This window comes from Lutra lutra, unplaced genomic scaffold (genome assembly GCF_902655055.1).
Source record: "Lutra lutra unplaced genomic scaffold, mLutLut1.2, whole genome shotgun sequence".
NCBI classification, from domain to species: domain Eukaryota; kingdom Metazoa; phylum Chordata; class Mammalia; order Carnivora; family Mustelidae; genus Lutra; species Lutra lutra.
Genome location: NW_025923838.1, coordinates 636,086 through 780,264, shown reverse-complemented (window position 1 = coordinate 780,264; position 144,179 = coordinate 636,086).

The window sequence follows — 144,179 nt, the reverse complement described above, 5'->3', positions numbered from 1 at the left end:
AGCTGGTTTGGTATTTGCAAATTCTTTCAGTTTTTGTTTGTCCTGGAAGCTTTTAATCTCTCCTTCTATTTTCAATGATAGCCTAGCTGGATATAGTATTCTTGGCTGCATGTTTTTCTCATTTAGTACTCTGAATATATCATGCCAGCTCTTTCTGGCCTGCCAGGTCTCTGTGGATAAGTCTGCTGCCAATCTAATATTTTTACCATTGTACGTTACAGACTTCTTTTCCCGGGCCTCATTCAGGATCTTTTCTTTGTCACTAAGACTTGTCAATTTTACTATTAAGTGACGGGGTGTGGACCTATTCTTATTGATTTTGAGGGGGGTTCTCTGAACCTCTTGAATTTTGATTCTTGTTCCCTTTGCCATATTGGGGAAATTCTCCCCAATAATTCTCTCCAATATACCTTCTGATCCCCTCTCCGTTTCCTCTTCTTCTGGAATCCCAATTATTCTAATGTTGTTTTGTCTTATGGTGTCACTTGTCTCTCGAATTCTCCCCTCGTGGTCCAGTAGCTGTTTGTCCCTGTTTTGCTCAGCTTCTTTATTCTCTGTCATTTGGTCTTCTATATCGCTAATTCTTTCTTCTGCCTCATTTATCCTAGCAGTGAGAGCCTCCATTTTTTATTGCACCTCATTAATAGCTTTTTTGATTTCAACTTGGTTAGATTTTAGTTATTTTATTTCTCCAGAAAGGGCTTTTATATCTCCCGAGAGGGTTGCTTTAATATCTTTCATGCCTTTTTCAAGCCCGGCTAGAACCTTGAGAATCGTCATTCTTAACTCTATATCTGACATATTACCTATGTCTGTATTGATTAGGTTCCTAGCCTTTGGTACTGCCTCTTGTTCTTTTTTTTGTTGTGAATTTTTACGCCTTGTCATTTTGTCCAGATAAGAGTTTATGAAGGAGCAAGTAAAATACTAAAAGGGTGGCAACAACCCCATGAAAATATGCTTTAGCCAAATTAGAAGAGATCCCAAATTGTGAGGGGGGGAGAAAGGGGATAAAAAGGGTTTGAAAAAGAAAAAAAAAAGAAACTATTTAAAAAAAGAAAGCCAATAAAGAAAAAATATAAAAAGAGGAAAAAATATATATATATTAGATAGACTATTTAAAAAACGTTAAAAAAGAAAACGGTAAAAGTTAAAAAAATTAGCAGAAGAAGAGAAAAAGAAAAAAAAAAAGTTGAAAAAGAAAACAAAATTAAATTAACTGCAAGGCTAAAAAATCATGGGGAGGAAGCCATGAGTTTCGTGCTTTGCTTTCTTCTTCTCTGGAATTCCACCGCTCTCCTTGGTATTGAAACTGCACTCCTCGGTAAGTGAACTTGGTCCTGGCTGGGTTTCCCATTGATCTTCTGGGGGAGGGGCCTGTTGTAGTGATTCTCAAGCATCTTTGCCCCAGGCGGAGTTGCACCGCCCTTACCCGGGGCCACGCTGAGTAATCCACTTCGATTTGCTTTCGGGAGCTTTTGTTCCCTGAGCGCTTTCTGTAGAGTCCAGAGGACAGGAATGAAGATGGCGGCCTCCCGGTCTCCGGCCCAGAGGAGACGAGAGCCCGGGGCCCCACTCCTCAGTGCGCCCTCAGAGAACAGCGCCCAATGACTCCCGTCACCTTGGCCTCCGGCCGCGCTCTGAGCTGACCAAGCCTGCGACTGGTTCAAGGCAACCCCGAGCTGAGAGTCACTCCTCGGCTCTGTCTCTGTAGCCGGCTTCCCCGTTCTAATACCGGTAAGCTCTGCGACACTCAGACACCCCCGATCCTTCTGCGACCCTGCGGGACCTGAGGCCGCACTGACCCCGCCTGGGCTTCACCCCAGTGAAGCCTCTGGAGCGATGTCCCTCAGCGGAACAGACTTTTAAAAGTTCCGATTTTGTGCTCCGTTGCTCCGCCCCTCGCCGGGAGCCGGCCCATCCCCCCGCGGTCTCTCTTCCAGTCGCTTTGGATTCACTTCTCCACCAGTCCTACCTTGCAGAAAGTGGTTGGTTTTCTGTTTCTAGAGTTGCTGTTCTTCTTCTCTTCGATCTCCCGTTGGATTTGTAGGTGTTTGCAATCTTTAGATGAGCTATTTAGCTGATCTTCCGCTACCCGAAGTAGTCTCAGCCTGCTACTTCTCCGCCTACTTGACTCCTCTCCCAAAAGGTGCTTTTTAAATCTTGTTAAGAAACAGGTGGGTGATATAGATTTGAAACAAAGCAAAAAGATTTATTTCTCATAATTTAATTTTTGATAAATTGAAAATTACTTAAAGTGGAAAGAAAGATTGTGATGTCTGCCCAATATTATTTTTCTATATTTTATCTGTTTGCTTTGTAGCTTCCACCTATACTTTGTACATCATCCTACCAATCTTCATTATCCAAATAACTAAATAACCAAAGTTTCTGGCATATATAAGTTCTGGATATTATATTTCAAATGTGTTTTCCATAGGAGAAGTTTAATTTGAAAGGTGCTAAGTGTGACTTAGTTGAAAAAAAAATCAATATTTTGAACGTTCTTTTTAAAAAAAGTGAATAGTTACTGTTGTAAGTCTGTGGCAAATCTACTTTCAGTAGATATCCAAATTCTTTTGGTACAAAACTCTATTTTTCTAGAAAGAAAATTACTGAGAAAGTATTAGATGCACGCCTTAGTGGAGAGCCCTTGATATCAGGGGCACTCCTAATAGGTGCCTTTATTTAGTCCTTTTTTATTATTAATATATCATGTATTATTTGTTTCAGGGGTAAAGATACGTGATTCATCAGTCTTACACAACACAACACACAGTGCTCACCAGAATATATATCCTCCCCAACATCTATCACACAGCCAGTCTTTCCTCCCCCTTTGCCCTCCTTCAACCCTCAGTTTGTTTCTAGAAATTAGGAGTCTCTTTTGGTTTGTCTTCCTCTCTGGTTTCATCTTGTGTCATTTTTTTTTCTCTTCCTCTATGATCTTCTGCCTTTTTTTTTTCTTAAATACCCCTTATCAGTGAGATTGTATGATAATTGTCTTTCAATGATGGACTCATTTTGGTTAGCATAAAATCCTCTAGTTCCATCCATGTCTTTGGAAATGGCAAGACTTCATTTTTTTTTTGATGCTTGGTTCATATTCCATTGAATACACAAGACACATCTTCTTTACCCATACCTCTGTCAGTGGACATCTGTGCTCTTTCCATACATTGGTTATTGTGGACATTGCTGTTACAAATAGAAATAAAAGGCATTTGAATCAGCAAAGAAGAGGTCAAACTCTCACTCTTTACAGATGATAGGATACTTTATGTGAAAAACCCAAAATCTCGACCCCAAAACTGCTAGAACTCATACAGGAGTTCAGTAAAGTGTCAGGATATAAAATGAATGCACAGAAATCAGTTGCCTTTCCATACAGCAACAATGAAACAGAAGAAAGAGAAATTAAGGTGTGGCTCCCATTTACAGTAACACCCCAAACCATAAGATATTTAGGAATAAACCTAACCAAAGAGGCAAAGGATCTGTACTCAGAAAACTATAGAATACTCATGAAAGAAATGGAGGAAGACACAAAGAAAGGGGAACACGTTCCATGCTCATGTACTGGAGGAACAAATATTGTGAAAGTGTCTATGCCACCTAGAGCAATCTACACAATCAATGCAGTCCCTATCAAAATACCATCAACTGTTATCACAGAACTGGAATAAATGATCCTAAAATTTGTATGGAACCAGAAAAGACTCCAAATAGCCAAAATAATGTTGGAAAAGAAAACCAAAGCTGGTGGCATCACGATTCTGGACTTCAAGCTCTAATAAAAAGCTGTAATCATCAAGATAGTATGGTACTGGCCCAAAAGAAGACATAGATGTCAATGGAACAGAACAAAGAGCTCAGAAATGGACCCTCAGTTCTATAGTCAACTAATCTTTGACAAATCGGGAAAGAGTATTCCCTGGAAAAAAAATTTCTTCAACAAATGGTTTAGGGAAAATTGGACAGCCACATGAAATGGGACCATTTCCTTACACCATTTACAAAAGTAGATTCAAAATGGATGAAAAACCTCAACGTGGGAAAAGAAACCTTCAAAATCCTTCAAGAGAACACAGGTAGTAACCTCTTCAACTTTGGCCCCAGCAACTTCTTGCTAGACATATTTCCAAAGGCAAGGGCAGAAATGAACTATTGGGACATCATCAGGATAAAGGGCTTTCACACAGCAAATGAAACATTCAACAAAACCAAAAGGCAACTGACAGAATGGGAGAAGATATTTGCAAGTGACACATCAGACACAGGGCTAGTATCCAAAATCTATAAAGAACTTATAAAACTCAACACCTAAAAGAACAGATAATCCAATCAAGAAATGAGCAGAAGGCATGAACAGACATTTCTGCAAAGAAGACATACAAATGTCTAACAGACACATGGAAAAATGCTCATCATCATTCAGCATCAGGGAAATCCAAATCAAAACCTCAGTGAGATACCACCGCACACCAGTCAGATTGGCTAAAATTAACCAGTCAGGAAAAAAACAGGCATTTGCGAGGATCTGGAGAAAGGCAAACCCTCCTTCACTGTTGATGGAAATGCAAGCTGTTGAAGCCACTCTGGGAAACAGTATGCAGTTCTTCAAAATGTTGAAAATAGAGCTACTCTACGACCCAGGAATTCCACCACTGATAATATACACACATAGTGATTTGAAGGGGCACATGCACCTTAATATGTATAGAAGCAATGTCCACAATAGCCAAACTATGGAAAGAGCTTAGATGTCCATCAACAGAGGAATGGATAAAGAATATGTGGTGTATATATACTATGGAATATACTGCAGCCCTCAAAAAATCATGAACTCTTGCCATATGTAATGATGTGAATGGAACTGGAGGGTTTTGTGCTATGTGAAATAAATCAATCAGAGAAAGTCAATTATTATATGATCTCACTGATATGAGGAATTAGAGAAACAAGATAGAGGATCATAGGAGAAGGGAAGGAAAAATGGAACAAGACAAACCCAGAGACAGAGACAAACCATAAGAAACAATCTCCAGAAACAAACTGAGATTTGCTAGAATGAAGGGAGGGTGCAGAGGATGGGGTTGCTGGGTGATGGACATTGCAAAGGGTATGTGCTATGTTGAGCATGTTAATTGTTTAGGACTGATGAATCACAGACCTGTACCCCTGGAGAAAATAATACATTATATGTTAACTAAAAAAAAAAAAAAAAAAAGAAAGTAACCAAATATCATGATCTGTGGAGAAAAAGACACCAATGTCATCACACTACTAAGGCAATTCCGTTGGAAAACAGGAAAAGATAAGCTTAAATTCAATTATAAAAGACAGTTATGGGATTTTAAGATATTGGAAGCTCTAAATATCTTTATTTCATTTGCAATTGCTATGTTTTGTTTACTTCTCATTTTTTAAAAAAGAGTTTATTATTTATTTATTTATGAGAGAGGATACATATGAACAAGGGAAGGAACAGAGGGAGAGGGACAAGCAAACTCCATGCTGAGCTCAGAACATGACATAGGGCTCACTCCTAAACCCCAAGATCATGACCTGAGCTGAAATTAAGAGTCTGTAGCTCAATTCACTAAGGTACCTAAGCACTCCTTCATTTTTTATTGTACTAAATTTACTACATGAAATGTGCTTAACAGGGGCGCCTGGGTGGCTCAGTGGGTTAAGCCTCTGCCTTCGGCTCAGGTCTTGATCTCAGGGTCCTGGGATCGAGCCCCGCGTCGGGCTCTCTGCTCAGCAGGGTGCCTGCTTCCCTTCCTCTCTCTCTCTGCCTGCCTCTCTGCCTACTTGTGATCTCTGTCTGTCAAATAACTAAATAAAATCTTTAAAAAAAATGTGCTTAACTAAATGTACTAAACTAAAATCAGACGTTTTAGCTATTGTATTTTAAATTTTAAGATACTTTGTATTGTTCTAACCCTGCAAAAAAATATATAATTATTTTAGCAATGGACCATGTGACTAAATTTGCTTAAAGTAGAAATATCGATTTCAATGGACTATTTCCCAGTTACAGCACAATCTTGTATCTATAATTTCAGAACTCAATTTATATGCAAATACATTACATTTAGAGATTGGTCTCTTCGAAATTATTGCCTCTGGTAGATATTTTTTTCTTTCCATATTGATATATATAAATGAAAATAACCTCTCTTTTACATGAACATTATCTTGTGAATATTAAAAACTATTCTTAGCAGTAAATAGCACAGGAGTTACTTGCTTTCAAAATTAAAATAGTTAACCAACTGTAAATGGTTAATGTATCTTAACAATTAAGATGAAAGACAATGTTTTGCTGACAGAGGAAACTATATTAGGCATAGAGAGAGAAGAGGATGATTGAACTGGTATTGCTACACCAAAGGAAAGAATAAGCGGCAAATAGAAATGCAGAGAGAAAATAGCCTGTTAAGTTTTAGTGATTTAAAAGAAATATTGTGACAACATTTTAAATTCAGATGGGTAAGGACCAATGTGAGCCACAGGCTAGGCTGTTGTTCAGGATTTGTCTGGAGGGAAATGCACAGCTTCCAGACCTATTAAGAACTGAAATAAGAAAAAAAAATGTAAAAAGAAAGTTCCTATTTGTGCTCAGTAATCAAATCTGAAGACTGGGGGAATTGTTATACCATACACTTCCTTCTATTCTGCCAGACAAGAGCAATTTAAATGATCTAGTTCAAGGAAGGAAAGGATTAAAAGTATACCAATTATTCCTTCCACATCATCATAAAAGTAGTCTCCTCTTTCTGGATTTTGTTTTGGACATTTCATTCTAATACTGAAGTACCGATAACATATTTTGATAGGTCATCAATAATTTGGACAAAGAAAATCATAAGTACATTTTAAAGTACTCTGATGATGCTCAAGAGACCAGTGGTTTGCAAGAGAGCATCAGGTTTTTGTTTTGTTGTTGTTGTTGTTTTAATGTTCAGTTAGCCACTGTGTATTACATCATTAGTTTCTGATGTAGTGTCCAGTGATTCATTTGCACGTAACACCTGGTGTTCATCACAACATGTGCCCTCCTTAACACCAATCACCTTATTACCCCATCCTCCCATCTCCCTCCCCTCTGTAACCCTAAGTTTGTTTCCTGGAGTTCAGGGTCTCTCAAGGTTTGTCACCCTCTCAGATTTCTTCTTACTGATGAATTAGTCAGGTAACAGTTATTGACAAATCTATGTAGAAGTTATGGGTCACTTTGCTAGAGGTGCTTCAATAGTCTACTCCATGGGATTTCATTATCCAGTGGTGGAAAAGCATGAAAAATTAAAAAAAATGAAAATATTAATTTCAAAAACTAATTACGCAAACCAGCCAGTTTTGTGATAGAAAATGATGGAGATAGAGTAGTGGACCATTCAGCAGGATGATCACAGCGGGCCTAAAGAGATATATTTTACTAAGAACTGGATGAAGAGGAGAAAGATGAATGATAACCAGAAGAACTGCCTTCTTCTTAGGTGGGGGCCACAAATTCAAAGCTAGGATCTGATTTGTAAATTTGCTATGGAATACCCAGTACCTGGAAAATACGGAGTATATGTTAAGTGTGTAGTTAACAAATGATGATATCTTTTTTTACATCTGGAAAGATCAAATAAGGGTGAGTTTGTTATTTGTGGAGAACCCATACACATTTAGGAAGCTGGAAGTCACAGATGAATCTTCTGCTTCCTTGAGTTTTGTTATAGTTGGTATTTCCATAATATACTGGTTTTTGCAAGATAATAAATTTATTACCTATGATCAGCAGATAGTTGTTGCTGATATATTATTCTCTCAAAGTTGTGGAAATTTTCAACATAAAATACAACTTTATACATCATACAATAACAGGGTCTGGAGGATCTCCACACATTTTTAGTGCTGGTTGACTTTCAGCTGGGAAACCTGGTCCCAGCCTTGAAGCTGTAGGAGGTTAAATTTGCAATTCAAGGTGGCTGGACTTTTCCCAGCCATAAGGATGAGATTCTATTTTCAAAATGAGTGGCCTTCTCTAAAGGGATTGATATAGCCCCCTGAAAGTAGAGAGGAGAAGAGACAGGACAGAGGGGACTGGGGCTGAAAGAGAGGGTCTCTGGGGGGGGAGGACTGCCCTCTAATAGCAGCAGGGAACTCTGAAGAAGGACTTTTTCTAGTAGTTTCTAGAACTGGAAGGGGGGTCCTGGCAGAACCCTCAAAGGGATCCTGAAGTCCCCAAGATGCCAGGGAGGTACATGTCCTGGCTTAATGCAAAGTCCTGGCCAATGGTACCCAGTCCTGGTAGTCACTGGTCAGGCTGCTGTTCCAGGACAGCCCTTGACTAAGACAGCTGGGCCCACAGGAGAAAGGGAAAAATATATATTTTGAAAAATACCCCTTTTATCTATATAAGAACAATTCAAAACACTGCTGGAAAGTATCATTGAGCAATGGAAATTGAAAGAGACTCCATATTCATGGATAAAAAGATTCAATATTGTCAAGATGTCAGTTCCTCAAAATTGGTCTATAGATTCCACACAATCCCTATCAAAATCTCATCAAATTAATTTATGGATATCAGCAAACTGATTCTAAATTTACTTGAAAGGGCTGAAGTTCAAGAACAGCCAACATAAAAATGAAGAAGAAGAACAAAGTCAGAGCACAGGTCAAACTCTTCTTCAAGATTTACTATAAAACTATGTAATCAAGATAGTGTGGTTATGGGTAAAAGAATAGACAGAGTAATGGAATGGGTTAGAGAGCCCATAGATAGATCTACAGAAATACATCAACTGATCTTTGACAAAGGAGCAAAGTCAGTATACTAGAACAATGAATACTTTTAAATCAATAATGCTGCAACTAGACATTCACATGGAAAAAAAAGACACAGACCATATACCCTTCATGAAAATTGACATAAAATGGATCACAGACCTAAATGTAAAATCCAAAAGTATAGAACTCCTACAATATAGTATAGGACAAAATCTATGGCCTGGGGTCTGGTAATGATTTTTAGGTACAACACTAAAGTCATGATCCATGATAGAAACGATTGATTTACTGGACCTTATTAAAATTAAGAACTTCTTCTCTGCAAAAGACAGGTCACACACTGGGAGAAAATATTTACAAAAGACACATCTGATAAATAACCATTATCCAAAATATACAAAGAACTCTTAAAATGCAACATTAGAAAATGGACAACACAATTAAAAATTGGACAAAAGACCTCAACAATAACATCATCAAATATTTATAGTTGGCAAGAAAACAGAAGGAAAGATGTTCAACTCCCTCTGACAGCAGGAAATTGTAAGTTAAAAATGAGATGGCACCACCCACCTGTGAGAATGGACAGAATCCAAAACAGATGATCCAAAATGCTGGAAAGGATACAGAACAACAGAATCTCATTCACCGATGGTGGGAATGAAATGGTGTAGCCATTTTGGAAGACAGTTTGGTGGATTCTTCCAAAACTAAACATACTCTTACCATATTATCAAGCAACGACAGTCTTTGTAATTACCTGAATGTGTTGAAAACATGTCAACATACAAACTTGCACATGGATGTTAATGCAGTTTTTTTTAAAGAATTTATTTATTTATTTGACAGACAGAGATCACAAGTAGGCAGAGAAGCAGGCAGAGAGAGAGGAGGAAGCAGGCTCCCCGCAGAGCAGAGAGCCCGACGTGGGGCTCGATCCCAGGACCCTGAGATCATCACCTGAGCCGAAGGCAGAGGCTTTAACCCACTGAGCCACCCAGGCACCCCGTTAATGCAGTTTTATTCATAATTGCCAAGAACTTGGAATCAACTAAGGTGTCTTTATGTGGGCGAATAGAGTAAAGGAAACACACACACACACACAAAACTTCAGTACATCAAATGAGATTCAGTTCTACAAGGAATTTGCTATCAAGCCATGAACAGACGTGGAAGAAATTTAAATAGTTATTATTAAGTAAAGAAGATAGTATGAAAGTTATATGTATGATTCCACCATGACATCCTGTAACAATAAGAATGGTGAAGCAGTTAAAGTATCTGTGTTTGCTAGGGTTTAGAGGGGAGGAAAGGATGAATAGACAGAGCAGAGAGGATTTTTAAGGTGACAATGTTCAGTATGGTACTATAATGGTAGATACACCTGATTATACATTTATCAAGATCCACATGATGTATGACATCAATAGTGAACCTTAAGGTAAACTATTGATTTTGAATGCTAATGACACATTAACCTAGGTTCATTGGTCATAACAAATGTATCCTATCATGCTAGATATGGATAGTGGGAGGGGTTGTGCATTTGTGGAGATGAGGAATATGTAGGAATTCTCTGTCGTTTCTGTTCAATTTTGCTGTGAACCTAAAACTTATCTTGAAAATATAACTGTTTTATTTTGTTTTAGTTTTAAAAAATATAGAATGTGTATTCTGCTACTTTTGTATGGTACGTTCTGTAAATATCTCTGAAGTCAATTTGGTCTACATACAAAAGGAACTTTCTACCTCTCAGCACTTTGGCTAGGTCATGCCATTCTCTCCGGGCCTGGAAAGTTTCTGCTGAAAAATCAGATGATTGTCTCATAGGGCTTCCCTTGTATGCAACAAGATGTTTTTCACTTACCATTTTTAAGATACTCTCTAACTTTTGAAATTTTTACTAATGTCTTGGTGTGGATCTCTAAACCTTAATTGGAGCTTTCTCTGCTTCCTGGACTTGAATGTCTTTTTTCTTTACAGATCAAGGAAATGTTGCACGATTATTTCCTCAAATAAGTTTTCTGCCTTGTCTCATTTCCTCTTGGGACCCTTATAGTGGGAATATTATTCCACCTGATATGTCCCATAAGCCTCTTAAGCTATCGTCACGTTTTAAAGTTCTACTTTCATTTTGTTCTTCTGTTTGGGTGAATTATGCTGCCCTGTTCTTGAGCTTGCTGATCAGTTGGCTTCATCCAGTCTTTTGTTGAACCTTTCTAATGTACTTTTTAGTTTAGTTGTTGTATTCCTCAGACATCTGATTGGTACTTCTTATATTTTCTTCCTCTTTGATGAAGTTCTCACATTGTTCACCCTGTGAGTTTCTCCTGAGTTTGCTGAGAATCTTTATAACCATTACTTTGAATTTTTTATCAAGTAGATTAGTTATTTCCATTAATTATCCCCTGAGCTTGTGTCTTGTTCTCTCATTTGGAATATAGTCATTTCTCTTTCTGTTAATTTTATCTCACTCTCTGTGTTTGTTTCTGTGTATTATGTGAAACAGGTCCCTCTCCTAGATGCGAGGGAGTGAGTGACCTTGTGTAGGAGATGAAATACCATTCAAACTTACCTAGCACTTGGTAGTCTCTCGGACCTTTGAGACTGTCTCAGAAGCTTCATTTATTCTCCTAAGCATTAACTGTTGAGGGTGTAGCAAGGCTTGTAGTGTTCTAAAGGGAAGAATCTCAGTCAACACTTGGCTTCAACCTGACTGGAAGCCAGATCCTTAGGCAACTGCTTTTAGCTTATGTAAACACATATACAGTTCTGTGGGACCACAATCATAGACTCTGCTGATCTTCAGACCAAGAGATCTGGAGGTGTCTTCACCACTTATATGCAAGAATTGATGTTTCAGAAGAGTGTGTATGTTAATTTCTGGGAGGTAACTTTTTGCTTTGGTAAGACCAAGGGAGTACACAAAGATGGTGGCTCTCTGCTCACATTCCCTGAGAGCACCTCTGTATCCTCCAGATGTGTGGCATACCTGAAGTTTATATCTTCAGGAGATTGAAGCTTCAGGAGAAGTAATTTTTTTTTATAGGTAGACTAAGGGTGCATTTCCATTGGCCTTTGTGCAGTGCACTGGGTGTGATAGCCTATTCTGAACTGACTTCCTGATTGTACCAGTTGCATGGGGCCCAGAAATACACACACCTCTGACGTTCCAGAGCCAGGCAATCGAGAGGCATCACCTGTGTGGACTGCATCTGCCCATAGCAAGACCTTGTGAAAGTGATGACGGTGGGACATATTTGAGACATTATTGATACAGGAGAAGAGTACTAGAACAGGGGACATCTACTGCAGAGATGAGTACTGATCTAGGCATGCCTGCAGTGTTACCAAGGTTATGTCTTGGGTACCAGCACTACCAAGACAGAAAGATAATGCAAAAATGGCACTCACCATTTTCTTCAAAGTTCTATGGTCCCACTCCTCCAGGAGATACTTCAGAATTAGCAAATGCATCTCCTTCATTTATCATCTGGTCACTTCCCAAACTATCGCCTTTGTGCTGAATCCCAGGACAAATGAGTCCATGCAAAAGTCCCTCAAAATGGGTATCTCAGGGGCACTTGAGTGGCCCAGTCAGTTAAGCGTCTGCTTTGGGATCACCAGCCTTTGGCTCAGGTCGTGATCCTAGGGTCCTGGGATCTGGCCATGTTGGACTCCCTACTCAGTGGGGAGTCTGCCTGTCTCTCTCCCTCTGCTCCTCTCCCCCACTCTCATGATCTCTCTTTCTATCAAATAAATGGATACAATCTTAAAAAAAGAAAAAGGGAATATCTCAGATCACCACAGCCCCTCTGACCATGTTGGTGTAAGCTTATTTGTTTCTAAAGCCAGACTTGTCGTTCTGATGCAAGTCTCAAAGATTTGGGTGCCTGATGTGGGGCACAAACATCTTGCTTCTTGGAGAGAAGTTTCATAACTGTGATCTCCGTCCTTAATGTGTGTCCACGTGCTGGGTTGGGGTTTTCGGCAAGACCTTATCTCTATCTCTCACACCCAGCTTAATGTTGTCCTTTAATTCCTAGATGTGGAAGGAACTGTTCTTCGAGTTTCAGTTCTTTTTCATTGAGAATTATTCCATATGCAGCTATAAACTTGGTATGTCCTTGTGAGGAGGTGAGTTTGTGCTCTTCCTTTGTGTTCACTTTGTACCCCCCTCCCATGGTTATCTGCAAAGTTCAACAACAGAGTGTCAAAAGAGCACTACCTTTTTTAGATGTCTTAGCAGACTGCAAACAGATTTTTATGAAGGAGACAACCACACAGACTTAATTGTGGTTAATTTCTGCAATCCTTTATGTAAAATCCTCTGATTCTGTGTTTTATCATAGGTAAGCTGGGTTATAACAGGAAGTAGGTACACATTAAATGGAACAACACATTGGGAAGCAGTTATATCTGACACATAGTAAGCACTCATATTTCAATTTTTGTTGATATTGATATTAGATCCAATCTGAAGCAGAATTATAGAATAAAAGGGCAATGTGGGCTTTTAAAATCTATAGCTAATGTCTGGGTGATAGCTTGTAATAAAAAGATGGATTTATTTTCCCTTATATGATCTTTATTCTAAACTGCAAACACAAAGTACCCGTACACTGAAAGATGATTAACACATCATTCTCAATGGCAGGTATGGTGTTTCCGCTATAGGTTAATGGCTAGGTCTCAAAATTATTTATCCATTACTACTTTGCACATAGTTGAGTAGAAGCAAAACAGGAAAGTAAAGCTCTTGTTACACCCAAAAGTGTGCTATGTTAAAGGCACATAGAATTTATCAACGTTACAAATGCTTACAGCTAGTAAATGTGTTCCCTACTTACCCCCCACTACTATAATGAAACCTATCTATTAAAATGTAAAATAATATATCCTTCTGAATGAATTCCTTCTGAAGAAATGGAATAGCATCCTAAATAAATTAGACTATAATGTGTTTTCAACATATTGAACCATTAAACCCAAAGAAAAACCTCATTCCCACCTGAAAACAATATACTAGGATTTACAAAGAGTCTTATGCTATGTAAAACAGACTCTACTTTCTTTTACTACCTCTGAGAAAATGCATAGGGAATGAGAATCTATTAATGAAAGCAAGGCAAATCATTCAGGTCATAGGTTCACCTTGTGTGAGCTGCTAAGTTCCTTGAAGTCAAACATATAAATGTAAAGCTTGGCTCATGGCTTTTCTCACAGGAGCTAGATAAACATATGTCTTTACCAAAAGAGATCTGGTCTTCTTGAGAGTGTTAATAATGTCCCCTCCCTGATCCCTCACCCATCAGAGTATGGCTGAACACATACAAATGTAAGATTATCTTGTATCTCTCCTATAGACAGAACAGTGATTTAGCACTTTACCAACATGTGTGTGTGTGTGTGTGTGTGTGTGTGTGTCATATGTACTGTAAATCACTATTATATGTTGCTATGACCTTGCAAGTTATAAAGTAATGTTAAGGTCAGAAATAGCACTTACATAAGTCCTTCTCATCTGCATAATATTGACATGTGTTACTTCACTTATCTATATGTCACTAGTAGTCAAAACCTCCACAAAGTTCCCCAGATTTTTAAAAGTAAAATGCAGTCAATTATTGATGTCACACTATTGCATCAGCTCCATTCAAACATTATTAATTTGAATTTACTCAGTGCTGGGAATTATGTATTGGTAGGTTATGTTATGATGATGATAATGATAACTGGGATCATATAATGATGATCTTGATTATCATAACGATGGTAATGATGATTGTAGCATTTTAAGGATGATTTCCATGTGTTATGCTCTCCTCGTACATACCAAGATCTATTTCTGTAATCTCGAGTTTGTTTTTACGTTTTGCTTTCCATTTCAATGTCAGTGATGCCTTCCATAGTCTATATAATATGTTGTGATATCTGATAAGAAAGTTTTTGTTTACTATTCTTTTCCAAACTTTTCTCTGTGATTCTTAAACATTTTTTAATGGAAACCATAAGGTCCTTTACTTGTCAATTTTACTCAAACTCCTTTCCTTCCCCAGAAGTTCAGCTTTATTGCAATTCTATGAGGATGACATTAACATGTACTCATTAATTTTGGAAAAACTGATATATTAATGGTATTAACACTTCCTATTCAAGACCATGATATGGTTTTAATTGGTTCATTTTCTTTTATGTTTTTCAATGAGATATTATACATGTAGATCCTGAGCCTTTACTATTAAATGTATTCACATAGATTTTACAGTTTCTGTCACTGGACACACTCACTGGACACAAGCAGATTTGTGAACCTCAGCCTGAACTGCGTTTACAACTCAGTCCCCAAGGTAGCTCCCCCAGAGACAGCTGATCGGGCATGCCATGCCCTAGGCCCTAATCCTAACCCAATATTGGGTTTTCAGGAATTCATACCTGGAGCCTTGGCTCAAATCCCTCGATATGGGTGACCCCTGAGTCATAATACATGACTCCTCCTGTCCTGCAGAATAAAATCTTGCTACCATGGCTGTAGTAACCCCATGGGCACATGAGGCCACCCCCGTATTTGGCAGAAATCATGGACACAAAGTCCAGCTTGAGTGAATACCTGACACCCTAAATTCACAATCCATGGAAGATCCATGGAACTTCCTCAGAGTCTGCAGGTCGTGCCAACCATGCCATAGGCCTTAACCTTAACCCTATCTTGGGTTTTCAGTCTCCTGTCCCAAGAGTCCTGGCCCACAAGTACTCGAGATACAGAACTCAGGAACCAAAAATATGACTCGGCCTGGCCCCCAGAAGGAAACTGTGCCCTATGGAGCTGCATAATACCCCAAGATTATGGAAACGTGCACGGCCTGTGATGCCACCCCAATTTTGTATGCCACTGTGGACACTAATTCACATTCTGACAACCTGATTCCCATTCTCCAATCAGCCACTGGGACAACTGGCCCCAGAGCCAGCAGATGGGACCTGTCATGCCCCCAGGCCCTAATCCTAACCCTAGGTTGGGTTGTTAGTTATCCATACGCAGAACTCTGTTCAAGAATCCCTCCTTGTGGTGGACACCTGAGCCATAAAACTGTACTCTTCCTGTCCTGTAAAATAAATCTTGCTAATTGGAGCTGCGCAAAACGAGCAGGGCGGTAGTAACCTCCATGGCCACATGAGGCTTCTCCCACATTTGGCAGAATGCATGGATACAAAGTCCAGCCTGACCCAATGCCTGGCAAGCTCCCTACATTTAAATCCCAGGGAGCTTGCCTCAGTGTCTGCTGATGTGGCTGGCCATGCCCTAGGCCCTAACCCTAACACTAGCTTGGGTTTTTACACTTCCGTCCCAAGAGCCCTGGCCCATAAGCCCTCCAGATAGAGACATCTGGAACAACAGCACAGTACTCTGCCTGCCCATCAGCAAAAACGGTGCTCTGGGGAACTGCAAACACCCCCATATTATGAGAATCCTGCATGGCCAAAGAGGAAACCTCCAATTTTGGAACCTGGGTCAGGACAGTAATACACATTCTGTCCCTCAGCCTGAGCTCCGACCTCCAGCCAGATATCCATGCATCTGGCCCCATAGTCAGCAGATCAGACTTGACAGGACCCTAGTCCCTAAACCAAACCCTAGGTTCGGTTTCCAAGAATACATACCCAGTCCCTACTCTAGTATCCCTCGATATGGGGGATCCCTGAGCCATAAAACAGGACACCACATATACCCTAGAATAAACCAAACTATTTGGAACTGTGCAAAAAACCCAGAGCTTTTGAAAACTCCATGAACCCATGAGGCTACCCCCAAAATTGATGATTCTCATAGACACGCACTCCAGCTTGAGTGACCCCCTCATACTTGCCTTAAACTCAGATCCCAGGGAGCTTTCCTCAGCATCTATAGAGTGGGCCTGCCATGCCCTTGGCCCTAACCCTAGCCTTAGCTTGGGATTTCATCCTTCTATCCTCAGAGTCCTGGTCCACAGCCTTCCAGGTAGGGAACACTGGAGTCACACCACAGGACTCTGCCTGCCCTCCAGAAGGAAAATGTGCCCTATGGAGCTGCATGAAAACCCCGTTTTCGAGACAGCTTCAAGAGACCCCAAGACACTCACATTTATGAAAGCCAGCACTAAACACTAATAGAATTCTGTCCTTCAACCTGAGTCCTACCTCCAGACAGACACCCACGTAACTGGCAAAAAGGAAGCAGATTGACCTGCCATGCCCCTAGGACCTTATCCTAACCCTAGGTTAGTTTTTCAGGCATCCATTCCAAGCCCTGCTCTTGTAATGCCTAATGGAACGTCCTACCAAATGCCCTGAGGCATTGGGGCTGAGGTTGGCGGCAATGTTTGCAGCATGTGAAAAAGCCATTCCCCTAGGGATTCTGGAAGCAGAGCCCCATAGTTTTGGCAGACAGCAAGAGTACAACTTTCTGTATCAGATGTCTTCAGACAAATTACTCTGGTAATGGACTACACTAGAATGTGGGAGCCTGGTTGCCGTGTTCCAAATTCTATTGGGGTCTGTGTTCACGGAAGTGACTAAACTGCCTGAGATCACCTACCTAATTCCAACCTGGATTATCAGCTACACAAACAGTGCTCAGGGCTGTTGTCTGCCCATCTCCTTTCTGCATTCAAGGCCACATCTGTACACGTGGCACCAACACACATATCTCCACAGGCCCCCAAGGAAGGGCTGAGTGCAGCCAGGGCCCCAACTGGCTTCAGACACAATTCTCCACTCTTACCTTTTTGTGAACCTAGATAAGCCATTATGCCTGTCCTGGGAGGTGTTCATCTTGTATGTACAATACAGATGATTGTAGCATGGACTTCCTCCACATATCCACAGGCATGTGTGGAATAATATCTGTGATATTGGAGGAATGGTGTCTCATGTAGGGAATATCTCCAAGCACATTTTCCTCCTCTTCTCAATTTCTCCGAGTCTGCTACTCGTCAGATCGTACCCAACAGTCCCTAATGTGTGTAAGTGTGTGTGTGTGTGTGTGTGAGAGAGAGAGAGAGAGAGAGAGAGAGAGAGAGAAAGAAAGAGAGAGCATGCACAGTCGCTCCTCTGGGCACACATCTGTTCATTAATGCTCACATTCTGGTGTCTGAGAAGGTGCCAGCCCCATCTACAAAGGTGTGGGCCATACTTTCCCATGACCTTAGGCTTTGTAATTTTCAAAGCAAAGCCTAAAGAAGGGATTAGAGCTTTGGCGCTTGATGGTCAGAATCCACCGTTACCATTAAAGACTTCATATCCTGTGCTGAGACCTATTAAATCCTTTCTAATGGGTGTGATGTGGATAGGGGTCTACACAGTGGATTGATATGACCTGGGCTCCCCCTCATACAAGAACTTCCTGGAATGCCTCCTGTCTATGATATCAATGCTTTCTCTCACCCTGAAACCATCTCTATGTCTGTAGACCCTGCCTTCAACACAACTTTTTCCAGAGCCCTGCAGTGAGTCCTAGGTGCGTCCAGGGCCCCAACGTTGAGGACACTCTCAAAAAGCTGGGTTCATGCCTGGTTCAGCCTTCTTAACAATCTCTGATTCTGGGCCAGGCACTAACCATGCAGCGGTCTTCAGCTTCTCCTCCCAGTACTTCCCTGAAATCTCATATCCTGTTTAATCATCTTTGTGTAACCCTGTCCCTTGGAGTGTGGTTTGGACTGAATGATTCCTTCCATTCCACAGAACATGGTCACATGACCCAAAAGCCCCATCTGAGATTTAGCTCTAAAAGCACATTGCCCATCCTCTGCTGCTTCTGACCTGTGTTCTCTCTCATATACTCACTCTGGAATACAAGCCCCTATTCTGAACTTTATTACACACACATGGGCCCAGGACCTAGCAAGGTAGACCAACAGCAGACAGAAGAACTCCGGCCTTTTGAGATGGACTGAATCCTGCCATACCCCTATGTGAACTCAGATTCTCAGTGAGGCACACCCTGAATTAATGTTATCAACAGCCCCAAAGTATTGTGGGGCACTGGCAGGAGCCCCTAGGTAAGCACTCCTGAATTCCTGTACTTAAATACTCCTCAGAGAATGTGAGATAGTTTTTGTTGGTTAAGCCACTGAGTGTGGGATAATGTGGTCACACAACACTAGGAGGAGGTTACTGGTACTGCCCACCTTCCCCAGGACGTGGTCCTCCTCCCTTTCCTCTCTGTTCCCCCCTTCAGCATCCTCCTTTCTAGAGCCCTGGCCTCCTTTCTAACCCCCACTCCAGGAACATCATATTCTGCTTCTGATCCTCTGCACCATGGTACCCTCTGCCAGGCTAAATACACTCAGATTTCAGCAGGGCTGCATTCTTCTTTTCCTGCCCAGGAATTCTCAATGTCATCTCAGCATAGCCTTGTCGGATGCCTCCCCCAGTGGAGTTCAGAACCCAGTTTAGTCCCTTACTCTTTTCTCATGGAGCAAATGCGCCTTTATTTCATCTTGTCAGCCATGTTTGTCCATCTGCTCCTCTAAACCCTGAGTTCCTAGAGGAAGAAACTGTTTGCTTGATAAGGACTGGCACCACCTGAGTACTCAGGGTCCAGTGGCTGAATGAATAGGAGAGAGGTACAGCCCACCACCGACCAGCTCTATTGTCCAAACCCAATTGATTTGGGTCATGTGTAAATCCTGTTGTTTTCTTTTGCTTCCTACATCAACTCTGTGTTCCATGTGAAGCTCAAACTCATGACCCTGAGATCAAGAACCTCGTGCTCTTCTGACGGAGGAAGCCAGCTGCTTCTTTGGTCATTTTCTCTAGGTTCTAGGCTGATAACTATGGACATTTGCTTGCTGATTTCAACATGTTCTAGCTATATTCCCTTATACTGAATTACCAAATAACTCCCCTAATTATGGTGGCATTTTGCCATAGATTTCCTCACATGACAGTGCTGAGTGGATATTCAGATTGGAGACTGAGCTCCTTCATGTGATCATTCAGGAGCCCAGAGTCCCTCCACCATGGGCCTTATCACTCCCTTGATTGTCAAGCACTACTGATGCCATCAGTACAAAGGGAAAGTCCCTAAACTAAAGTGTTCAAGTGGTGAAACTTGTAGGAATCAGACAGAAAAAAACAGATTCGTGGAACAGATGTACTTATCACTTGAATGATGAGAGTCAAATAATTGGAAATGGCTCAGTTGTTCAACGATGGGTCTTGAGTGCTGTCACTGAGAATGCCAAAGAGGACAGCAGCGACAGTGCTTGTCCACTGTGGGGATATCAGGTAGAAGAAGAACCCAGCCCGAAAACTCTCACTACCTTCCCCCCACAGTGTAACACACACAGACACACACACAGACACAGACACACACACACACACACACACACACACACACACACAACCGAGAGGGAAAATCACTGGAATTGAAAAAATCCATTACAGGCGATCATTTCTTGGAGAAGGAACTTGTCTTCCTTTGTCATATTTAAGTTATAATTTTACTACATAAACACCTTTTGACTTAAATCTAAAGAATTATTTACTCTATTACCTGACTTGTTAGTAATAAATGGGAATATTTAAGATGTGATTTTAATATTTTTTATAAATTGCCCTCTAGAATAATTTAAACATGGCCTATGCCGGATAATGAAAGAATATAAAGGTGTCTCAGGGACCCAGAATTCTCCCCCCATTTCTGCAATTCAAGATATCGTTATGAAAGGAAACACTACTCCAGATGATGAGAGTAGCTTATTTTGGGGCTTCCCATGATGATAGTTCTTTCAGGAACATTCATTTTTAATAAAATGTTACTTTTATAAAACAATGAAAAAAATTATGTATCTTTCTTATATTCTTTAGCCAGAGAAGGCCATATTGTAGGATTCAAGTCAAATTAAAATTCCAGATGAGTTAGTACCAGAGACAGTGAGAAGTGCAGTGGTTGCAGGGACTGGGGTGCAGTAATGAGCAGTGAGTTATAAGTAGCCCAGGTTTCTCTGTGATGGAAATGTTCTACAAGTAATTAGTTATGCAACACTCTTAAAGTACTTAAAGGCACCTCAATATACCATTGAAAAGGATCAAAGTAAACTTATAAGAAAACACTAGTAATACTTTATTTAATGAACAAAATCTATTCAGCCGTTTTACAAGTGTATACAAAACACAAAAATTACAAAGAGGGCAAGGGACCCCATCCTTGGTGTTCCAGCCATTATGAGCTGCTGCTTGGGGGCTGAGTCTGGTTATTCTACTGAGACAAGTGCTGACTGGAGCCCCTCAGAAACCAAAAAGGAGCATGGACAGAACCTTACTAGACCTTCAGTTCAGGTAAATGTGCTGATAGTTCTTCAATCTCAGGAGAGTGAATTAGAGCCCTGACTACCACCTGCACTGGCCTCAACAGGGCAGGTGGTGCCACTGCTCTTGCTGAGGGGTGAGCTCCAGAACCAGGGAGGGGTGGGCCAGCTTTGTGTCCAAAGATACAGCGGGCTCCACAGTGGGAGTCGGGGCAAGTTCCTGAGGTGGTTCAGGATCTTTCTCTGGCCCTAGTGCTGTAGCTCCTTGAAAAGAAAGTTTCATCAGCATGATTGACTTCCCATGTCCATTCTAAAAAATGGAAACTTTTCCCAGCACTCAATGTCTTCTGTGTCCAGGAACCAATACATGGGAGGTCTCCCTGACTAAAGACCATGGGGACAGGAATCTGAGACTACTCGCTCCTCTTGGCTCAAGTGTACTCTCGCCTTGGTCAGTGTGGCGCACTCAGCCCCCTCTACAGGACCACATCAGTCAGTCCAGCCCTTCTCATTCCCAGACTTTGTCTCTCTGGGTTCAATCTGTTGTAGCTGCAAGAGCAGAACCTGTGTATGGTGCTTCAAATCTAAGCCTTGCATATTGTGCCCCACGCTGAATATGCCAGCAGCATATTCAGGCTGGGAAATTCTGGGCCCTGGACAAAATCCTCGGGTTATTGTACTAGCCATATGTTCAAGATGGAAGAGATGGCCCTGGGAAGAGACTGTTAGGCAGAGGAGTCAGGGGAGATGCCACCCTCCAACACAGATATCCCACGGAACCCCTGTGTGAATCTGGGTCCTTGGGCTTCCAGCTCCTGTCAGAGACCAGTCCTAGTCTTTGTCCCCCTGTGATCTGGCAGTCCTGCCTGAGACAGGTCTCATCATAGATGACAGGGGGCAAAAAAGGCGCTGTGAGTGTGAGTCCTGATCAATCCTGTGATCATTTCTGTCCTTCATAGGGGAACTGGACACACTCCTCATTCTGTCTCCTTGTCCACTTGCCACAGAATTCAACTCCATGTTCCCAGGGAGGGGTGGTCTCTGGCCTCTTAATTACCCTTGCTGCACATTCCACTGTGTTGTGAAGATACAACCAAGGAGGGAACTAAGGGACTCTGTCTCAAGCTAGGCATTTCCAGGACCTTCCCTGTACCTCAAATGTTACCTCCTCTGCCCTTGTCCTGCCTCTTTCACTAGTTGCCATGAGTGGGTCTCCTTTCACCGACACTATTCTCCCACAGGGTGTGGAATGTCTAGTCACTGAGCTCTCACTGGGTCTTCTGAGCACCCTCTGGGCACCCAGTGCCTGGGTTCCAACAGATTGCTAAGTGTGATAGTTCCTACACCCTCTGTTCTGGGTGTCCCTGGATTGGTGTTGAGTCAGTACTGGGGGGAGGTCACTGGGTGGGGAATGACTCCATTAGGGGCTAAGGCTGTCCTCTAGCCCCCTCTACTCTGTAAAGCTGTCCATATCCAGAGTTCCCACAGGCCCTTTTCTTTCTCCAGAAGGAACTCTCAGACCATCACCCTTAAAGAGGAATCACAGATTTTTGTGAGGAGGGTCCAAGAGTCCCTCCAACTCACACTTCCCTGGCTTCCATGGGGGTGAAATAAGGCCCTCATGCACCAGCCAACACTCACTCACATATTCTGCTACCCCTGGGCTCTGCTGACCTCATCATAGCTGGAGAAATTACACCCATATCTAGTGGAAGCCAGGGTTCATCACACAGAATGTCTTGGGGATGCTACCTCTCATCATGCCCAGTGTCACTGTTTGCCCCTAACTAGTCTGGAGCCCTTGGGTGCTGTCTACTCTGTGTAGGGTTAATAGTTAACTCCTAGAGGATAGCCTGTGATGAGTGGGATTTCCTGAATGCTTCCTGAATGAAAGAGCCCCATCCTAGCCCATTACATATATCTGAGTGGGCCTGGACCCCCTGCTCACCCCCAGGGACACCTGCTCTGGTTTCACCCAGTCACAGTCCTCATATAGAGTCTCCTATCTCCTTTTTAATTCTTTTTTTTTTAATTACTTTTCAGTGTTCCAGAATTCATTGCATATGCACCATACCCATCCTCCATTCAATGCCTGCCCTCCATAATACCCACCATCAGGCTCACCCAACGTCCCACACCTGCCCCTCCATAACCCTTAGATTGCTTTTCAGAGTCCACAGTCTCTCACAGTTCGTCTCCCTCTCCAATTTCCCCCAATTCCCTTCTCCTCTCCATCTCCCCATGTCCTCCATGTTATTCCTTATGCTCCACAAATAAGTGAAACCATATAATAATTGACTCCCTCTGCTTGGCTTACTTCACTTAGCATAATCTCTTCCAGTTTGCCCTAAAAGATGGGTTTTGTGCAGCTCCATAGGGAATGGTTTCCCTATGGAGGGCAGGGAGAGTCCTGTGGGCTGGCTCTGGAGTCCCAACCTGGAGGGCTTGCATTTCAGGATCGAAGGGATGGAATTCAGACAACCCAGGTTCAGTTTATGGCTAGGGTGTAGGGCATGGTCATCTATTTGCAGATCCTGAGTCGAGCTCTCCAGTTTCTGAGGATAGGGCAAGTGTCAGGTTTTCGCTCAGACCAGACCAGAATATGTTTCCACTAGACCTGCAGAATGTGTGTGTGTCCTCCTGGGGCCATGGTGGCATCTCCTGCTGGGGGTTTTGTGCACCTCCAAATAGTATGATTTCATTCTCGGTGAGAGGTGGAGTCCTATTGTGTGGCTCAGGGTCCCCATATCGAGGGATGGAGAACAGGGCCTGGGTATGGATGCCTAAAAACCCAACCTAGGGTTACCATTAGGGACAAGGGGCGTGGCAGAAAGATCTACTGACTCTGGAGCAAGCTACGTAGGTGGCTGATTGGAGGACATGGCTCACACGTGGAAAATAGTGTGCATTAGGGTTTAGTGTCATGTCCGTAAATGGGTGTGAACTCAGCAGTCATGCCAGTTTCTCCAAATCTGGGGGGTTTGTGCAGCTCCAATGAGCATGGTTTCCTTCTGGAGGGTAGCAGAGTCCCATGGTGTCGTTCTGGACTTCTCTCTCTGGAGTGCTTGTGGGCCTGGGCTTTTGGAACATAATTTTGAAAACCGAAGCTAGCGTTAGAGTTAGGGCTTATGGCATGGCAGGCCTAATCTTCAGATGCTGGGCAAGCTCCCGGGAATCTCACATTATGGTGAGAGTCAAGGGTTCCTTCAGTTGTAATTTTTTCCATGTGATCTGCCGAGTATGTGGGTGACCTCATGGGGCCAATGTAGTTGCTACTGCTCTAGGGTATTTGCACAGTTCCAAATAGTTTGGGGTATTCTGGGTGATATGTGCTGTCCTGTTTTATGGATCAGTGGTTCCCACTATGGAGGGACTTGAGAACAGGGCTCTGGGAATAGATATCTGAAAACCCAACCTACATTTAGGGTTAGGAACAAGAGGCGTGACAGGCCTTACATACTGGAACTGGGATGAGCTACCCATAGGGCTCTGTTGAAAATGTGTCTCAGGTTAAGGGTCATAATGGGTGATTGTGGCAAGAGTGGCTGTGGCCTCAGGTCAACACAGGTTTCTTCCAATATTGAGTGTTTACGTAGATGCAAAAGCAAGGTTTTCTTCTGGCAACCAGGAATATTTCTGTTTTGTAGTTGAGGGGTCACATCTGTGGAGATATTCAAGGAGAGAGCTCTGGGTATGGATGTCTGAAACTCCAAACAGGGTTAGAATTCAAGCCTAGGGGCATGGCAGGTCTGATCTTTTGGCTTTGGGTCCAGCTTTCCTGATGGCTGATTGGAGGACAGGACTCAGGTTTTTTCAGACTGTGTATTTGTATTAGTGTCTAGGATGGATAACGAAAGTGGGTGGCATCGTGGGGCATACACATTTGCCCTGATCTATGGGTTTCTTGGGGCTCCATAAGGAACGATTTCTACTGCAGGGCAAGGCAAGTCCTGTGGAGTGGGTCCGGAGACCCGAATATGTGTGGATTGCATTCCAGGACTCAAGAGATGGAATTCTGAAAACCTAAGTTCAGTGTACAGTTAGGGTGTAGGGCATGGACCCCTGATTCTGAGGCGAGCTCCCCAGAATATGAAGTTAGGGTGAGTGTCAGGCATTTGCTCAAACCAGACTAGAATTTGTGTCCACTAGGGCTGTTGAGTGTGTGTGTGCCCTTCTTGGACCATAGAGGTTTCCCCTGCTCTTGGGGATTTGCGGAACTCCGAATAGTATGATTTCATTCTGGGGGAGATGTGGAGTCCTGCTGTATGGCACAAATGTCCCCATATGGAGGGATTCAAGATCAGGATTCTGTGCATGGATGCCGGAAAACCCAAACAAGATTACCATTAGGGATTAGTGGCATGACAGGCCCAATCTTCCAACTCTGGGGCCAGCTATGTAGGTGGCTGACTAGATATTGCTGCTCAGGCTGAGACACAATGTGCATTAGTGTCCATGGTCGGGTTCCATCAATAGGTGTGGCCTCGTTGGCCATGCATGTTTCTCCTTATCTTGGGGTTTTGTGAATATCCATTGAGAATGGTTTCCTTCTGTAGGTTAGGCAGAATCCCATGGTGTGGTTCCTCAGTTCTCTATCTGGAGTGTTTGTGGGCCAAGACCTTTGGGACAGAAGACTGAAAACCTATGTCATTTTTAGACTTAGGACCTAGGTCATGGCGGGCACAATCTACAGATGCTGAGATCAAATCTGGGGATCTTAGGTTAAGGTGACAGGAGGTCGCTCAGGCTAAAGTTTGTGTCCATTAAGCTGAATGTGTGGGTGGTCTCATGGGTCCACAGAGTTTTCTAGGTCCATGGCCCAGACCTCCTGCCAGCCATTCAGATAGCTAGCAACATATCCAGCATATCGGACATGTCATGGCCCTAGGCCCATCATCTCTACCCAAACTGGGTTTGTAGGCCTCTGTCCCCAGACCTTATCTCAAATCCCTGAATATGCAGAACCTGATGCACAAAACAGAACTCCTCCTTCCCCATGAAAGGAAACCTTGCTCTTGGGGTGAGGGTAAAACTCTCAGGATAGGAGGAACCTGCATGGCCCATGAGGCCACACCCACCCATGAGGGTGGCCTTGGGCACAAACAGGCATTGAAATACTCAGGCTGAGCCATGTTTTCATATAAGACCCAACAGTAGCTGGACTAAGAGTCCGCAATTCAGGCTTGCCATGCCCCTAGGGCCAAATCCTAACCAAAGGGGAGGTTTTTTTTTTTTTTTTTTTTTTCCAGGAGCCCATACCCAAAGCCCGGCTCTGGATCTCTCTTTTTGGGGGACCCCTGAGACAAAAAACAGGACTCTTCCCTTCCAGAAGCATGACACCAAACTATTGGGAGCCCGGCAAATCCTCACAGAAAGAGAATCTTCCATGGCCCCATGAGGCCACACCTACATTCCATGGCCATCCTAGACACAAAATCCAGAGACAAAAGCCAGAGCTACCGCCTCACACTAGCTCTAATTTCAGATTCTGAGGAGCTCCCCTCGGGGTCTGCAGATCAGGCATGCCATACCCTCAGCCCTAACCCTAAACTGAGTTTGTGTTTTCAGACTTCTGTCCCCAGAGCCCTGGTCCACACACCCTCCAGGCTGGTGCTTCCAGAGCCACACCGCAGGACTGACCTGCCCTCCTGAAGGAAACTGTGCCCTTTACACTTGTCCAAACCCTCCAGATTAGGAGAAACCTGCAAGGCCCTTGAGGCCACTCCAATTGTGTAAGGCGAACTGGAAAAAATGTGCACTGTGACACACTCTGAGCACCTACATCCGGTCAGACACCCAGATAGAGGGCCTAGTGACAGGAGATCGAAACCAACATGTCCCTTGTACCTAATCTGAACCCAAGCAGTGGTTTTCAGGCATCTGTCCCCAGAGACCTGGTCTGAATACCAACATAATTGGGTCCCTGAGGCACAAAACAGAACACCTCCTGTCCCAGAAGGGAAGCTTGCTATATGGAGCTGTGTCAAAGACTCAGGGCAAGAGAATCCTGCATGGTCCCTGAGCCACGGCCAAAACCCAAGGACTCCCTGGAAACAAACCCTCATTTTGACCCATCAGCATGAGATTCCATTTCAACTCAGTCTCCTGTGTAGTTTACCCCCGAGCCAGCAGATTGAACCTGCCATGTTCCTAGGCTGCAATGGTAACATGGGGTGGGATTCCCAGGCCTCCATGCATAGAGCTGGATGGGGGACCCTTGAGCCCTCAAACAGGACTCCACCTGTCTTGCAGAAGGTAACCTTGGTGTTTGGAGCAGCTCACAGCACCCAGAGTGGGAATACCTCCATGGGCTCATGAGGCCACCCCTCCCTTAGGATGCCATCATGGAAACCAATGCCAGCCTGAGAAAACATCTGACACTTGCCCTTACCTAAGATGCTGGAGATCTTGATTCAGCCTCTGAAAATTGGGCCTCCCATACCCTAGGCCCTAACCCTAACCCTAACTTGTGTTTTCAGTCTTCCTTCCCGAGAGTCCTGGTGTACAAGCCCTTCAGACTGGGAATTCTGGAGTCACAATGCAGCACACTGTCTGCCTTTCATAAAGCAAAAGTTGCCTCTGGGACTGCACAAAAATCCCAAAAGAGGATCAACCTGCACAGCCCGTGAGGGCAAAGAAATTTCAAAGGCCACTGGTGCACTAATGATCTGTGTCACACAGCTAAGTCCTGACCTCCTGACAACCTCCCAAGTAGCTGGCAACCTATCCAACTGATCGTACCTGCCATGCCCCTAGGCCATCATATCTACCCAACCTGGTTTTATAGGCCTGTGTCCCCAGAGGCCTGGGCTCAAATCCCTGCATATGGGGGAACATGATCCACAAATTAGAAGTCCTCCTGCCCTGCATCAGGAAAACTTGCTATTGGAATATGTGTAAAACCCTCATAGTAGGAAAAACCAGCATGGCCCATGAGACCCCACCCACTGTTGAGGGCCTCCCTGGGCAAAAACTCGCATTGTGACCCTCAGCCTGAACCATGTTTTCAACTAAGCCTCCTCAATATATTGACCTAAAGCCAGCATATGAGGCCTGCCACGACCCTAGGCTCAAATCCTAACCCAAGGTTAGGTTTCTAGGCACCCATACACAGAGCCCTGCTCTCGAATCCCTCTTTTTAAAAATTTTATTTATTTACTTGATAGAGAAATCACAAGTAGTCAGAGAGGCAGGCAGAGAGAGAGAGAGGAGGGGGAAGAAGGCTCCCGCCTGAGCAGAGAGCCTGATGTGGGGCTTGATCCCAGGACCCTGAGATCTTGACCTGAGCTCAAAGCAGAGGTTTAACCTACTGAGCCTCCCAGTTGTCCCTCTCGAATCCCTATTTATGAGGACCCCTGAATTTGAGAACAAGATTACCCCTTTCCCCCACAATTACAGCATGCTATTTGGAGCTGTGCAAAACCCCCAACGAGGGAGAATCTTCCATGGCCTCCTTCCATAGACGTTTCCCTGTCTGGTGTTTAGACGCAGCTCCAAACAGCAAGGTTTCCTTCTGGCTACAGGAGGTGTTGTGTTCTGTGGCTCAAGGATCCCCCAACTGTTTGAGTTCAAGACAAGGCCTCTGGGGACAGATGTCTGAAAACCTAAGCTAGGGTACATATTCAGGCTTAGTGGAATGTCAGGTTCAATCTTCTGTCTCTGGGGCCATCTACCTGTGTGTCTGAAGGTAAGTAGTTGCTCAGGTTGTGTCAGACCGCACATTTTTATCCAGAGCATCCTACAAAATTGGAGTGGCCTCAGGGGCCTTCTAGGTTTCTCCTAGGACCCTACTCTAAAGGTCCCAACTTCCTTCTGGAGGGCAGGCACAGTCCTGTGTTGTGGTTATGGAATACCCAGGCTGGAGGGTTTGTGGTGCAGGACTCTGGGGACAGAAATCTGAAAATATGAGCTAGAGTTAGGATAATGGCTGAAGGTATGGCAGGCCCAATCTACAGACCCTGAGTTGAGCTCCTCAGGATCTGACATTTGGGCGAGTGTGAGGCAGAAACTCATGCTTTGCCTCTGGTTTTTGTGTCTGAGAAGGGCACAGAATATAGAGGGGACCTCATGGGGCCATGGAAGATTCTCCCTCATTGGGGGTTTTTCACAGATCCAAATAGCATGTTGTCATTGTGGGGGAAAAGAGAAATCCTGTTTTCTAATTCAGGGGTCCCCATGATGAGGGATTCGAGAGCAGGACTCTGTGTATATGTGCCTAGAAACCCAACCTTGGGTTAAGATTTGGGCCTAGGGTCACCACAAGCTTCATATGCTGCCTCAAGTTTGTGATACTGATGGGGCTTAGTTGAAAACGTGGCTCAGGCTGAGGATCACAGTGCGGGATTATTCCCAAGGTGGCCTTAGACAGTGGGCGGGGCCTCATTGGCCATGCGAGTTTCTCCTACTCTGAGGGTTTTACACATATCCGAATAGGAAGGTTTCCTGCTGCGCGTCAGGACTTCCATTTTGTGGATCACGCTTCCCCATATGCAGGGATTTGAGACCAGGTCTCTAGAGACAGTTGTTTATAAACCCAGGTTAGGTAGAGATGATTGCCTAGGGGCATGGTAGGTGTGTTCTGTTGGATAGGGTGCTCTCTACCTGGGTGACTGACAGGAGTAAGGGCCCAGGCTTTGGCAAACAGAATATTAGTACTCAGTGCAGTTTATGAAATTGCGGTGCTCTTGTGGTCCATGCGTGTTGATCGTCCTTTGGGGTTTTTGTGCCATTGCAATGGCCATTTATGCCTTCTGAAAGGCAGGCAAAGTGCTGCATTGGGGCTCCAGAATTCCCCGTCTGGAGGGCTTGTTCACCAGGACTCTGGGGACAGAAGAATGAAATCATAAGCTAGGGTTAGTGTTAGGGCCTAGGGCATGGCAGGCCCAATCTCTAGAACCTGAGACAAGATCACTGGCATCAGAAATAATGGATAGTGTCCGATGTCCGCTCAGGCTGGAGTTTGTGTCCAGGGAGGCCGTCTAGTGGAGGGGTGGCCTCAGGAGGCCATAGAGGTTTTCCCAATCTGGGAGTTGGGCGCGGCTCCAAACAGCAAGATTATCTTCTTTGGGACAGTGGGACTGATGATTGATGGCTCAAAGGTCCCCCATATGGACCGATTCGGGAGCAGGCTCTACATATGGATGCCTGAACAGCACACCTAGGGTTCCCATTGGAGCAGGTTGGACCTGTTGGCAGGCTCGACCTGCTGGCTCTGCGGAGAGCTACCCAGGGGGCTGAGTTGAAAAGGAGTCTCATGCTGATGGTCACAATGCGGGTATCTGTCCAGAACTACCTTCAAATGTGGTGGTGGCCTCAGGGGCCATGCAGGATTCAACTGCCCTGAGGGTTTTACACAGCTCCAAATAGCAAGGTACCCTTCTGGGGTCAGGAGGTGTTCTGTTGAGTGCCTCAGCAACCCCCCATATGTTGGTATATGAGACCAGGTCTCTCGGGATAGATTCCAGAAAACCTAAGCTAGGGCTCAGATCAGGGCCTAGGGACATGTCAGTTTCAATCATGTCTCTTGGGTCATCTACCTGCAAGTCTGACTGAATGTAGGTGCTCAGGGTGTGTCAGACAGTGCATTTTTTTTTTCCTGGATGGCCTACGAAATTAGGGTGGCCTCGGGGTCCTTGCAGGTTTCTTCTAATCTGGAGGCTTTGCAAGTGTAAAGAGCACAATTTCCTTTGTGAGGGAAGCACAGTCCTGCGGTGTGGCTTCGGAGGCCCCATTTTAGAGGTTTGTTGGGGAGGGCTCTGGGACAGAAGTCTGAAAACACAGACTCAGGATAGGGTTCAGGCTGAGGGTATGGTTGACACGATTGGCCGACCCTGAGGGGAGCTCCTCGGGATCTGAAATTAGGGCAAGTGTAAGGTGCTAGCTCAGACTTTTTTCTCTGTATTTTTTGTCTAGGATGGCCATGGAATGTAGGGGTGGCATCATAGGACCATGCAAGATTCTCCTTCTCTGGGGATTTTCCCCGGCTCCCAATAGTTACGAGTCATTCTGGGGGAAGAGAGGAGTCCTGTTTTCTCTCTCAGGGATCCCCCAGTAAAGGGATTCCAGAGCAGGGCTCTGGGTACTGGCGCCTGGAAAACACACCTTAGGTTACGATTTCAGCCTAGGGGCAGGGCAAGCCTGATATGCGGGCTCTTGGTCCAGCTACCGAGAGGTTTTATTTGAAAACAGGGCTCAGGCTGAGGATCACAATGAGTGTTTGTGCTCAAGCTGGCCCTCCAGAATGATGTGGCCTCATGGGACATGCAGGTATTCCCTGCCCTGAGGGTTTTAAAACCATCCCAACAGCAAGGTTTCCTGCCATAGGGAAGGAGTTCTGTTTTGTCTGTCAGGTTCCCCCATATGCAGGGATTTGATCTAAAGTCTGGGGACAGATGCCTGAAACCCCAGAGTGGGTAGAGATGATGGCGTAGGGCCATGGCAGGTCCGATCTGCTGGATATGCCGGCAGTTGTCTGGGTGACTGATGTGAGGTCTGGGCTCAGGCTGTCTCAGATTGAGAATTGATGCACAAGGTGGCCTATGAAATTGGGGGTGTTGTTGAGGGCCATGCAGGTTGATCCTCATTTGGGGTTTTTGGGCAGCCCCATAGGGCCCTTTTTTCTTCTGGTGGACAGACAGAGTGCTGTGTTGTGGCTCCAGAAATCCCAAACGGGAGGGCAGGTGGGCCAGGAGTGTGATGACAAAAGCCTGAAAACACAGGCTTGGGTTAGTTTGCGGGCCTAGGCCACAGCAGGCCCAATCTGCAGAGGCCGAATCAAGATCTACAGCATCTGACATAAGGGCGAGTGTCAGACGTTCACTCAGGCTAGAGTTAGTGTCCATGATGGCCGCCTAGTGGAGGGGTGGCCTCATGAGGCCATGGAGGTTTTCAAACTCTGGGGGTTGTGACCTGTTCCAGACAGCAAGGTTTTCTTCTTCAGAACGCAGGGCCTTTGTTTGAAGGCTCATGGGTACACCATATGGAAGTATTCAAAATCAGGGCTCTACATACGGATGCCTGGAAACCCCACCTCACGTTACCATTGACGCCTAGGGACATGGCAGTTTCGATCTGCTGGCTCTGTGGCGAGCTACCCAGGGGGATGAGTTGAAATGGACTCTCATGCTGATGGTTCACAATGCTGGATTCTATCCAGGGAGACCTTGGAATGTGGCATTGGTTGAGGGGCCATGCAGGATTCTCCTACCCTGAGTATTTACACAGCTCCAAATAGCAAGGTTCCCTTCTGGGACAGGAGGTGTTCTGTTTTGTGCCTCAGGTGACCCCATAAAAGTTGGTATTGAGAACAGGGCTCTGGTGACAGATGCCTGAAAACCTAAGCTAGGGATCAGATTAGGGCCTAAGGGCATGTCAGGGCCAAACTTCTGTCTCCTGGGCAATCAACCTGGGTGTCTGACTGGATATCAGTGCACAGGTGTGTCAAACTGCATTTTTGTCCAAGGTGCCCTACGAAATAGGGGTGCCTTGCAGGTTTCTCCTTATCTGGAGGACTTTGGCAACTCTGATGGGCAGAGTTTCCCTCAGGAGAGCAGACCAATCCTGTGGTGTGGCTACAGTACTCGTGATCTGAAATTAGGGCGAATGTCATGTGGTAGCTCAGGTTTTTGTTTCCAGATTGTGTGTCCAGGATGACCGCAGATGTAGGGGTGGCCTCCTGTGACTATGGAAGATTCTCCCTCTCTGGTTATGTTGCTGGACTCCCAATAGTTTGGTGTCATTCTGGGAGAAAGTAGGAGTCTTTTTTTTTTTTTTTTCTCTAAATGGTCCCACAAAAAGGATTCCATATCTAGGCTCTGGATTCTTCTCCTGGAAAACTCCACCATGGGTTAGGATTTGGGCCTAGGAACATGGCAAGCATGATATTCGGCTCTTAGTCCAAGTGCCTAGGGCTTTATTTTACAACGTGGCTCAGGATGAGGGTCACAATAAGTGTTTGTGCCCAGTGCGGTCCTCTAGAGTGGGAGTGGCCTCTTGGGCCAAGCAGGTTTCTCTTACCATGAGTGTTTGATACCCATGTTAGAGTTAGGACTGAGGTTATGGAGGTCCAATCTGCAGACTCTGAGGGGAGCTCCCCAGGATCTGAAATTAGGGCGAGTGTGAGGTTGTAGCTCAGGCTTTTGTCTCTGGATTGTGTGTCTAGGAAGGGAAGCAATGTAGGGGTGGCTTCATGGGGAATTGAAAGATTCTCTGTCTCTGGGGATTCTACCAAGCTCTCCATAGTTTTGTGTCATTTTGGGGAAAGGGAAGAGTGCTGTTTTCTGTCTCAGGGGGGTCCCACAAAAAAAGGGATTTCAGAGATGGACTCTGGGTACAGGTGCCTAGAAAACACCACTGTACGTTAGGATTTGGGCCTAGGAGCAAGGCAGGCCCTATATGCGGGCTCTTAGTCCAGCTCCCGAGGGGGCCTTACTGAAAATAGGTTCAGGCTGAGGGTCACAATGCGTGCATGTGCTCAGGGCGGGCCTCATAAGTGTACATGTCCTTATTGGTCATGCTGGTTTATCTTCCTTGGAGGGTTTATACTCATCCCAACAGCAAGTTTTCCTGCCACGGGGAAGAAGGAGTATTCTTTTGTGCATCAGATTTCCCCATATGCTGAGATTTGAGATAAGGTCAGAAATCAGATGCCTGAAAAGCTAGGTTGAGTAGAGATGATGGCATAGGGCCGTGGCAGGTCCCATCTGCTGGATATGCAGCCAGATGTCTGGGTGTCTGACTGGAGGTCTGTGCATAGGATGTGTCAGACTACACAGTTATATCAGGAACGGCCTACGAATTTGGGATGCCCTGGGAGCCTTGCAGTTTTCTCCTAATCTGGATGGTTTTGGCAACTGTAAATGGCAGTTTCCTTCAGAAGGTAGGCACAGTCCTGAGATGTGGCCCAGGAGGCCCCAGCCTAGAGGGTGTGTTGGCAAGGGCTCTAGAGACAGAAGTGTGAAAACACAAATTTGGATTAGGATTAGAGCCAAGGAATGGCAGTCCCGATCTGTAGCCCCTGAGGGAAGCTTCTGGGGATCTGAAATTAGGGCGAGTGTGAGGCGGTAGCTCAGGCTTTTGTCTCAGGATTTTGTTTCTAGGATGACCACAGAATGTAGGGATAGCCTCATGGGGCCATGGATGATTCTCCCTCTCTGGGGATTTTGCCTGGCTCCCAAGTATTTGGTTTCACTCTGGGGGTAAGATGGAGTCCTATTTTCTGTTTCAGTGGTCCCCCAAAAAGAGGGATTCCAGTGCAGGGCTCTCGGTATGGGAGCCTGGAAAACCCCAACTTGGGTTAGGATTTGGGCTTAGGGGGTTGGCACACCCCATATGTGAACTATTGGTCCAGATATCGAAGACTCTTACTTGATAATGTGGATCAGGCTGAGGGTCACAATGCGAGTTTGTGCACAAGGCGGCCCCCAGACATTGTGTGGCCTCATAGGCCATGCAGGTTTCTGCCACTCAGTGTGTTTGAAACCCATCCCAACAACAAGGTTCACTACCATTGGGAAGCAGGAGTTCTGTTTTGAGCATCATATTCCCCCATAGGCAGGTATTTGAGATAATGTCTGGAGACTGATGCCTGAAAACCCTGGATGGTAGATATGAAGGCCTAGGGCCATGGCAGGTCCGATCTGCTGGATACACGGCCAGCTGTCTGGGTGAATGATGGAAGGTCTGGCCTCAGGCTGTGTCAGACAGAGCATTACTACAGAGGGTGGCCTATGAAATTGGGGTGCCACCGTGGGCTGTGCAGGTTTAAACTCATTTGCGGGTTTGGGCATCTGCATAGGGCACTTTTTCCTTCTTGTGGGCAAGCAGAGTGCTTCACTGTGGCTCCAGAATTCCCAGCCTAGAGGGCTTGTGGGCCAGGAGTGTGAGGACGGAAGTCTGAAAACAAAAGCTAGGGTTAGGTTTACAGACTAGGGCATGGCAGACTGAATCTTCAGAGGCAGAATTGAGATTTCCAGAATTTGAAGTAAGGGTGAGTGTCAGACATTTGCTCAGGCTGGTATTTGTGTTCATGATGGCTGCGTGTTGGAGAGGTGGCCTCATGGGGCCATGGAAGTTTACCACACTGTGGATTGTGAGCTGCTCCAAAGAACAAGATTTGCTTTTGCGGGACTGGGGATATCCTGTTTGATGGCTCAAGTGTCGCCCATAGGGAAAGATTTGAGAGCAGGGCTCTACATATGGATGCCTGGAAACCACACCTCGCACTCCTATCGGCACCAAGGAACAAGGCAGGTTCGATCTGCTGCCTCTGGGGCTAGCTACCCAGGGGTCTAAGTTGAAATAGAGGCTCATGTGGATGTGTCACAATGCGGGTATGTGTTCATGAAGACCTGGGAATGTTTTGGTCCCTCAGGGGGCATGCAGGATTCTCCTACCCTGAGTCGAGGTCGCTCAGGTGGATTTTGTGTCCATGAGATCCATCGAATCTGGGACTGGCCTCATGGGGACATTGAGTTTTATATCTCTCTGGGATTTTTGCTTTTATAAAAATATCCTGGTCTATTCTGGGGAATAGTTCCTATCCTGTCTTATGGCTCAGCAGTCCCCCATATGGAGGGATTCGAGAGCAAAGCTACAGGAATACATGCCTGAAAATGCAACCTAAGGATAGGATTAGTTCATAGTGGAATTGCAGGCCTTCGATCCTGGCTCTGGTCCAAGATACCCATGGGGCTGTATTGAAAATCGGGCTCAGGCAAGGGGTCACAATGGGTGTTTGTGTCCTGGGCAGCCAGGATTAATGGGTGTGGCCTAGGGGCAATGTAGGTTTCACCCAACTCAAGGGGATTTACATAACTCTAGAAAGCTTCTGGGGGCAAGAGGAGTTCTGTTTTGTGGCTCAGTGGTCCCCCATGTGGAGGAATTTGAGAGAAGGGCGCTGGGGATGGATGCTTGAAAACGCACCGTATTGTTAAAATTAGCGCCTAGGGGAATGGCCAGTCTGATCTGCTGACTCTGGTGCCAGCCACCTAGGTGGCTGACTGGAGGTGGAGCCTTACGTTGAGGGACAGAATGTGTTTTAGTATCCAGCGCTAGCTTCCATAAAGGAAAGTCTGTTTGGGGTTTCTTGCAGCTTTCTCCTAATCTGTGTGTTGCCTGCAACTCCATAGGACATGTTTTCCTTCTGGCGGGCAGAAAGAGTCCTGTGCTGTGGCTCCAGTGTACCCTAACTGGAGGGCTTGTGGACCAGGACTCTCTGGACGGAAGCCTGAGAACCAAGCTACAACTAGGTTTAGGGCCTAGGGCATGGCAGGCCCAACATGTAGACAACAAGGCAAACTACAGGGAATCTGAGGTTAAGGCACTTGTCAGGATGTTCCTCAGGCTGAAGTTTGTGTCAATGAAATATGCCAAATGTAGGTTTAGCCTCATGGAAGCAAGGAGTTTTCTCCCGCTCGGGGGTTTTTGTGCAGTTCCAAATAGCTTAATCTATCCTGGGGGTTGGTGCTGTGTTGTTTTAGGAATCAGGGTTCCCCCATATGGAGGGATTCAAGAGCAGGATTTCGGGTATGGGTGCCTGAAAACCCAGCCTAGGTTTTGGATTTGGTCTTGGTGGCATGGCAGGCCTGAGATCCTGACTCTGGGGCGGGTTACCCATGCGGCTTTGTTGAAAATGCTGCTCAGGCTATGGGTCACAATGGGTGTTTGTGTCCAGGATGGCCCGCAAAAGTGGGCGTGGCCTCATGGGCAACACAGTTTTCTGCGATCTCTGAGGGTTTTACATAACTCCAAAAGAATTGGTTTCCTTTTGTGGGGCAGAGGGTTTTGTTTTGTGGCTACAGGGTCCCCCATGTGGAGGGATTCGAGACAAGGTCTCTGGGTATGGATGCCTGATAAACCAACCTAGGTTTAGCATAAGGGCCTATGGGCATGGCAGGTCTGATCTCCTGGCTCTGGGCCCAGGCATCTCAGTGATTGCATGGAGGACGGGACTCAGGTGTGTCACACTATGCAGTAGTAACCAGGGTGGCATATGAATGTGGGTGGCATTGGGGGCACTGCATGTTTCTCCTAATATAGGGGTTTTGTGCAGCCCCATGGGGCACACTTCCTATCTGGAGGGCAGGGAGAGTCCTGGTGTGGCTATAGAGTCCCAATCTTGAGGACTTCTTTTCCAGGAGTCAAGGGACAGAATTCTGAAAGCCCAAGCTCAGTTTATGGTTAGGCTAGAAGGCATGGGTGCCCTATCTGCAGATGCTGAGGCGAGCTCCCAGATTCTGAAGTTAGGGCGAGTGTCAGGCATTCACTCAGACTAGAACTTGTGTCCTAGGGCCGCCGAATATGTGGGTGTCTTGCTGGGGCTTGGAGGGTACTAAAGCTCGGGGGATGTTGCACAGCTCCAAATAGTATGGTTTCCATCAGGAGGACAGCTGGAGTCCTGTTGTATGGCTCTAGGGTCCTCCAAATGGAGGAACTCAAGACAGGTCTCTGGTTATGGATCCCTGAAAACTCAACCTATGGTTAGGCTTAAGGTGTGGGGCATGGGAGGTCTGATCTGCTGACTCTGGTGCCAGCTATGTAGGTGGCTGACTGTAGGTCGGTGCTCAGGTGGATGGACAGAATGAGTATTAGTGTCGAGGGGAGGCTTCCACAATTGTGGGTGGCTTAGGGGTATGGTTCAGCTTTCTCCTATTCTGGGGGTTGCGTGCAGCTACATAAGGCACATTTTTCATCTGGAGGACAGGCAGAGTCCTGTGCTGTGGCTCCAGTGTACCCTAACTGGACGGCTTGTGGACCAGGACTCTCTGGACGGAGGCCTGAGAACCAAACTATGGCTAGGGTTAGGGCCTAGGGCATGGCAGTCCCAACGTTCAGAAGCTGAGGTAATCTTAGCTTAGGGAATCTTAGGTTATGGCAAGTGTCATGATGTCCGTCAGTCTGGAGCTTGTGACGATGAGATCTGCCATATGTGGGTTTCACCTCATGGGGGCAAGAAGTTTTCAACCGCTCTGGAGTTTTTGTGCAGTTCCAAATAACTTGGTCTATTCTGGGGAGTGCGTGCTGTGTTTTTTTAGGAATCAGGGTTCCCCATATGGAGGGATTGGAGAGCCGAGTTCCGGGTATGGGTGCCTGAGAACCCAGCCTAGGTTTTGGATTTGGTCCTAGTGGCATGGCAGGCCTTAGATCCTGGCTCTGGTGCAGGCTACTCATACAGCTCTGTTGAAAATGTGGCTCAGACTAAGGGTGACAATGGGTGTTCGTGTCCAGAATGGCCTGCAAAAGTAGGCGTGGCCTCAGGGTCATCACAGTTTTCTTCCATTTCCGAGGGTTTTACATAGCTCCAAAAAAGGCTTCCTTTTGGGGGTAGAGGGGTTTTGTTTTGTTGCTATGGGTTCCCCCATGTGGAGGGATTCGAGAGAAGGGCTCTGGGTATGGATGCCTGATAACCCAACCTAGGTTTAACATAAGGGCCTAAGGCATGGCAGGTCCGATCTCCTGGCTCTGGGGCCAGCTTTCTCGGTGGCAGCTTGGAGGAAGGGACTCAGGTGTGTTAGACTGCACATTAGTATCCAGTGTGGCATAGGCAAGTGGGTGGCATTGGGGGCGCAGTGCATGTTTCCCCTAATCTAGGGGTTTTGTGCAGCTGAATAGGGGACAGTTCCTATCTGGAGGGCAGTGAGAGTCCTGGCGTGGCTATGGAGTCACCAGTCTGGAGGACTTGTGTTCCAGGTCTCTGGGGACAGAAGTCTGAACCCCAAGGTAGGTGTATAGTTAGTGTCTAGGGTATGGATCACCAGTCTGCAGATGCTGAGGTGAGGTCCCAGCTTCTGTGTTAGGGCGAGTGTCAGGCATTTGCTCAGACTAGAATTTATGTCCACTAGGGCCTTCGGATGTGTGAGTGGCCTCCTGGGGCCATGGAGGTTTCTCCTGTTCTGGGGGTTTTGCAAAGCCCCAAAATAATATGGTTTAATTCTGCGGGACAGGTGGAGTCCTATGTATGGCTCTAGGGTCTCCTATATGGAGTGACTCAAGAGCAGGGCACTGGATATGTATGCCTGAAAAGTCAACCATGTTCATGGTAGGGCCTAGGGACACAAAAATTCCGAAGTATTCCACTGGCACCAGATACTTGGTGGTTGACTGGCGTTCTGGTTGAGGGCAGAATGTGCATTAGTGTCCACGGCCGGCTTCCATCAATGGAGTGGCTTCGGGGTTTCGTGCAGCTTTCTCCTCATAGGGGGGTTGCATGGAGCTCAATAAGGCACATTTTCCTTTGGAACGGCAGGCACAGCCCTGTAGAGTGGCTCAGGGCTCCCTATCTGGAGGATTTGTGGACCAGGACTTTGAGGATGGGAGTCTGAGAACCAAAGCCAGGGCTAGGGTGAAGGCCTTGGGCATGGCAGGCCTAGTCTACAGACGCTGAGGCGAGCTCCCCAGGATCTTAGGTGAAGGTGAGTGTCAGGATGGCGCACATGCTGGAGTTGTGTCCATGATTTCTGTCCAACTCGGAGGTGGTCTCATGGTGGCATGGAGTTTCCTCCCACTCTGGGGATTTCGCAGTTCCTAATAGCTTGGTTTATTCTGGACTGTAGGTGGTGTCCTGTTTTATGGTCCAGAGGTCCCCCATATTGAGGGATTCGAGAGCAGCAGTCCAGGTATTGATGCCTGAAAAGCCAAACGAGTATTAAGATTAAGTCCTAGTGGCATGACAGGCCTTATACCCTGGATCTGGGCAGAGGTAACCTTGGGGCTCAGTTCACAATGGGGGGTCAGGCTTAGGGTCACAATGGGTGTTTGTGTTCATGGCAGCCTGCAAAAGTGGATTTGGCCTTAGGGGAGAGCAGATTTATTCCCTCTCTGGGGGTTTTCCATAGCTCCAAAAGACAAGGTTTCCTTCTGGGGGACAGGAGGATCAGGGGTGCTTTATGGATCAGGGGTCCCCTATGTGGAGGGATTCCAGGGAAGGGCTCTGTGTATGGATGCCTGAAAACCCAAACTAGGGTTAGAATTTGGGCCTAGCCGCATGGCAGGTCCGATCAGCTGCCTCTGGGTCTAGCTGCCTTGATTGCTGATTGGTGGTGGAGATTCAGGTTTTGACCGCCTGCACATTAGTCTCCAGGGTGGCATACGAAAGTGGGGTGGAATCGTAGGCCCTTCATGTTTCCCCTAATCTAGTGGTTTTCTGAAGCTCCTAAGGCACGGTTTCAAACTGGAGGACAGGGATCATCCTGTGTTGTTCCTGAGTCACCAATCTGGAGGGCTTATATTCCAGGACTATGGAGACTGATATCTGAAAACCCAAGCTAGGTTTATATTTTGGGTCTAGGGCATGAATCTCTGAGCTGCAGGTGGTGAGGCAAGGTCACCAAATTCTGAGTTGAGGGAGAGTGTCAGGCATTCACTCACACTAGAATTGGTGTCCTAGGGCGGGCCCAATGTGGGGGTGCCCTGCTGGGGAATGGAGGTTTCACCTGAATGGGGAGGTTTGCACAGCTCCAAAGAGTATGGTTTCCATCAGGAGGACAGGTGGAGTCCTGTTGTATGGCTCTAGGGTCCTCCAAATGGAGGGATTCCAGAGCAGGGCTCTGGTTATGGATGCCTGAAAGGTCAACCTAGGGTTATGCTTAGGGCATGGGGAAGTCCAATCTGTGGACTCTGGCACCAGCTACCTGGGTGCTGACTGGAGGTCGCTGCTCAGGTTGAGGGATGGAATGTGTATTAGTGTCTAGGGTCGGCTTCCACAACTGTGGATGGCTGAGGGTTATCATGCAGCTTTCTTGTAATCTGGGGGTTGTGTGCAGCTCTATAGCACACATTTTGCATGTGGAGGGAAGGCAGAGTCTTGGGTTTGGCTCTGGTGTTTCCTATCTGGAGGAATTGTAGACCACAGCTGTGAGGATGGATGTCTATGAGGCCAATCTAGAGGTTTGATTAGGGCCTAGGACATGGCAGGGCTAATCTACAGTTGCTGAAAAATGTTCTCCGGGATCTAAGATTAAGGTGAGTGTCAAGAGGTCGCTGAGCCTGGACTTTGTGTCCATGAGATCCGTTGAATCTGGGAGTGGCCTCAGGGGAAATGGACTTTTCTCCCATTCTGGGATATTTGCATAGTTAAAAAATAGCTTGGTCTATTCTGGGGAATATGTCCTGTCCGGTTTTATGACACAGGGCTCCCCATGTGGAGGGAATTGGGAGCAGGGCTCTGGATATGGATGCCTGAAAATCCAACCTAGGGTTAGGATTAGGTCCTAGTGGCATCACAGGCCTTTGATCCTGGCTCTGCACAGAGCTACCCATGGGGCTGTGTTGAAAATGAGGCTTAAGCTAAGGGTCACAGTGGGTGTTGGTGTCCTGGGCGACCAGCATTAATGGGTGTGGCCTCTGGGGCAATGAGGGTTTCACCCAACTCTAAGGGATTTACATAACCCCAGAAAGCTTCTGGTGGGCAAGAGTATATCTGTTTTGTGGCTCAGTGATCCCCCATGGGGAGGGATTTTAGAGGAGGGCTCCGGAGATCAATGCCTGAAAACACAACCTATTGTTACGATTAGCGTCTAGGGGAATGGCCAGTCTGATCTGCTGACTCTGGTGCAGGACTCGTGGGTGGCTGACTGGAGGTCAGGGGTCAATTTGTGGGAAAGAATGTGTTTTAGTGTCCAGGGCCAGCTTCTTAAAAATGAGGGTGGCTTTGGGGTTTCGTGCATCTTTCTCCTAATCTGTGGATTGTGTGCAACTCCACAGGGCACGTTTCCCTTCTGGAGGGCAGGAAGAGTCCTGTGCTTTGGCTCTGGTGTACCCTATCTGGAGGTCATGTGGGCCAGAACTCCTTGAACGGAGGTCTGAGTACCAAGCTAGGGTAGGTTAGGGCATAGTGTATGGCAGAACCAACATGTGGATGCTGAGGCAAACTCCGGGGAATATGAAGTTAAGGCCAGTGTCAGGATGTTGTTCAGGCTGGAGTTTGTGTCGATTAGATCTGCTGAATGTAGGTTTAGCCCCACAGGAGCAAGAAGTTTTCTCCCACTCAAGGGTTTTTTTGCAGTTCCCAATAGCCTGGTCTATTCTGGGGGGTAGGTGCTGTGTTGTTTTAGGAATCAGGGTTCCCCCATATGGAGGGATTCGAGAGTAGGATTCCAGGTATGGATGCCTGAAAACCCAGCCTAGGTTTTGGGTTTTGTCCTAGTGACATGACGGGCCTTAGATCCTGGCTCTGGGGCCAGCTATCCATGCCGATTTGTTGAAAATGCGGCTAAGGTTAAGGGTCCCAATGGGTGTTTGTGTCCAGGATGGCCTGTAAAAGTGTCCATGGCCTCAGGCTCAAGTCATGTTTCTGCCATTTCTGAGGGTTTTACATGGCTCCAAAAACCAACGTTTCCTTCTGGGGGGCAGGAGAACTTCTGTTTTTTTTTTTCTCAGGGGTCCCCCGTATGGTGTGATTTGAGAGGAGGGCTCTGGGTATGGATGCCTGAAATCACAAACTAGGGTTAGTTTCAGGGCCCAGGGATATGGCAGGTCTGATCTGGTGGGTCTGGGCCAGGTATCCCAGTGGCTGATTGGAGGGCAGTACTCAAGTTGTGTCAGACTGCATATTAGTGTCCAGGGTGTGGAAGGAATGTGGGGTGACATCGAGGGCCATGCATGTTTGCCCTAATCAAGGGATTTTGTGCAGCTACTTAGGGCACAGTTTACCTCTGGAAGGCACTGATAGTCCTGAGGGGTGGCTGCAGACTCCCCAATATGGATGCCTTGAATTCCAGGATTAAAGGGATGGAATTTTGAAAGCCCAAGCTCTGTTTATGGTTAGGGTGTAGGGCATGGATTACCTATCTGCAGATGTTAAGATGAGCTCTCCAGATTCTGAAGTTAGGGATAGCGTCAGGCATTAGCTTGGACCAGACTAGAATCTGTGTCCACTAGGCCTGCAGAATGTGTGGGTGTCCACCTGGGGCCATGAAGGTATCTCCTGCTGGGGAATTTGCACAGCTCCAAATAGAATGATTTCATTCTAGGTGAGAGTTGGAATCCTGTTGTATGGCTCAGGGGTCCCCATATGGAGGGATTCGAGAGCAGGGCTCTGGGATGGATACCTGAAAACCCAATCTAGTTTTAGCTGTGAGGACTAGGGGCATGGTAGGCCCTATCTGCTGGCTCTGAGGCCAGCTATGTGGCTGGCTGACTGTAGGTCGGAGCTCAGACTGAGGGACAGAATGTGTATTAGTGTTAGGTTGGATTCCGTTATTCAGGGAAGCCTCATTGGCCATGCAGTTTTCTCCTAATGTGGGTGTTTCCTGCAGCTCCTTTGAGCACGGTTTCCCTCTCTAGCATAGGCACAGTCCTATGGTGTGGCTCTGGTGTTCTCTCTCTGGAGGGCTTGTGGTCAAAGAGTCTTTGGACAGAAGTTTGGAAACCTATCCTAGGGTTAGGGTCAAGGCCTAGGGCATGGCAGGCCCAATCTACAGATGTTGGACAAGCTTCCATGGATCTGTGGTTAAGGCAAGTGACAAGAAGTCACTCAGGCTGGATTTTTTGTCCATGGCATCTGCCAAATGTGTGGGTGGCCTCATAGTGCTATGGAGTTGCTCCCGCTCTGGGGTTTTATGCAGTTCCAAATAGTTTGGTGTATTCTAGGCAATGGGTGCTGTCCTGTTTTATGGTTCAGGGTTTCCCCATATGGAGGGGCTTGAGAGCAGTGCTCTGGGTATGGATGCCTGGAACCCAACCTACGTTTAGGCTTAGGTCATAAATGTATGGCAGGGCTTATATCCTGAGTCTGAGAAGAGCTACCCATGGGGCTGTGTTGAAAATGGGGCTCAGGCTAAAAGTCACCATGGGTGTTTGTGTCCTGGGTGGCCTGTAAAATTGGGCACGCCCTCAGGGCCAACGCAGGTTTCTTCCACCTCTGTGGGTTATACATACCTGTAAAAAGCAGAGGAGACCTCTGGGTATGGTTGCTTGTACTCCAAATTTGGGTTAGGATTAGGGCCAAGGGTCCTGACTGGTCTGATCTGCTGGCTGTAGGGCTATCTGTTCCAATGGCTGATTGGAGGATGGGACTTAGGTTGTGTCAGACACCGTATTAGTGTCCAGGGTAGAATATGAACATTTGGTGGCATCGGGGCCATGCACGTTTCCCCTGTTCAAAAGGTTTTGTCCAGCTCCTTAGGGCATGCATTCCTTCTGGAAGACAAGGTGAGTCTTGTGGTATGGCTCCAGTGTCCCCAATCTTGAGGGCTTGCATTCCATTTCTCAAGGGATGGAATTCTGAAAACCCAAGCTCATGTATGGTTAGGGTGTCAGGCATATACCCCTGATCTGCAGATGCAGTGGCGAGCTCCCCAGATTCTGAAGGTAGGGCGGTGTCACATATTCACTCAGACCAGGCTAGAATCTGTGTCCATTAGGGCTGCCAAATATGTCTGTGGCCACCTGGTTCCATAGAGGTTTTTCCTGCTCTGTGGTTTTGACGCAGCTCCAAATAGTATGGTTTCATTCAGCGGGAGAAGTGGAGTTCTCTTTTATGGCTCAGGAGTCCCGATATGGAGGGATTCGAGAGCAGGGCTCTGAGTATGGATGCCTGACAACACAGCCTAGGGTTAGCATTAGGGACTAGGGGAATCCAGGTCTGATCTGCTGACTCTGGGGCTAGCTACATGGGTGACTGACTGTAGGTCTGGGCTCAGGGTGAGGGACAGAATATTTATTAGTGTCCAGGTTTGGATTCTGTCAATGGGGGTGGCCTTGTGGTCATGCCAGTTTCTCCAAATCTGGGGGTTTGTGCAGCTTTATTGGGCACGCTTTCCTTCTGGAGAGTAGGCAGAGTTCCAGGGTCTCCATATGGAGTTGTCTATCTGGAGGGCTTGTCTGAGAGGACTTTTGGGACAGAGTCTGAAAACCATGCTGTGGTTAGGGCTAGAGCCTAGTGCATGGCAGACCCAATCTACAGACCCTGAGGTGAGCCTCAGCAGGGATCTGAGGATAAAGCGAGTGTCATGAGGTTGCTAAGCCTGGAGTTTGTGTGTATGCAATCCACTGAATGTGGGGGTGGCCTCATGGGGCCATGGAGTTTTTTCCCACTCTTTGGTGTTTGTGCAATTCCAAATAGTTTAGTCTCTTCTGGAGGATCAATGCTGTCCTGTTTTATGGCTCAGAGACCGCCCATATGGAAGAATTGGATATCAGGACTGTGGTATGGAAGCCAGGAAAACCAACCTACATTGTGGGTTAGGCTCTAGTCGCATGGCAGGCCTTATATCCTGGCTCTGGTGTGAGTTACCTATGGGGCTGTGTTGAAAATGGGGTGAAGGCTTGCAGTCACAATGTGCGTTTGTGTGCAGAGCGGCCTGCAAGAGTGGTCATGGCCTCAGGGGTACTGCAGGTTTCTTCCCATTCTGAGGGTTTACATAGCTTCAAAAAGCAAGGTTTTCTACTGGGGGGGTAGAAGTTCTGTTTTGTGTCTGAGGGGTACACTGTGTGGAGGGATTTGAGAGGAGGGCTCTGGGTATGCATGCCTGAAACCACAAACTCTTGTTACAATTAGGTCCTAGTGTCATGGCAGGCCTGATCTGCTGGGTCTGGGGCCTGCTCTCCCAGTGGCTGATTGAGGACAGGGCTCGGATTGTATCAGACAGCGTTTTACTGTCCAGGGTGGAGAATGTAAGTGGGCTGGCGTTGGGGGCCATGCATGTTTGCCCTGATTGAGTGGTCTTCTGGAGCTCCATAGGGCACAGTTTCCTTCTACAGGGCAGGGAGAGTCCTGTGGGATGGCTCCAGAGTCCCCAGTATGGAGGGTTTGCATTACAGGACTCAAGGAATGGAAATCTGAAAACCCAAGCTTGGTTAAGGTGTATAGTATGGATTCCCGATCTGCAGTTGCTGAGTGGAGCTCTCCAGATTCTGAAGTTAGAACAAGTGTCAAACATTCTTTCAGACTAGACTAGAAGTTGTGTCCACTAGGGCTGCCGAATGTGTGGTTGGCCTCCTTGAGCCATGGAGGTTTCTCCTGCTCTGGGATTTTGGGGCAGCTAAAATCTTTTTTTTTTTTTTTTTCATTTTGGGGAAAAGTGGAGTCCTGTTTTAAGTCTCAGGGGTCCCCATATGGCGGGAATCGAAAGCAGGGCTGTGGGTATGGATGCCTGAAATCCCAAACTATGGTTAGCATTAGGGACTAGTGGAACCCAGGTTTGATCTTACTCTGAGGCCAGCTACATAGGTGGCTGACTGGAGGTCGGGCTCAGGTTGAAGGACAAGATGTGTATTAGTGTCCATGGTCGGATTCTGTCAATGAGTGTGGGCTCATTTGCCACACAGTTTGCTCCTAATCTGGGGATTTTGTGCAGCTATGGTGAGCACGGTTTTCTTCTGGAGGGTAGGCACAGTGCCATGGTGTCACTCTGGACTTCTCTACCTGGAGAGCTTGCGGTCCAGGACTCTTGGAACTGAAGTATGAAAACTCATGCTGTGGCTAGGGTTAGGGCCTAGGGCATGGCAGGTCCAATCTTCAGATGCTGAGGCGAGCTCCTGGGGATCTGAAGTTAAGGCGAGTGTCAGGAGGTCGCTTAGGCTGGAATTTATGTCCATGCATAACACCAAATGTGGGGATGGCCTCATGGGCTCAAGGAGTTTTCTCCTACTCTGGGGATTTTGTGCAGATCCAAAAAGTTTGGTCTATTCTTGGGGATAGGTGATGTATTAAATTGTGGCTCAGGGTCCCCTTATAGAGGATATGAGAGTAGGGTTCCAGGTATGGATGCCTGAAAAGCCAACCTACGTTTAGCGTTAGGTCCTTCTGGCATAGTAGACCTTATATCCTGGCTTTGGGGTGAGCTACCCATGGGGCTGTGTTGAAAATGGGGCTCAGGCAAAGGGTCACAATGTGTGTTTGTATGCCGTGCAGCCTGAAAAAGTGGACGCGGCCTCAGGGTCAACGTAGGTTTCTTCCAACTGTGATGGTTTTACATAGCTCCAGAAAGGAAGGTTTCTTCTTGGGACAGGATGAGTTCTGTTTTCTTTCTAAGGGGTCTCAGGTGTATAGGTATTCGAGAGGAGGGCTCTGGGTATGGATGCCTGAATCCCTAACCTAGGGTTAGGATGCTCTTTTTTTTTTTTTTTTTAGGGACACCTGAGTGGTTCAGTCATTAAGTGTCTGCCTTTGGCTCAGGTCGTGATCCCAGGGTCCTGGGATCAAGCCCCACATCGGGCTCCCTGCTCAGTGGGAAGCCTGCTTCTCCCTCTCCTGCTCCTGCTTGTATTCCCTCTATGGTTATCTCACTCTGCCAAATAAATAAATTATGTATGTATCTATATCTATATGTAGATAGATATAGATATAGATAAATATAGATTTTAATTTTGCAACTTGACACTGTTCCAAGAAATTTTTAGGGATGAGTCAAATTTAAAACAATGTCAAATAGAGTTTCATTATGACCCCACAATTGCACTACTGGGTATTTATTCCAAAGATACATATGTAGTGAAAAGAAGGACCACACATACCCCAATGTTCATAGCAGGAATGGCCACAGTCGCCAAACTGCGCCAAGATGCCCTTCAATGGACAAATGGAAAAGGAAGCTTTGGTCCATATACACTATGGAGTATTATGCCTCCATCAGAAAGGATGAATACCCAATTTTTGTATCAGCATGAACGGGACTGGAAGAGATTATGCTGAGTGAAATAAGTCAAGCAGAGAGTGTCAATTATCATATGGTTTCACTTATTTGTGGAGCATAAGGAATAACACGGAGGACATGGTGAGATAGAGAAGAGAAGCGACTTGGGGGAAATTGGAGGGGGAGATGAACCGTGAGAGACTGTGGACTCTGAAAAGCCATCTGAAGATTTTGGAGTGGCATTGATGAGACGTTGGGTGAGACAGGTGGTGGGTATTATGGAGGGCAAACATTGTATGGAGGACGGTGTGGTGCATATGCAATGAATTCTGGAACCCTGAAAATTAATTTAATTTTTTTAAAGGAGATACTATCGGAGGACTGTGCCTAGGCAAAACCAGAGCAGGTGACCCCAGGGGTGAGCAGGGGGTCCAGGCCCAATCAGATATCTGTAATAGGCTGGGTTGGGGCCCTTTCATTCAGGAAGCATTCAGGAAGTCCCACTCATCACAGGTGATCCTCTAGGAGCTAACCGTGAACTCTGCACAGAACACACAGCACCCCAGGGCTCCAGACTAGTTATTGGACAAACAGTGACACTGGACACGATGAGAGTTAAAATCCACAGGACATTTTATGCGATGACCCCTGGCTTCCAGTAGATATGGGTGTTGCAGCAACATGGGTGGCTCAGGGGGTTAAGCCTCTGCCTTCAGCTTGGGTCATAGTCTCGGGGTCCTGGGTCAAGCCCTGGATCGAGCCTCACATCGGGCTCTCTTCTCAGCAGGGAGCCTGCTTCCCCCTCTCTCTCTGCCTGTCTCTCTGCCTACTTGTGATCTCTCTCCCTCTCTGTCAACTAAATAAATAAAATCTTTAAAAAAAGGTTTAAAAATAGACATGGGTGTATTTTCTCCAGCTATGATGAGGTTGGCAGAGTCTAGGAGCAGCAGAATATGTGAGTGAGCTTTGGCTGATGCATGAGGGCATTCTCTCACTCCTATGGAAGCCAGAGAACTGTGAGTTGGAGGACTCTTGGACGCTCGTCCCACACATCTGTGATTCCTCCTTAAGGGTGAAGGTCTGAGAAGAGAGGCCTGGAGGACAGTTTTAGGCCCTAAGGGAGTCATTCCCCATCCAGCCTCCTCCTAGCCATGACTCTACACCAATCCATGGACGCAGAACAGAGACTGTAGGAAACATCACACTTAGCAATCTGTTTGAACCCGGACACTGGGTGCTCAGAGGGTGCTCAGAAGATGCAGAGAGAGCTCAGGGACCAGACATTCCACATCCGGTGGGAGAATAGTGTCAGTGGAAGGAGACCCACTCATGGCACCTAGTGAAAGATGCAGGACAAGGGCAGAGGAGGTAACATTTGAGGTACTGGAAAGGCCTAGCTAGACACAGAGTCCCTTAGTTCCCTCCTTGGTTGGATCTTCACAACAGAGTGGCATGTGCAGTGAGGGTAATTAAGAAGGAAGACACCACCTTTCCCTGGGCACATGCAGTTGAATTCTGTGGAAAGTGGACAAGGAGACCGACTGAGGAGTGTGTACATCTCCCCTAAGAAGGACAGAAATGCTCAAAAGATTGATCAGAACTCACACTCACAGCGCCTTTTGCACCTTGTCATCTATGACAAGACCTGTTTCAGGCAGGACTACCAGATCAGTGGTGGACAAAGACCAGGACTGGTTTGTGACAGGAGCTGGAAGCCCAGGGACCCAGGTTCCCACAGGGGTTCCCTGGGATATTGGTTTGGGAGGGTGGCCAGTCCTCTGACTCCTCTGCCCAACTGCTCTTCCCAGGGCCATCTCCTCCATGTTGCACACATCGCTAGAACAAAAGCCTGAGGTTTTGTCCAGCCACCAAAATTTCCCATCCTGAATATGCTACTGGCATATCTGGAGCTCAACATGCCAGGTTCAGGTTTGGGGCACCCTACCCAGTTTCTGCTCTCACACCTGTAATAGCTTGATCCCACCGAGACAGAGTCTGGGAGTGAGAAGGGCTGGACTGACTGATGTGGACCTGTGGAGGGGGCTGAGTGGGCCACACTGACCAAGCCTAGAGTACACTTGAGCGAAGAGGAGTGATTAGTCTCAGATCCCTGTCCCCATGGTCTTTAGTCAGTGAGACATCCCAGGGATTGGTTCTTGGACATAGAAAACATTCAGTGCTAGGAAGAGTTTATTTAGAAGCGACATGGGAAGTCAATAATGTTGATGATACTTTCTTTTCAAGGAGCTACAACACTAGGCCCAGAGAAAGATCCTGAATCACCTCAGGAACTCGCCCCAGCTCCCACTGTGGTGCCCACTGTATCTTTGGACACAAATCTGGCCCACCCCATCCCTGGTGCTGTAGTTCACCCCTCAGCAAGAGCAATGGCACCACCTCCCCTGTTGGGGCCAGTGCAGGTGGTAGTCAGGGCTCTAATTCACTTTCCTGAGATGGAAGAACTATTAGCTCCTTTACCTGATCTGAAGGTCCGGCAGGGTTCTGCCCATGCTCCTTTTTGGTTCTTTTTATGGGTCTCGAGCCAGAACCTCTATCAGTGGAATAACCAGACTCAGCCCCCAAGCAGCAGCTCATGCTAGCTGGAACACCAAGGACGGGGTTCCTTGCCCTTTTTGTAATTTTTGTGTATTGTATACACTTCTAAACTGGCTTAGTAGATTTTGCTCATTAAATAAAGTATTCTTAGAGTTTACTTAAAAGTTTACTCTGATCCCTCTCAATGGTATATTGAGGTGCCTTTAAGTACTTTAAGTGTGTTGTACAACTAATTACTTGTGAAACATTCCCATCACAGAGAAACCTGGGCTACTTATCACTCACCGATCAATACTGCACCTCAGTCTTTGGAATCACTGCTCTTCGCTCTCTCTCTGGTACTACACCCCATCTGGGATTTTCATGTGACTTGAATCCTACAATATGGCCTTCTCTGTCTGGCTATAGAATATAAGAAAGATATATGATTATTTTTCATTGTTGTATAAAAGTAACATTTTATTACAAACAAATGTTCCTGAAAGAACTATCATCATGGGAAGCCCCAAAATAAGCTACTCTCATTTTCTGGGGTAATGTTCCCTTTCATAAGGATATCTTGAATGGCAGAAACAGGGGAAAAATCTGGGTCCATGAGACAGCTTTAAATTCTTTCATTAGCCTGCATAGGCCATGTTTAAATCATTCTAGTGGGCAATTTATAAAAATGATTAAAATCACATCTTAAATCTTCCCATTTTATTACTAACAAGTCAGGTAATAGTGTAAATAATTCTTTAGTTTTAAGCCAGAAGGTATTTATGTAGTAAAATAATGACTTAAATCTGACAAAAGGAAGACAAGTTCCTTCTCCAAGAAATAATCACCCGTAATGGATTTTGTCCCAATTCAAATGATTTTCCCTCTGGGTTGTGTGTGAGTGTGTGTGTGTGTGTGTGTGTGTGTGTGTGTGTGTGTGTGTGTGTGTTACAATGTGGGTGGAAGGTAGTGAGACTTTTCGGGTTTGGCTCTTCTTCTACCTGATGTCCCCACAGTGGACAGGCATGGTTGATGCTGTCCTCTTGGGCATTCTCAAAGACCCATCTTTGAACAACTGAGCCATTTCCAATTATTTGACTCTCATCATTCAAGTGATAAGTACATCTGTGCCACAAATCTGTTTCTTTCTGTCTGAATCCTACAAGTTTCACCACTTGGATACTTTAATTCAGGGACATTCCCCTTGTGCTGATGGTGCCAGAAGTGCTTGGCAATCAAGGGAGTAATAAAGCCCATGGTGGAGGGACTCTGGGCTCCTGGAAGACCACATGAAGGAGCTCAGTCTCCAATCTGAAGATCCACTTAGTGTTGTCGTTTTAAGAAATCTATGGCAACATGCCAGCATAATTTGGGCAGTTATTTGGTAATTCAGCATAAGGGACTATAACTAGAACTTGTAGAAATCAGCAAGAAAACGTCGATAGTTTTCAGCCTAGAACCTAGAGAAAATGACCGAAGAAGCACTTGGCTTCCTCAGTCAGTAGGGCATGAGGTGCTTGATCTCAGGGTCATGAGTTTGAGCCCCACGTGGAAGACAGAGTTGATGTAAGAAACAAAAGAAAGCAGGACTTGCATGTGACCTAAATCAACTGGGCTTGGATAATAGAGCTGTTTGGTGGTGGGCTGGATCCTCTCTCCTGTTTATTCAGCAGCTGGGCCCTGAACACTCAGTTGGTGCCAGTCCTTATCAGGCAAAGAGTTTCTCCCTCTAGGAGCTCAGGGTTTCGAGGGGCAGATGGACAAACATGACTGACAATATGAATGAAAGGAGCATTTTCTCCATGAGACAAGAGTAAGGGACTAAACTGGGTCCTGAACTCCACCAGGGGAGGGATCCGATAAGGCTTAGCTGAGATGACATTGAGAATCCCTGTGGCATGAAAAGGAGGAGGCAGCCCTGCACAAATACCACTGTATTTAGCCCAGAAGAGGGTACCAGGTGCAGAGGATAAGCAGAACATGATGTTCCCCGAATGGGGGGTTAGAAAGGAGGCCAGGGTTCTAGAAAGGAGGATGCTGAAGCGGGGAGCAGAGGAAAGGGAGAAGGACCATGGCCTGGGGCAGGCCGACAGTACCAGTACCCTGGTCCTAGTGCTGTTTGACCATATTACCCCACATTTGGGGGATTAACCAGCAAACACTGTTTCACAGTCTCAGAAGAGACTTTAAGTTCAGAAATCTAGCAGTGCTCAGTTAGGGTCTATTGCCAGAGCCCCTCAGTACTTTGGGGCTATTGACAACACCAAGGCAGCACCTGCTTCACTGATAACCTGAGCTCACTTCGGGTGTTGTCAGGATTCTGTCCATCTCAAAAGGCCTGAGTTCTTCTGTCTGTTTTTGGTCCTCATTGCTACATCACCTGTACATGTGTGTGTCAAGGCTCAACATATGGGCTTGAATTCCAGGGTCAGGGTCTGAGAGAGAACACGGGTCAGAGGCAGCACAGAGATGGGCAATGGGCTTATAGAACTAAATCTCAGATGGGGCTTTTGGGTCATGGGGCCATGTTCTGTGGAATGGAAGGAATCACTATGTCCAGACCACACTCCAAGGGACAGGGTTACACAAAGTTGTTTAAAGAATATATGATATTTAAGGGAATGACTGGGAGGAGAAGGTTAAGACCCCTGTAGGATTAGTGCCTTGCCCAGAGTGACAGACTTGTAAGAAGGCTGAACCAGGTATGAACCCAGCTCTTTGTGAGTGTCCTCAAAGTTCAGGCGCTAGATGCACCTAGCCATTCACTGGAGGGCTCTGGAGAATAGTTGTGTTGAAGACAGGTGCTACAGATATAGAGATGGTTTCAGGGTTAGAGTGAGCATTAATATCACAGACAGGAGGCATTCCAGGAAGTCCTTGTCTGAGGGGGAGCCCAGGTCATGGCAACCCACTGAGTGGACCCCTATCCACATGACGCCCATTGGAAAGGAGGTAAGAGGTCTCAGCACCAGATATGCAGTCTCTACTGGTAAGGGTGGATTCTGACCATCAAGCCCCAAGGCTCCAATTCCATCTTTAGGCTTTGCTTTGAAAATTAGAAAGCTGGGGCGCCTGGGTGGCTCAGTGGGTTAAGCTGCTGCCTTCGGCTCAGGTCATGATCCCAGGCCCTGGGTTCGAGCCCCACATCGGGCTTTCTGCTCAGCAGGGAGCCTGCTTCCTCCTCTCTCTCTGCCTGCCTCTCTGCTTACTTGTGATTTCTCTCTGTCAAATAAATAAATAAAATCTTTAAAAAAGAAAAAAGAAAATTAGAAAGCCTAAGGTCTTGGGAAATTATGACCCACCTCTCTGTAGAGGGGCTACCATCATCTGGGACTCCAGAATGTGAGCACTGATGAACAGATGTATGCCTGGAAGAGTGACTGCACACACACACACACACACACACACACACACACACACACACACACCATTAGGGACTGTAGGGTGGGATCTGACGAGTAGCAGGCTCAGAGAAAGTGAGAAGAGGAGGAAAAGGTGTTTGGAGGTATTTCCTACCTGTGACACCACTCCTCCAATCACATACATATTATTCTACATATGCCTGTGAAAATCTGGAGGTAGCCCATGCCAGAATCACCGGTATTGAACAGACAAGATGCAGACCACCCCTGACAGGTATAATGGCATATCCAGGGTCAAGGTAAGAGTAGAGAGATGTGTCTGATGCCTGATGGGGCCCTGGCTGCACTCAGCCCTTCCTTGGGGGTCTGTGGAGAGGGTGTGTTGGTGTCCCTGTGTACAGATGTGGTCCCACATGTGGAAAGGGGATGAGTAGATGGCAGCCCTGAGCACTATCTGTGTAGGTGATAATATCCGGGGTGGACATGGGTAGTTGATCTCAGGCAGTGAAGTCACTTCCTTGACCGCAGACCCCAACAGAATTTGGAACCCCACAACCAGGCACCCACATTCTAGTGTAGTTCAGTACCAGACACTTGGCTGGAGACATCTGATATGGAAAGGCGTTCTCATTTTCCTTGACTACTTCTTGGGTCTCTGGCTTCCAGAAAGCCCAGGGGAATTGCTTTTTCTCTTGCTGAAGACATTGGCTCAAACTTCACCCTCAAATGCCTCGGGGCATTTGGCAGGATGTTCCATAAATTAATACAAAGGAGCCTAGGCCAAGACAAGACACACCTCTGAGCCATCCCAGGGCAGTCCCATCCCCTCCTCTTGGTTTTTGGTTAAAAAGGGATATGAGGGTGTTTCTGTCACTGGCTGGAGGAGGTTTCAGGACAGTGGAAACCCTGGTGATCCTTTTATGTTCACCCCAACATCATGGTGGGAAGGATGGAAAGAGGATTGTGAGGTGTGTCTTACCTGTGCCAGAGCATATCCAAGGCCCTGAAACTGTGTCACGTTTCTCTCCTTGGTGAAGTTGTCTGCATACTGGGGAATGGTGTGTCTGGAAGGGAGTGTCCTGTGTCTGAGGACCAGCAAATGGAGCCAGACAGGGCACTGAGGCCTCCTGCCTGGCGTCTGGGCACTGTCTTTATAGAGCTCCACACAGGAGATGTGGAAGGAGCTGAATGACGAGAACCTCTACTCTACCACCTTGAAGGACAAGAAGGTGCCCCACACTGCCAACAGAGTCCATCAATGGCTCAGGGTGAGTGCAGGTGCTGGGGAGAACCAACCTCCAGGGTCCCAAGCAGAAAAGAAAAAAAGTGTCCCAAGTCCCAGAGCCAGCTTAGTACTGCCCTGGGATCCCCGCTAAAGTCCTGAACCCACATCAATCTGCATCCCCATTGCCTCCCCAAACTTGCCTCTATGGCTCTGTCCCTATCTTTGACAAATGCAGTTTCATTGTCCACATAGTTGTAGGAATATCAGAAAAGAGACTCTAAATGCTATTTCATCCCATTCGCCGAGAATCCTTTTGTCCTGTGTTATACATTTTCCTAGGATGTGATTCCAGGTGTTTCCATTGTCTTGACAGTCCTTCCCCAAGTTCTTCAAGTCTTGCACATGATTATGGTGAGTTGGGAGACTTTACCCAAAGGAACAGGGGGCCCATCGCACTATGACTCTGCTCTGCATTTTGGTTGTGAGGGAACACATCCCTAGGGCCTGTCCAGGGTCAGGAGCAGGGATTTCATTGTGCTGCACAACATTGCAGAAGGCCAGTCATTTATCACAGACATTGAGCTTTCACTGATGCAGGACTTTGATGGGATTCCCTTCTGTTGCCAACTCCCATTGCTGCACTAAATATCTTACATGCCCTAATATCCCTGAGCTGTCTCAGCTAAGAAAATGTCTTTGTGTTCCCATCTCAATAATTGGATATGTTATCATAAATCATAGGATCAATGTCATTCATGCAGGGAGGTGCTATTAATACGCAGCTCACAATCTGACCTGAGATGCTATCAAGTTCAGGTTTCACTTACTTCACTTCTTTGTATGGATGCCAAGAACATTTTTTTTCCCTTTTTCGTTAAATATTTATTAATTCATTGGTTGATTGACTCATTTGAAAAAGATAGGGGGAGAGTGGGGATAAGCAGAGGGAGAGACAGAATCTTCGTGAACACTCTGCCCTCAGTACGCAGCCCTAAGAGGAGCTCAATCTCAGAACATTAAGATGATGACCTGAGCCAAATCATGACTCTTACAATTCAGCCAAGGAACCACCCAGTCACCTGATTGTTTTTATGACTGTTGGGCCCACTAGTTCCACCTCTTGCCATAAGTCACTGGGATCTTGGGGGTCGGTCTGTGCTCCAACCCCTAACCCTCATGGTGTCTATAGCACTGTCTCATGACTCCTCTGTTTCACCCCAGGGGAAAAATGGCTCTACATTGAAGAGGAGTGAGACCCACGTGCTATGAAATGGGGCCAACCTGCTAAAGAAGCCATGGGGCCAACCTGGTAATGAAGCAAATACATCTGGAGCCTGCTCTCCTAGGAGGAAACCTCAGCTATGTCAACATATTTCTGGGCTCATACCAAGCTTTTGCCACCACCCAAGAGGTGCTGAACCTCTTGATTACAAGGTCAGCACCCTGTGTCTAACTGCCCAGCGGCATTTGGCCACAGCCTCATTGTGAGATTTGTGAATGTCCCAAAATGTCCCTAACTTCAGTTGTCTCCTCTGATTGGGGCAGAATTATTTTAGGGACTCAGTGCGGTCTTGAAATGAAAGTGCTCCTGGGTGCCTGGGCCCGTGCAAAGGTCTGTTAGCAGTTCTGTCGTTGTACTCATTTATCATTTTCCTGCATGTCATGATGAAGCCTCTCCCTTACTCTCACTATCACTATGGACTTGATCTGGGTTGTTTGGCCATTTAAAAAGAGATCTGAGACTCTGTCTCTCATCTGTGCCTGGGTGAAACCAGAGCAGTCATCTCTGGGTGTGAGCAGGGGGCCCAGGCTCATTCAGATATCTGTGATGGGTTGGTTGGTGCCCTTTCATTCAGCAACCATTTAGGAAATCCCACTCTCTGCATGCATTCCTATAGGAGCTGACTGTGAACCCTGCATAGATCAGATAGCACCCCAAGAATCCAGACTAGTCAGGGGTCAGGCAGTGACACTGGACACTAAGAGAGGTAACATCCACAGGGCATTTCATTAGTTCCCCCCTGCCCTCCTCTAGGTATGGGTGCATTTCAGGAGCAGCGGAATATGTGAATTAGCTTTGGCTGATGAAGGACGGCCTTCTCTCTCCCTAAGGGCAGCCTGGGGACTGTGAGTTGGAGGGAACCTTGGACCCTCATCCCACACATCTGTGATTCCACCTTAAAGGTAAAGATCTGAGAGTATCCTCTGGAGAAAGGAAGGGGTCTGGGGAGCTGTGGGTGTGGGCACTGTTACAGAGCAGAGAGGGTTGGGGATCAGGTTTAGCCCCTAAGAGAATCATTCCCCTTCCTGCCCCCTCCCAGCCCTGACTCTACCCAAATCCTGGGACCCAGAACAGAGGCTGTGGGAACCATCACACTCAACAATCTGTTGTAACTTGGACACTGGGTGTTCAGAGGGTGCTCAGGAGACCCAGTGAGAGCTCGGGGACCAGATATTCCACATCTTGTGGGAGAATAGTGTCAGTGGAAGGAGACCCACTTGTGGCACCTAGTGAAAGAGGCAACACATGGGCACAGGAGGTAATGTTTGAGGTATTGGGAGGATACTGGGAAGGCCTGGCTAGAGACAGTCCCTTTGTTTCCTCTTTGGATTGCTCTTCACAGAGCAGTGGTGTGTGCAGTGAGAGTAATTAAGAGGACAGACACCACCCTTCTCTGGGCACATGCAGTCGAATTCAAGTAGCAAGTGTGCAAGAAGAATGACTGAGGAGTGTGTCCAGATGCCCTAAGAACAGAAATTCTAACACCATTGATCAAGGACTCACATTCATAGCAGATTTTGCCACCCTGTCATCTGTGACTAGGTTTGCCTCAGGCAGGACTGCCATATCGCAGGTGTACAAGGACTAGGAATGACCTCTGACAGGAGCTGGAAGCCCAGGGACAGAGGTTCACACAGGGGTTCCTGTGGACATTGGTTTGGGAAGGTGGTCTGTCCTCTGATACCTCTGCCTAACAGTCTCTTCCCAGGGCCATCTCCTCTATCTTGAACACATGTCAAGGACAATATCCAGAGGATTTTGTCCAGCCCCCAGTGTTTCCCAGCCTTAATATGCTGCTGGCATACCTGGATCTCAATATGCCAGCTCAGATTTGGATCACCATGCCCAGCTCTTGCTCTCCCAGCTGCAACAGCTTGAGCCCACGGAGCCAGGGTCTGGGTGTGAGAAGGGCTGGGATGAACGTTGTGGGCCAGTGGAGGGTACTGGGTGGGCCACACTGAGCAAACCTCCATAGAGTGCAGCTGGGCTGAGATGAGTGAGTAGTCTCAGATCCCTGTCCCCATGGTCTTTAGTCAGGGAGACTAACAAAGGATTGTTTCTTGGACACAGACAGCAATGAGTGGTGGGAAAAGTTTCCTTTATTTCAAAGGGATATGGGAAGTCAATCATCGTGATGATACTTTCTCTTCATGGAGCTACAGCACTAGTTCCATAGCAAGATCCTGAACCACCTCAGGAAATTGGCACAGCTCCCACTGGGTCACCCGCTGTATTTTCAGAGACAAAGCTGGACCACCCCATCCCGGCTGCTGGATCTCACCCCTCAGCAAGAGCAGTGGGGTCAGCTGCCCTGTTGGGGCCAGCGTAGGTGGTATTCAGGGCTCTAATTAACTCTCCTGAGATGGAAGAGTTGTCAGCCCCTTTTCCTGACCTTGACGTCCAGCAGGAACATGCGCCTGCTCCTGGGGTCCCCAGGGGCTCGAACTAGCATGTATCTCAGTGAAATAATAAGCCTTAGCCCCCAAGAAGCATCTCATGCAGGCTGGAACTGTCTGGAAGGATTCCCCTTCCCCGTCCTTGCATTTTTTTGTAATTTTTGTGTTTTGCATACACTTGTTTAGCAGCTTCATAGATTTTGGTCATATAAATTAAGTAGAAATTGTGATCACATAAAAGTTTACTCTGATCCTTTTCAATGTTATATCAAGGTGCCTCTAAGTATTGTAAGAGTGTTGCACAACTATTTACTAGTAGAACATTTCCATCACAGAGAAACCTGGGCTACTGGTCATTCACTGCTCATTCCCTTGGGCCAGTCTCCACAAACACTGCGCTTCTCTCTTTCTTTGGTACTTTACCTTGTCTGGGACTTTCATGTGCCCAGAATTCTACAATATGGTCTTTTCTGTCTGGCTACAGAACATAAGAATGATACATATTTGTCTTCAGTTTTTTATAAAAATAACACTTTATTACCAACAAATGTTCCTGAAAGAGCAATCATCATGGAAAGCTCCAAAATAAACTACTTTCATTATCTTGGTTAGTGTTCCCTTTCATAAGGAAACCCTGAATGGCAGAAACTGGGGAAATGTTTGGGTCCATGAGACACCTTTAAATTCTTTCTTTATCCTGTATAGGCTATGTTTAAACTATTCTAGTGGGCTTTTTATAAAAATATTATAATCATATCTTAAATCATCCCATTTATTTCTAATGAGTCAGGTAATAGTCAATCATTCATTAGGTTTTAGTCACACTGTGGTTATGTAGTAAAATAATGATTTAAATATGAGGAAAAGACACGTTCCTTCTTCCAAGAAATAATATCACATAATGGATGTTGCCCTGATTCCATGATTTTCCCTCTGGGTTTTGTGTGTGTGTGTGTGTGTGTCTGTGTGTGTGTGTGTTTAATACTGGGGGGGGGGTGAGGCAGGGAGAGTTGTAGGCTGGGCTCTTGTTCTACCTGAGGCATCCACCATAGATAGGCACTGTCGCTGCTGTCCCCTTGGGCATTCTCAGTGACAGCACTGAAAGCCCCATCGTGGAACAACTGAGCCATATCCAATGATCTGACTCTCATCATTCAAGTGATAAGTATGTCTGTGCCATAAATCTCTGTTTCTTTCTGTCTGATTCCTACAAGTTTCACCACTTGAACACCTTTAGTTCAGGGACATTCTCCTTGTGCTGGTGGCATCAGAGGTGCATGAGAACTCAGAGAGTGAGAGGTCCTATGGTAGAGGGACTCTGGGCTCCTGAAAGACCACATGAAGGAGATCAGCCTCCAATCTGAAGATTTACTCAGCACTGTCATGTGGGGAAATCTATGGTAACATGCTACCGTATTTTGGGTAGTTATTTGGTAATTCAGCATAAGGGAATATAACTAGAACATGTTGAAATCAGCAGGAAACTTTGATAGTTATCAGCCTAGAACCTAGAGACAATGATCAAAGAAGCACCTGGCTTCCTCAGTCAGTAAGGCACGAGGTACTTGATCTCAGAGTCAAGAGTTTGAGCCCCACATGGAACACAGAGTTGATGTAGGAAACAAAAGAAAACAACAGGACTTACACATAACCCAAATCAACTGGGCTTGGACAATAGAGCTGGATGGTGGTGTGCTGGATCCTCTCTCCTGTTTATTCAGTCACTGGGTCCTGATCACTTAGGTGGTACCAGTGCCAATCAGGCAACCAAATTTTCTCTCTAGGTGATCAGGGTCTAGAGGGAAGATGGACAAACATGAACTGAAAGGGTGAATGAAAATAATATTTGTTCTATAAGAAAAGAGCAAGGAACTACAACTGGGTCCTGAGCTCCACCAGGTGAGGGGTCTGACAAGGTTGTGCTAAGGTGACATTGAGAATTCCTGTGGCAGGAAAAGAAGGAGAGAGCCCTGCACAAATCTGAGTGTATTTAAATGGCAGAGGGTACCATGGTGTAGAGGATAGGAAGCAGGATATGATGTTCTTGGAGTTGGCATTAGAAAAGAGGCCAGAACTGCTGGGTATTTACCGTAAAGATACAAACGTAGTGATCCGAAGGGGCACATGCACCCGAATGTTTATAGCAGCAATGTCTACAATAGCCAAACTATGGTAAGAACCTAGATGTCCATCTACAGACGAATGGATAAAGAAGATGTGGTATATATACACAATGGAATACTATGCAGCCATCAAAAGAAATGAAATCTTGCCATTTGCGACGACATGGATGGAACTAGAGGGTATCATGCTTAGCAAAATAAGTCAATCGGAGAAAGACAACTATCATATGATCTCCCTGATATGAGGGAGAGGAGATGCAACATGGGGGGTTGAGGGGGTAGGAGAAGAGTAAATGAAACAAGATGGGATTGGGAGGGAGACAAACCATAAGTGACTCTTAATCTCACAAAACAAACTGAGGGTTGATGGGGGGAGGGGGTTGGGAGAGGGGGGTGGGGTTATGGATATTGGGGAGGGTATGTGCTATGGTGAGTGCTATGAAGTGTGTAAACCTGGCGATTCGCAGACCCGTACCCCTGGGGATAAAAATATATGTTTATAAAAAGAAAAAAAAATATTAAAAAAAAAAAAAAAGAGGCCAGAGTGATTGGAGGAAGCTGTAGATGGGAGTAGTGCGGAAAGGGAGGACTATGGCCTGGGGCAGGTGGACACTACCAGTACCCTGCTCCTCGTGCTGTGTGACCACATTACCCCACACTCAGTGGCTTAATCAACAAACACTATCTCACATTCTCTGAGGAGTCTTTACGTACAGGAATCCAGGAGTGCTTACCTAGGGGCTCCTGCCAGAGCCCCACAATTCTTTGGGGCTATTGTTAACATTAATTCAGGACGTACTTCACTGAGAATCTGAGCTCACATAGTGGTGTTGGCAGGATTCCGTCCATCTCAAAAGGCGTGAGTTCTTCTGTTTTTGGCCCTCCTTGTTAGGTCCTGGGCCCATGTGTGTGTTTCAAGGTTCAGCATAGGGGCTTGTACTCCAGGACGAGGATCTGAGAGAGAACAAGGGTCAGAGGCAGCAAGGGAGTGGGCAATGAGCTTTTAGAACTAAATCTCAGATGAGACTTTTGGGTCATGTGGCCATGTGCTGTGGAATGGAAGGAATCATTAAGTCCAGACCACACCCCAGGCTCTTGGGCCAGGACTCTTGGGACAGAAGTTGAAAACCCAAGCTAGGGTTAGGGTTAGGAACTAGGGCATGGTTGGCTTGATCTGCAAATGCTGAGACAATCTCCATGGATCGTGAATTTAGGGAGAGTGTCAGGTGTTCATTCGGGCTGGACTTTGTGTCCATGAGTTCTGCTAAATATGGGGGCAGCCTCATGTGCCCATGGAGGTTATTACAGCCATGGTGATTTTGCACAGTTCCAATTAGCAAGGTTTTATTCTGTGGGCAAGGAGGAGTCCTGTATTATGGCTCAGGGGTCACCAATATGGAGGGATTTGAAACAAGGCTCTGGGTATGAATTCCTGAAAACCAAATCTAGGGTTAGGATTAGGGCCTAGGGCATGGCATACCTGATCAGCTGTCTCTAGGGCGAGCTACCTTGGGTACTGATTGTAAATGCACCTCAGGCTGAGTTTCACAAATCAGCTTATGTCCAGTGAGTCCTCCAAATTCAGGGTGGCCTAGGCCATGCAGATATCTCTTACTCTAAGAATTTTACAAAGCTCCAAACCACAGGAATTCCTTCTGAAGGCAGGAGAAGTCCTGTTTTCTGGTTCAGGGATCTCTCATATGGAGGGATTTGAAAGTAGACTACTGGGGCCAGATATCTGAAAACAGAGCTAGGGTTAGACCTGGGGACTAGGGGCAGGGTAGGTCTGATCTGCTGGCTCTTGGGCTAGCTATGTGGGTGGCAGAGTGGAGGTCCTGACTCAGGATGAGTGACAGAATGTGTATTAGCGTCCAGGGAGGGCTTATTAAATGGGGGTGGCCTCAGAGGCCATGCATGTTTCTCCTAATCTGGGGGATTTTGTGCAGCGCCATAGGGCATGGTTTCCTTCTGGAGGGCAAGGAGAGTCCTGTGGTATGGCTCCTGAGTCCCCAGTCTGGAAGGCTTGTGAGCCAGGACTCTGGGGAAAGAATTCTGAAAACCCAAGCAAGGGTTTGAGAAAGGTCCTAGGTCACAGCAAGCCGGATCTGAAGATGCTATGTTGAGCTCCTCAGAATCTGAGCTTAGGACAAATGTCAGGCATTTGCTCAGACTAAAATTTGTGATCACTAGGGCCACAGGAAGTTGAGGTGGCCTCCTGAGGACATGGAGGGTTCTTCCACATTGGAGGTTTTGCACAATGCCAAATAGCAAGATTTAATTCTGGAGTATGGAGGGAGTCTTCTTGTATGGCTGTAGGGTACCCCATTTGGTGGGATTCACGAGCAGTGCTCTGGAGATGCACGCCTAAAAACACAACGTACAGTTAGAGATTAGGCCTAGGGAAATACCAGGCCCAATCTGCCAATTCTGGCTTGTGGAAAAGGACTCCGAAGACAGAAGTCTGAAAACCCAAGTCTGGTCTGGGGTTTCAGCCTAGGATATGGCAGACCCTATGTACAGATGCTGAGGGAAGCTCCCTGAGAATTGAAGTTAAGGTGAGGGTCAGGAGGTTGTTCAGGATGGAGTTTGTGTCCATGAGGTCCACCTAATATGCGGGTGGCCTCCTGGGGTTATAGAGTTTTGTCACACTCTGAGCTTTTTGCACAGTTCCAAATACTTTAGTCTATTCTGAGGGATAGGTGCTGTCCAGTTTTATGGCTCAGGGGTCCCCCATATGGAGGGATTTCAGAGGAGGATCCGTGGTATGGATGTTTGAAAACCCAAACTACTATAAGGGTTAGGTCCCAGTGGCATGTCAGTCCTTACATCCTGGCTCTGGGGTGAGCTACTTATTGGGCTTTATTGAAAATGTGGTTCAGGCTAAGGGTCACAATGGGTGTTTGTGCCCAGGGCAGCCTGCAAAAGTGGGCGTGGCCTCTGGGCCTACACAATTTTCTTCCAACTCTGAGGGTTTTATATAGATCCAGAAAGCACAGTTTCCTTCTGAGGGACAGGGGGAGTTCTTTTTGTCGCTCAGGAGTCCCCCATGTGGGGGTTTTCAAGAGGAGGGCACTGGGTGTGGATGCTTGAAAACCCAACCTAGGGTTAGGAGTAGGACCTAGTAGCATGACAGGTCTGATCTGCTGGCTCTGGGTCCAGCTGTCCCAGTGCCTGATTACAGTACAGACACAGATTGTGTCAGAATTCATATTGACGTCAATGGTAGTGTACAAAACTGGGTGGCATCATGGGCTGTGCACATTTTTCCTGATCTAGGGATTTTGTGCAGCTCCATGGGGCACAGTTTCCTTCTGGAGAGAATGGAGAGCCCTGTGGTGTGGCCCTGGAGTCCCCAATCTGGAGTCCTTGCACTCCAGGACTCAAGGATGAAATTCTAAAAATCCAAGCTCGGTGTATGGTTAGGGTCTAAGTATGAATCCATGATCTGCAGATTCTGAGGCAAGCTCTCCAGACTCTGAAGTTAGGGAGAGTGTCAGGCATTCGCTCAGACCAGACTAAAATTTGGGTCCACTGGGGCTGTCAAATGTGTGGGGCCTCCGGGGGCCATGCAGGTTTCTCCTGCTCTGGGGGTTTTGCACAGCTTCAAAGAGCATGGTTTCATTTTCGGGGAGGTGGAGTCCTGTTGTATGCCTCAGGGATCCCCATTTGGAAGGATTTGAGATCAAGGCTCTGGGTATGGATGCCTGAAAACCCAACCTAGGGTTAGTATTGGGCACTAGGTTCATGGCAGGCCGATCTACCAATGCTGGGGCCAGCTACGTGGGTGGCTGACTGGAGATCAGGGCTCAGGCTGAAGGACAGAATGTGTTTTAGGATCCAGGGTCAGGTTCCATCAAAGGTTGTGGCCTTTTGGCCATGCAGGTTTCTCCAAATCTGGGGGTTTTGTGCAGCTCCATTGAGCATGGCATCTTTCTGGAGGTAGGCAGAGTCCCATGGTATGGCTCTGGAGTTTTCTATCTGGAAGGCTTGTGAGCCAGGACTCTAAGCATGGAAGTCTGAAGAGCCATACTAGGGTTAGGATAGGGCCTAGAGCATGGCAGGCTCCATCTACAGATGTTGAGATGAGCTCCCATGGATTTCAGGTTAAGGCAAGTGTCAGGAGGTAGCTTAGGCTGGAGTTTGTGTCCATGTGATCTGCAAAATCTGGGTGTGGCCTCATGGGGCCATGGAGTTTTGTCCCTATCTGGGCTTTTTGGGCAGTTACAAATAGTTTGGATAGGGGCACCTGGGTGGTTCAATGGGTTAAAGCCTCTGCCTTCAGCTCGGGTCGTGGTCCCAGGGTCCTGGGATCGAGCCCCACATTGGGTTCTCTCCTCAGCGGGGAGCCTGCTTCCTCCTCTCTCTCTCTCTCTCTACTGCTAATCTCTGTCAAATAAATAAAATCTTTTTTAAAAGCCAAAAAACAAACAAACAAACAAATAAAAAAAATAGTTTGGTCTATTCTGAGGGCTGGGTGGTGTTCTGTTTTATATCCCAGGGGTCCCTTATATGGAGGGATTTGAGAGCAGGGTTGTGGGTATGGTTGCCTGGATACCCAACCTACAATAAAGGTTAGGTCCTAGTGGCACGGCAGTCCTTATATCCAGGCTCTTGGGTGAGCTAAACATGGGGCGGTGTTGAAAATGGGGCTCAGGTGAACGACCACAATGGGTATTTGTGTCCAGGGTGGCCTGCTGAAGTGGGCGTGGCCTCAGGGCCTACACAGTTTTCTTCCAACTCTGAGGGTTTAACATAGCTCAAAAAGGCAAAGTTTCCTTTTGGGGGACAGAAGCAGTTCTGTTTTGTGGCTCAGGGGTCTCCCGTATGGAGGGATTCAAGTGGAGGGCTCTGGGTATGGATGCCTGAAACGCCAACCTAGGGTTAGGATTAAGGCCTATGGTCATGGCAGGTCTGAACTCTTGGCTCTGGGGCCAGCTGTCCTTGTGGCTATATTGGAGGACTGGACTCAGGTTCTGTCAGTCTGCATAATATTGTCCAGGGTGTAGTACGAAAGTGGGGTGGCACTGGGGGCCATGCACATTTCCCCTGATCTGGGGGTTTTGCGCAGCTCCATAGCACACACTTTCCTTCTGGAGGTCAGAGAGACTCATGTGGGGTGGATCCAGATTCCCCAATCTGGAGGGATTGCATTCCAGGACTCAAGGAATGGAATTCTGAAAACAGAAGCTCATTGTATGGTTAGGGTGTATGGCATGGAACACTGATCTGCAGATTCTGAGGCGAGCTCCCCAGATTCTAAAGTGAGGACGAGTCCCAGGCATTCACTCAAACCTTTCAATAGTTTGTGTCCACCTGGGCTGCCAAATGTGTGGGTGGTCTCCTGGGTTGTTGCACAGCTACCAAAAGTATGGTTTCACTCTGGGGGAGATGTGAAGTCCTCTTGCATGGTTCAGGGGTCCCCATGTGGAAGTATTTGAGAACAAGGCTCTGGGTATGGATGCCTGAAAACCCAACGTAGGCTTAGCATTATGGACTAGGGTCATGGAAGGTCTGATCTGCTGACTCTGGGGCCAGCTACGTGAATGGCCGATTGGACTTCGGGCTGAGGAACAAAATGTGTATTATGTCCTGGGTCAGGTTCTGTAAATCAGGGAGGCCTCGTTGGCCAAGCAGGTTTCTCCTAAACTGGGGATTTTGTGCAGCTCCAAATAGTATGGTTTCATTCTGGGGGTAAGTGGAGACCTGCTATATGAATCAGGGTTCCCCATATGGAGGCCATCATTTGAGAGCAGGGTTTTGGGAATGGATTCCTGAAAACCCAGCCTAGGTTTAGTATTAGGGACTAGGGATATGGGAGGTCTGATTGGTGACACTGCGGCCAGCTACCTGGGTGGCTGACTGGAGGTCGGTCTGAAGGACAGAATGTGTATTAGTGTCCTGGGTTGAGTTCTGAAAATCATAGAGGCCTCATTTGCCATGTATGTTTCTTCTAATCCGGGGGTTTTGTGCAGCTCCAATGAGCACGGTTTCCTTCTGGAGGGTAGGCAGAGACCCAAGGTGTGGCTCCAGAGTATTCTATCAGGAGGGCCTGTGGGCCAGGACTCTTGGTCAAAAGTCTGACTACTGAAGCTAGGGTTAGGGTTAGGGTTAGGTCGTAGGGCATGGCAGGCCCAATTTACAGACGCTGATGTGCGCTCCTGGGGATCTGAGGTAAAGGCAAGTGTCAGGAGGTCACTCAGGCTGGAGTTTGTGTCCATGAGATCCACGAAATGTGTGGGTGGCCTCATGGGGCTGTAGTTTTGTCCCACTCTGGGCTTTTTGAGCAGTTCCAAATACGTTGATCTATTCTGAGGGATAGGTGGTGTCCAGTTTTATGGCTCACAGGTCCCCCATATGGAAGCATTTGAGAGCAGGGTTCCAGGTATGGATGCTTGAAAACCCAAACTACTATAAGGGTTAGGTCCTAGTGTCATGGCAGTCCTTATATCCTGGATCTGGGGTGAGCTACTCATAGTGCTGTGTTGAATATATGGTTCAGGCTAAGGGTCAAAATGGGTGTTTGTGTCCAGGGCAGCCTGCAAAAGTGGGTGTGGCCTCAGGGTCTACTCAGGTTTCTTTAAACTCTGAGGATTTTATATAGCTCAAAAAAGCAAGGTTTCCTTTTTGGGGAGCAGGAGCAGTTCGGTTTTGTGGCTCAGGCGTCCCCATTGTGGAGTGATTCAAGTGGAGGGCTCTGGATATGGATGCCTGAAACCCAAACCAAGGGTTTGTATAAGGGCCTAGGGGAATGGCAGATATGATCTGCTGGCTCTATGCCAGCTGTCCCAGTACCTGATTCGAAGACAGGACTCAGATTTTGTCAAACTGTGTGGTAGTGTCCAGGGTGGAGTACAAAAGTGGGGTGGCATTGGGGGCCATGCCGTGTTCCCCTGATCTAGGGGTTTTGTGCAGCTCCGTAGGGCAGGGTTTCCTTCTGGAAGGCAAGGAGAGTCCTGCAGTATGGTTCCAGATTTCCTAATCTGGAGAAATTGCATTCCAGGTCTCAAGGAATGGAATTCTTAAATCCCAAATTCCCTTTATGGTTAGGGTGTAGGGCATGGGTCCCTGATCTGCAGAAGCTGAGGCAAGCTCTCCAGATTCTGAAGTTAGGGTGAGTGTCAGGCACTTGCTCGGTCCAGACTAGAATTTGTGTCCACTAGGGCTCCCAAAAGAGTCTGTGGCCCCCTGGGGCCATGCAGTTTTCTCCTGCTCTGGGGGATTTGTGCAGTTCCAAAAAGTATGACTTCATTCTGGGGGAGATGTGGAGTCCAGTTATATGGCACAGATGTCCCCATATGGAGGGATTAGAGAGCAGGACCCTGGGTATGGATGTCTGAAAACCCAACCTAGGGTTAGCATTAGGGACTAGGGGTATGGCAGATCCAATCAGCTGACTCTGGGGCCAGCTAAGTGAGTGGCTGACTGGGGGTCTGGTCTCAGGCTAAGGACAGAATGTGTATTAGGATCCAGGGTTGTGTTCTGTAAATGGGGCTGCCCTCATTAGTCGTGCCTGTTTCTCCAAATCTGTGGGTTTTGTGCAGCTCCAATGAGCACCATTTCCTTCGTAGTTTTTGCAGAGTTGATGTTGAGGTTCTAGAGTTCTCTATCTGGAGTGCTTGTGGGCTAGAGCTCTCAGGATGGAAGACTGAAAACCAAAGCTAGGGTTAGCGTTAGGGTTTAGGTCATGGCAGGCCCAATCTACAGATGCTGGGTGAACTCCTGGGGATCTGAAGTGAAGCTGAGTGTCAGGAGGTCGCTCAGGCTGGAGTTTGTGTCCATGTGATCTGTCCAAAGTGGGGGTGGTCTCAAGGGGCCATGGAGTTTGCTCCCGCTCTGTGGTTTTTGCACAGTTCCAAATAGTTTGCCCTATTCTGGGGTATAGGTGGTGTCCTGTTTTATGGCTCATGGGTCCCCCATATGGAGGGATTTGAGAACACGTTTCTGGGTATGAATGCCTGAAGTCTCAACCTATGTTTAAGGTTAGGTCCTAGTGGCATGGCAGACCTTATATCCTGGCTCTGAGAAGAACTACGCATGGGGCTGTGTTGAAAAATGGGGCTCAGGCTAAGGGTCACAATGCGTGTTTGTGTCCTGGGCTGCCTGTAAATTTGTGTGTGACTTCAGGGGCAACACAGCTTTCTTCCACCTCTGAGGGTTATACATAGCTGAAAAAGCAAGGATTCCTTCTGGGGTCAGGAGAAGTTCTGTTCTGTTTCTCAGGGTTCCCCCGTGTGGTGAGATTCGTGAGGAGGACTCTGGGTATGGATGCCTGTAACCCCAACCTAGGTCTAGGATTAGGGCCTAAGGGCATGGCAGGTCCAATCTGCTGGTTCTGGCGCCAGCTATCCCAGTGGCTGATTGGAGGACCAGATTCAGGTTGTCTCAGACTGTGTATTAGTGTCCAGGGTGGAGAACAAAAGTGGGCGGCATCATGGGCCATGTACATTTTCCCTGATCTACGGGCTCCATAGGGCACAGTTTCCTTCTGCAGGGAAGGGCGAGTCCTGTCGGGTGGCTCTGAAGTCCCCAATCTGGAGGGATTACATTCCAGGACTCAAGGGATGGAATTCTGAAAACCTAATTCAGTGTACGGTTAGGGTGTAGGGCATGGATCCCTGATCTGCAGATATTGAGGTGAGCTCCCCAAAATATGAAGTTAGGGCAAGTGTCAGGCATTCGCTCAGACAAGAGTAGAATTTGTGCCCACTAGGGGCTGCCAAATGTGTGTGTGGCCTGCTGGAGACATGGAGGTTTCTCCTGCTCTGGGGGATTTGTGGAGCTCCAAATTGTATGATTTCATTCTGGGGGAGATGTGGAGTCCTGTTGTATGGCACATATGTCCCCATATGGAGGGATTCGAGAGGAGGGCTGTCGGTATGGATGCCAGAAAACCCAACCTAGGGTTAAGATTAGGGCCTATGGGAATGGCAGTTCCAATATGCTGGCTCTGGTGCCAGCTATCACAGTGGCTTATTGGAGGACAGGACTTAGGTTGTGTCAGACTGTGTATTAGTGTCCAGGATAGAGAATGAAAGTGGGGTGGCATCCGGGGCTGGCATGTTTGCCCTGACCTAGGGGTTTTGTACAATTCCATAGGGGACAGTTTACTTTTGGAGGGCAGAGAGCCTCCAATGGTGTGGCTCCAGATTCCACAGTCTAGAGGGCTTGCATTCCAGGATTCAAGGGAAGGAATTCAGACAACCCAAGCTCAGTTTCTGGTTGGGGTGTAGAGCATGAATCTCCTATCTGCTGATGGTGAGGTGCGCTCTCCAGAATCTTAAGTTAGGGTGAGTGTCAGGCAATCACTCAGAACAGACTAGAATTAGTGTTCACTAGGACTACATATGTGTGCATGTCCTCCTGGGGACGTGGAGATATCTCCTGCAGAGAAATTTGCGCAGCTCCAAATAGTATGATTTCATTCTTGGTGAGAAGTGGAGTCCTGTAGTATGGCTCAGGGGTCCCCCGTGTGGAGTGATTCGAGAGCAGGGCTCTGGGTATTCATTCCTGAAACACAGACCTAGGGTTAGGATCAGGGCCTATGGGAATGGCAGTTCCAATCTACTGTCTCTGGGGCCAGCTATCATGATGGCTGATTGGAAGACAGGACTTAGTTTGTGTCAGACTGCATATTAGTGTCTAGGGTGGAGAACAAATGTGGGGTGGCATCAGGGGCCAGGAAAGTTTGCCCTAATTGAGGGTTTTTTTTTGTTGTTGTTGTTGTTGTTTTAAGATTTTATTTATTTATTTGACAGACACAGATCACAAGCAGGCAGAGAGGCAGGCAGAGAGAGAGGGAGAAGCAGGCTTCCCGATGAGCAGAGAACCCAATGCGGGGCTTGATCCCAGGACCCTGGGACCATGACCTGAGCCGAAGGCAGAGGCTTAACCCACTGAGCCACCCAGGTGACCCTTGAGGGGTTTTGTGAAGGTCCATAGGGCATGATTTCCTTCTGGGTGACAGAGAGAGTCCTGTGGGCTGGCTCCAGAGTCCCCAATCTGGAGTCCTTGATTCCTGGATTCAAGGGAGGAATTCTGTAAACCCAAGCTCAGTTTATGTTTAGAGTATAGGGCATGAATACCCTAAACATGCAGATGCTGAGGCTAGCTCTCCAGTTTCTGAAGTTAGGGCAAGTATCAGGCATTCGTGCAGACCAGACTAGAAGTTGTGTCCACCAGGTCTGCTAAATGTGTGTGGGGCCTCCTGGAGCCATGGAGGTTTCTCCTGCTCTGGGAGATTTGCGGAGCTCCAAATAGTAGGATTTCATTCTGGGGGAGAAGTGGAGTCCTGTCGTATGGCACATATGTCCTCATATGGAGGAATTGGAGAGCAGGACTTTTTGTATGGATGCCAAAAAACCCAATCTAGGTTTAGCATTAAGGACTAGGGGCATGGCAGGTCCAATCTCCCAACTCTGGGCCCAGATATGTGGGTGGTTAACTAGAGGTTGCCGCTCAAGCTGAGAGACAGAATGTGCATTAGTGTCCAGGGTCGGGTTCCATCAATGGGTGTGGCCTCGTTGGCCCTGCATGTTTCTCCTAATCTTGGGGTTTTGTGAAACTCCATTGAGAATGGTTTCCTTGTGTAGGATAGGCAGAGTCCTATGGAGTGGTTCCTCAGTTCTCTATCTGGAAAGGTTGTGGGCCAGGACTTGGGACAGAAGACTGAAAACCTATGCCAAGGTTAGAGTTAGGGCCTAGATTGGCAGGCCCAATCTACAGATGCTGAGGCAAAATGCCGGGTATGTGAGGTTCAGGTGACAGTCAGGAGGTCGCTCAGGCTGGAGTTTGTGTCCATTCGATCAGCTGAATGTGTGGGTGGTCTCATGGGGCCACGGAGTTTTCTAGGGCCATGGCCCCAACCTCCTGTCAGCCACTCAGATAGCTAGCAACATATCCAGCAGATATGCTAGCATATCCAGCAGATATCCAGCTAGCACGTCCAGCAGACGTGCCATGGCCCTAGGCCATCTTTTCTACCCAAACTGGGTTTGCAGGCATCAGTCCGCAGACCTTATCTCTAATCCCTGAATATGAGGGAACATGATGCACAAATCAGTACTCCTCCTTCCCCATGAGAGGAAAACTTGCCTTTGGGGTGGGGGTAAACTTCTCAGACTAGGAGGAACCTGCATGGCCCATAAGGCCACACCCATTCTTGAGGGTGGCCTTGGGCACAAACATGCATTGAGATCCTCAGGCTGAGCCATGTTTTCATATAAGGCCCAATAGTAGCTGGACTAGGAGTCCACAATTCAGGCTTGCCATGCCCCTAGGGACAAATCCTAATCATAGGGGAGGTTTTTCCAGGAGCACATACCCATAGCCTTGCTCTGGAATCTCTCTTTTGGAGGGACCCCTGAGAAAAAAAACAGGACTCCTCCCTTCCCGAAGCATGACACCAAACTATTGGGAGCCCAGCAAATCACCACAGAAGGAGAATCTTCCATGTCCCCATGAGGCCACACCTACATTCTGAGGCCATCCTAGAAAGAAAATCCCGAGACAAAAGCTGGAGCTACTGTCTCACATTCGCTCTAATTTCAGATTCTGAAGGAGCTCCCCTCAGGGTCTGCAGAACAGGCATGACATACCCTCAGCCCTAATCCTAAACTGAGGTTGTGTTTTCAGACTTCTGTCCCCAGAGCCATGGTCCACACCCCCTCCAGGCTGGGGCCTCCAGAGCCACATCGCAGGACTAAGCCTGCCCTCCTGAAAGAAACTGTACCCTTTACAGTTGCCAAAACCCTATAGATTTGGAGAAACCTGCAAGACCCTCAAGGCCACCCCAATTTCGTAAGGCGACCTGGAAAAAATGTGCACTGTGACACACCCTGAGCACCTACATCTGGTCAGACACCCAGGTAGATGGCCTAGAGACAGGATATTTGAACTAACATGTCCCTAGTACCTAATCTGAACCCTAGCATTGGTTTTCAGGCACCTGTTCCCAGAGACCTGGCCTGAATACCAACATAATGAGGTCCCTGATACACAAAACAGAACACCTCCTGTCCCAGAAGGGAAGCTTGCTATATGGGGCTGTGTCAAAGACTCAGGGGAGGAGAAATCTGCATGGCCCCTGAGCCATGGCCAAAATCCAAGGTCTCCCTGGACACAAACCAACATTGTGACCTATCAGCATGAGACTCCATTTCAACTCAGTCCCCCGGGTAGTTTGCACCAGAGCCCACAGATTGAACCTGCCATGATCTTAGGCTGCAATGGTGACATTGGGTTGGGATTTCCAGGCATCCATGCATAGAGCTGGATGGGGGGGACACTGGAGCCATCAAACAGGATTCCCCCTGTCTCGCAGAAGGTAACCTTGCTGTTTGGAGCAGCTCACAGCACCCAGAGTGGGAATACCTCCATGAGCTCATGAGGCCACCCCTCCTTTAGGACACCACCATGGACACAAACTCCAGCCTGAGTGAACGTCTGACACTAGCCCTTACCTCAGATGCTGGAGATCTTGATTCAGCCTCTGAAAATTGGGCTTCCCATACCCTGGGCCTAGCTTGTGTTTCAGTCTTCTGTCCAAACAGTCCTGGCCCAGAAGCCCTCCAGACTGGGAATTCTGGAGTTACAACGCAGAACACTGCCTGCCTTTCAGGAGGAAAACGTGGCCTCTGGGACTGCACAATTACCCCAAAAGAGGATCAACCTACAGGGCTCCCTAGGGCAAAGAAATTTCATAGGCCACTGGTGCACTAATGATCTGTCTGCCACAGCTAAGCCCTGACGCATGTAGCTGGCCACCTATCCAACAGATCATACCTGCCATGCCCTTAGGCCATCATCTCTACCCAACCTGGGTTTATAGGTCTCTGTCCCCAGAGGCCTGGGCTCAAATCCCTGAATATGGGGGAATATGATCCACAAATTAGAAGTCCTCCTGCCCTGCAGCAGGAAATCTTTTATTGGGATGTGTGTAAAACCCTCAGAGGAGGAGAAACCTGCATGGCCCATGAGGCCCCGCCCACTGTTGAGGGCCGACTTGGGCAAAAACTTGCATTGTGACCCTCAGCCTGAGCCACATTTTCAACTAAGCTGCCTCAGTATCTAGACCTAGAGCCAGCATATGAGGCCTACCACGACCCTGCCACGACCCAAATCCTAATTCAAGGATGGATTTCTAGGCACCCTTACACAGAGTCCTGTTCTCGAATCCCTCTTTTTTTAAATTTAATTTATTTATTTGATAGAGATATGACAAGTAGGCAGAGAGGCAGGCAGAGAGAGAGGAGGAAGGAGGCTCCCTGCTGAACAGAGAGCCCAATGCCAGGCTCGATCCCAAGACACTGAGATCTCGACCTGAGCTGAAGGCAGAGGTTTAACCCACTGGGCCACCCAGGTGCCCCTCTCGAATCCCTCTTTATGTTGACCCCTGAATTTGAAAACAAGATTCTCCCTTTCCCCCGCAATTACAGCATGCTATTTGGAGCTGTGCAAAACCCCCAACGAGGGAGAATCTTCCATGGCCTTCTTCCATGGAATTTCCCTATCTGGGGTTTAGATGCAGCTCCAAACAGCAAAGCTTCCTTCTGGGGACAGGAGATGTTGTGTTCTGTGGCTCAGGGATCCCCCAAATGTTGGAATTCGAGACAAGGCCTCTGGGGACAGATGCCAGAAAACCAAAGCTAGGGTACAGATTCGGGCTTAGGGGCATATCAGGTTCAATCTTCTGTCTCTGGCCCATCTTCCTGGGTGCCTGATGGGAGGTAGTTGCTCAGGTTGTGTCAGACCACGCATTTTTCTCCAGAGCATCCTACGAAATTGGGGTGGTCTCAGGGGCCTTCCAGGTTTATCCTCACCTGAGGTTTCTTGAAGCTCTAAAGGGCCCAATTTCCTTCTGGAGGGCAGGCACAGTCCTGCGTTGTGGCTATGGAATACCCAGGCTGGAGGGTTTGTGGTGCAGGACACTGGGGGCAGAAATCTGAAAATACGGGCTAGGGTTAAGATAATGGCTGAGGGTATGGCAGCCCCGATCTGCATACCCTGAGTGGAGTTCCTCAGGATCTGAAATTTGGGCGAGAGTGAGGAAGAAATTCAGGCTTTGCCTCTGGTTTTTGTGTCTGGGAAAGGCACTGAATGTAGAGGGCACCTCATGGGTCCATGGAATTAGGATTTGGGCCTAGGGTCACCACAAGCCTCATATGCTGCCTCATGGTCATGATACTGACGGGGCTTAGTTGAAAACGTGGCTCAGGCTGAGGGTCACAATGCGGGATTTTGCACAGGGTGGCCTTCAACAGTGGGTGAGGCCTTGTGGGCCATGCAGATTTCTCCTACTCTGAGAGATTTACACACATCCCAATAGCAAGGATTCCTGCTGCGGGTCAGGACTTCCATTTTGTGGATCATGTTCCCCCATATGCAGAGATTTGAGACCAGGTCTCTAGAGGCAGTTGTCTATAAACCCAGGTTAGGTAGAGATGATCGCCTAGGGGCATGGCAGTTCTGTTCTGCTGGATAGGGTGCTATCTACCTGGGTAGCTGACAGGAGTCAGGGCCTAGGCCTTGGCAAACAGAATAGTGATCAGTGAGGTTTATGAAATTGTGCTCTCCTCGAGTGCCATGCAGGTTGATCCTTCTTTGGGGTTTTTGTGCAGTCCCAATGGGCACTTATGTCTTCTGAAAGGCACGCGGAGTGCTGCATTGGGGCTCCAGAATTCCCAATCTGGAGGGCTTGTTCACCAGGACTCTGGGAATGGAAGAATGAAACCGCAAGCTAGAGTTAGTGTTAGCGCCTAGGGCATGGCAGCAACAATCTCTAGAGCCTGATACCAGATCACCAGTATCAAAAATAAGGGCTAGGGTTCGATGTCCGCTCAGGCTGGATTTTGTGTCCATGAGATCCGTCAAAACTGGGAGCAGCCTCATGGGTACAAGCAGTTTTCTCCCACTCGTGGGATTTTGTGCAGTTCCAAATAGCTTGATCTATCCTGGGGGAAAGGTGCTGTGTTGTTTTAGGAATCAGGGTTTCCGCATATGGAGGAATTCGAGAGTAGGGTTCCGGGTATGGATGCTGGAAAACCCAGCCTATGTTTTGGATTTGGTCCTAGTGGCATGGCAGGCCTTAGATCCTGACTCTATGGCGGGCTACCCATGCGGCTTTGTTGAAAATGCGGCTCAGGCTATGGGTCACAATGGGTATTTGTGTCCAGGATCACCTGCAAAAGTGGGCAAGGCCTCATGGGCAACACAGTTTTTTGCCATCTCTGAGGGTTTTACATAGCTCAAAAGAAAAAAAAAAAAAAAAGGTTTCCTTTCAGGGGCGGGAGAGGATTTGGTTTTGTGGCTATGGGGTCCCCCATATAGATAGATTAGAGAGAAGGGCTCCGGGTATGGATGCCTGCTAAGCCAACCTAGGTTTAGCATAAGGGCCTATGGGCATGGCAGGTCTGGTCTCCTGGCTCTGGGGCCAGCCATCTCAGTGGCTTCTTGGAGGACGGGACTCAGGTGTGTAACACTGTGCAGTAGTATCCAGGGTGGCATACGCTTGTGGGTGGCATTGGGGGCGTTGCATGTTTCCCCTAATCTAGGGGGTTTGTGCAGCTCCATAGGGCACAGTTCCTATCTGGAGGGCAGGGAGAGTCCTGGTGTGGCTATGGAGTCCCAATCTTGAGGACTTCTGTTCCAGGAATCAAGGGACGGAATTCTGAAAGCCCAAGCTCAGTTTATGGTTATGGTATAAGGCATGGAAGCCCTATCTGCAGATGCTGAGGCGAGTTCTCCAGATTCTGAAGTTACGGCAAGTGTCAGGCATTCGTTCAGACTAGAATTTGTGTCCTAGGGCCGGCAAATATGTGGGTGTCCTGCTGGGGCTTGGAGGGTACTAAAGCTCTGGGGGCTTTGCACAGCTCCAAATAGTATGGTTTCCATCAGGAGGACAGCTGGAGTCCTGTTGTATGGCTCTATGGTCCTCCAAATGGAGGGATTCCCGAGCAGGTCTCTGGTTATGGATCCCTGAAAACTCAACCTAGGGTTAGTCTTAAGGCATGGGGCATGGGAGGTCTGATCAGCTAACTCTCGCACCAGCTATGTAGGTGGCTGACTGTAGGTCGGTGCTCAGGTGGATGGACAGAATGTGTATTAGTGTCGAGGGTAGGCTACCACAACTGTGGGTGGCTTAGGGGTATGGTTCAGCTTTCTCCTATTCTGGGGTTTGCGTGCAGCTACGTAAGGCACATTTTTCATCTGGAGAACAGGCAGAGTCCTGTGCTGTGGCTTCTATGCTCCCTTTTTGGAGGGCTTGTGAACCAGGAGTCTCTGGACAGAGGCCTGAGAACCAAGCTATGGCTAGGGTTAGGGCCTAGGGCATGGCAGTCCCAACATTTGGAAGCTGCAGCAAACTCCAGGGAATCTGAGGTTAAGGCAAGTGACAGGACGTCGCTCAGTCTGGAGTTTGTGTCGGTGAGATCTGCCAAATGTAGGTTTAATCTCATGGGGGCAAGGAGTTTTCTCCCTCTTGTGGGTTTTTGTGCAGTTCCAAATAGCTTAGTCTATTCTGGGGAGTAGGTGCTGTGTTGTTTTAGGAATCAGGGTTCCCCCATATGGAGGGATTTGAGAGCCGGCTTCTGGGTATGGGTGCCTGAAAACCCAGCCTAGGTTTTGGATTTGGTCCTAGTGGCATGGCAGGCCTTAGATCCTGGCTCTGGAGCAGGTGACTCATTCAACTTTGTTGAAAATGCGGCTCAAACTAAGGGTGACAATGGGTGTTTGTGTCCAGGATGGCCTGCAAAAGTGGGCGTGGCCCCAGGGTCAATGCTGGTTTCTGCCATCTCTGAGGGTTTTACAGAGATCCAGAAACCAAGGTTTCTTTCAGGGGGCAGGAGGAGTTCTGTTTTGTAGATAGGATGTCCCCCATGTGCAGGGATTCGAGAGAAGGGCTCTGGGTATGGATGCCTGATAACCCAACCTAGGTTTAGCATAAGGGCCCAGGGGCATGGCAGGTCTGATATCCTGGCTCTGGGACCAGCTGTCTTGGGGGCTGCATGGAGGACAGGAATCAGGTATGTCAGACTGTGCATTAGTATCTAGGGTGGCATTCGAAAGTGGGTGGCATTGGGGGTGGTGCATGTTTCCCCTAATCTATGGGTTTGGAGCAGCTCCATAGGGCATGGTTTCAATCTGGAGGGCAGGGAGAGTCCTAGTGTGGCTACAGAGTCATCAATCTGAAGGACTTGTGTTCTAGGTCTCTGGGGATGGAAGTTTGAACTCCAAGGTAGGCATATGGTTAGTGCCTAGGGTATGGACCACCGGTCTGCAGATGCTGAGGCGAGGTCCCGGCTTCTGTGTTAGGGCGAGTGTCAGGCATTCACACAGACTAGAATTTGTGTCCACTAGGGCCATTGTATGTGTGAGTGGCCTCGTGGAGCCATGATGTTTTCTCCTACTCTGGGGGTTTTGTGAGGCCCCAAATAATACGGTTTCATTTTGGGGGATGTGTGGAGTCCTGTGTATGACTCTAGGGTCTCCCATATGGAGTGACTAGAGAGCAGGGTACTGGGTATGTATGCCTGGAAACTCAACCTAGGGTTCATAATAGTGCCTAGGGGCACGGAAATTATGAAGAATTCCCACTGGCACCAGATACTTGGTGGGTGACTGGAGGTCTGAGTTCTGGTTGAGGCAGAATGTGCATTAGTGTCCAAGGCTGGCTTCTGTCAATGTGGTGGCTTCAGGGTTTTGTGAGGCTTTCTCCTAATAGGGGTGTTGCATGGAGCTCAATAAAGCACATTTTCCTTCGGGTGGGCAGGCACAGTCCTGTGGTGTGGCTCAGTACTCCCTAGCTGGAGGGCTTGTGGACCAGGACATTGAAGATGGAAGTCTGAGAACCCAGGCCAAGCCTTAGGGATAGGGCCTAGGCCATGGCAGGCCCAATCTACAGATGCTGAGGCAAGCTCCCTGGGATGTGAGGTGAAGGTGAATGTCAAAATGTCGCACAGGCTGGAGTTTCTGTCTATGATTTCTGTCCAATTCAGAGGGGGCTTCATGGTGGCATGGAGTTTCCTCCCACTCTAGGGATTTCACAGTTCCTAATAGCTTGGTTTATTCCTGACTGTAGGCAGTGTCCTGTTTTATGGCCCGGGGTCCCCCATATTGAGGGATTCGAGAGCAGTGGTCCAGGTATTGATGCCTGAAAAACCAAATGAGGACTAGGATGAGGTCCTAGTGGCATGGCAGGCCTTATATCCTGTTTCTGGGCCGAGGTACCTTTGGGGCTCTGTTCACAATGAGGGTCAGGCTAAGGGTCACAATGGGTGTTTGTGTCCATGGCAGCCTGCGAAACTGGGCTTAGCCTCAGGGGAAAGCAGATTTATTACCTCTCTGTGGGTTTTCCATAGCTCCAAAATGCAAGGTTTCCTTCTTGGTGTCAGGAGAAGATTTGCTTTATGGATCAGGAGTCCCCCATGTGGAGGGATTCCAGAGAAGGACTCTGTGTATGGATGCCTGAAAACTCAAACTAGGGTTAGGACTTGGGCCTAGGGGCATGGCAGGTCTGATCAGCTGCCTCTGGGTCTAGCTGCCTTGATGGCTGATTGGTGGTCGGGTCTCAGGTTGTGCCCACCTGTGCATTAGTCTCCAGGGTAGCATACGAAAGTGGGGTGGCATCAGGGGCCCTGCACGTTTCTCCTAATCTAGTGGTTTTTTGCAGATTCTTGGGCACAGTTTCAAACTGGAGTGCAGGGATCATACTGTGGTGTGGCACCTGTGTCCCCAATCTGGAGGGCTTGTGTTCCAGGACTCTGGGGACCAATATCTGAAAACCCAAGCTACGTTTATATTTATGTTCTAGGGCATGAATCTCTGATCTGCAGATGCTGAGGCAAGGTCACCAAATTCTGAATTGAGGGAGAGTGTCAGGCATTAACTCACACTAGAATTGGTGTCCTAGGGTGGGCCCAATGTGGGGTGTCCTGCTGTAGAATGTAGGTTTCACCTGATTGGGGAGCTTTGCACAGCTCCAAATAGTATGGTTTCAATCAGGACGATAGGTGGAGTCCTATTGTGTGGCTCTAGGGTCCTCCAAATGGAGGGATTCCAGAGCAGGGCTCTGGTTATGGATGCTTGAAAGGTCAACCTAGGGTCAGGCTTACGGCATGGGGCATAGGAGGTCTGATCTGCTGACTCTGGCGCCAGCTACCTGGGTGGCTGACTGGAGGTCGCTGCTCAGGCTGAAGGATAAAATGTGTATCGGTGTCCAGGGTTGGCTTCCACAACTGTGGACGCTGAGGGTTATTGTGCAGCTTTCTCCTAATCTGGGGGTTGTGTGCAGCTCTATAGGGCATGTTTTGCATGTGGAGGGAAGACAGAGTCTTGTGGTTTAGCTCTGGTGTTTCCTACCTGGAGGGATTGTAGAACACAGCTGTGAAGATAGAAGTCTGTGAAGCCAATCTAGGTGTTTGGTTAGCGCCTAGGATATGGCAGGACTAATCTACAGTCACTGAGGAATGCTCTCCGGGATCTGAGGTTAAGGTGAGTGTCAGGAGGTCACTGAGGCTGGAGTTTGTGTCCATGAGATCCATGAATCTGGGAGTAGCCTCATGGGGACATGGCGTTTTCTCCCATGTTGGGATATTTGCATAGTTAAAAAAATAGCTTGGGAGCACCTGGGTGGCTCAGTGGGTTAAGCCACTGCCTTCGGCTCAGGTCATGATCTCAGGGTCCTGGGATTGAGTTCTGCATCGGGCTCTCTGCTCAGCGTGGAGCCTGCTTCCCTCTCACTCTCTTTGCCTACCTCTCTGACTACTTGTGATCTCTCTCTGTCAAATAAATAAATAAATAAATAAATAAATAAATAAATAAATATCTTTTTAAAAAAATAGCTTGGTCTATTCTCGGGAATATGTCCTGTCCTGTTTTATGGCCCAGGGTTCCCAATATGGAAGGATTCGAGAGCAGGTTTCCAGGTATGGATATCTGAAAACCCCACCTCGACTTAGGGTTAGGTCTTAGTGGCATCACAGGCCTTAGGTACTGGCTCTGTGTGGAGGTGCCCATTGGGCTGTGTTGAAAATGGGGCTCAGGATAAAGGTCACAGTGGGTGTTGGTGTCCCGGGTGACCAACATTAATGGGTGTGGCCTCTGTGGCAATGACAGTTTCGCCCAACTCTGAGGGATTTACATAGCCTCAGAAAGATTCCAGGGTCAAGAGTAGTTCTGTTTTGTGGCTCAGGGATCCCCCATGGGGAGGGATTTTAGAGAATGGCTCTGGAGATCAAAGCCTGAAAATGCAACCTATTATTATTATTATTAGTGCCTAGGGGAATGGCCAGTCTGATCTGCTGACTCTGGTGCAAGCCACGTGGGTAGCTGACTGGAGGTCGGGGCTCAATTTGTGGGACAGAATTTGTTACAGTGTCCAGGGCCAGCTTCTGAAAATGAGGGTGGCTTTGGGGTTTCGTGCATCTTTCTCCTAATCTGTGGGTTGCATGCAGCTCCACAGGGCACATTTCCCTTCTGGTGGGCGGGAAGAGTCCTGTGCTGTATCTCTGGTATACCCCATCTGGAGGTCATGTGGGCCAGGACTCTTTGGACAGGGGCCTCAGTACCAAGCTAGGATAGGTTTAGGGCATAGGGTATGGCAGAAACAACAGGCGGGCACTTAGGCAAACTCTGGGGAATATGAGGTTAAGGCAAGTGTCAGGATGTCACTCAGGCTGGAGTTTGTATTGATTAGATCTGCAGAATGTAGGTTTAACCTCATGGGGGCGAGGAGTTTTCTCCCACTTGGGGGTTTTTGTGCAGTTCCCAATAGCCTGGTCTATTCTGGGGGGTAGGTGCTGTGTTGTTTCAGGAATCTGGGCTCCCCCATATGGAGGGATTGGAGAGTAGGGTTCTGGGTATGGGTGCCTGAGAACCCAGCCTAGGTTTTGGATTTGGTCCTAGTGGTATGGCAGGCCTGAGATCCTGGCTTCGGGGCAGCTACCCATGCCGATTTGTTGAAAATTCGGTTCAGGTTAAGGGTCCAGTAGGTGTTTGTGTCTAGGATGGCCTGTTAAAGTGGCCATGGCCTCAGGCACAAGGCAGGTTTCTGCCATGTCTGAGGGTTTTACGTAGCTCCAAAAACCAAAGATTCCTTCTGGGGGGGGGCGGGGCAAGAGAATTTATGTTCTGTTTTTCAGGGGTCCCCCATGTGGTGTGATTTGAGATCCCTGGAATCTGAGTTTAAGGCAAGTATGAGGGGGTCACTCAAACTGGAGCATGTGTCCATGAGAACCATCGATTTTGGGGGTGGCCTCATGGTTCATGGAGCTTTCAAACGCTCTGGGTTTTTGTTTGTTTGTTTGTTTGTTTGTTTTTGTTTTTTTTGTGCAGTTCCAAAATGTTTGGTTTATTCTGGGGTATAGGTTGTGTCCTGTTTTATGGCTCAGCTCCCCCCAATATGGAGGGATATGAGAACAATGACTGGGTATTGATTCCTGAAAACACATACTAGGATTAGAATTAGATTATAGGGTCATGGCAGGTCCGATCTGCTGACTGGGGCCAGCTGTCCCAGTGGCTGATTGGAGAACGTGATTCAGGTTGTGTCAGACTGCAAATTAGTGTCCACAGTGGTGTACAAAACTGGGTTGGCATCAGGGGCCATGCACTTTTCTGTAAACTTGGGATTCTGTGCAACCTCCTAGGGCACAGTTTCCATCTGGAGGGCAGGCCAGTCATATGGTGTGGTTCTTGAGTTGTCTATCTGGAGGACTTGTGGACCAGGACTCTTGGGATGGAAGTCTGAAAACCCAAACGAGGGTTAGGGTTAGGGCCTAGGGCATGGGTGGCCCTAACGGCAGATGCTGAGGCAAGCTCCATGGATTGTGAATTTAGGACAAGTGTCAGGTGTTCACTTGGGCTGGACTTTGTGTCCATGAGTTCTGCCAAATATGGGGGTACCCTCATGTGCCCATGGAGGTTACTACAGCCATGGTGATTTTGTGCAGCTCCAATTAGCAAGGTTTCATTCTGCGGGACAGGAGGAGTCCTGTATTATGGCTCAGGGGTCACCAATATGGAGGGATTCATACCAAGTCTCTGGGTGGATTCCTGAAAATCCAATCTAGGGTTAGGATTAGGGCCTAAGGGCATGGCATGCCTGATCAGCTGTCTCTGGGGTGAGCTACCTAGGAGACTGAGTTGTAAATGCAGCTCAGGCTGAGGTTCACAAATTGGCTTATGTCCAATGAGTCTTCCAAAATTGGGGGTGTCCTGGTCCATGCAGATGTCTCTTACTCTGAGAATTTTACACAGCTCCACACCAGAGGAATTCCTTTAGGAGGGCAGGAGAAGTCCTGATTTCTGGTTCAGGGATCTCCCACATAGAGGGATTTAAAAGTAGACAACTGAGGACAGATATCTGAAAACACATCTACTATTAGAATTGGGGACTAGGGCAGGGTAGGTCTAAACTGTTGGCTCTTGGGCTAGCTACGTGGGTAGTCGAGTGGAGGTCCTGACTCAGGATGAGTGACAGAATGTGTATTAGCGTCCAGGGAGGGCTTCTTAAATGGTGGTGGCCTCAGAGGCCATGTATGTTTCTCCTAATCTGTGGGATTTTGTACAGCACCATAGGGCACAGCTTCCTTCTGGAGGGCAGGGAGAGTCCTGTGGTATGACTCCAGAGTCCCCAGTCTGGAAGGCTTGTGAGCCAGGACTCTGGAGAAAGAAGTCTGAAAACCAAAGTGAGGGTTTGGGAAAGGTCCTAGGGAATGGCAGGCCCGATTTGCAGATGCTGAGTTGAGCGCCTCAGGATCTGAGCCTAGGGCAAATGTCAGGCATTCGCTCAGACTAAAATTTGTGACCACTAGGGCCACCGGAAGTTGAGGTGGACTCCTGTGGACATGGAGGTTTCTCCCTCATTGGGGGTTCTGCTCAATTCTGAATAGCAAGGTTTCATTGTGGGAGATGGTTGGAGTCTTTTTATATGGCTATAGGGTACCCCATTTGGAGGGATTCACAAGCAGGGCTCCGGGGATGCATGCCTAAAAACACAGCATATGTTTAGAGATCAGGCCTAGGAACATACCAGGTCCAATCTGCCAACTATGGCTTGTGGACAAGGATTCTGAAGACAGAAGTCTGAAAATCTAAGCTAGGGATAGGGATAGGTCCTAGGGCATGGCAAGCCCAATCTACAGATGCTGAGGTGAGCTCCCAGGGATTTCAGGTTAAGGCAAGTGTCAGGACGTCTCTCAGGCTGGAATTTGTATCCATGTGATCCGCCGAATGTGGGGTGGCCTCACGGGGCCATGGAGTTTGCTTCCTCTCTGGTGTTTTTGCACATTCCAAATAGTTTGGTCTATTCTGGGGGATAGGTGGTGTCCTGTTTTATGACTCATGGGTCCTCTATATGGAGGGATTGGAGAGCAGGGTTCTGCATATGGATACCTGAAGACCCAACCTCTGCTTAGTGTTTGGTCCTAGTGGTATGGCATGCCTTAGATCTTGGCTCCGGTCTGAGCTACCCATGGGGCAGTATTGAAAATGGGACTCAGGCTAAGGATCACAATGGGTGTTTTGTGACTTGGGAGGCCTGCAAAAGTGGGCGTGACCTCAGGGGCCAAGCAGGTTTCTGCCAACTCTGAGGGTTTTGCATAGCTCCAAAAGATAAGGTTTCCTTCTGGGGAGCAGGAGTTCTGTTTTATGGCTCAGGCATCCTCTATGTGGAATGATTCGAGTGGATGGTTCTGAGTACGGATGCCTGAAACCCAAACCCTGGGTGTGGATTAGGGCCTAGGGGCATGGCTGATTCGATCTGCTTGCTTGGGTGCCAGCTGTCCCAGTAGCTGATTGGAGGACGGAATTCAGGTTGTGTCAGACTGCATATTGGTGCCCAGGGTGGAGTATGAGAGTGGGGTGGCATCAGGGGCCATGCAATTATCCCCTGATCTAGGGGTTTTGTCCAGCTTCATAGTGCAGGGTTTCCTTCTGGAGGGCAGGGGAGTCCTGTGTTGTGGCTCCAGAGTGCCCAATCTGGAGGGCTTTCATTCCAGGACTCAAGGGACGGAATTCTGAAATCCCAAGATTGGTGTATGGTTAGGGTGTAGGTCATGGATCCCTGATCTGCAGAAGCTGAGGCGAGCACCCCATATTCTGAAATTAGGGCGATTGTCAGCCATTCCCTCAAACCAGACAAGAATTTTTGTCCACTAGGGCTGCTGAATTTGTTTGTGGCCTACTGCAGCCTTGGAGTTTTCTCCGGATGTGGGGTTTTTGTGTAGCTCCAAATAGTATGGTTTTATTCTGTAGGAGAGGTGGAGTCCTCCTCTATGACTCAGGGGTCCCCCATAAGGAGGGATTTGAGAGCATGGATCCCGGGTTTGGATACCCAAAAACACAATCTATGTTTAAGAATATGTCCAGGCAGGCCTTATATCCTGGCTCTGGGGTGACAACCCATGGGGCTGTGTTGAAAATGGGGCTCAGGCTAAGGATCACAATGGGTGTTTGTGTACAGGGCACCCTCAAAAGTGGGTGTGTCCTCAGGGGCTATGCATGTTTCTGCCAACTCTGAGGGTTTTACATAGCTCCAAAGGGCAAGTTTTCCTTCTGGGGGGCAGAAAGCATTCTGTTTTTTGGCCCATGGGTCCCCCGGGAGGAGTGATTCCAGTGGACGGCTCTGGGTATGGATGCCTGAAAACCCTACCTAAGGTTAGGATTAGGGCTTTGGGCCATGGCAGGTCCGATCTGCTGGCTATGGGTCCAGCTGTCCCAGTGGCTGATTGGAGGACGGGACTCAGGTTGTGTCAGACTGCATATTAGTGCCCAGGGTGGAGTACGAATGTGGGTGGCATTGGTGGCTGTGCACATTTCCCCTGATCTATGGGTTTTATGCAGCTCCATAAGGCATGATTTCCTTCTGGAGGGCAGGGAGAGTCCTATGGGGTGTATCTGGAGTCCCCAATCTGCAGGGCTTGCATTCCAAGACTCAAGGGATAGAATTCTGTAATCCCAAGATTGGTGTATGGTTAGGGTGTAGGGCATGGGTCCCCGATCAGTAGATCCTGAGACAAGCTCTCCAGATTCTAAGGGTAGGTCGAGTGTCAGGCATTCGCTCAGACCAGACTAAAATTTGTGTCCACAAGGGCTTCCAAATGTGTTGGTGACATCCTGGGACCATGGAGTTTTCTCGTGCTCTTGGCTTTTTGCACAGCTCCAGATAGTAAGTTTTCATTCTGGGGGAGAAGAGGGGTCCTGTTATATGTCTCATGGATCCCTATATGGAGGGATGCAAGAGAAGGGCTCTGGGTATGGGTGCCTGAAAACCCAAGTTAGGTTTAGCATTAGGGTCTAGGGGCATGGAGGTCCAATCTGCCTACTCTGGGGACAGCTACATGGGTAGCTGATTGGAGGCCAGGGCTCAGACTGAGGGACAGAATGTGTATTAGTGTCCAGCGTCAGGATCTGTAATGGGTGTGGCCTCATTGGCCCTGCAGGTTTCTACTAATCTGGCGGTTTTGTGCAGATCCATTGAGCACCATTTCCTTCTGGAGGGAAGGCAGAGTGCCATGGTGTGGCTCTGGAGATCTCTATGTGGAAAGCTTCTGGGCCACGATCCTTGGATGGAAGTCTGAAATCCCAAGCTAAGGTTAGGATTAGGTCCAAGGGCATGGCAGGCCCAATCTACAGGCTTTGGATGAGCTCCCAGGCATCTCAGGTTAAGGCGAGTGTCAGGAGTGCGCTCAGGCTGGAATTTGTGTCCATGTGATCCATTGAATGTGGGGGTGCTTCATGGAGCCATGGAGTTTTGTCCCCCTCTGAGGTTTCTGTTCAGTTCCAAATAGTTTGGTCAATTATGGGGGATAGGTGGTATCCTGATTTAAGGCTCGGGTCCCCCATATGGAGGATTATAAGAGTTGGGTTATGGGTATGGATGCCTGAAAACCCACCTACATTTAGGGTTACGTTCTAGTAGCATGGCATGCCTTGTGTCTTAGCACAAGGTGCTAAGGTGCTAAGGTGCACCTGGGTGAGGTGCAGACGGGGCTGTGTTGAAAACGGGGCTCAGGCTAAGGATCACAATGGGTGTTTGTGTCCATGGCGGCCTGCAAAAGTGGGTGTGTCTTCAGGTGCTACAAAGATTTCTTCCAACTCTGAGGGTTTTACATAGCTCCATAATGCAAGGTTTCCTTCTGGGGGCAGAAGGTGTTCTGTTTGTGGGTCAGGGGTCCTCCATGTGGAGGGATTTGAGAGCAGGGTTTTGGGTATGGATGCCTAAAACCCCAACCTATGATTACATTAGGGACTAGGGGAATGGCAGATATGATCTGCAAACTCTGGGGCCAGCTACATGGGTGGCATATTGCAGGTCGTGTCTCAGGCTGAGGGACAAAATGTGTATTAGTGTCCGGGGTCGGGTTCCATAACCTGGTGTGGCCTCTTTGGCCCTGCAGGTTTCTCCTAATCTGGGAGTTTTGTGCAGCTCCACTGAGCACGGTTTCCCTCTGGAGGGTAGGTAGAGTCCCATCGTGTGGCTCCAGAGTTCTCTACCTGAGGACTTGTGGGCCAGGACTCTTGGGAAGGAAGCATGAAAACCCATGCTGGGTTAGGGTTAGGACCTAGGGAACGGCAGGCCCAATCTACCGACGCTGAGGCAAGCTCCCATGGAACTCAAGTTAAGGCGAGCGTCAGGAGGTCGTTCATTCTGGAGTTTGCGTCCACGTGATCCGCCGAATGTGTTGGTGGCCTCATGGGGCCCTGGAGTTTTATTTATTTATTTATTTTTATTTATTTATTTATTTATTTATTTATTTATTTATTTATTTATTTATTTTTGTTCCCTGCTCTGGTGCTTTTATACACTTCCAAAAATTTTGCCTATTCTGGGAGATAGGTGGTGTCCTGTTTAATGGCTCAGGGTTTCCCCATATGGAAGGATTCGAGAGAAGGACTATGGGTATGTATGCCTGAAAACCCAACCTAGGGTTAGCATTATGGACTAGGGGCATATCAGGTCTGATCTGCTAAAACTGGGAACAGTTACGTGGCTGGATAACTTGTGGTCAGAGCTTAGACTGAGGGGCAGTATGTGTATTAGAATCCTGGTTCATGTTCCATAATTCAGGAAGGTCTCGTTGGCCGTGCAGGTTTCTCCTAATCTGGGGGTTTATTGGAGCTCCATTGAGCACACTTTCCTTCTGGAGGGTAGAAATAGTCTCATGGTGTGGCTCTGGAATTTTGTATCTGGAGGGCTTCTGGGCCACACTCTAGGGACGGAAGTCAGACGACCCAAACTAATGTAAGGGTTAGGGCGTAGGGTATGGTGGGCCCAATCTACAGACTCTGAGGTTAGTTCTTGGGACCTAAGGTTAAGGCAAGTGTCAGGAGGTCTCTCAGGCTGGAATTTGTGTCCATGTGATCTGCAGAATGTGGGGGTGGCCTCATGGAGCCTTGGAGGTTTCTCCTGCTCTGGGGTTTTGTGCAGCTCCAAATACTATGGTTTCATTCTGGGAAGAGGTGGAGTCCTGTTGTATGGCCCAGGGGTCCCCACATGGAGGGATTGAGAGCAGCACTCTGGGTATTGGTGCTTGAAAACTCAACCTAGGATTAGCATTAGGGAAAAGAGGCATAGCAGGATGATGTGCTGACTCTAGGGCCAGCTACGTAGGTGGCTGACTGGAGGACGGGGCTCACACTGTGGGACACAATGTGCATTAGGGTACAGGATTGGGTTCCATAAATGGGGGTGCCTTCTGTGGCCTGCAGGTTTCTCCTAATCTGTGGGATTTGTGAAGCTCCATTGAGCATGGATTACTTCTATGAGTTAGGCAGAGTCCCATAGTGTGGCTCTGTAGTTCTCTATCTGGAGGGCTTGTGGGCTAGGACCCTTGGGACAGAACACAGAAAACCCAACCCAGGGTTAGATTTAGGGTCTTGGGCATGGCAGGCCCAAACTACAAATGCTGAAGCGAACTCCCGGGGATCTGAACTTAAGGCGAGTGTCAAGAGGTGGCTCATGCTGGAGTTTGTGTTCATGAGATCCGTTGAATCTGGGAGTGGCCTCATGGGGACATGGCATTTTCTCCCACTCTGGGATTTTTGCGTCGTTGAAAAATAGCTTGGTCTATTCTGGGGAATAGGTCCTGTCCTGTTTTATGGCTCAGGGGTCCCCCCTGAGGAATTCGAGGGCAGGGCTCTGGGTATGGATGCCTGAAATCCCAACCTAGGGTGAGGATTATGTCCTTTTGGCATTCACAGACCTTAGATCCGAGCTCGGGACTGAGCTAACCATCAGGCTGTGTTGAAAATGGGGCTCAGGCTAAGGGTCACAATGGGTGTTTGTGTCCCATGCGGCCAGCATTAATGGGTGTGGCCTAGGGGCAATGCAGGTTTCACTCAACTCTGAGGGATTTCCATAACTCCAGAAAGCTGCTGGGGGGCAAGAGGAGTCTGTTATGTGGCTCAGGGGTTCCCCATGTGGAGGGATTTCAGAGAAGTGTTCTGGGTATCAATGCCTGAAAATGCAACCTATTGTTAAGATTAGTGTGTAGTGTAATGGCCAGTCTGATCTGTTGACTCTGGTGTCACCATGTGGGTGGCTGACTGGAGGTCGGGGCTCTGTTTGAGGGACAGAATGTGTTTTAGTGTCCAGGGCCAGCTTCCATAAAGGAGGCTGGTGGCTTTGGGGTTTCATGCAGCTTTCTCCTAATCTGTGGGATGCGTGCCTCTACATAAGGCGCGTTTTCCTTCTGGAGGGCAGGAAGAGCCCTATGCTAAGAACCCTATGTGGATGGCATGTGGACCAGGACTCTCTGGACGGAGGCCTGAAAACCAAGTCAGGGTTAGGGTTAGGGCCTAGGGCATGGCAGGCACAACTTACAGACACTGAGGCAAACTAAAGGGAACCTGACATTAAGGCAAGTGTCAGGATGTCACTCAGGCTCAAGTTTTTGTCAATGAGGTCTGCTGAATGTAGGTTTAGCCTCATAGGGACAAGGAGTTTTCTCCTGCTTGGGGGATTTTGTGCAGTTCCAAATAGCTTGGTCTATTCTGGGTGGTAGGTGCTGTGTTGTTTTAGGAATCAGGGTTCCCCCAGATGGAGGGATTCAAGATCAGGGTTCTGGGTATGGATGCCTGAGAACCCATCCTAGGTTTTGGATATGGTCCTAGTGGCATGGCAGACATTAGATCCTGGCTCTGGGGCAAGCTACTCAAGTGGCTTTGTTGAAAATTCGGCTCAGGCTAAGGGTCACAATGGGTGCTTGTTCCAGGATCGCCTGCAAAAGTGGGCGTGGCTTCACATGCAACACAGTTTTCTGCCATCTCTGAGGGTTTTACATAGCTACAATAAAATGGTTTCCTTTGGTGGGGAGGGCAGGAGGACTTCTTTTTTGTGGCTACAGTGTCATCCATGGGGTGGGATTCGAGAGAAGAACTCTGGGTATGGATGCCTGCTAACCCATCCTAGGTTTAGCATAGGGGCCAGGGGCATGGCAGGTCTGATCTCCTGGCTCTGGAGCCAGCCATCTTAGTGGCTTCTTGGAGAATGGGACTCAGGTGTGTCACACTGTGTAGTAGTATCCAAGGTGGCAAACGTTTGTGGGTGGCATTGGGGTCAGTGCATGTTTTCCTTAACCGACGGGTTTATTGCAGCTTCATAGGGCACATTTTCAATCTGGAGGGCAGGGAGAGTCCTGGTGTGGCTATGGAGTCCCCAATCTGGAGGACTTGTGTTTCAGGACCCTGGGGATGGAAGTTTGAACCCAGGCAAGGTGTATGGTTAGTGTCTAGGGCATGGATCCCCAATCTGCAGATGCTGAGGCAAGTCCAGGATTCTGAAGTTAGGGCGAGTATCAGGCATTCGCTCAGAGGAGAATTTGTTTCCACTAGGGACATCGTATGTGTGGGTGGCCTCCTGGGGCCATGGAGTTTTCTCCTGCTTTGGAGGATTTGCAAAGCCCCCAAATAATATGGTTTTATTCTGGGGGACAGGTGGAGTCCTGTTTATGGCTCTAGGGTCCCCCATATGGAGTGATTCAAGAGCAGGGCACTGGGTACGTATGCCGGAAAACTCAAACTAGGGTTCGTGGTAAGGCCTGGGACCTTGGAAAGTCCAAAGTATTCCCACTGGCTCCAGCTACTTGGTGGCTGACTGGAGGTCAGTGCTCTGGTTGAGGGCAGAATGTGTATTAGTGTCCAAGGCAGCTTCTGTCAATGGAGTGGCTTCAGGGTTTCGTGCAGCTTTCTCATAATAAGGGGGTCGCCTGAAACTCAATAAGGCATATTTTCCATTGGGAGGACAGGCCCAGTCCTGTGATGTAGCTCAGTTTTCCCTATATGGATGTCTTGTGGACCAGGACTTTGAGGATGGAGGTCTGAGAACCCAAGTTAAGGCTAAGGTTAGGGCCTAGGGCATGGAAGGCCAATCTACATATGCTGAGATGAGTTCCCAGGATCTGAGGTTAAAGCAAGTGTCAGGATGTCACACAGGCTGGAGTTTGTGTTCATGAGTTCTGCGAACTCATAGGTGGCCTCATGGTGGCATGGAGATTCCTCCCACTCTGGGGATTTCACAGTTCCAAATAGCTTGTTTTATTCTGGGCTATAGGTTTTGTCCTCTTTTATGGCTCAATGGTCCTCCATATGGAAAGGTTCAATAGCAGGGCTCTACCTATTGATGCCTGGAAAACCCACCTAGTGTTACCATTGCAGCCTAGGAACATGGCAGGTTCAATTTGGTGGCTCTGGGTCCAACTACTCAGGGGGCTGAGTTGAAATGGAGTCTCATGCTAATGGGTCATAATGCGGGTTTGTGTTCAGGGAGAAATTGGTATGTGTCAGTGGCTCAGGAGCCATGTAGGATTCTCTCCTGCCCTGAGGGTTTGACACAGTTCCAAAGAGCAAGGTGTCCTTCTGGAGACAGGAGGTGTTCTGGTTTGTGGCTCAGGGACCACATGTTTGACACTGTGTTGGTATTCAAGTACAGGCCTCTGGGGGCAGATGCCTGAATACCTAACATTGGGTACAGATTAGGGCTTAGGGCATGTCAAGTTCAATCTTCTCTCTCTAGGGACATTTTCCTGTGTGTCTGACTGGATATTGGAGCACAGGGTGTGACAGATTGTGCATTTTTGTCCAGAGTGGCCTACGAAATTCAGGTGGCCTCAGGGACCTTGCAGTGTTCTCCTATACAGGAGTTTTGGCGACTAAAATGTGCACACTTTCCTTCAGGAGGGCAGGCACAGTCCTGCAGTGTGGCTCCAGAGGACCCATCTTGGAGGGCATGTGGGCCAGGGTGTTGGGGACAAAAGTCTTAAAAACACAAACTCGGGTAAGGATTAGGGCTGAGGTTATGGTGGGCCCAATCTGCAGACCCTCAGTGGAGTTCCTCAGGATCTGAAATTAGGGCAAGTGTGAGGCAGTAGCTAGGGCTTTTGTCTCTGGATTGTGTGTCTAAGATGGCCCCAGAATGTAGCTTTGGACTCAGTGGCTATGGAATATTTTCCTCTCTGGGGATTCTGTCAGGCTCCCAATAGTTCGGTGTCATTCTGGGATAAGGGAGGAGTCCTGTTTTCTGTCTCAGGAGTCCCCCCAAACCAGGGATTCCAGAGACGGGCTCTGGGTACAGGCGCCTGGAAAACCCCACCGTGGGTTAGGATTTGGGCCTAGGTGTACATCAGGCCCAATATGCTGGCTCTTGGTCGAGTTACAGAGGACACTTCTTTTAAAAAGGTGCTCAGGCTGAGGGTCACAATGCGTTTTTGTGCCCAGGGTGGACCTCATGAGTGGGTGTGGCCTTGTCGGTCCTGCTGGGTTTTAAATCCCTACCCTGAGGGATTTTCACCCATCCCAACAGAAAGGTTTCTTGCCGGAGGGAAGAAGGAGTACTCTTTTGTGCATAACGGTCCCCTATATACAGGGGTTTGAGATAAGATCTGGGGACAGATGCCTGAAAATCCAGGTTGGGTAGAGAGGATGGCCTAGGGCCATGGCAGGTCCAATCTGACTGATAGGCAGCCAGCTATCTGGGAGGTGATAGGAGGTTGGGGCTCAGGCTGTCTCAGACAGAGCATTAGTGCACAGGGTGGCCTAAGAATTTTGGGTGTCCTCGAGGGCCGTGCAGATGGATCCTCCTTTGGGGTTTTTGGGCAGCCCCTTAGGACACTTTTTTTTCTGGTGGACAGGCAGAGTTCTGCATTGTGGCTCCAGAATTCCCAACCTGGAGGGCTCGTGTGTGAGGACGGAAGTTTGAAAACAAAAAACAAAACAAAACAAAAAAAAACAAAAAAACAAAACAAAACAACAAAAAAAAAAAAAAACGAGGGTTAGGTTGAGGGTCTAGGGCATGGCAGTCCCAATCTGCAAAGGTTGATCAAGATCTCCATTGTCTGAAGTAGGGGCGAGTACCAGACATTTGCTCAGGCTACAGTTTGTGTCCATGATGGCCACCTAATGGAGGGGTGGCCTCATTAGGCCAAGGAGGTTTTTCCCACGCTGGGGCTTGTGAGCTACTCCGAGGTTTAGCAAGGTTTACTTCTGCGGGACAGGCGAGTCCTGTTTGATGACTCCAGGGACACTCCTATGGGAAGATTCGATAGCAGAGCTCTACTGATGGATGCCTGGAAAGACCACCTTGTGTTACCATTGCAGCCAGGGAACATGGCAGGTTCAATGTCCTGTCTCAGAGGTCAACTATCCAGGGGGCTGAGTTGAAATGGAGTCTCATTCTGATGGGTCACAATGCGGGTTTGTGTCCAGGGAGACCTTGGGTGTGGTGGTGGCTCAGTGGACATGCAGGATTCTCCTACCCTGAGCATTCGACACAGCTCCAAAGAGCAAAGTTTCCTTTTAGGGACAGGAGGTATCCTGTTTTGTGACTCAGGGATCCCCCTATGTAGGTATTCGAGACAAGGCCTATGGGGACAAATGCCTGAAAACCTAACCTATGGTTCAGATTAGGGCTTAGGGGGATGTTAGGTTCAATCTTCTGTCTCTAGGGCCATTCACCTGGGTGTCTGACTGGAGGTAGGTGCTCAGGGTGGACGGACTGTGCATTTTTGTCCAGAGCATCCTGCAAAATTGGGGTGGCATCAGGCGTCTTTCAGGTTTCTCCTAATCTGGAGGGTTTAGGCAACTGTGACAGAGAGAGTTTCCTTCAGGAGGCCAGGAAAGTCCTGTGGTGTGGCTCTGGAAGCCCCATCCTGGAGGGTGTGTGGGCCAGGGCTCTGGGGACAGAAGTTTGAAAACACAAACTTGGGATATGTTTGGGCAGAAGTTATGGTAGGCCAATCTTCAGACCCTAAGGGCAGCTCCTCAGCATCTGAACTTAGGTGGAGTGTGAGGCGGTACCTTAGGCTTTTGTGTAGGGATTGCTTGTCTAGGATGTTTTTGGAATGTAGGGTTGGCCTCAGGTGGCCACGGAAGTACCTCTCTCTCTCTGGGGAATCTGCCCACCTCCCAGTAGTATGGTGTCATTCTGGGGGAAGGGAAGAGTCTTGTTCTCTGTGTCAGGGGTCCCCCAAAAACAGGGATTCCAGAGACGGGGTTTGGGTCAAGAGCCTGGAAAACCCCACTGTGGGTTAGGATTTGGGCCTAGGGGGATGGCAGGCCTGACATGCAGGCGCCTGGTTCAGCTACCAAGGAGGCTTATTTGAAAACGTACTCAGGCTGTGGGTCACAATGCGTGTTTCTGTCCAAGTTGGTCCTCAAGAGTGGGCTTGGCGTCATGGGACATCACGTTTCTCCTAATCTGAGGGTTTGAAACCCATCTCAACAACAAGGTTTCCTGCCATGGGGAATAAGGAGTTTTGTTTTGTGTATCAGGTCCTTCATATGCAGGAATTTGAGATAAAGTCTGGGCACAGATGCCAAAAACCCAGGTTGGGTAGAGATGATTACTAGATCCATGGCAGGTCCCATCTGCTGGATATGCGGCTAGCTGTCTGGGTGGCTAATGGGATGTCTGGGCTCAGGCTTTGCCAGACAGAGCAATATTGCACAGGGCGGCCTATGTAATTGGGGTGCCATCGTCGGCCATGCAGGTTGATTTTCATTGGGGTTTTTGGGCAGCCCCTAGGGCACTTTTTCCTTCTGGTGGGCAGGCAGAGTGCTGCATTGTAGTTCCATAATTCCCAATCTGGAGGACTTGAGGCCAGGAGTGTGAGGGTGGATGTCTGAAAACACAAGCTAGGTTAGTTTTAGGGCCTAGGGCATGGCAGGCCCAATCTACAGAATTGAATCGAGATCCCCATCTCAAGTAAGAAACTGTCAGAAGTACTCTCAGGCTGGGGTTTGTGTCCATGATGTCCCCTTAATGAAGGGGGTGCCTAATGAGGGATGTAGGTTTTCCCACTCTGGGGCTTGTGAGCTGCTCCAAAGAGCAAGGCTTCCTTCTGTGGGATAGGCGAGTCCTGTTGGATGGCTCTAGGATACCCCATACAGAATGATTCGAGAGCAGGGCTCTAGGTATGGATGCCTGGAAACCCCACCTCACATTCCCATTGGCGCCTAGGAACAAGGCAGGTTCGATCTGCTGGCTCAAGAGCAAGTTACCCAGGGGGCTGAGTTGAAATGGAGTCTCATGCTGATGGGTCACAATGTGGGTTTGTGTCCAGGGAGAGCTTGGATTTGGTGGTGGCTTAGGGGCATGGATGATTCTCCTACCCTGAGTGTTTTTCATAGCTCCAAATAGCAAGGTTTCCTTTGGGGACAGAAGGTGTTCTGTTTTGTGCCTCAGGGACCCCCATATGTTATTAGTCGAGACCTGGCCTCTGAGGACAAATGCCTGAAAAGCTATGCTAGGGTTTAGATTAGGGCCTAGGGGGCATGTCAGGTTCATTCTTCTGTCTCTGGCGCCATCTACCTGGGAGTCTAACTGGACATCAGTAGACAGGTTGTGTCAGATTGTGAATTTTGTCCAGGGTGCCCTACGGAATTGTGTTGGGTCAGAGGCCTTGCAGTTTCTCCCAATATTGAGGTTTCTTGAAGCTTTAAATGGCCCAGCTTCCTCCTAGAGGGCAGACACATTCCTGTGATGTGGCTATGGAATACTCAGACTGGAGTGTTTTGGGGGGGCAGATCTCTGGAGACAGAAGTCTGAAAACAACCACTAGGGTTAGGATTAGGGCCGAGTTTATGGCAGGCCTGATCTGCTAACCCTGGGGAGAGCTCTTTTTGATTTGTAATTAGGGCAATTATGAGGCAGAAACTCAGGCTTTTGCCCCTGGTTTTTGTGTCTAGGATGGGCGTGGAATGTAGTGGTGGCCTCATGGGGGAATGGAAGATTCTTCGGCTTTGGGGGTTCTACACAGTTCTAAATAGCATTGTGTTATTTTTGGGGAAAGGTGGAATCTTGTTTTCTGATTCAGGGGTCCCCATCAGGAGAAATTCGAGAACAGAGCTTTGTGTATGGGTGCCTGGAAACCCCGCCTTGGGTTAGGATTTGGACCTAGGGTCAGGGCAAGCCTCAGATGCTGGTTCTATGTCAATCTACGGAGGGGCATTAGTTGAAAACGTGGCTCAGGCTGAGGGTCACAATGCAGATTTGTACCCAGGACAGCCCTCAAGTATGGGCGGGGCCTCGTGATCCAGACAGGTTCCTCCTACTCAGAGGGTTTCACACACATCCCGATCGCAAGGTTTTCTGCTATGGAGCAGGAGGACTTTTATTTTGTGGATCATGTTCCCCCATATGCAGGGATTTGAGCTCAGACCTCTGGAGACAGATGCCTATAAACCCAGGTTGGGTAGAGATGATGGTCTATCCCATGGCAGGTCCGATCTCATGGATTGACAGCCAGCTACATTGGTGGCTGACAAGAGGCTGGGGATCAGTCTGGGCAGACAAAACATTAGTGCACAGGGATGCCTATGAAATTGCAGTGCCATCGAGGGCACTGTAGGTTGATCTTCATTTGGGGTTTTTGTGCAGTCCCATAGGCCACTTTTGTCCTCTGAAAACAGACATAGTGCTGTGTTGGGGCTCCACAATTACCAATATGGAGTTTTTGTTCACCAGGGCTCTGGGGATGGAAGACTGAAAACACAAGCTAGGGTTAGGGTTTGGGCCTAGGGCATGGCAGGCCAGATCTGCAGAGGTTGAGGCGAGATCACCAACATCTGAAATAAGGGCAAGTGTCAGACGTCTGCTCAGGCTGGGGTTTGTGTCCATGAGTGCTGCCTGACGTAGGGCCGGCCTTCAGGGCGTGGAGGGTTCCCTTATCTGAGGGTTGGGCACAGCTGCAAAGGAAGGTTTCTTCCTCAGGACAGAGAGAATGCTGTTTGATGGCTTAAGGGACCCCCGTATGGAAAGATTTGAGAGCAGGCTCTAAGTATGGAGCACCGAAAACCCCACCTAGTATTTCCATTGGAGACGAGGGACATGTTAGGTCTTATCCACTGGCTATAGGCCAGTCTACCCTGTGGGCTGAGTTGAAAACGAGTCTCATGCTGAGGGTCACAATGCGGGTTTGTGTCTAGGACGACCTTCGCAAATGGAGGTGGCATCAGGAGCCATGCAGGATTCTACTACCCTGAAGGTTTGACACAGCTCCAAATAGAAATATTTCTATCTGAGGACCTGAGGTGCTGTGTTCTGTGGCTCAGGAAGCCCCCATATTTGGTATTTGAGACTAGGTCTCTTGGGACAGATGCCTGAATACCAAAGCTAGGGTACAGATTAGGGCCTAATGTCATGTCAGTTTCAATCTTTTCTCTCTGGGGCCATCTACCTGGGTGTCTGATGGGAGGTCAGTGTTCAAAGTGTGTCAGACTGTGCATTGTTATCCAGAGCATCCTACTAAATTGAGATGGCCTCAGGGAACTTGCAGGTTTCTCCTATTTTGAGGTTTCTTGAAGCTCTAAAGGGCACAGATTCCTTCTGAGGGCAGGCATAGCCCGGTGGTGTGGCTATGGAATACTCAGGCTGGAGGATTTGTGGGGCAGGACTCCAGGAACAGAAGTCTGAAAACACCAACTAGGGTTAGGATTAGGGCTGATGGTACGGCAGGCACAATATGCAGTCGCTGAAGCAAGGTCCTCAGGATATGAAATGAGGGCAAGTATGAGGCAGAAGCTCAGGCTTTTGCTTCTGGTTTTTGTGCCTATGATTGAGGTGGAATATAAGGGTGGCCTCATAGGGCCATGGAAGTTTCTCCCTCTTTGGGGATTTTGCAAAGCACCAAATACCATGGTGTCATTGTGGGGGAAAGGAGGAATCCTGTTTTCTTATTCAGAAGTCCCCATAAGGAGAGTTTCGAGAGCAGGACTCTGTGTATGGGTGCCTGGAAACACAACCTTGGGTTAGGTTTTGGGCCTTGGGTCACGGCAGGCCTGATATGCAGGCTCTAGGTCAAGCTACAAAAGGGTCTTCATTGAAAATGTAGCTCAGGCACAGAGTCACAAGGCGGGCTTGTGCCCAGGGCAGCCCTCAATAGTGGGTGGTGCCTCAAGGGCCATGCAGGTTTCTCCTACTCTGAGGGTTTTACACACATCACAATAACAACGTATCTTGCTGCAGGGCAGGTGGACTTCTATTTTGTGGATCATGTTCCCCCATATGCGGGTTTTTGTGAATAGGCCTCTGGGGACAGATGCTTATAAACCCAGGTTGCATAGAGATGATGACCTAGGGGCATGGCAGTTCGGATCTCGTGGATAGGTGGCCAGCTACCTGGATGGCTGACAGGAGGCTGGGGATCAGTGTGGGGCAAAAAGAGCATTAGTTCACTGGGTGGCCTATGAAATTTTAGTGCCCTCTATGGCCGAACAGGTTGATCCTCATTTAGGGATTTTGTGCAGTCCCATAGGATACCTTTGTCTTCCTAAAGGCAAGCAGAGTGCTGTGTTGGGGCTCCAGAATTCCCAATCTGTAGGGCTTCTGCACCAGGACTCTGGAGACAGAAGACTGACAACAAAAGCTAGGTTTAGGGTTAGGGCCTAGGGCACGGCAGACCCGATCTGCAGAGGCTGAGGCGAGATGACCAGCATCTGAAATAAGGGTGAGTGTCAGACATCTGCTCAGTCTGGTGTTTCTGTCCATAAGGACTGCCTGATGTAGGCGTGCCCTAATGAGGCCATTGAGGTTTTCACAATATGAGGGCTGGACACAGCTCCAAAAACCAAGGTTTCCTTCTTCAGGACAGGATGAGTGCTCTTTGATGGCTCAAAGGTCCCATGTATGGAAATATTCAATAGCAACCTTTACATATGGATGCCTGAAAACCACACGTAAGTTTCCCATTGGAACCGAGGGACAGGTCAGGTCCTATCTGCTGGATATGTGGCAAGATGTCTGGGTGGCTGATGGGAGGTCTCACCTCAGGCTGTATCAGACAGGGCATTAGAGCACAGGGTGGCCTATGAAATTGGGTGCTGTTGAGGGCATACAGATTGATCCTCATTTGGAGTTTTTTTGGCAACCCCATAGGGCACTTTTTTCTTCTGGTGGGCAGGCAGAGTGCTGCTTTGTGGCTCCAGAATTCCCAGTCTGGAGGGCTTGTGGGCCAGGAGTGTGAGGATGGAAGTCTGAAAACAAAATCTAGGGTAAGGTTTAAGGCCTAGGACGTGGCAGGGACAATCTGCAGAGGCTGAATCGATATCTCCAGCATCTGAAGTAAGGGCGAGTACCAGACATTTGCTCAGGCTACAGTTTGTGTCCATGATGGATGCCTAATGGAGGGGGCGGCCTCATGAGGCCATGGAGGCTTTCCCACTCTGAGGGTTGTGAGGTGCTCCAAACAGCAAGGTTTCCTTCTACAGGACAGGGGCTGTCCTGTTTAATGGCTCAAGGGTCCCCCATAGGGAAAAATCTGAGGGCAAGGCTCTACGTATGGATACCTATGGACACCATCTCGTGTTTCCAATGGCCCCTAGAAACAAGGTAGCTTCGATTTGCTGGCTCTGGGACGAGCTACCAAGGGGATGGGTTGAAATGGAATCTCATGCTGGTGTCACAATGCTGGTTTGTGTCCAGGGAGACCTTGGAATGTGGCAGTGCCTCAGTGACCATGTATGATTCTCCAGCCCTGAGGACTGGACACAGTACCAAATAGCAAGGTTCCCTTCTGGGGACAGGAGATGTTCTGTTTTGTGGCTCAGGGAACCCCATATGTTGGTATTCGAGACCAGGTCACAGGGACCAATGACTGAAAATGTAAGCTAGGGTTCATATTAGGGCCTAAGGTCATGTCAGGTTCTATCTTCTGTTCTGGGGCCATCTAGCTGGGGTCTGTCTGGATGTCCATGCAGAGGGTGTGTCAGACTGCACATTTTTCTTCAGGGCAGCCTATGAAATTGGGGTGCCTTAGGGGCCTTGCAGGTTTCTCCTAATCTGGAGGATTTTGGCAACTCTAAAGGGCACTGTTTACTTCAAGGGGCAGGAACACTCCTGTGGTTTGGCTCTGGAGGCACAAAACTGGAGGGTGTGTGGGCCAGGTCTCTGGGGACAGAAGTTTGAAAACACAAACTCGGGTTAGGGTTAGGGCCAAGGTATGGCAGACCTAAACTGCAGACCCTGTGGACGGCTCCTTGGGATCTGAATTTAGGGCGATTGTGAGGCGATAGCTCAGGCTTTTGTCTCTGGATTTTGTCTAGGTTAGCCCCGGAATTTAGGGTTGGCATCATGGGTCCTTGGAAGTTCTCCCTCTCTGGGATTTTGCCTGGCTCCCAATAGTTTGGTGTCATTCTGGAGGAAGGGAGGAGTCCTGCTTACTGCCTCAGGGGTCCCTCGAAAAGAGGGATTCCAGAACAGGGCCCTGGGTACAGGCGCCTGGAAAACCAAATCCTGGGGTCAGGATTTGGGCCTAGGGGCATGGCAAGCCTGATATGTGGGGTTTTGGTGCAATTCCGGAGGGGATTTATTTGGAAACAGGGCTCAGGCTGAGGGTCCCAATGTGTGTTGGTGCCCAAGGCGGCCCTCCAGTTTGGGCGTGGCCTCATGGGATATGAAGGTTTATCCTACTCTGAGGGTTAGACACCCATCCGAACAGCAATGTTTGCTCCCACGGGGAAAGAGGAGTTCTGTATTGTGAATCAGTTTCCCCCATATGCAGGGATTTGAGAAAAGGTCTGGGGAATGATGCCTGAAAACCCATGTTGTGTAGATATGATGGCCTAGGGCCATGGCAGGTTCAATGTGCTGGATATGTGGCCAGCTGTCTGGGTGGATGACGGGAGGTCTGGGCTCAGGCTGTGTCAGACAGAGCGTTAGTGCTCAGGGCTTCCTAGGAAATTGGAGTGCAGTCCAGGGCGGTGCAGGTTGATTCTCATTTGGGGTCTTTGGGCAGCCCCATAGGATAGTTTTTCCTTCTGTTGAACAGGCAGATTGCTGTGTTGTGGCTCCAAAATTCCCAATCTGGAGGGCTTGCAGGCCAGAAGTGTGAGAAGAGAAGTCTGAAAACACAAGTTGTGTTAGGTGTAGGGCTGAGGGCCCGGCAGGCCCACTCTGCAGAAGCTGAATTGAGATCTCCAGCATCAGAATTAAGGGAGAGTGTCAGACATTCACTCAGGCTAGAGTCTGTGTCCATGATGGCCGCCTAATGGAGGGGCAGCCTCATCAGGCCATGGAGGCTTTCCCACTCTGGAGGTTGTGAGGTGTTCCAAACAGCAAGGTTTCCTTTGCAGGACAGGGGTGTATCCTGTTTGATGTCTCAAGGGTCCCCCATACAGAAAGATCTTAGAACAAGAATCTACATATGGATGCCTGGAGACTCACCTCACATTCTCAATGGTGCCCTGGAACAAGGCAGGTTTGGTCTGCTGGCTCTGGGGCGAGCTACCAAGGAGGCTGACTTGAAATGGAGTCTCATGCTGATGAGTCACAATGCTGTTTTTTGTCCAGGGCGACCTTGGAATATGGCGGTGGCTCAGGGCCCTGCAGGATTCTCCAGCCCTGAGGATTGGACACAGCTCCAAATAGCAAGGTTACATTCTGGGGACAGGAGGTGTTCTGTTTTGTGCCTCTGGGAACCCAATATGTTGGTATTCGAGGCCAGGCCTCTGGGGACTGGCCTCTAGGTTTCGGATACCTGAAACCTAAGCTAGGGTTCATATTAGGGACTAGGGGGATGTCAGGTTCAACCTTCTGTCTCTGAGGTAATCTACCTGGGTGTCGGACTGGAAGTCAATGCACAGAGTGTGTCAGACTACACATTTTTCATCAGGGCAGCCTACAATATTGGGATGGCCTAGCGCCTTGCAGTTTTCTCCTAATCTGGATGGTTTGGGCAACTCTAAAGGGCATAGTTTCCTTCGTGCAGGCAAGTACAGTCCTGCGCTGTGGCTCCAGAGGCCCCACTATCCAGGTTTTGTGGTCCAGGGCTCTGGGAACAGAAGTCTGCAAACACAAACATGGGTTAGGGTTAGGGCTGAGAGTGTGGAAGGTACGATCTGCAGCCCCTGAGGGGAACTCATCATGATCTGAAATTAGGGTGAGTGGAAGGCAGTGTCTCTGGATTGTGTGTCTAGGATGGCCGCAGAAGGTAGGGGTGACCTCGTGGGGTCATGGGAGATTCTACCTCTCTGGGGATTCTGCCCAGATCCCAATAGTTAAGTGTCATTTTGGGGGAAGTGGGGAGTCCAGTTTTCTCTCTCAGAGGTCCTCCAAAAAGAGGGATTCCACAGCAGAGCTCTGGTACCAGCGCCTGGAATACCGCAGGTGGGGTCAAGATTTGGGCCAGGGGGCACTGCATGCCAGATATGCGGGCTTTTGGTTAAACCCCCGAGGGGATTTATTTCAAAGTGTGGCTCAGGCTGAGGGTCACAATGCATGTCTGTGCCCAAAGCAGCCCTCAAGAGTGGGCGTGGCCTCATGGGACATGTAGGTTTCTCATACTCTGAAAGTTTGACACCCATCCCAAGAGTAAGGTTTCCTGCCACGGGGAAGGAGGAGTTCTGTTTTGTGCATCAGTTTCCCCCATATTCAGGGATTTGAGATAAGGTCTGGGACAGATTCCTACAAATGCAGTTTGGGTAGAAATGACGGCCTAGGGCCATGGCATGTCCGATCTGCTGGATATGTTGCCAGCTATCTGACTGGTTGACAGAAGGTCGGGGCCATGGCATTAGAAAACTCTGTGGCCCCATGAGGCCACCCACACCTTCAGCGGAAATCATGGACTCAAACTCCAGCCTGAGCAACCTCCTGACTATCAGCTTAACCTAAGATTCCTGGGAGTTCGCCTCAGCTTCTGTAGATTGGGACTGCCATGACCTAGGCCCTAACTCTAACCCTGGCTTGGGTTTTCAGTCTTCTGTCCCAAAGGTCCTGGCCCATAAGCTCTCCACATAGGGAACTGAGGATCCACACCATGGGACACTGCCTAACCTACAGAAGGAACCATGCTCAATGGAGCTGCACAAAACCCCAAGATTAGGAGAAACATTCACAGCCAACGAGGCCACACCCTTTTGATGGAACCCGACTCTGGACACTAATGCACATTCTGTCTCTCAGTCTGAGCAGCGACCTCCAGTCAGCCACCCATGTAGCTGCCCCCAGAGTCGGCATATTGGACCTGCCATGCCCCTAGTCCCTAATGCTAAACCTAGGTTGGGGTTTTCAGCATCCATACCCAGAGCCCTCCTCTCAAATTACTCATATGGGGATATCTGTGCCATACAACTGGACTCCAAATCTTCCCCAGAATGAAATCATACTATTTGGAGCTGCACAAATCCCCCAGTGTGGGAGAAACCTCCGTGGCCCCAGGAGGCCACACACGCATTCAATAGCCCTAATAGACACAAATTTTAGTCTCTTCTGAGCGAATGCCTGACACTCACCCGACCTTTATATTCTGGGGAGCTCGCCTCAGAATCTGCAGATCAGGGATCCATGCCCTGCACCGTAACCGTGCACTGAACTTAGGTTTTCAGAATTCCATCCCTTGAGTCCTGGAACACAAACACTCCAGATTGGGGACTCTGGAGCCACCACCGGGGCTTGCCCTGCCCAGAAGAAGGAAGCAAAGCCCCCCAAAAAACCCATAGACCAGGGCAAACATGCATGCCCCACGATGCCACCCACTTTCGTTCTCTACCCTGGACACTAATATGCTGTCTGATACAACCTGAGTCCCGTCCTCCAATCAGCGACAAAGACAGCTGGCCCCAAAGCCAACAGATCGGACCTTCCATGCCCATAGGCCCAAATCCTAACCTGGTTGTGGTTTAAGGCATCGATACCCAGAGCTCTTTCCTCTAATACCTCTGCACGGGGACCCCTCAGGCACAAAACAGAAATCTTCCTGGCTGCTGGAAGTAAACCTTGCTTTTGCATCTCTGTAAACCCTCAAGATTGGAAGAAACCTGTGTTGCCCACTGAGGCCACGCCCACTTTTGCAGATCCCTCTGGACACAAACACCCATTATGACCCTTAGAGTGAGATCCATTTTCAACAGAGCCATATGGGTAGCTCATTCAAGATCCAGGATATAAGGCCTGCCATGCCTCTTGTAATAACCCTAAATGTAGGTTGGGGTTTTAGGCATCTATTCCCAGAGCCCTGCTCTCAAGTCCCTCCATACGGGGAACTACTAAGCCATAAAACAGGATAACACCTATCACCCAGAATACACCAAAGTATTTGGAACTGTACAAAAACCCCAGACCAGGAGCAAACTCCATGGCCCCATGAGGCCACCCACACACTCGGTGGATCGCATGGACAAAAAATCCAACTGGAGTGACCTAACACTCACCTTAACCTCAGATCTCCAGGAGATCACCTCAGCGACTATAGATTGGGCCTCCCACGCCCTAGGCCCTAACTCTAACCCTGGCTTGGGATTTCAAGTCTTCAGTCCCAAGGGTCCTGGCCCAGAAGCGCTCCAGAGAAAGATCTGTGGAGCCACACCATGGGATCTGCCTAACCTACAGAGGAAATCGTGCTCAATGGAGCTGCACAAAATCCCAAGATTAGGAGAAACATGAAGGTCAATGAGGCCACCCCCATTTATGGAACCTGACCCTGGACCCTAATGCATATTCTGTCCCACAGCGTGAGCCCCATCCTCCAGTCAGCCACCTAAGTAGCTTGCCACAGAGTCAGCAGATCGTTCTGCCATGACCCTTGTCCCTAATGCTAACCCTAGTTTGGATTTTCAGTCATCCATACCCAGAGCCCTGATCTCAATTCCTTCCATATGGGGATCCCTGAGCCATACAACAGGACTCCACCTCTCCCCGAGAATGAAACAATGCTTTTTGGAGCTGTGCAAAACCCCCAGAGGAGGAGAAACCTCCATGGCCCCAGGAGGCCACCCACACATTCAACAGCCTTAGTGGACCCAAACTGTAGTCTGGTCTGAGCGAATGCCTGACACCCGCCCTAACTTCAGAGACTGGGAGTTTGCCTCAGCATCTGCAGATAGTGGATTCATGACTAGACCCTAACCATACACTGAGCTTGGGTTTTTAGAATTCCATTTCTTGAGTCCTAGAGTGCAAGCCCTCCAGATTGGGGACTCCAGGGTCACACCACAGGACTCTCCATGCTCTCCAGAAGGAAACCATGCCCTATGGAGCAGCACAAAATCCCTAGATCAGGGGAAACGTGCACTGCCCACGATGCCACCACAGCTTCGTACACTACCATGGACACTAATATGCAGTCTGACACAATCTGTGTCCCGTTCTCTGATCAGCCACTGGGACAGATGGCTCCAGAGCCAGCAGATCAGACCTGTCATGCCGCTGTGAGTATTCCTAACACTAGGTTGGGTTTTCAGGCATCCACACCCAGCGTCCTCCTCTTGAATCCCTCCACTCGGGGGACTTCTGAGCAACAAATATCGCCTCCTGTCCCCCAGAAGAAAACCGTGCTTTTTGGAGCTATGTAAAACCCTCAGATCTGGAAGAAAACTGTGTTCCCCTGAGGCCACGCCCACTTTTGCAGGCTGCCCTGGACACAAACACCCATTGTGACCCTTAGCCTGAGCCCCATTTTAAACAAAGCCCAATGGTTAGCTCACCCCAGAGGCAGGATATAAGGACTGACATGACACTAGAACCTAACTGTTATTGTAGCTTGGGTATTCAGGCATCCATACGTGGAAACCTGCTCTCAAATCCCTCCATAAGGGGGACCCCTGAGGGATAGAACTGGACAACACCTATCCCCAGAATACACCAAACTGTTCAGAACTGCACACAAAACAGAGCTAGAGAAACCTCCAAGGCCACATGAGGCCACCCCACATTCGGGAGATCACATGGACACAAACTCCAGCCTGAGCGACCTCCTGACCTTTGCCTTAACGTCGATTCTCGGGGAGCTCACCTCAGGGTCTGTACATTGGGCCTGCCATGCCCTAGGCCTAAACCCTAGACCTTGCTTAGATTTTCAGACTTCTGTCCTCAGAGTCCTTATCCACAAGCCAGAATTGGCAGGTTGGACTTGATTATGTCCCTAGGCACTATTTCTAATCCTATGTTGTGTTTTTAGGCATCCATCCCCAGAGACTGGCTCATGAATCCCTCCAAATGGGGTACGTTACAGCCATACAAGGAGACTCCACCTGTCCCCCAGAATGAAACCTTGCTATTAGGCATTGCACAGATCCCCCAATGCAGGAGAAACCTCCATTTCCACAGGAGGCCACCTCAACTTCCTGTGGCCCTAGTGGTCACAAATGGTAGTCTGAGCGAATGCCTGACATTTGCCCTAAGCTCAGATCCTGAGGAGCTCAACTCAGCATCTGCAGACCTGGCCTGCCATGCCCTAGGTCATTTCCCAAACCCTAGCTTGGGTTTTCACACTTGTTTCCCAGAGTCCTGGATCACAAGCCTTCCAGACTGGGGACTCAGTAGCCATACCACAGGACCCTCCCTGCCCTCCAGAACAAAACTGTGCCCTATGGCGCTGCACAAAACCCCTCAGATTAGGAGAAACATGCTTGGCCTCTGAGTCCACCCCCATTTAAGAAGCCCTCCCTGGACGCTAATACACATTCTGTCACTCATCCCGGGACAGGACGTCCACTCTTCCACCCACATAGCTAGCTCAAGAGCCAGGGAGATCAGACCTACCCTGCCCTGAGTCCCTAATTCTCACCCTAGCTTGTATTTTCAGTTATCTGTCCCCAGTGGTCCACTTTCAAATCCCTCCATAAGGGAGAGCCCTGACAGGAAAATAGGACATCTCTTGCCCTCCTAAAGGAATTCTTGTGGTTTGGAGCTGTGTAAAATTCTAAGAGTAAGAGACATCTGCATGGCCCAGGCCTCCCCCAATTTTGGAGGACCCACTGGACACAAGCCAATTTGTGAGCCTCAGCCTGAGCTGCCTTTACAACTCATTCCCCTAGGTAGCTTGCCCCAGAGACAGCTGATAGGGCATGCCATGTCCCTAGGCCCTAATCCTAACCCTAGATTGGGTTTTCAGAAATCCATACCCAGCCTTGGTTCAAATCCCTCCATATTGGTGACCTCCTGAGCCATAATATAGGACTCCTCCTGTCCCGCAGAATAAAACCTCGTTAATTGGAACTGCGAAAAATCACCATGGCTGTAGTAACCTCCATGGGCATCTGAGGCCACTCCCATATTTGGCAGAACTCATGGACACAAAGTCCAGCCTGAGTGAACACCTGACACTCGTCCTAAATTCACAATCCATGGAGCTTGCCTCACCATCTGCAGGTCGAGGCAACCATGCCCTAGGCCCTAACCCTAAACCTAGCTTGGGTATTCAGTCTTCCGTCCCAAGAGTCCTGGCCCACAAATACTCCAGATACAGAACTCAGCAACCACACAATATGATTCGGCCTGCCCTCCAGAAGGAAACTGTGCCCTATGAAGCTGCACAAAGCCCCAAGATTACAGAAAAGGGCATGGCCCCTGATGCCACCTCAATTTTGTACCCCACGGTGGACACTAATTCCCAGTCTGACACAACCCGAGTCCTGTTCTCCAATCAGCCACTGGGACAGCTGGCGCCAAAACTAGCAGATCAGACCTGCCATGCCTCTAGACCCTAATCCTAACCCTAGCTTGGGTTGTCAGGCATCCATACCCAGTACCCTGTTCGTGAATCCCTTCTTGTGGTGGACACAAGAGCCATAAAACTGGACTCCTCCTGTCAGGTAAAATAACTCTTGCTAATTGGAGCTGTGAAAACTGGCAGGGCGATAGATACCTCCATGGCCACATGAGGCATCCCCCATATTTGGTAGAATGCATGGACACAAACTTCTGCCTGAGCCAACGCCTGACACTCAGCCTAAATTTACATCCCAGGGAGCTTGCCTCAGTGTCTGCAGATCTGGCTGGCCATGCCTTAGGCCTTAACCCTAACACTAGCTTGTGTTTTTAGACTTCTGTTCCAAGAGTAATGGCCCACATGCCCTCCAGATAGAGAACTCTGGAACAACAGCCCAGTCAGTACTCTGCTTGCCTGTCAGCGGAAGCCATGCTCTAGGGAGCCACAAAAAAACCCAAGATTATGAGAATTCTGCATGGCCAAAGAGGCCACCCCCAATTTTGGAACCTGTGTCAGGACAGTGATACACATTCTGTCCCTCAGCCTGAGCCCCGACGTCCAGTCAGCCACCCATGTATCTGGCCCCAAAGTCAGCAGGTCAGACCTGATGTGACCCTAGTCCCTAACACAAACCCTAGCTTGGGTTTTCAGAAATCCATACCCAGATCTCTGCTCTTGTATCCCTCCATAAGGGGGACCCCTGAGCCATAAAACAGGACACCACCTATACACCAGAATAAATCAAATTATTTGGAACTGTGCAAAAATCCCAGAGCTTTTGAAAACTCCATGGCCCCATGAGACCACCCCCAAAATCGATGGTTCTCACGAACACAAGTTGCAGGTTGAGTGACCCTTTTACATCTTGCCTTAACCTCAGATCCTAAGGAGCTCCCCTCAGCATCTGTAGATTGGGCCTGCAATGCCCTAGGCCCTAACTCTAGCTTTAGCTTGGGATTGCATACTTCTATCCTCAGAGTCCTGATCCACAAGCCCTCCAGATAGGGAACACTGGAGTCACAACACAGGACTCCGCCTGCCCTCCAGGAGGAAAACGTGCCCTATGGAGCTGCATGAAATCCCAGATTATGAGAAAGCTGCACGCGACCCCAAGACACCCTCATTTACGAAAGCCAGCACTATACACTAAAACAATTCTGTTCCTCAACCTGAGTCCTGCCTCCAGACAGACACCCATGTAGCTGGTGCCAAGGCCACAGATTGAACCTGCCATGCCCCTAGGACCTAACCCTAACCCTAGCTTAATTTTCAGGCATCCATGTCCAGAGGCATGCTCTTAAATCCCTCCATATGGGGGACCCTAGAGCCAAACAACAGCACTCCAACTGTCTTCCAGAATGAAACCTTGCTATTTGGAACTGTGCAACACCCTAGAGTGGCAGAAACCTCCATGTCCTCAGGAGGCCACCTCAAAATACGGTGGCCCTAGCGGTCACAAATTGTAGTCTGAGTGATTGTATTTTCAGTTATCTGTCTCCTGTGGTCCACTTTCAAATCCCTCCATATGGGAGTGAATGGCTGACACTCACCCTAACTTCACATCCTGGGGTGCTCTCCCCAGCGTCTTCAGATTGGGCCTGCCGTGCCCTGGGGCCTAACCTTAACCTCAAATCGGATTTTCAGACTTCTTTCCCCAGAGCCCTGTCCAACAAGCCTTCCAGACTGGGGACTCAGCAGCCATAACCACAGGACTCTTCCTGCCCTTCAGAAGTAAACCGTGCCCTATGGAACTTCACAAAATCCCCTGATTAGGAGAAATATGCACAACTGAGGCCACTCCCATTTACAGAAGCCAGTCTTGGACACTAATAAACATTCTGTCATTCATCCTGAGCCCCGTTCTCCACTCTGCCACCCACATAGCTGGCCCAAGAGCCAGCAGATCAGACCTACCCTGCCCCTAGGCCCTCATTCTCACCCTAGACTGTGTTTTCAGTCATCTGTCCCCAGTGGCCTGGTCTCGAATCCCCCCATATGGGAGATCCCTGAGTCAGAAAACGGAACTCCTCTTGTCCTCCAAAAAGGATTTCTAGATGTTTGGGGCTGTGTAAAACCCTGAGAGTAGGAGACACCAGCATGGCCAAGGCCACACCCTCTTTCTGAGGACTCACTGGACACCAACTTGCATTGTAACCCTCACCCTGTGCTCCATTTACAACTGAGTCCCCCAGGTAGCTCTCCCCAGAGACAGCTGATTGGGCATGCCATGCGCTTAGGACCTAATCCTAACCCTAGGTTGGGTTTTCAGGAATCCATACCAAGAGCCTTGGCTCAAATTCCTCCATGTGGGTGACCCTTGAGCCATAAAACAGGACTCCTCCTGTCCTGTAGAATAAAACCTTACTAATTGGAGGTGCTCAAAATCTCCAGGGCTTTAGTGACCTCCAAGGCCGTATTAGGCTACCCCCATATTTGGCAGAACTCATGGACACAAGCTCCAGCCTGAGCAAATGCCCGATGCTCGCAATAAACTCACATCCCAGGGAGCTTGCCTCAACTTCTGCAGATTGGGCTGGCCATGCCCTAGGCCCCAAACTTAACACTAGCTTGGGTTTTCAGACTTCCGTCCCAAGAGTCCTGGCCCACAAGCCCTCCAAATAGAAAACTCCAGAACCATACCATAGGACTCTGCCTGCCCTCCAGAAGGAAACCATACTCTATGGAGCTGCACAAAATCCCCAGTTAGGAGAAAACTGCATGGCCAACGAGGCCACCCCCATTTAAGGAACCTGTCCTTGGACACTAATATGCATTCTGTCCCTCAGCCTGAGCCCCAACCTCCAGTCAGCTACCCATGTAGCTAGTCTGAGAGTCAGCAGATCAGACCTGCCATGCCCCTAGTCCCTAATGCAAACTCTAGGTTGGATTTTCAGGCATCCATTCCCAGAGCCTGAGCAAGCTCGTTAATCCCTCCATTTCGGGGACCCTGAGATACAAAACAGGACTCCACCAGTCCCCCATAATGAAATCTTGCTTTTTGGAAGTGCCCAAAACCCCCTGAGCAGGAGAAACCTCCATGTCCTCAGGAGGCTACGTCCACATATGGTGGCCCTAGTGTCCATAAATTCTAGTCTGAGCGAAATCCCTAGCATCCCTCAGATACTGGGGAGGTCACCTCAGCATCTTCAGATAGGGCCTGCCATGCCCTAGGCCCTAGCCCACACCCTAACTTGGATTTTCAGACATCTTTCCCCAGAGTCCTGGCCCACAAGCCTTCCAGGTTGGGGACTCAGGACTAACACCACAGGCCTCTCTCTGCCCTCCAGAAGGAAACCATGCCCTATGAATTGCACAACCCCTCCAGATTAGGAGAAACATGGACTGCCCCCGATGCTACCCCACTTTTGTACTCAAACCTGGACTTTAATGCACAGTTTGACACAACCTGAGTCCTGTCCTCCAATCAGCCACCATGACAACTGGCCCCATAGTCAGCAGATCGGATATGCCATGCCACTAGGCCCTTATCCTAACCCTAGGTTAGTTTTTCAGACATCCGTACCGAGCCCTGATCTCATAAAACCTAATGGAACCACCTACAAAATGCCCTGAGGCATCGGGGAGAGGTTGCCAGCAATGTTTGCAACACGTGAAAAAGCCATCCCCCTGGGGATTCTGGAAGCCAGAGCCCCTTAATGTTGGCAAACAGCGAGAGTACATCTTTCTGTATCAGATGTCTCCAGCCAAGTAAATCTGGCAGTGGACTACATGAGAATGTGGGTGCCTGGTTGCAGTGTTCCAAATTCTATTAGGGTCTGTGGTCAAGGAAGTGACTTCACTGCAGAGATCACCTACCAAAATCCACCCTGGATTATCACCTACAAAATCAGTGCTCAGGGCTGCTGTCTGCTCATCTCCTTTCTGCATGCAAGGCCACATCTGTACACAGTGACACCAATACACACATCTCCACAGGCCCCCAAGGAAGGGCTGAGTGAAGCCAGGGCCCCACCTGGCTTCAGACACATATCTCTACTTTTACCTGTTTGTGACCCTGGATAAGCCATTATCCCTGTCAGGGGTAGTCTGCATCTTGTCTGTACAATACAGATGATTGTAGCATGGACTTCCTCTACATGTCCACTAGCATATGTGCAATGATATCTATGATATTGGAGGAGTGGTGTCACTTGTAGGAAATACCTCCAAGTACATTTTCCTACTCTTCTCAATTTCTCTGAATCTGCTACTCATCCAACCCCACCTTATAGTCCCTAATGTTGTGTGTAAGTTTGTGTGTGCTTGCGTGTGTGTGTGTGTGTGTGTGTGTGTGTGTGAGAGAGAGAGAGTGAGAGAGAGAGAGAGACAGACAGAGAGCATGCACAGTCGCTCCTGTGGGCAAACATCTGTTCACCAGTGCTCATATTCTGGCTTCCAAGAAGGTGACAGCCCCATCTCCAGAGAGGTGGGCCATACTTTCCCAAGACCTTAAGATTTCTAATTTTCAAAGCAAACCCTAAAGGAGGGATTGGAGCTTTGGCACTTGATGGTCAGAATCCACCCTTACCACTAGAGACTTCATATCCTGTGCTAAGGGCTATTAAATCCTTTTCAATGTGTGTGATCTGGATAGGGGTCAACACAGTGGGTTGTCATGACCTAGGATCCCCCTCAGATAAGAACTTTCTGGAATGCCTCTGGCTTATGATATCAATGCTCTCACTCACCCTGAAACCATCTCCATGTCTGTAGCACCTGCCTTCAATACAACTTTTTGAGAGCCCTCCAGGGAATGTCTAGGGACATCCAGGGCGCCAACTTTGAGGACACTCACAAAGAGCTGGATTCATGACTGATCCAGCCTTCTTACCAGTCTGTGATTCTGGGCAAAGCACTAACCATACAATGGTCTTCACCTTCTCCTCCCAGTGGTTCCCTGAAATCTCATATCCTGTTTAATAATCTTCATGTAACCCTGTCCCTTGGAGTGTGGTCTGGACTTAATGATTCCTTGCATTCCACAGCACATGGCCACATGATCCAAAAGCCCCATCGGACATTTAGCTCTAAAAGCTCATTGCCCATCCCTGTGCCACCTCTGGCCCATGTTCTCTCTCAGACCCTCACCCTGGAGTACAAGCCCCTTTGCTGAACCTTGATACACACACATGGGCTCAGGACCTAGCAAGGAGGGCCAACAACAGACAGAAGAACTCACGCCTTTTGAGATGGACAGAATCCTGCCAACACCCCTACATGAGCTCAGATTCTCAGTGATGCAGGTCCTGTATTGATGTTATCAACAGCCCCAAAGTACTGTGGGGTTCAGGCAGGAGCCCCTAGGTAAGCACTCCTGGATTGCTGTACTTAAAGACTCCTCAGAAAATGTGAGATAGAATGTGAGATTTTTGTTTAAGCCACTGGGTGTGGGGTAATGTGGTCACACGGGACTAAGAGCAGGGAACTGATACTCCCACCCGTCCCAGGCCATGGCCCTCATCCTTTCCTCTCTACTCCCATCTTCAGCTTTCTCCAATCACTCTGGCCTCCTTTCTAGCTCCTTTCTGGGAACATCATATTCTCCTTCCAATCCTCTGCACCATGGTACCCACTCCATTTTAAATAAACTCAGATATGTGCAGGGCTCTCTCCTTCTTTTCCTGCCGCAGGAATTCTCAATGTCATCTCAGCATAACCTTGTCAGACCCCTCACCTGGAGGAGCTCAGGACCCAGTTGTAGTCCCTTGTTCTTTTCTTATGGAGCAAATGTTCTTTTCATTCACCTTTTCAGTTCATGTTTGTCCATCTGCCCCTCTAGACCCTGATCACCTAGAGGGAAAACTGGTTGCCTGAGAATCACTGGCACCACCTGAGTGCTCATGGCTCAGTGACTGAATGAACAGGAGAGAGGATCCAGCCCAGCACCGACCAGCTCTATTGTCCAAGTCCAGTTGATTTGGGTTATGTGTAAGTCTTGTTGCTTTCTTTTGTTTCCTACATAAACTCTGTATTCCATGTGGGGCTCAAAATCATGACCCTGAGATCAAGTACCTTGTGCCCTACTAACTAAGGAAGCCAGGTGCTTCTTTGGTCATTTTCTTTAGGTTCTAGGCTGATAACTATAAAAGTTTCTTGCTGATTTCAACATGTTCTAGTTATATTCCCTTATGTTGAATTGGCAACTAACACCCAAAATTATGGTACCATGTTACCATAGATTTGCCCGCATGACAGTGCTGAATAGATCTTCAGATTGGAGGCTGATCTCCTGCATATGGTCTTTCAGGAGCCCAGAGTCCCTCTACTTTGGGCCTCTCACTCCATGGGTTGTCATGCAACTCTGACGCCATCAGTACAAGGGGAATGTCCCAGAACTAAAGGTGTTCAAGTGGTGAAACTTGTAGGAATCAGACAGAAAGAAACAGAGATTCATGGCACGGACATACTTATCACTTGAATGATGAGAGTCAGATCATTGGATATGACTCAGTTGTTCCACGATGGGGCTTTCAGTGCTGTCACTGAGAATGCCCAAGGGGACAGCAGCGACAGTGCCAATCTATGGTGGTTGCCTCAGTTAGAACAAGAGCCCAGGCTACAACTCGCCCTGCCTCCCACCCAGTATTACACACACACACACACACACACACACACACATGCACACTCACACACACATACACACACAACCCAGAGGGAAAATCAGGGAATTGGGACACAATCCATTATGTGATATTATTTCTTGGAAGAAGGAATGTGTCCTCTTTTCTTCATATTTGAATCATTATTTTACTACATAACCACAGTGTGACTAAAACCTAAAGAACTATTAACTATTACCTGACTCATTAGAAATAAATAGGATGATTTAAGATATGGTTTTAATATTTTTTTTTTATAAAAATCCTACTAGAATAGTTTAAACATAGCCTATGCAGGATAAAGAAAGAATTTAAAGGTGTCTCATGGACCCAAACATTTCCACAGTTTCTGCCATTCAGGCTTTCTTTATGAAAGGGAACACTAACCAAATGATGAAAGTAGTTTATTTTCTGGTTTTCCATGATAATTGTTCTTTCAGGAACATTTGTTGGTAATAAAGTGTTATTTTTATTAAAAAAATGAAAAAAAAAGTTATGTATCATTCTTATGTCCTGTAGCCAGACATAAAAGAACATATTGTAGAATTTCAGGCACATGAAAATCCCAGATGAGGTAAAGTACCAAAGACAGAGAGAAGAGCAGTGGTTGCAGGGACTGGCCTGAGGGAATGAGCAGTGAGCGATCAGTAACCCAGGTTTCTCTGTGATGGAAATGTTCTACTAGTAAATGGTTGTGCAAGACTCTTAATGTACTTAAGGACACCTTGATATAACATTGAAAAGGATCGGAGTAAACGTTTAAGTGGTCACAAATTCTACTTTATTTAATGACCAAAATCTATGAAGCCATTATATAGGTGTATAGAAAACACAAAAAAATTACAAAAAAAGGCAAGGACAGGGAAGGAGAATCCATCCAGCAAGTTCCAGCCAGCATGAAATGCTGCTTGCAGGCTAGCTCTATTTATTCCACTGAAATAGGCGCTGGCTTGAGCCCCTCAGGAACCCCAGGAGCAGGGTCGGGACATGCTGGACCTCCAGGTCAGGAAAAGGGGCTGATAACTCTTCCATCTCAGGAGAGTGAATTATAGCCCTGACGACCACCTATACTGGACCCAACAGTGCAGGTAGCCTCACTGCTCTTGCTGAGAAGTGAGCTCCAGCACTAGGAATTGTATGGGTAAGCTTTGTCTCCGAAGATACATTGGGTGCCACGGTAGGACCTGGGGGAAGTTCCTGAGGTGGTTCAGGATCTTGCTCTGTGCCTAATGCTGTAGCTCCATGAAGAGAAATTATAATCACCATGATTGACATCCCATGTCCCTTCAAAATAAAGGAAACTTTCCCACCATTCAATGCTGTCTGTGTCCAGGAACCAATCCCTGGTTGGTCTCCCTGACTAAAGACCATGGAGACAGGGATCTGAGACTACTCACTCCTCTCTGCCCAGTTGCACTCTACAGAGGCTTGCTCAGTGTGGCCCACCCAGTACCCTCCACTGGCCCACAATGTCCATCCCAGCCCTTCTCACCCCCAGTCTCTGGCTCCGTGGGCTCAAGGTGTTGCAGCTGTGAGAGCAGAGGGTGGGCATGGTGATCCAAATTTGAGCCTGGCCTATTGAGCCCAAGGCTTGCCAGCAGCTGGGAAACACTGGGGGCTGAACAAAATCCTCTGGATATTATTCTTGACATGTGTTCAAGATGGAGAAGGTGGCCCTGGGAAGAGACTGTTAGGCAGAGGAGTCAGAGGACCGGGCAACTGCCCAAACCAATATCTCAGAGAACGTCTTTGGGTCCCTGGGCTTCCAGCTCCTGTCAGAGGTCAGTCCTAGTCCTTCTCCACCTGCGATCTGGCAGTCCTGCCTGAGACAAGCCTGGTCACAGATGACAGGCTGGCAAAACCTGCTATGAGTGTGAGTCCTTGATCAATGGTGTTGGAATTTCTGTCCTTCTTAGGGGAGTTGGACACACTCTTCAGTCTGTCTCCTTGCTGACTTGCTACTTGAATTCAACTGCATGTGACCAAGGAGGGGTGATGTCTGTCCTCTTAATTACCCTCACTGCACACGCCACTGCTGTGTGAAGAGCCGTCCAAAAAGGAAACAATGTGACTCTGTCTCTAGCTAGTCCTTAATAGGACCCTTCCGGTACCTCAAACATAACCTCTTGTGACCATGTGCTGCCCCTTTCACTAAGTGCCATGAGTGGATCTCCTTCCACTGACACTATTCTCCCACAAGGTGTGGAATGTCTGGTCCCTGAGCTCTCACCGGGTCTCCTGAGCACCCTCCGAGCACCCAGTGTCCAGGTTTCGACAGATTGCTGAGTGTGATGGTTCCAACAGCCTCTGTTCTGGGTCCCAGGATTTGGGTAGAGTCAGGGCTGGGAGGGAGCGGGAAGGGGAATGATTCTCTTAGGGGCTAAACCTGTTCCCCAGACCCCTCTTCTCTGGTACAGTGTTCACACCCACAGCTCCCCCGGGCCCCTTCCTTTCTCCAGAGGAAACTCTCAGACCTTTACTCTTAAGGAGGAATCACAGATGAGTGGGATGAAAGTCCAAGAGTCCCTCCAACTCACAGTCCCCTGGCTGCCCTGGGGGAGAGAAAAGACCCTCCTTCATCAGCCAAATCTCACTCACATATTCTGCTGCTCCTAAAATGCACCCATATCTAGAGGAGGGCCGGGGGCAACTAATGAAATATCTGTGGATGTTACCTCTTTTAGTGTCCAGTGTCACTGTCTGACCCCTGACTAGTCTGGAGCCGTGGGATGCTGTCTGCTCTTTGCAGGGTTCACAGTCAGTTCCCATAGGAGCAGGGCGGGGTCTTCTGAGTGCTTGCTGAATGAAAGGGCACCAGCCAGCCCATCACAGATATCTGAATGAGCCTGAGCCCGCTGCTCACACCCAGAGACCACTGCTCTGGTTTCACCTAGGCACAGACCATAGATAGCGTCTCATATCTCCTTTTAAATGTCCAAGCAGGCCAGATCAAGTCCATAGTGATATGAAGGAGAAGGCAGAGGCTTCATCATGACAAGCAGGACAATGATAAATGTGTACAACCACAGGCCCTCTAGCAGACCTTTGCACAGGCCCAGGCACCCGGGTGGCAGTTTCATTTCAACACCCCACTGAGCCCCCAAAATAACTCTGCCCCAGTCAGAAGAGAAAATCGAGGTTTGGGAAGTTTTGGGACATTCTCAAATCTCACAACGAGGCCGTGGCCAAATCCCACTGGGCAGTTAGGGACAAGAAGCTCACCTTGCAAACAGGAGGTCCAGCACCTCTTGGGTGGTGTCAAAGGCTGGGTATGAGCCCAGAAATATGTTGACATAGCTGAAGTTTCCTCCTAGGAAAGTAGGCTCCAGATGTCGGATTTGCTTCTCTAGCAGGTTGCCCCCCTTGGTCCGTAGCACGTGGGTCTCACTCCTCTTCAATGGAGAGCCATTTTCCCCCTGAGTTGAAAGAGAGGAGTTATGAGACAGTGCTATAGCCACCATGAAGGTTAGGGGTTGGAGCACAGACCGAACCCCCAAGATCCCAGTGACTTATGGCAAGAGGTGGAACTTGTGGGTCCACAGTCATAAAAACTATCAGGTGACTGGGTGGTACCTTGGCTGAATTCTAAGAGTCATTGTTTTGGCTCACGTCATTTTCTTCATGTCCTGATATCAACCTCCGCATAGGGTTGCACACTAATGGCAGGGTGTTCATGAAGAATCTGTCTCTCCCTCTGCTCATCCCCATGCTCCCCCTATCTTTCTCAAATCAGTCAATCAACCAATGAATTAATAAATCTTTAACAGAAAAGAAAAAAAAAGTTTCTTGGCATCCATACAAAGATTGAAATAAATGATGATGGAACTTGAGAGTATCTCAGGTTAGACTGTGAGCTGATTATTGATAGCACCTCCCTACATGAATAGCATTGATCCTCTGATTTCTGATAACATATCCCATTCTTGAGATGAGAGCACAGAGACATTTTCTTAGGTGAGACAGCTCAGGAATATTAGGGCATGTAGGATGTTTAGTGCAGCACTGCGAGTTGGCAACAGAAGGGAATCCCATCAAAGTCCTGCATCAGTGAAAGGCTCAATGGATGTGATTAATGACTGGCCTTCTGTAATGTTGTGCAGCACAATGAAGTCCCTGCTTCTGACCCTGGACAAGCCCCAGGGATGTGTTCCCTCACAACCAAAAGGCAGAGCAAGAGTCGTAGTACCATGGGCCCCATGTTCCTTTGGGAAAAGTCTCCCAACTCATCATAATCATGTGTAAGATTTGCAGAAATTGTTGAAGGACTATCAGGCTAATGGGAACACCGGGAAGAACGAGTTCTGAAAATGCATAACAGTGCAAAAGGATTCTGAATGAATGGGATGAGACAGGTTTTAAAGTCTCTTTTCTGATATTCCTACAACTATGTTGACAGTGACACTGCATCTAGCCAAGGCAGGGGCAGGGCCATGGAGGCAAGTTTGTGAGGATATGGGGATGTAGATTCATGTGGGTTAAGGACTCTAGGAGGGATCTCAGGGCACTACTAGGCCGGTTTCTGGGGCCTGGGACCCCTTTTCTGCATTGGGGCCCTGTGGGTGGGTTCTTCCCAACACCTTCACTCACCTTGAGCCAGCATTGGACTCTGTTGTCAGTGTGGGGCACCTTCTAGTCCTTCAAGGTGATAGAGCAGAGGTTCTCATTATTCAGCTCCTGCTCCACCTCCTGTGCAGAGCTTTGTAAAGACTGTGCCTGGCAGCCAGGCAGGAGGCTTCACAGCCCTTTGTAGAGGCCTTTGCTGGTGCTCAGACCCAAGGAAATCCCAACCAAACACACCACTCCCCAGTATGGACACACCTCTGCCAAGGGAGAAACATAACATAGCTTCAGGGCCTTGGATGTGCTCTGGCACAGGTAACATGCAGCTCACAATCCACCTTCCACCCTGCCTACTATGATACTGGTATGATCATAATGGGATTACCAGGTTTTTGACTGTCCTGCAACCTCCTCTAGCTCAGTGTTAGGAACCTTTATACATCATTTTTGGCAGAACATCAAGAGGAGGGGATGGGCTGCCCTGGGATGGATCAGAGGGGTGGCTTGGCCTGGCCTAAGCTCCTTTTTATTACCTTACGCAACCTTCTGCCAAATGCCCTAAGGTGTTGGGGACGAAGTTTGGGCCAATATATGCAGCAAGTGAAAAAGCGATTCTCCTGGGCTTTCTGTGAGCCAGAGCCCAATGCAATAGGCAAACAGCAAAAGAACATCTTTCCATATCAGATGTCTCCAGCCAAATAACTCTGGTACTGGACTACACTAGAATGTGGGCGCCTGGTTATGGGGTTCCAAATTCTGTTGGGGTCTGCGGTCAAGGAAGTGACTTCACTGCCTGAGATCACCTAGCCAACTCCAACCTGGATATCATTACCCACGTAGACAGTGCTCAGGGCTGCCATCTGCTCATCTCTTTTCTGCATGCAAGAAAACATCTGTTACACATGAACACCAAGACACCCCTCTCCACAGACACAGAAGGAAGGGCTAAGTGCAGCCAGGGCTCGACCTGGCTTCAGGCAAAACTCTCCACTCTTATCTTGACTCTGGATATGCCATTACACCTGTCAGGGGTGGTCTGTGTCTTGTCTGTTCAATACCGGTGATTCTAGCATGGGCTACCTCCAGATTTGCACAGGCATATGTAGAATAATATCTATGATATTGGAGGAGTGTTATCACGTGTAGGAAATACCCCCAAGCACATTTTCCTCCTCTTCTCACTTTCTCTGAGTCTGCTACTCATCAGATCCCACCCTACATTCCCTAATGTGTGTGTGTGTGTGTGTGTGTGTGTGTGTGTGTGTGTATGCGCGCGCGCACGAGCACACGCAGTCACTCCTCCAGACACACATCCGTTCATCAGTGCTCACATTCTGGAGTCCCGGATGATGATAGCCCCTCTACAGAGGGGTGGGCCATAATGTCTCAAGACCTTAGGCTTTCTAATTTTCAAAGCAAACCCTAAAGAGGGAATTGGAGCCTTGGGGCTTGATGATCAAAATCCACCCTTACCCCTAGAGACTGCATATTCTGTGCTGAGAGCTATTACGTCCTTTCCAATTTTGTCATGTGGATAGGGGTCCACTCAGTGGGTTGCCATGACCTGGGCTTCCCCTCAGGAAAGAACTCATTGGAGTCTATGACATCAATGCTCACTCTCACCCTGAAAATATCTCCATGTCTGTAGCCCCTGCCTTCAAGCCCCTGTTTTCTTTTGTTTTCTGCATCAACTCTGTGTTCCATATGGGGCTCAAACTCATGACCCTGAGATCAAGTATCATATGCCCTACTGATTGAAGTAGCCAGCTCCTTCTCTTGTCATTTTTTTCTACATTCTGCCTTCAACACAACATAACACAACTTTTCTCCTGAGCCTTCCAGTGAATGACTAGGTGCATCCCCAACTTTGAGGACACTCACAAAAAGCTGGGATCATGCCTGGTTCAGCCATCTTACCAGTCTGTGATTCTGGGCAAGACACTAACCCTGATGGTGTCTTCATCTTCTCCTCCCTGAAATCTCACATATTGTTTAAAGAACTTTGTGTAACCCTTTCTCTTGGAGTGTGATCTGGAGTTAGTGGTTCCTTCCATTCCACAGAACATGGCCACGAGACCCAAAAGCCAGTTCTAAAATTTAGTTCTATAAGCTCATTTTCCACCCCATGCTGCCTCTGACCTGTGTTCTCTCTCAGATCCTGACCCTGGAGTACAAGCCCCTATGTTGAACCTTGACACACGCAGGCAGATGATGTAGCAATGAGGGCCAACAACAGACAGAAGAACTCAGGCCTTTTGAAATGGACAGAATCCTGCCAAAACCCGAAGGGAGCTCAGGTTCTCAGTGAAGCAGGTCCTGCCTTGGTGTTGTCAACAGCCCCGAAGTACTGAGGGGCTCCGGCAGGAGCCGCTAGCTGAGCACTTCCAGATGCCTGATCCTCTGAGACTTTGAGACAGTGTTTGTTGGTTAAGCAACTTCGTGTAGGGTAATGTGGTCACCCAGCACTAGGAGCAGTGTACTGATACTGTCCATCGGCCCCAGGCCTTGACCCTTCTCCTCTTCGTCTCTGCTCCCCTTTTCAGCTTGCTATAATCACCCTTTCCTCCTTTCTAACCCCCACTCCGGGAACATCACATTCTGCTTCCAATCCTCTGTACCATGGTACACTCTGCCAGGCTAAATACACTCAGATGTGGGCAGGGCTCTCTCCTTTTCCTACCACAGGAATTCTCAGTGTCATCTCAGCACAGCCTTGATGGACCCCTCAACTGGAGGAGCTCAGGACCCAGTTGTAATCCCTTGTACTTTTGTTATGGAGCAAATGTTCTTTAAATTCACCTCTTGGTTCATATTTGTCAATCTGCCCCCCTAGACCCTGAGCTCCAACAAACTGGTTGCCTGAGAAGCACTGGCACCACCTGAGTGCTCAGGGCCCAATAGCTGAATGAACTACAGTGGGACCCAGCCCACCACCGACCAGCTCTATTATCCAAGCCCAATTGATTTGGGTCATGTGTAAATCCTGTTGTTTTATTTTGTTTTCTGCATCAACTCTTTGTTCCATGTGGGGCTCAAACTCATGACCCTGAGATCAAGTACCATATGCCCTAATGATTGATGAAGCCATCTCCTTCTCTTGTCATTTTTGCTACATTCTAATGTCATAATTATTGAAGTTTACTTGTTCATTTATATGTGTTGTAGGTATATTATGCTATGCTGAATTAACAAATAACTCCCCAAATTATGGTAGCAAGTTATCATAGATTCCCCCTCTTGAGAGTGCTAAGTGAATCTTCAGATTGGAGACTGAGCTGATTCATGTGGACTTTAGGAACCCAGAGTCCATCCACCATGGGCCTTCTCACTCCCTGGGTTCTCATGCACCTCTGATGCCATCACCACATGGGGAAAGTCCCTGACTTAAAAGTGTTCAGGTGGAAGAACTAATTCCTATTCTCCTGAAACTGTTCCAAAAAATAGCAATAGAAGGAAAACTTCCAAACTCATTTTATGAGGCCAGCATCACCTTGATCCCAAAACCAGACAAGGATCCCAACAAAAAAGAGAACTACAGACCAATATCCTTGATGAACACAGATGCAAAAATTCTCGCCAAAATACTAGCCAATAGGATTCAACAGTACGTTAAAAGGATTATTCACCACGACCAAGTGGGATTTATTCCAGGGCTGCAAGCCTGGTTCAACATCCGCAAATCAATCAATGTGATACAACACATTAATAAAAGAAAGAACAAGAACCATATGATACACTCCATAGATGCTGAAAAAGCATTTGACAAAGTACAGCATCCCTTCCTGATCAAAACTCTTCAAAGTGTAGGGATAGACGGCACATACCTCAATATTATCAAAGCCATCTATGAAAAACCCACCGCAAATATCATTCTCAATGGAGAAAAACTGAAAGCTTTTCCGCTAAGGTCAGGAACACGGCAGGGATGTCCGTTATCACCACTGCTATTCAACATAGTACTAGAAGTCCTAGCCTCAGCAATCAGACAACAAAAGGAAATTAAAGGCATCCAAATCGGCAAAGAAGAAGTCAAACTATCACTCTTCGCAGATGATATGATACCCTATGTGGAAAACCCAAAAGACTCCACTCCAAAACTGCTAGAACTTGTACAGGAATTCAGTAAAGTGTCAGGATATAAAATCAATGCACAGAAATCAGTTGCATTTCTCTACCCCAACAACAAGACAGAAGAAAGAGAAATTAAGGAGTCCATCCCATTTACAATTGCACCCAAAACTATAAGATACCTAGGAATAAACCTAACCAAGGAGGCTAAGAATCTATATACAGAAAAATATAAAGTACTCATGAAAGAAATTGAGGAAGACACAAAGAAATGGAAAAATGTTCCATGCTCCTGGATTGGAAGAATAAATATTGTGAAAATGTCTATGCTACCTAAAGCAATCTACACATTTAATGCAATTCCTATCAAAGTACCATCCATTTTTTTCAATGACATGGAACAAAGAATCCTAAAATTTATATGGAACCAGAAAAGACCTCGAATAGCCAAAGGAATATTGAAAAAGAAAGCCAAAGTTGGTGGCATCACAATTCCGGACTTCAAGCTCTATTACAAAGCTGTCATCATCAAGACAGCATGGTATTGGCACAAAAACAGACACATAGATCAATGGAACAGAATAGAGAGCCCAGAAATAGACCCTCAACTCTATGGTCAACTCATCTTTGACAAAGCAGGAAAGAATGTCCAATGGAACAAAGACAGCCTCTTCAATAAATGGTGTTGGGAAAATTGGACAGCCACATGCAGAAAAATGAAATTGGATCATTTCCTTACACCACACACGAAAATAGACTCAAAATGGATGAAGGATCTCAATGTGAGAAAGGAATCCATCAAAATCCTCGAGGAGAACACAGGCAGCAACCTCTTCGACCTCAGCCGCAGCAACATCTTCCTAAGAACTTCGCCAACGGCAAGGGAAGCACGGGCAAAAATGAACTTTTGGGATTTTATCAAGATCAAAAGCTTTTTGCACAGCAAAGGAAACAGTGAACAAAACCAAAAGACAACTGACAGAATGGGAGAAGATATTTGCAAATGACATATCAGATAAAGGGCTAGTGTCCAAAATCTATAAAAACTTAGCAAACTCAACACCCAAAGAACAAATAATCCAATCAAGAAATGGGCAGAGGACATGAACAGACATTTCTGCAAAGAAGACATCCAGATGGCCAACAGACACATGAAAAAGTGCTCCATATCCCTCGGCATCAGGGAAATACAAATCAAAACCACCATGAGATATCACCTCACACCAGTCAGAATGGCTAAAATTAACAAGTCAGGAAATGACAGATGCTGGCGAGGATGCGGAGAAAGGGGAACCCTCCTACACTGTTGGTGGGAATGCAAGCTGGTGCAACCACTCTGAAAACAGCATGGAGGTTCCTCAAAATGTTGAAAATAGAACTACCCTATGACCCTGCAATTGCACTGCTGGGTATTTACCCTAAAGATACAAACGTAGTGATCCGAAGGGGCACGTGCACCCGAATGTTTATAGCAGCAATGTCGACAATAGCCAAACTATGGAAAGAACCTAGATGTCCATCTGCAGACGAATGGATAAAGAAGATGTGGTATATATACACAATGGAATACTATGCAGCCATCAAAAGAAATGAAATCTTGCCATTTGCGACGACGTGGATGGAACTAGAGGGTATCATGCTTAGCGAAATAAGTCAATCGGAGAAAGACAACTATCATATGATCTCCCTGTTATGAGGGAGAGGAGATGCAACATGGGGGGTTGAGGAGGTAGGAGAAGAGTAAATGAAACAAGATGGTATTGGGAGGGAGACTAACCATAAGTGACTCTTAATCTCACAAAACAAACTGAGGTTTGATGGGGGAGGGGTGTTGGGAGGGCGGGTGGGGTTATGGACATTGGGGAGGGTATGTGCTATGGTGAGTGCTGTGAAGTGTGTAATCATGGCGATTCACAGACCTGTACCCCTGGGGATAAAAATATATGTGTATAAAAAATAAAATAAAATAATAAATAAATGAAATAAAATAAAAAAGAAATGAAAGTGGCAAGCTACCAAAAAAAATTAAAATAGTCAACCAACTGTAAATGATTATTGTATCTTAACAAATAAGATGAAATACAATGTCTTGCTGACAGAAGAAACTTTATATTAGGCATAGAGTGAGAAGTGGAAGTTTGAACTTGTATTGCTACACCAAAGGAAAGAATAAGCGGCAGATAGAAATGCAGAGAGAAAATAGCCTGTTAAGTTTTGGTGATTTAATAGAAATCTTGTGACAGCATTTTAAATTAAGATGGGTAAGGACCAACGTGAGCCACAGGCTAGGCTGTTGTTCGGGATTTGTCTGTAGGGAAAAACACAGCTTCCAGACCTATTAAGGACAGAAATAAGAAAAAAAAAAAAAAAGAAGAAAAGAAAGTTCTTATTTGTGCCTAGAAATTGAATCTGAGGACTGGGAGAATGGTTATACCATACACTTCCTTTTATTCTGCCAGATAAGAGCAATTTAAATGATCGAGTTCAAGGAAGGAACAGATTAAAAGTATACCAATTATTCTTTCTAAGTCATTATAAAAGTAGTTTCCTCTTTCTGGATTTTGTTTTGGACATTTCATTCTAAAACTGAAGCACCTATTACATATTTTGATAGGTCATTAAGAATTTGAACAAAGAAAATCATAAGTACATTTTAAAGTACTCCGATGATGCTCAAGAGACCCGTGGTTTGCAAGAGAGCATCAGGTTTTTGATTTGTTGTTGTTGTTGCTGTTTTAATGTTCAGTTAGCCACTGTGTATTACCTCATTAGTTTCTGATGTAGGGTCCAGTGAGTCATTTGCACGTAATACCCAGTGTTCATCACAACATGTGCCATCCTTAACGACTGTCACCTTATTACCCTATCCTCCCATCCCCCTCCCCTCTGTAACCCTCAGTTTGTTTCCTGGAGTCCAGTGTCTCTCATGGTTTGTCTCCCTCTCGGATTTCTTTTTATTGATGTTAATTAATTCAAGTAACAGTTATTGACAAATATATCTAGAAGTTATTGGTCACTTTGCTGGAGGTGCTTCAATAGTCTACTCTATGGGATTTCATTATCCTGTGGTAGATAAGCATGAAAAATTAAAAATGAATAAATTAATTTCAAAAACTAATTAAGCAAACCAGCCAGTTTTGTGATAGAAAATGATGGGGATAGTGTAGTGGACCATCCAGCAGGATGATCACAGAGGGCCTAAAGAGATATATTTTACTAAGAACTGAATGAAGAGGAGGCAGATGAGTGATAACCAGAAGAACTGCCTTCTTCTTAGGTGGGGGCCACAAATTCAAAGCTTCAAAAGGGAAAAGCTAGGATCTGAATTGTTATTTTGCTGTTGAATTCCCAGTAAATGGAATGGAAATGGAAATTGAAAATATGGAGTACAGGTTAAGTGTGAAGTTAACAAATGATGATATCTTTTTTACATATCGAAAGATTAAATAATGGTGAGTTTGTTATTTGTGGAGAAGTCGTACACATTTAGGAAGCTGGAAGTCATAAATGAATCTTCTGCTTCCTTGAGTTTTGTTATAGTTGGTTTTTCCGTAATGTACTGTTTTTTTGCAAGGTAATAATTTTATTACCTATGGTCAGCAGATAGTTGTTGCTGATATATTATTCTCTCAAAATTTTGGAAAATTTCAATACAAAATACAACTTTATACACCATACAATCACAGGGTCCTTGAGGATCTCCACAGATTTTTAGTGCTGGTTGACTTTCAGCAGGGAAACCTGGTCCCAGCCTTGAAGCTGCAAGAGTTTAAGTTTGCCACTCAAGGTGGCTGGACTTTTCCCAGCCACAAGGATGAGATTCTATTTCCAAAATGAGTGGCCTTCTCTAAAGGGACCGATAAAGCCCCCTGAAAGCAGATTGGAGAAGAGACAGGACAGAGGGGACTGGGGTCAAAAGAGGGAGTCTCTAGTGGGGAGGACTGCACTATAACAGCAGTAGGGAACTCTGAAGAAAGACTTTTTTCTAGTAGTTTCTAGAACTGGAAGAGGGGTCCTGGAAGAACCCTCAAAGGGATCCTGGAGTACCCAAGATGCCAGGGAGGTACATGTCCTGGGTTAACGAAAAGTCCTGGCCAATGCTACCCAGTCCTGGAAGTCGCTGGTCAGGTTGCTGTTCCAGGACAGCCTCAACTAAGACAGCTGGGCCCGCAGGAGAAAGGGAAAAAAAAGATATATTTTGAAAAATACCCCTTTTATCTATATAAGAACAATTCAAAACGCTGATGGAATGTATCATTGAACAAAGGAAATTGACAGAGACTCCATATTCGTGGATAAAAGATTCAATATGGTCAAGATGTCAGTTCCTCAAAATTGGTCTATAGATTCCACACAATCCCTATCAAAATCTCATCAAATTAATTTATGGTTATCAGCAAACTGATTCTAAATTTACTTGAAAGGGCAAAAGTTCAAGAACAGCCAACATAATAATGAAGAAGAAGAACAAAGTCAGAGCACAGGTCAAACATTTCTTCAAGACTTACTATAAAACTCTGTAATCAAGAGAGTGTGGTTATGGGTAAAAGAATAGACAGAGTAATAGGATGGGGTAGAGAGCCCATAGATAGTTCCACAGAAGTACATCAACTGATCCATGAAAGAAAAGATTGATTAACTGGACCTTATTAAAATTAAGAACTTCTTCTCTGCAAAAGACAATGTCAAGAGAATGAGACGACAGGTCACAGACTTGGAGAAAATATTTTCAAAAGACACATCTGATAAATAACCATTATCCAAAATATGCAAAGATCTCTTAAAATGCAATACTAGAAAATGAACAACCCAATTAAAAGTTGGACAAAAGACCTCAACAATAACCTCATCAAAGATTTATAGTTGGCCAGAAAACAGAAGGAAAGATGTTCAACTTCCTCTGACAGCAGGAAATTGTGAGTTTAAAATAAGACGGCACCGCCTACCTGTGAGAATGGACAGAATCCAAAACAGATAATCCGAAATGCTGGAAAGGATACAGAACAACAGAATCTCTCATTCATCGATGGTGGGAATGAAATGGTATAGCCACTTTGGAAGACAGTTTGGTGGATTCTTCTAAAACTAAACATACTCTGACCATATTATCAAGCAACGACAGTCTTTGTAATTACCGGAATGTGTTGAAAACATGTCAACATAAAAACTTGCATGTTAATGCATTTTTGTTCATAATTGCCAAGAACTTGGAATCAACTAAGGTGTCTTTAAGTGGGCGAATACATTAAAGAAAAAAAAAACACACAAAAAAATCCCTTTATTATATCAAATGAAATTCAGTTCTACAAAGAATTTGCTATCAAGACATGAACAGACGTGGAAGAAATTTAAATACTTATTATTAAGTTTAGAAGACAGTATGAAAATTATATGTATGACTCCACCATGACATTCTGTACCAATAAGAATGGTGAAGCAGTTAAAGTATCTGTGTTTGCTAGGGTTTAGATGGGAGGAAAGGATGAATAGACAGAGCAGAGAGGATTTTTAAGGTGACAATGTTCAGTATGATACTATAATGGTAGATACACCTGATTATACATTTATCAAGAGCCAAATGATGTATGACATCATTAGTGAATCTTAAGGTAAACTATTGACTTTGGAAGCTAGTGACATGTTAATCTAGGTTCATTGGTCATAACAAATGTATCTTATCATGCTAGATATGGATAGTGGGAGAGTTTGTGTATTTGTGGAGATGAGGAATACATAGGAATTCTCTGTCGTTTCTACTAAATTTTGCTGTGAACCTAAAACTTATCTTGAAAATACAATTGTTTTATCTTGTTTTATTTTGTATTAGTTTTAAAAAATAAAGAATGTGTATTCTGCTACTTTTGTATGATATGTTCTGTAAATATCTCTTAAATGAATTTCGTCTATATGCAAAAGGATCTTTCTTCCTCTCAGCACTTTGGCTATGTCATGCCATTCTCTCCTGGCCTGGAAAGTTTCTGCTGAAAAATCAGATGATTGTCTCATAGGGCTTCTCTTGTATACAACAAGAGGTTTATCACTTACCATTTTTAAGATACTCTCTTTAACTTTTGAAATTTTGACTAATGTCTTAGTGTGGATCTCTATACCATAATTGGAGCTCTCTCTGCTTCATGGACTTGAATGTCTTTTTTCTTTCCAGATCAAGGAAATGTTCCACAATTATTTCCTCAAATAAGCTTTCTGCCCTGTCTCATTTCCTCTTGGAACCCTTATAGTGGGAATATTATTCCACCTGATCTTGTCCCATAAGCCTCTTAAGCTATCTTCACGTTTTAAAGTCTACTTTCATTGTGTTCTTTTGTTTGGTGAATTATGCTGCCCTATTGTTGAGCTTGCTGATCAGTTGGCTTCATCCAGTCCTTTGTTCTACCTTTCTAATGTACTTTTTAGTTTAGTTGTTGTATTCCTCAGACATCTGATTGGTACTTTCTTATACTTTCTTTCTCTTAGTTGAAGTTCTCACAGTGTTCACCTTGTGAGTTTCTCCTGAGTTTGGAGAGAATCTTCATAACCGTTACTTTGAATTTTTTATCAAGTAGATTAGTTATTTCCATTAATTTTCCCCCTGAGCTTGTGTCTTGTTCTCTCATTTGGAATATAGTCATTTCTCTTTCTGTTTATTTTATCTCACTCTCTGTGTTTGTTTCTGTGTATTATGTGAAACAGGTCCCTCTCCTAGATGCGAGGGAGTGAGTGGCCTTGTGTAGGAGATGAAATACCATTCAAACTTACCTAGCACTTAGTAGTCTCTCGGACCTTTGAGACTGTCTCAGAAGCTTCATTTATTCTTCCTAAGCATTAACTGTTGAGGGTGTAGCAAGGCTTGTAGTGTTCTAAAGGGAAGAATCTCAGTCAACACTTGGCTTCAACCTGACTGGAAGCCAGATCCTTAGGCAACTGCTTTTAGCTTATGTAAACACATATACAGTTCTGTGGAACCACAATCATAGACTCTGCTGATCTTCAGACCAAGAGATCTGGAGGTGTCTTCACCACTTATTTGCAAGAATTGATGTTTCAGAAGAGTGTATGTTCCTTTCTGGGAGGTAAGTCTTTGCTTTGGTGAGTCCAAGGGAGTACACAAAGATGGTGGCTCTCTGCTCACATTCACTGAGAGCACCTCTGAATCCTCCAGATGTGTGGCATACCTGAAGTTTATATCTTCAGATTGAAGATTCAGGAGAAGTAATTTTTTATAGGTAGACTATATTGGCCTTTATGCAGTGCACTGGGTGTGATAGCCTATTCTGAACTGACTTCCTGATTGTAGCAGTTGCATGGGGCCCAGAAATACACACCACTCTGACCTCCAGAGCCAGGCAATTGAGAGGCATCACCTGTGTGGACTGCATTTGCCCATAGCAAGACCTTGGAAAAATGATGACGGTAGGACATATTTGAGGTATTATTGATACAGGAGAAGAGTGCTAGAACAGGGGACATCTACTGCAGAGATGAGTACTAATCTAGGTATGCCTGCAATGTTACTAAGGTTACGTCTTGGGCACCAGCACTACCAAGACAGAAGGAGAAGGCAAAAATGGCACTTACCATTTTCTTCAAAGTTCTACTGGTCCCACCTCTCCAGGAGATACTTCAAAATTAGCAAATGCATCTCCTTCACTTATCATCTGGTCACTTCCCAAACTATTGCCTTTGTGCTGAATCCCAGGACAAATGAGTCCATGCAAAAGTCCCTCAAAAGGGGTATTTCAGGGGCACTTGAGTGGCCGAGTCAGTTAAGCATCTGCTTTGGGATCACCTGCCTTTGGCTCAGGTAGTGATCCTGGGGAATTAAAAGGTAATTTAATTTTAATTAAAATTAAAAGGGAATATCTCAGATCACCGCAGCCCCTCTGGCCATGTGGGTGTAAGCTTATTTGTTTCTAAAGCCAGACTTGTCTTTCCGATGCAAGTCTCAAAGGTTGGGGTGCCTCATGTGGTGCACAAACATCTTGTTTCTTGGAGTGAAGTTTCATTACTGTGATATCCCTCCTTATTGTGTGTCCATGTGCTCAGTTGGGGTTTTAGGCAAGACCTTATCTCTCTCTCTCACACCCAGCTTAATGTGGTCCTTTTATCCCTAGCTGTGGAAGGAGCTATTCATCTAGTTTTATTTCTTTTTCAATGAGAATTATTCCATATGTAGCTATAAATTTGTCCTTGTGAGGAGGTGAGATCGTGTTCTTCCTTTGTGTTCACGCTGGACCTCCCATGGTTATCTGTGAAGTTCAACAACAGAGTGTCAAAGGAGCACTACCTTTTTTTAGGTGTCTCAGCATACTGCAAACTGATTTTTATGAAAGAGACAACCACACAGACTTAGTTGGAGTTAATTTCTGCAAATATTTTTATAAAATCCTCTGATTCTGTGTTTTATCATAAATAAACTGGTTTATAACAGAAGTTAGTACACATTAAATGGAACAACACATTGGGAAGCAGTTATATCTGGCACAAAGTAAGCACTCATATTTCAATTTTTGTTGATATTGATATTATCAATGGATAATGGATATTGATATGATCCAATCTGAAGTAAAATTATAGAATAAAAGGGCAATGTGGGCTTTTAAAAACTATAGCTAATGTCTGGGTGATAGCTTGTAATAAAAAGATGGATTTATTTTTCCCTTATATGATCTTTATTCTCAACTGCAAACACAAAGTACCCCTACACTGAAAGATGATTAACACATCATTCTCAATGGCAGGTGTTGTGTTGCCCCTATAGGGTAGGTCTCAAAATGATTTATCCATTACTACTTTACACATAGTTGAGTAGAAACAAAACAGGAAAGTAAATATCTTGTTACGCCCAAAAGTGTGCTATGTTAAAGGCACATAGAATTCATCAACTTTACAAATGCTTACAGACAAGCTAGTAAATGTGTTCTTCACTTACCACCCACTACTATAATGAAACCTATCCATTAACACGTAAAATAATATATCTAGTTCTGAATGAATTCCTTCTGAAGGAATGGAATAGTATCCTAAGTAAATTAGACTATAATGGGTTTTCAACATATTGAGCCATTAAACCCAAAGAAAAACCACATTCCCACCTGAAAACAATATACCAGGGCTTACAAAAAGTCTTATCCTCTGTAAAACAGATTCTACTTTCTTTTACTACCTCTGAGAAAATGCATAGAGAATGAGAATGTATTAAGGAAAGCAAGGCAAATCATTCAGGTCATAGGTTCACCTTGTGTGAGCTGGTACACTCCTTGAAGTCAAATATTTAAATGTAAACCTTGGCTCAGGGCTTTTCTCACAGGAACTAGATAAACGTATGTCTTTACCAAAAGAGTTTTGGTCTTCTTGAGAGTGTTAATAATGCCCCTCCCTGATCCCTCACCCATCAGAGTTTGGCTGCATACATACAAATGTAAGATTATCTTGTATCTCTCCTACAGACAGAACAGTGGTTTAGCACTTTACCAAAATGTGTGAGTGCCATAGGTACTGTAAATCACTATTTTATATTGCCGTGACCTTGCAAGTTATAAAGTAATGTTAAGCTCAGAGATAGCAGTTACATAAGTCCTTCTCATCTGCAGAGTGTTGACATGTGTTACCTCACTTATCTATATGTCACTAGTAGTCAAAACCTCCATAAAGTTCTCCAGATTTTAAAAAATAAAATGCAGTCAATTATTGATGTCTCACTATTGTATCAGCTCCATTCAAACATTATTAATATGAATTTGCTCAGTGCTGGAAATAATTTATTGGTAGGTTATGTTATTATGATAATGATAACTGGGATCATATAATGATGATCTTGATTATCATAAGAATGGTAATGCTGATTGTAGCATTTTAAGGATGATTTCCATGTGTTGTGTTCTCCTCATACATACCAGGATCTATTTCTGAAATCTCGAGTTTGTTTTCACTGCTTTACTTTCCATTTCCAAGGCCAGTGATGCCTTCCAGAGTCTATATAATATGTTGTGATAACTGATAAGAAAGTTTTTGTTCATTATTCTTTTCCAAAATTTTCTCAGTGATTCTTAGGCATTTTTATAATGGAAACTATAAGGTCCCTTACTTGTCAGTTCTTCTCAAACTCCTTTCCTGCCCAGAAGTTCAGCTCTATTGCAATTCTATGAGGATGACATTAACATGTACTCATTAATTTTGGAACAACTGACCTATTAATGGTATTAACATTCCTATTCAAGACTATGATATGGTTTTAATTGGTTCATTTTCTTTTATGTTTTTCAATGAGATATTATACATGTAAATCCTGTCCCTTAACTATTAAATGTATTCACATAGATTTTACAGTTTCTGTCGCTGGACACACTCACTGGACACAAGCTGATTTGTGAACCTCAGCCTGAGCTGTGTTTACAATTCAGTCCCCAAGGTAGCTCCCCCAAGAGACAGCTGATTGGGCATGCAATGCCCTAGGCCCTTATCCGAACCCAAGATTGGGTTTTCAGGAATTCATACCGGGAGCCTTGGCTCAAATCCCTCTATATGGTTGACCCCTGAGCCATAATACATGACTCCTCCTGTCCCGCAGAATAAAACGTTGCTAATTGGAGCTGCACAAAATCACCATGGCTCTAGTAACCTCCATGGGCACGTGAGGCCACCCCCATATTTGGAAGAAGTCATGGACACAAAGTCCAGCTTGAGTGAAAACTTGACGCTCACCCTAAATTCACAATCCATGGAGCCTTCCTCAGAGTCTGCAGGTCGAGCCAACCATGCCCTAGGACTTAACCTTAAACCTATCTTGGGTTTTCAGTCTCCTGTCCCAAGAGTCCTGGCCCACAAGTACTTGAGATACAGAACTCAGGAACCAAAAATATGTCTCGGCCTGCCCCACAGAAGGAAATTGTGTCCTATGGAGCTGCACAAACCCCAAGATTATGGAAACTGGCCCGGCCCCTGATGCCACCCCAATTTTGTATGCCACTTGGACACTAATTCACATTCTGACAACCTGAGTTCCATTCTCCAATCAGCCACCAGGACAGCTGGCCCCAGAGACAGCAGATGGGACCTGCCATGCCCCTAAGACCTAATCCTAACCCTAGGTTGGGTTGTCAGTTATCCATACCCAGAACCCTGTTCAAGAATCCCTCCTTATGGTAGATACCTGAGCAATAAAACTGGACTCCTCCTGTCCTGTAAAATAAATCTTGCTAATTGGAGCTGTGCAAAACCAGCAGGGTGGTAGTAACCTCCATGGCCACATGAGGCTTCTCCCATATTTGGCAGAATGCATGGACACAAAGTCCAGCCTGAGCCAATGCCTGGAAAGCACCCTACATTTACATCCCAGGGAGATTGCCTCAGCATCTGCAGATATGGCTGGTCATTCCTTAGGCCCTAACACTAAGACTATCTTGGGTTTTCATACTTCTGTCCCAAGAGTCCTGGCCCATAAGCCCTCCAGATAGAGACCTCTGGAATGACAGCACAGTAGTCTTCCTGACCATCAGCAGAAATGGTGCTCTGGGGAGCTGCAAACAAGCCCAGATTATGAGAATCCTGTACAGCCAAAGAGGACACACCCAATTTCGGAACCTGGGTCAGGACAGTAATACACATTATGTCCCTCAGCCCGAGCCCCGAACTCCAGCCATCCATCCATGTATCTGGCCCCAGAGTCAGCAGATCAGACCTGACATGACCCTAGTCCCTAACCCAGACCCTAGGCTGTGTTTCGAGGAATCCATACCCAGTCCCTACTCTCATATCCCTCCATATGGGGGATCCTGAGCTATAAAACAGACACAACCTATACCCAGAATAAACCAAACTATTTGGAACTGAGCAAAAAACACAGAGATTTTGAAAACTCCATGAACCCAGGGAGCTTGCCTCAGCCTCTGTAGATTGGGCCTGCCATGCCCTAGGCCCTAATCCTAGCCTTAGCTTAGTATTTCATATTTCTTTCCTCAGAGTTCTTGTCTACAATCCCTCCAGATAGGGAACACTGGAGTCACACCGCAGGACTATGCCTACCCTCCAGAAGGAAAACATGCCCTATGGAGCTGCATGAAACCCCCAGATTATGAGACAACTTCAAGAGACCCCAAGCCCCTCCCATTTACGAACGCCCAGCACTGGTCACTATACAATTCTGTCCCTCAACCTGAGTACTACCTCCAGACAGACACCCATGTAGCCTGCACAAAGGCAGCAGATTGACATGCCATGCCCCTAGGACCTTATCCTAACTCTAGGTTAGATTTTCAGGCATCCATTCTGAGCCCTGCTCTCCTAATGCATAATGGAACGCCCTACCAAATGCCCAGAGGCATGAGTTAGGTTGGCGACAATGTTTGCAGCGTGTGAAAAATCCATTCCCCTGGGGATTCTGGAAGCAGAGCCCCATAGTGTTGGCAGACAGCAAGAGTACATCTTTCTGTATCAGATGTTTCCAGCCAAGGAACTCTAGTAGTGGACTACACTAGAATGTGGGCGCCTGGTTGCAGTGTTCCAAATTCTATTGGGGTCTGCGGTCAAGGAAGTGACTAAACTGCCTGAGATCACCCACCCAAATCCACCCTGGGTTATCACCTACACAAACAGTGCTCAGGCTGTTGTCTGCCCATCTCCTTTCTGCATGTAAGGCACATCTGTACACAATGACACCAAAACATACATTTCCACAGGCCCCCAAGGAAGGGCTGAGTGCAGCCAGGACCCCACCTGGCTTCAGACACAATCTCCACTCTTACCTGTTTGTGAACCTGGATAGCCATTATGCCTGTCCAGGGAGGTGTGCATCTGTATGTACAATACAGATGATTGTAGCATGGACTTCCTCCACATGTCCACAGGCATGTGTGGAATAATATCTGTGATATTGGAGGAATGGTGTCTCATGTAGGGAACACCTCCAAGCACATTTTCCTCCTCTTCTCAATATCTCCGAGTCTGCTACTCATCAGATCCCATCCTACAGTCCCTAATGTTGTGTGTAAGTGTGTGTGTGTGTGTGTGTGTGTGAGAGAGAGAGAGAGAGAGAGAGAGAGAGAGAGAGAGAGCATGCACAGTCGCTCCTGTGGGCACACATCTGTTTATCAGGGCTCATACTCTGGTGTCCGAGAAGGTGACAGCCCCATCTACAGAGGGGTGGGCCATATATTCCCAAAACCTTAGGCTTTCTAATTTTAAAATCAAAGCCTAAAAAGGGATTAGAGCTTTGGCGCTTGATGTCAGAATCCACCCTTATCATTAAAGACTTCATATCCTGTACTGAGTCCTATTAATCCTTTCTAATGGGTGTGATGTGGATAGGGGTACACACAGTGGGTTGCCATGCCCTAGGCACCCCCTCATACAAGAACTTCCTGGAATGCCTCCTGTCTATGATATCAATGCTCTCTCTCACCCTGAAACCATCGCCATGTCTGTAGACTCTGCCTTCAGCACAACTTTTTCCAGAGCCCTGCACTGAGTCCTAGCTACATGCAGGGCTCCAACTTTGAGGACACTCTCAAAGACCTGGGTTCATGCCTGTATCAGCCTTCTTAACAGTCTGTGATTCTGGGCCAAGCACTAACCATGCAGCGGTCTTCACCTTACCTCCCAGTACTTCCCTGAAATCTCATATCCTGTTTAATCATCTTTGTGTAACCCTGTCCCTTGGAGTGTGGTTTAGACTGAATGATTCCTTCCATTCCACAGAACATGGACACGTGACCCAAAAGCCCCATCCGATATTTAGCTCTAAAAGCTCATCGACCATCACGGTGCTGCTTCTGTCCTGTGTTCTCTCTCATATCCTCACCCTGGAGTACAAGCCCCTATGCTGAACCTTATTACACACCCATGGGCCCAGGACCTAGCAAGGAAGGCCAACAACAGACAGAAGAACTCCGGCCTTTTGAGATGGACTGAATCCTGCGAACACCCCTATGTGAGCTCAGATTCTCAGTGAAGCAGGTCCTGAATTAACGTTATTAACAGCCCCAGGGTATTGTGGGGCTCTGGCAGGAGCCCCTAGGTAAGGAATCATGGATTCCTGTACTTAAAGACTCCTCAGTGAATGTGAGATAGTGTTTGTTGGTTAAGGCACTGAGTGTGGGATAATGTGGTCACACAGCACTAGGAGCAGGGTACTGGTACTGTCAACCTGCTCCAGGACGTGGTCCTCCTCCCTTTCCTCTCTGCTCCCCCCTTCAGCATCCTCCTTTCTAGCACCCCAGCCTCTTTTCTAACCCCCACTCTGGGAACATCATATTCTGCTTCTGATCCTCTGCACCATGGTACCCTCTGCCAGGCTAAATACACTCAGATTTCAGCAGGGCTGCCTTTTTCTTTTCCTGCCACAGGAATTCTCAATGTCATCTCAGCATAGCCTTGTCAGATCCCTCCCCCGGTGGAGTTCAGGACACAGTTTAGTCCCTTACTCTTGTCTCATGGAGCAAATGCTCCTTTCATTCAAATTTTCAGTTCATGTTTGTGCATCTGCCCGTCTAAACCCTGAGCTCCTAGAGGGAGAAACTGTTTGCCTGATAAAGAGAGGCACCACATGAGTGCTCAGGGCCCATTGGCTGAATGAACAGGAGAGAGGATCCAGCACACCACAGACCAGCTCTATTGTCCAAGCCCAATTGATTTCAGTCATGTGTAAGTCCTGTTGTTTTCTTTTGTTTCCTACATCAACTCTGTATTCCATGTGAAGCTCAAACTCATGACCCTAAGATCAAGTACCTCGTGCCCTACTGACTGAGGAAGCCAGGTGCTTCTTTGGTCATTTTCTCTAGGTTCTAGGCTGACAAATACGGACATTTGCTGGTTGATCTCAACATGTTCTAGTTGTATTCCCTTATGCTGAGTTACCAAATAACTCCCCTAATTATGGTGGCATGTTGCCATAGATTTCCTCACATGACAGTGCTGAGTGGATCTTCAGATTGGAGACTGAGCTCCTTCATGTGGTCTTTCAGGAGCCCAGAATCCCTCTACCATGGGCCTTGTCCCACCCTTGATTGTAAAGCACTTCTGACGCCATCAATACAAGGGGAATATCCCTGAACTAAAGTGTTCAAGTGGTGAAACTTGTAGGAATCAGACAGAAAGAAACAGATTTGTGGCACAGACCAACTTACCACTTGAATGATGAGAGTCAGATAATTGAAAATGACTCAGTCGTTCAACGATGGGTCTTTGAGTGTTCTCACTGAGAATGCCCATGAAGAAAGCAGCAACAGTGCTTGTCCACTGTGGGGATATCAGGTAGAAGAAGAGCCTAGCCCGAAAACTCTCACTAAGTTCTCCCCACAGTGTAACACACACATACACATGCGCACACACACACACACACACACACACACACACACACACACAAAACCCAGAGGGAAAATCACTGGAATGGGACAAAATCCATTACAGGCAATTATTTCTTGGAGAAGGAACTTGTCTTCTTTTTGTCATATTTAAGGCATTATTTTACTACATAAACACCTTTTGGCTTAAATCTAAAGAACTATTTACTCTATTACCTGACTTGTTAGTAATAAATGGGAAGATTTAAGATGTGATTTCAATATTTTTTATAAATTGCCCTCTAGAATAATTTAAACATGGTAAGCAGGATAATGAAAGAATTTAAAGGTGTATCATGGACCCAGAATCCCCCCCCCCTTTCTGCCATACAAGATATCGTTATGAAAGGGAACACTACCCCAGATAATGAGAGTAGCTTCTTTTGGGGCTTCCCATGATGATAGTTCTTTCAGGAATATTCGTTTGTAATAAAATATTACTTTTATAAAACAATGAAAAAAATTATGTATCATTCTTATATTCTGTAGCCAGACAGAGAAGGCCATATTGTAGGATTCAAGTCACATGAAAATCCCAGATGAGTTATAGTACCAGAGATAGAGAGAAGTGCAGTGGTTTCAGGGACTGGGGTGCTGTAATGAGCAGTGAGTGTTAAGTAGCCCAGGTTTCTCTGTGATGGAAATGTTCTACAAGTAGTTATGCAACACTCTTAAAGTACTTAAAGGCACCTCAATATACCATTGAAAAGGATCAAAGTAAACTTATAAGTAACCTCTAATAATACTTTATTTAATGAACAAAATCTATTCAGCCATTTTACAAGTGTATACAAAACACACAAATTACAAAGCGGGCAAGGAATCCAATCCTTGGGGTTCCAGCCAGCATGATCTGCTGCCTGGGGGCTCAGTCTGGTTATTCCATTGAGACAAGTGCTGACTCGAGCCCCTCAGGAAACAAAAAGGAGCATGGGCAGAACCCTGCTGGACCTACGAGTCAGGTATAGAGGCTAATAGTTCTTCCATCTCAGGAGAGTGAATTAGAGCCCAGACTACCACCTGCACTGGCCCCAACAGGGGAGGTGGTGCCACTGCTTTTTCTGAGGGGTGAGCTACATTACCAGGGATGGGGTGGGCCAGCTTTGTGTCCGAAGATACAGAGGGCTCCACAGTGGGAGCTGGGGTGAGTTCCTGAGGTGGTTCAGGATATTTCTCTGGCCCTAGTGCTTTAGCGTCTTGAAGAGAAAGTATCATCAGCATGATTGACTTCCCATGTCCATTCTAAATAAAGGAAACTTTCCCCAGCACTCAATGTCTTCTGTGTCCAGGGAACCAATCCCTGGGAGGTCTCCCTGACTAAAGACCATGGGGACAGGAATCTGATACTACTCACTCGTCTCAGCTCAAGTGTAGTCTAGGCTTGGCCACTGTGGCCCACTCAGCCCCTCCACAGGACCACATCTGTTATTCCAGCCCTTCTCACTCTCAGACTCTCTCTTCCGTGGGATCAAGCCGTTGCAGCTGGGAGAGCAGAACCTGGGTATGGTGCTCCAAATCTAAGGCTGGCATATTGAGCCCCAGGTATGCCAGCAGCATATTCAGGCTGGGAAATTCTGGGGGCTGGACAAAATCCTCGGGTTATTGTCCTAGCCATATGTTCAAGATGGAGGAGAAGGCCCTGCAGAGACTGTTGGTCAGAGGACTCAGAAGACAGGGCACACTCCCAAACCAATATCCCAGGGAACCCCTGTGGGAACATGGGTCCCTGGGCTTCCAGATCCTGTCAGAGACCAGTTCTAGTCTTTGTCCACCTGTGGTCTGGCAGTTCTTCCTGAGACAGGTCTCATCATAGATGATAGGGTGCAAAAAGGCATTATGAGTGTGAGTCCTGATCAATCCTGTGAGCATTTCTGTTCTTCTTAGGGGAACTGGACACACTCCTCAGTCTGTCTCCTTGTCCACTTGCCACAGAATTCCACTGCATGTTCCCAGAGAGGGGTGGTGTCTGGCCTCTTAATAACCCTCGCTGCACATGCCACTCTGCTGTGAAGATCAAACCAAGGAGGGAACTACGGGACTCTGTCTCTAGCTAGGCCTTCCCAGGTACACTCCCAGTACCTCAAATGTTACCTCCTCTGCCCTTGTCCTGCCTCTTTCACTAGTTGCCATGAGTGGGTCTCCTTCCACCTACACTATTCTCCCACAGGATGTGGAATATCCGGTCTCTGAGCTCTCACTGGGTTATCAGAGCACCCTCTGGGCACCCAGTGTCCAGGTTAAAACAGATTGCTAAGTGTGATGTTTCCTATACCCTCTGTTCTGGGTCCCTGGATTGGTGCTTAGTCAGGACTGGGGTGGGGGGCGCTGGGTGGTGAATGACTCCCTTAGGGGCTAAAACTGTCTTCTAGTCCCTTCTGCTCTGCAAAGATGCCGACATCCAGAGTTCCATGGGCCCCTTCCTTTCTTCAGAAGGAGCTCTCAGACCTTCACCCTTAAGGAGGAATCACAGGTGTATGGTATGAGCAGTCCAAGAGTCCCTCCAACTCACACTTCCCTGGCTTCCATGAGGGTGAGAGAAGGCCCTGATATATCAGCCAAAGCTCACTCACATATTCTGTTACCCCTGGGCTCTGCCGACCTCATCATAGCTGGAGAAAATACACCCATATCTAGTGGAAGCCAGGGGTCACCACATAAATTGTCTGGTGGATGCTGCCTCTCATCATACCCAGTGTCACTGTTTGTCCCCTAACAAGCCTGGAGCCGTGGGGTGCTGTGTGCTCTATGCAGGGTTCATAGTCAGCTCCTAGAGGACTGCCTGTTATGAGTGGGACTTCCTGAATGCTTCCTGACAGAAAGAGCCCCATCCTAGCCCATTACAGATATCTGAGTGGGCCTGGACACCCTGATCACCCCCAGAGACACCTGCTCTGGTTTCACCCATGCACAGTCCTCATATAGAGTCTTGTATCTCCTTCTAAAAAAAAAAATGTAATTACTTTTCAGTATTCCAGAATTCATTGCATAGGCACCACACCCACCCATGCAATGTGTGCGCTCCAGAATACCCACCACCAGGCTCACCCAATGTCCCCACACCCGCCCCTCCAAAACCCTTAGATTGCTTTTCAGAGTCCATAGTCTCTCACGGTTCGTCTTCCCCTCCAATTTCCCCAAACTCCCTTCTCCTCTCCATCTCCCCATGTCCTCCTTGTTATTCCTTATGCTCCACAAATAAGTGAAACCATATGATAATTGACTCCCTCTGCTTGGCTTACTTCACTTAGCATAATCTCTTCCAGTTTGCCCTAATAGAGGGGTTTTGTGCAGCTCCATAGGGAATGGTTTCCCTATGGAGGGCAGGGAGAGTCCTGTGGGCTGGCTCTGGAGTCCCAAACTGGAGGGCTTGCATTCCAGGATCGAAGGGATGGAATTCAGACAACCCAGGTTCAGTTTATGGTTAGTGTGTAGGGCATGGGTCAACTATTTGCAAATCCTGATTCAAGCTCTCCAGTGTCTGAGTGTAGGGCGAATGTCAGGCTTTTGCTCAGACTAGACTAGAATTTGTTTCCACTAGAGTTGTAGAATGTGTGGGTGTCCTCGTGGGGCCATGGAGGTATCTCCTGCTGCGGGTTTTGCACACCTCCAAATAGTATTATTTCATTCTTGGTGAGAGGTGGAGTCATATTGTATGGCTCAGGGGTCCCCATACAGAGGGATCGAGAGCAGGGCTCTGGGTATGGATGCCTAAAAACCCAACCTAAGGTTAGCATTAGGGACAAGGGGCATGGCAGAATGATCTACTGACACTGGTGCAAACTATGTAGGTGGCTGATTGGAGGACATGGCTCATGCTGTGGGAAAGAATGTGGATTAGGGTTCAGTGTCATGTTCGTAAATGGGTGTGACCTCAGTAGTCATGCTGGTTTCTCCAAATCTGGGAGTTTAGTGCAGCTCCAATGAACATGGTTTCCTTCTGGAGGGTAGGCAGAGTCCCATGGTGTTGTTCTGGAGTTCTCTCTCTGGAGTGCTTGTGGGCCAAGGCTCTTGGAACAGAAGTTTGAAAACCAAAACTAGGGTTAGAGTTAGGGCTTGGGGCATTGCAGGCCTAATCTTCAGATGCTAGGCAAGCTCCAGGGGATCTCAGGTTAAGGTGACTGTCAGGGGTTGCTCCAGTTGTATTTTTTGTCCATGCCATTCATCGAGTATGTGGGAGGCCTCATGGGGCCATGGAGTTTCAACTGGTCTGGGGTATTGCACAGTTCCAAATAGTTTGGTGTATTATGGGTGATATGTGCTGTCCTGTTTTATGGATCAGTGATTCCCCGTATGGGGGGTCTTGAGAGCAGGGCTCTGGGAATAGATGCCTGAAGACCCAACCTACGTTTAGGGTTAGGAACAAGAGGCATGGCAGGCTTATATCCTGGATCTGGAATGAGCTACCCATATGGCTCTGTTGAAAATGTGTCTCAGGTTAAGGGTCATAATGGGTGATTGTGTTCAGAGAAACTGGCAAGAGTGGCCGTGGCCTCAGAATCCACACAGGTTTCTTCCAATCTTGAGGGTTTACATAGATGAAAACGAAAGTTTCCTTCTAGCAACCAGGAATATTTCTGATTTGTAGTTGAGGAGTCCCCTCTGTGGAGGTATTCAAGGAGAGAGCTCTGGGTATGGATGTCTGAAACCCCAAACAGGGATAGAATTCAAGCCTAGGGGCATGGCTGTCCGATCTTTTGGCTTTGGGGCCAACTCTTCTGGTGGCTGATTGCAGGACGGGACTCAGGTTGTTTCAGACAACATATTAGTGTCCAGGGTGGATAACGAAAGTGTGTGGCATCGTGGGGCATGCACATTTGCCCTGATCTATGGGTTTTTTGGGGCTCCATAGGGCATGATTTCTGCAGGGCAGGGTAAGTCCTGTGGGCTGGCTCCAGAGACCCCAATCTGGAGGGATTGCATTCCAGGACTCAAGATATGGAATTCTGAAAACCTAACTTCAGTGTACAGTTAGGGTGTAGGGCATGGAGCCCTGATGTGCAGATTCTGAGGTGATCTCCCCAGTATATGACGTTAGGGTGAGTGTCAGGCATTCACACAAACCAGACTAGAATTTGTCTCCATTAGGGTTACTGAATGTGTGTGTGGCCTCCTGGGTCCATGGGGGTTTCTCCTGCTCTTGGGGATTTGTGGAGCTCCAAATAATATGATATCATTCTGGGAAAGATGTGGAGTCCTGTTGTATGGCACAGATGTCCCCATATGGAGGGATTTGAGTGCTGGACTCTGTGTATGGATGCTGGAAAACCCAACCTAGGATTAGCATTAGGGACTAGGTGCATGGCAGGTCCAATCTGCCGGCTCTGGGGCCAGCTATGTGAGTGGCTGACTGGAGATCACTGCTCAGGCTGAGAGACAGAAAGTGCATTAGTGTCCAGGGTCGGGGTCCATAAATGGGTGTGGACTCGTTGGCCATCCATGTTTCTCCTAATCTTGTGGTTTTGTGAATCTCCATTGAAAATGGTTTCCTTCTGTAGGTTAGGCAGAATCCCATGGTGTGGTTCCTCAGTTTTCTATCTGGAGAGCATGTGGGCCACGGCCTTTGGGAGAGAAGACTGAAAACCTATGCCAAGGTTAGAGTTAGGGGCTGTCATGGCAGGCCCAATCTACAGATGCTGAGACGAATTCCCGGGGATCTTAGGTTAAGGTGACAGTCAGGAGGTCGCTCAGGCTGGAATTTGTGTCCATTCGATACGCCGAAAGTTTGGGTGGTCTCACAGGGCCACAGTGTTTTCTAGGGCCATGGCCCAGACCTCATGTCAACCACTCAGATAGTTAGCAACATATGCAGCAGATCGGTCATGCCATGGCCCTAGGCCATCATCTCTACCCAAACTGGGTTTGCAGCCGTCTGTCCCCAGACCTTATCTCAAATCCCTGAATATGGGGGAAATTGATGCACAAAACAGAACTCCTCCTTCCCCATCAGAGGAAAGCTTGCCTTTGGGGTGAGGGTAAAACTCTCAGAGTAGGGGGGAAACTTCATGGGCCATGAGTCCACGCCCACGCTTGAGGGTGGTCTTGGGCACAAACACACATTGAGATCCTCAGGCTGAGCCATGTTTTCATATAAGACCCAACAGTAGCTGGACCAAGAGTCCGCAATT